We start from the raw sequence: 103412 nt of genomic DNA on the forward strand, positions 1-103412 counted from the left end.
CGCGGGAGGCATCCCCCCCCACAACCCTCACCCCAGGGCCCTGCAGATGGCCCGCTACACCTGCTGGCCTCCTCCCTCAGCTGATGCCTCCCGAAGGGGCTCCCAGGCACGCCCTGGGCCCTGCGCCCTACTCACTCCGTGACGGTCTGCTTGTCCTTGTCAATGGCCGGCATGTCAATGGTGGCAAAGAGGTGGCCGTCCATGTTGTTGGTGCCAGCGATGTAGTCGATGTCGGCCGCGTTGGCGAAAAGGTTGATGGGGTTGTCGGGGATGAAGTCTCCGTCCACGACGGGGACGAAGCCCAGGTAGTGCAGCAAGGGGTCTGCGTGGAGAGCAGCAGGAGTGCAGGGGGTGGTGAGTGAGTGAGTAGAGGACAGAGTGATCAGTCCTCTAGTCCAGTGGTCGGCAAACCACGGCTCGCGAGCCACATGCGGCTCTTTGGCCCCTTGAGTGTGGCTCTTCCGCAAAATACCACGTGCGGGCACGCACGTACAGTGCGATTGAAACTTCGTGGCCCATGCGCAGAAGTCGGTTTTGGGCCTGGGCCAGTCTATTTTGAAGCAGTGGCGTTAGAACACTCAAGGGGCTAAGGAGCCGATGTGGCTCGCGAGCCGCGGTTTGCCGACCACTGCTGTAGTCCACAGGCACTCGGTCTGTTCCTTAAAATTGGGTGCAAATGACTGTATGTGGCATGGTTGGCGTTAGCCCAAATATACATCAGTTTCCCAAAGGCGTCAGGACCCAGGGAGGATCAGAGGGAGGGATGGCGCCCTCTGCACAGGGCCAGCCCTCAGACCCGGCACTTCCTTGCTCCTTTGGGAGCATGGCCGTCCCCCCATGTGGAGCCCCACTCACACTCCATGCCCGCCAGAGGCATCTTATAGGCCAGCGTCAGCGCCCGGGGGTCGGTGACCTTCAGACACTTGGCCAACCTAGCGGTATCGTCCAGGGGGCAGCCCACCTTCTTGGCAATCTGGGGGTGGAGGAGACAGGTAGGTGAGGCCAGAGCAGGCAGAGAGGGATGGGATCCAGGACAGGGCATGGAAAGGAGGTAACCCGAGCCCCTCTCCCACTGCAGCTCCCCTTTACCTGCTTAGCCCAGGAGAGAGGGTCCTTCTGGATGGCCCAGGGGGCCAGCGCCACGCCACTCTGGCTGATGGCTCGCCGGATGAGGCCCTTGTTGTAGGGAGAGAGGGTCTGCGACACACAGAGGTCCTGTCACCATGACCTCGCCTCTCCTGCCCACCCGGGCTCCACCAAGCACAGCCAGACTCAGCATCATGCCTATCCCCACAGCCCCATCAGCTCCCCTAGCCCCCATCAATTCCCCCAGTTCCCATCAGCTCCCCCAGCCCCCATCAGGTCCCCTAACCCCCGTCAGATCCCCCAGTTCCCACCATCTTCGCCAGCCCCCGTCAGCTCCCTTAGCCCCCGTCAGCTCCAAGCCCCCATCAGCTCCCCTCAGTCCCCCCACAACACCCTGGGAAGAAGGCCCGCCCTCCCGGGTTCCCCAGACCTGCAGAGAGACGCTGGCACCTCCGGCCGATTCCCCAAAGATGGTGATGTTGTTGGGGTCCCCCCCGAAGGCTGCAATGTTCCTCTTCACCCACGCGATGGCCATGTGCTGGTCCCGAAGGCCGTAGTTACCTGGGGCGGGTGGGGGAGCCCATGAGGGACTGGGGTGGGGGGAGAGCTTCCTTCATGTGGAGACCCCTGTCAAACCCCAGGATGGTGCACACTCAGGTCCCAGGAGGCTGTGGAATGAGGTGCTGGAGGGGGTGTGGAGCTCAGGCAGGGGACCAGCAGCAGGAGGGCCAGGCTGCTCATCTCTCTTGTTGACACCGTCACTCTTGTTGTCTGTCTGTCCTACAGCTTTGTGTCCCCTGAGTCACCACTTCAGTGTCTCATCTTCTGTCTCTCCCTGGGTCCCTATCCCCGCTCCCTGGTCTCCCTGGGTCTCTGTCCCCACTCCCTGGTCTTCCTGGGTCTCTGTCCCCGCTCCCTGGTCTCCCTGGTCCCTGTCCCCACTCCCTGGTCTCCCTGGCTCCCTGTCCCCGCTCCCTGGTCTCCCTGGCTCCCTGTCCCTGCTCCCTGGTCTCCCTGAGTCCCTGTCCCCGCTCCCTGGTCTCCCTGGCTCCCTGTCCCTGCTCCCTGGTCTCCCTGGGTCCCTGTCCCCGCTCCCTGGTCTCCCTGGCTCCCTGTCCCCGCTCCCTGGTCTCCCTGGCTCCCTGTCCCTGCTCCCTGGTCTCCCTGGGTCCCTGTCCCCGCTCCCTGGTCTCCCTGGCTCCCTGTCCCTGCTCCCTGGTCTCCCTGGGTCCCTGCCTGGCTGCTGGCAGCCTCTTCTCTCGCTACAGCTGCCGAGGGGCTCCTGTGCCTCACTGTCCACCTCCAGGTTCCTGGCTCTGGGAATAGAATCCTGGGACTTTCCAGGTTCTGTGAGGAGTTGATTGGGATCGAGGGGTGCTGAAGCACCCCCCACCAGCTCCCTCACCCCCGGCCCCAGGCGCCCAACATACCTGGCAGGTTGGCATCCCCAGTGCTGAGGAATCCCAGCGGCCCGACGCGGTAGTTGAAGGTGACCACGATGACGTTGCCCCGTGTGGCGATCTCCTCCCCGTCGTACAGGTAGTTTTTGAGGACGTTGGCCCCTTGGCCGGACCCCATGAGGAAGGCTCCTCCGTAGATCCAGATCATGACAGGCAGGTTCCGGGAAACTGAGGCAGGAGACAGGCCCATTGACCCCAGATATCCCCTCCTGATCCCTCTGGGTGCTTGTTTCAGGGAATTTCAGCTCTGGAGCCTCCCACCCCCACCCCCCACACACCCAAGGGTCTGGGCAGGGGTGGGCCTCTGGCTGCCTGGGCGCTTTCTGCAGGTTTAGGGAACTGGAGGGCACAGGGGGGGCGCACCTTCCTTCTTGCCCTGGGGGACCCAGATGTTGAGGTAGAGGCAGTCCTCAGAGCCATAGGTGTTGTCCTGGGTGAGAGTGGCTTGCAGGCATCGCTTCTTGAAGTCCTTGGCCTTCAGGGTCCCTGTGGGTGACCAGGGGGCCTGGCATGAGGATGGTGGCCTCTGGGGACCCTATTCCGAGTACGTCGGATATTCCAGGCCACTCTCAGTGTGGTAATCTTAATCGGGCTATCCAAGGACTATACACAAGTACAAGATCACCATGAATGCCATGCGCACGCATGCTCTTCTATAACCCAAAATACTGGCAAAAAGCCTCTTTTGTGTGAGTAGCATAAGGTTGTGACCAGCAGGCGCGGCTGCCCGGCGAGGCTGTAGCTCTAAGGATGGTTCCTGTATAACTAGCTCCTATGCAGGAGGCTTCTGCTTTGAGGGAAAGATGTGTTGTTACCCAGCCGGTGTGCGGCTCCCTGCTGTGTGGGGCTTTGCTTTGAAGCACTGTTTTGGCTAATGGCTCCTTGTTAGCAGTGGCTACCTGGCCATTAGCTTTACAGTAAAGATTCTCTTCTATACCCACACCTTCTCATGGCTTCTCTGTCTACCGCCCGAGGTCCAGGAAGGCCCAGCCACTGGCAGAGGGGCTCGGACTGACAGTTGGCGAAGTGGAGCAGAGGATAAAAGAGGAACTGAGGTCCCAACAGTTAGTACAGCGAGCAGGGTTCAAGGAGGAACTGGCTCTGACCCTTGGCGCTGTGCGGGGGTTCAGAAGTGTGAGCGGCTATGGAGCGGGTGCTCCCACACTTGGCGTAGTCGCCAGGATGGAGCAGTGAGTCCTCTCTGACATGCCCCACCCACCACCCCGGGCACAGGGCCAGCCCAGCACCCACCCACCCACTCCCACCTTGCCAGCCGGGGTGCCGCTGGGCGTTCTCCAGGGCCTTGGGCGGGGCGGCGAAGGGGATGCCCTTGAAGACGTCCACAGAGTTGCCGCCTAAGAGGCCGAGCTTCTTGTTGACGCCCTCCACGAAGCCACCTTCCGTGTACACCGCGCCCAGCTGGGGAGAGGGACGGGCTCAGGGGGCGCAGGCTGGGCGGGCCAGCGGGGTGCGGCGATCCCAGCAGGCTCTAGGGGCCCAGACACAGCTTCAAGGGGGGCTGACCTGCACCTGAGACCAGGACCACCACCTGCCCACGTTACTGAGGAGCAGCTTGCTGCCCGCCCCCGCCCCCGCCCCGGGGGATGCCCTGCCCCTGAATCTCAGAGGAAACTGCTTTAACAGGTGGGCATGTTTCTGCTCAGCGAAGCCTTCCCACAGGCTGCAAGAGGCAGGGGGGAGGTTTGGATTCTGGCCTAGCTGTGACCATGAGCCTCAGTTTCCCTGTCTGTAAGATGGGTGACCACAGTGTGTCCTGCTGGGTCCGTTAGCTTGTCCAGCTGTCGGCAGTGGTAGCCGTTCGTGGGCACTGAATGCTTCATGCCCAACTGTGAGCTCCTGGAATGGGGCCTTTCTTCTCCCCTTGCCCGCACCCGTCCTGTGAGCTGTGCTCCCTGCTGAAAAAGGCCCCCCCACTGTCCTCCCAGGCCATCGGAGCCTCTGCTGGGTGTCCAGCCCCCTCACTGAGCTGGCCCCACGGGGGCCTACAGTCCCCATCCGCCCAGTGCCTGAGCCCGGTGCTCATCTACCCCGTCCCCGGAGGGAACAGCTTTCCTGTTCCAAGTCCCCCTGCGGGGGCGGCTGTGTGATCAGAGCCAGGCTCCCACCCTCCATGCTGCCCTCACCCGCCCTGGGCGGCTGGGGCAGGTGGCAGCTTCCCAGCTCTCCCCGGTGCTGGGTTCCAGGTGCACAAGGGCAAGGCAGCCCTGCACCCCAGGCCAGGCCCAGGCGGGTGGGAGGGGGTTGCTGGAATTGGAGAGAAGGGGCCAGGTGCTTTGGGCAGGGGCTCGCTCTCTCTCTCTCTCGCTCTCTCTCTCTCTCTCTCTCTCTCATCTCAGGATGAGCCTCCAGTGCCAGGCCTCCAGGCATTTTTCCTGACCAGCCTCCGTGGATGCTGGGAAGGAGTAGAGGGCCAGGTCTGCCTGGGGAACAGGGTCACCTCACATACGTGTCTCTGTGTAACTGAGGTCGTCCTGAGGGCCCCAGCAGGGAGGGCCAGGGCATAGGGACACTGGCCCTGTGGGCAGTGTGTGTGGGGGGGTGGGGGGGCGAGGTGGTGCGGCTGCTGGAGCCGCGTGGAAATAACCCGGTTCCTTCCGGCTCCAGAAAAGGACACCCCAAAGAAAGAGAGGGACCTCCTGCTGGCAGAGGCCCAGGGCCAGTCTCTGAACTTCCGGGGGACAAGGGCAGGTCCCCGGGGCAGCAGGGGTGCGGAGAGCAGGGTGAGGGGTGGAGGAACAGCAGCAAGGTGGGGCGTGGGGCCCCCCGTCATGCCTGCCTGGAGCTGTGGGTTCCTGTGGAAGCCCCGCCCTCACCCCTGGCAGGGCCCTGAGGGAAGGGATCCTGTAGGTGCCCCGAGGCTCCCAACTCCCCCTGGAGGGGCCCGGCCACTGGCAAGCAGGTGGGTGTCATCCCCTCTCGGGGGCATGTCTCCCGGCTGCGGGTTGAACTAGACCGAGGTCCAGACTCCTGTTCCGACGGTGGGGCTGTGATGGGCAAACTGCCGGCCTGCTCAGGGCCCAGAGCCCTTCTGAGCCGGGCCATGGCCACCCCCGGGCAGAGGGAGAGCCCAGGGCCCTGGAGCCCAGGCAGATGCGCAGATCAGCCCTGAGGGCCCAGTGACTCTGGGACTGCGGGGACAGGCGCCTTGTGTGTGCTGGTGAAAGGGCCCCTGTGTGCCCTGGAGCGCCTGGCCAGCCCTTCCTCGTGGTCCTGACATTCGAGTTCCTGGGCGTCCTGGCTGCCAGCTGCGCGGCGCCAGCCTGTGAGCGCGAAGGCAGGAGCGCAGGGGAAGGGCCAGAGAAGTGCTGGGCTGGCTGTGGGCTCTCGGGGGCTCTCTGTGCCAGCGCCCACCTGCCTGCCCCTCCGCGGAGCCGTCCCAGGTCCCAGGCCGGGTTAGGGGAGCTGATGGGCGCCTGCCGCGTCCGCGGAGCCGTCCCAAGTCCCAGGCCGGGTTAGGGGTGCGGAAGGTCTCCTGCCGAGTCCGCTGGGCTCTCGCTTACCTTTGCTGCGCTCACTCCTGCCAAGCAGCAGGCGAGGCCTAAGATAGCCAGCTCCAGGCGCCCCATGGTGCGTGTGCCTGATCGGGGGCCCTGCCTCCAGCCCGTGGGTATTTATGGGGCGGGAGCCATCCAGTGGAGGGTCCCCTTTCCCTCCTCCGACCTCTGCCCCTTCCTGCAGGGTGGCCACACTCCAGGTGGTGTACGTGGGACCAGCACAGCTGTCATTTCCAGCCTGGCGCGGGCTGGGCCAAGGTCAGGCAGGTGTGCGTGCACACACATGCACACACACACATGCACACACACGCGCGCACCGGTGCAAGGATGGTCTGCCTTTCCCAGGAGCCACTGTCGGGAGCTGGTGCCCTCGGTGCACCTGCGAAGGTTACTGGGAACAGAGGCAGATGGCACAGGCCAGGCCCTGTCCCAGCACCACATGGACGCAGGCCAGGGTGGCTGCCCACTGACCCAGAGCCCAGGACTCCTGGGATGGCGTGGGGAGGCTGCAGGACAGTGGGCAGCAGGAGCCGGGCAGGCCGGGCCGGGAGGGTGAGGACCGGGGAGCAAAGGCCTTGAGGGTGCGTTTGTTAACAGGCCTCTGGCAGCTAGTCCCGTTCTGAGAGCCTGTTCTGCAGGAAGCAATCCTGAGGTTGTGCACATGGCCAATGAGGCCACCGATGAGCAGAGAGATGCCAATTACAACCACATGTCAATCAGCTCGCACCGCCTGGAGGGCCACCGTCAGCAAATCAACAAAGAACAAGGGCTGGCGGGGTGTGGAGAAGAGGGAACCCTCGTGCCCTGCTGGTGTGATGGGGGCTGGTGCGGCCACTGTGGGGAACAGTCCGGAGCTGCCTCAAACAATTAAAAATGGAACTGCCATTTGACCAGCGATCCCCCTTTGGGAATATCCTAAGAATCCTTAGGCACCAATCAGATTGAATGTGTGCACCCCTGTGTTCCTAGCAGCGTTATGTACAATAGCCACGATCTGGAAACAGCCCGAATGCCCATTAGTAGACAAGTGGATAAAAAGCTGTGGTACATGTCCACCATGGATTACTAAATAGCAGTAAAAAGAAGGAACTCTGACCCATTGAGACAGCTGGGAGGGTCCTGGAGAGTACCACGCTGAGCGAAATAAGCCAGTGGGAGAAAGACAAGTATCACATGATCTCACTCATGTGGAATCTTATGAACCAAGTAAACTGACGAATAAACAGATCCGTAGACATGGATGCATGGAACAGAAGGACAGATCTCGGAGTGAAGGTGGAGGGTGGACGGGAAGAGGTGAATCCAGAATTTATGTGTGTAGATGCAGGGCCCCTGGACACAGGCAATAATAGACAGGGGAAAAACTGGGTTCGGTGGGTGGGAGCTGGTTGGAGAGGGAAAAGGGGAAAATGGACATCTGTAATACTCTCAACAATAAATTTAAGAAAAATATACTTGGCTGGCGTGGCTCAGAGGTTGAGTATCCATCTATGAAGCAGGAGGTCACAGTTCAATTCCCAGTCAGGGCACATAGCCAGTTGCAGGCTTGATTCCCATTAGGGGTGTACAGGAGGCAGCTGATCCATGATTCTCTCTCATCATTGATGTTTCTATCTCTCTCTCCCTCTTTCCTTCTCTCTGAAATCAATAAAAATATATGTTAAAAAATAAATAAAATTGTTCAGCTGGCGTGGCTCAGTAGTTGAGCGTGGTCATTGCATACACCGATAGGTTGCGGGTTTGATTCCCAGTCAGGGCACATGCTGGGAATGTGGGCTGGATCCCAGTAGAGGGCATGCAGGAGGCAGCCAATCGATGTTTATCTCTCTCTCCCTTCCTCTGTCTGAAGTCAATAAAAACATCCTATCTAATAAAGAGGGAACATGCAAATTGACCATCACTCTGCCACAAAGATGGCAGCGCCCATAGCCACAAGATGGCGGCACCCAGTCCTCTCAGCCCCAACAGAGTCCCCCAGTCCCACGGGGGGGCGGCCGCTGAGAGCGGGCAGCATGAGCGTTCCACCCCGGCTGCGGAGGGCCTCTGGGCAGCGGGCATGGAGTGGCCTGGGGGGCTGTGGGGGGGGGGGGGGACGCTTGTGTCGTCGCCCCAGTGACAAGGCAAGTGTTCTCCATCTGGCTGCAGAGTGCCTCTGGCCAAGCCAGGCGGGGAATGCTTGCATCGTTGCAGGCCGGGCTGAGGGACCCCCCCCCCCCATCCCATGCACAAATTTCATGCTCTGGGCCTCTAGTATATATATATATAACCCTGCTGGTGTGTTAAAATCTTCATTTTTAAGAAATTAAAAAATTAATTAAAGGAGGTAATTCTGAATGGGGGACGGGGACTTGTGTGCTGCGATGCTCTGGGCAGTGTTGTTTATAGGCATTGAGGAGGAAGGGAAGAGGGCCGCGCCCTGTGTTTTAATGACGGGGGTGGTTACTTCGCATGTGTACATGCGCCTGCACAGGGTCGGCGACACAGCCGCTGAGTGAGCTTGCCTGGAAGTATCCAGAGGAGGCGACAGTGTCCCGCAGAGAGAAATCCCCGCTGGCTTCTGTAGCAAGTGGGGTGCTTCCTGCTAACCTTGCTTTAGGGAGCTGACTTTAGGGGCATTCCTTTCACCCAGAGAAGATGCGGCCGATGTTTGAAGGCCAGCAGAGATGCTCTCCCTGACCACACTCTGGGCTCCCTGAAGGCGTTCCCCACCAGGTGTCTCGGTGCGTCCGCCTCACGAAGCACCGGGCAGGGCTGCTGCAGCTCGAGGCCCACCCTCCGGATCGGATCACCCTCCGCATCTCCTCGGCTCCTCAGCCTCCACCCACCCTGGTGCTCTGGTCACTGCGGGTGTCTTCACCCAGGACCCTGTTGGCCGGAATGGCCCTTACCCTGGGTCCCGATGAGTCATTTCCCACCACGGGCCGCCCTGCTCCTTGGCTATAGCGCCCACTCGCCCACGCTCTATAGAGGGAGCTCAGGTCTACACAGAGGTCTCTTCCCTGTTGGAATGGTCCTGAATAAAGTCTGGTTTTGCCACTTTACTGTCCGCTCTGGTTTTTCTTGGACAGTGATGGTGCCGTGACTCAGCTAAGATCGGATTCATGGCTGGACTCCCAGACCTCTCACACCACGGCCCAAGTGTACACCCCGGAAGACTCTGTCCTCACTCCCATCTGATCGGGGATCCGTTGGTGAGCCAACTCCTGACCCACTGCTCTGGGTGACGGTCCACTGAAGCATGGTAAGGACAGATCTCAGTTCTTAACACATTGCTGACCAGTTGTTTTTTAAATATATTTTTATTGGTTTCAGAGAAGAAGGAAGAGGGAGAGAAACATCAATGATTGGCTGCCCCCCACATACTCCCCACTGGGGATTGAACCCGCAACCCGGGCATGTGCCCTTGACCAGAATTGAACCCGGGACCCTTCAGTCTGCAGGCCTACGGTCTATCCACTGAGCCAAACTGGCTAGCCCTGTGGTCGGCAAACTCATTAGTCAACAGAGCCAAATATCAACAGTACAGTGATTGAAATTTCTTTTGAGAGCCAAATTTTTTAAACTTAAACTTCTTCTAATGCCACTTCTTCAAAATAGACTCGCCCAGGCCGTGGTATTTTGTGGAAGAGCCACACTCAAGGGGCCAAAGAGCCGCATGTGGCTCGCGAGTCACAGTTTGCCGACCACAGGGCTAGGGCAACAGACCAGTAGTTTTATTGCTAGCTTTACCCAGTTTCTATTGAATGAGTACAAAAAATGTTTTACATAAATGTTAAAGGCACACTTTAAAATTAAATACCCATTGCATTTTGAAGTTATTTATTACATGTTCTTACAAGCTAATCTTTTAAAATATGGTAGTTTGTAAAACACTGTAATATGAAAACACGAGAATTCTCGTGATCCGTCCGCAATGTGTTATGATTCTGGCCCTCACCCGAGGATATTTTTCCATTGATGTTTACAGAGAGGAGTGGGAGAGACAGAGAGAGGGAAACATCTACGTGAGAGAGACAGATCCACTGGTTGCCTCCCCTATGCACCTGGGGCTGGGGATCGAGCATGCAACCAAGGTATGTGCCCTTGACCAGAATCACACCCGGGACCCTTCAGTTCAAGGGCCAACACTCTATCCACTGAGCCAAACTGGTGAGGGCCCCAGGTTTCTTTATGAAGCTTGAACTCCCAGGTCAACAGAAGCTGGGTTAGGGCCCAGGTCAACAGAGGCTGGGTTAGGGACCCAGGTCAAGAGGCTGGATTAGGGCCCAGGTCAACAGAGGCTGGGTTAGGGCCCAGGTCAACAGAGGCTGGGTTAGGCCGCAGGTCAACAGAGGCTGGGTTAGGGACCCAGGTCAAGAGGCTGGATTAGGGCCCAGGTCAACAGAGGCTGGATTAGGGCCCAGGTCAACAGAGGCTGGGTTAGGGCCCAGGTCAACAGAGGCTGGGTTAGGCCCCAGGTCAACAGAGGCTGGATTAGGGCCCAGGTCAACAGAGGCTGGGTTAGGGCCCAGGTCAACAGAGGCTGGGTTAGGCCCCAGGTCAAGAGGCTGGGTTAGGGCCCAGGTCAACAGAGGCTGGGCTAGGGCCCCAGGTTTCCATGGAAGAAGTTGGGTTGGAGCCTTAAGCTTCTCTCTGCAAGAGGCTAGTCCACATGTCGGAGCCCAGGTGTTCTCTGCTTTTTAGTGTAAAGGTGTTATTAGTTAACGTGGGAGCATCTCATTGACGGAAAACCCTTCTTGAACCCCTGCTGAGTATGCACGTATGGGTGGGTTTGCATGTTTTTCTGTGTGAAGCTTGCATGGCTATTGTTGGGGGCTTGGAGGGTCTATGGGTTCCCAGAAGTCTGTATGCTAACCTGGGTAATTGGGCTGGAGGTTTCGGGTTCTGAACTGATAGAGCTGACCGAGTAAAAAACTCCCGACTGACTTAATGGCACACAGAACCTAGGCAAATCCTTAGGATAACTCCCCGAAGGAGCACATTCTGTGCGGGCAGACCCACCTGTGCTGACCCCACAGCAGGCAGACACGGGTCCGCCCTGGCGCTGCCACCGACAGCATGTGGCCGGACAGGTGTCTTCACCTCACAGCTGTGTCTGTGAGCCTCCCGAGTGGCCTCAGGTCACCCCGTGTCCTTTGACACGCCCTCTGGTCCTCCCTGCCTCCCAGCCACCACGCAGGCCGCCACCTTCCTTAGTGTGGCAATGTTGAAAGACCCCACTCTGGGCACCAAGAGATAGGTGTTCATTGCACCCCTCGTCCCCACTGGCCATTGCTGGGGTGCCACGTCATGCTTCTGAGAGCCGAGGAGTTATTCTGAAAGCCCGCAGTGGGGGGCACCGTCCCGCGGGGTCTGAGGCGGAGTCCTTCACCAAGCCCCGCGGACACAGGGGCAGCAGCACTCCAGGGCCCACGGGCTGGCGGCCCCTAAGGAACCCTGACACCCAGGCAATCACGTGGCTGTTAAACACGTGGCAAAAGGCCGGGGCGGACGAGGGAGACCACAGCCGAGCTGCTGGTCAGGGCTCCCTCACCCGAGGGGCCGCACAGTGGGTGCCTCCCAGCAGGACGGGCGTGCTGCCTGGGAAGCGGTTTGGAACATGAACTCTACTAAACTGTCTGTATTTCGGTGGATACTTGGTATTTTCCACAATGAGGAAGCTTTTCCAAAAATGGGGTGTGTCAGGTTTCTGAGTGAGGAGTCACCAGTTACTTGTAAGTGTGGCAGCACCTGGGAGCCCTCAGTGAGGCCGGTGCCGGCGACTCTGGGTGAGGTCCCTGCCCGGTTGCCTTCCTCAGGCTGGCATAGGGACCAGCCCCTCTTGGGAGGTGGGGAGCAGAGCCAGGACCCTCTCCCTCTGAGGATCTGGGGGTTCGTAGCCCAGCTCAGAAGTGGGAGCCCCAGCGGAGATCCCCAGTGGAGAGCAGAGGCCCCGAGGGAAGCACGTGGGGCGGGGTGGGGGTGGGGATGGGGGAGTGTGGGCCTGGGCCCAGCCTGCCTCTGGGGAGAGCTGCTCCGAAGTGTTGGCTGTGCGTCCCCAGCAGCAGGGGGCGGGGCCACCGGGCGGGCGGCTTCTCTACAAGGCAGGTCCCAGGATGGAGCCCTGGGCCCCTGGTCTGTCCTGGAGGCTCCCAGGACCCTGCCCTTTCGCTCCGGCGGCCGTGGGACCAGGGCCCGTTTCCTAGAGGCTCTGGAGCAGTGAGGGGTGAATGAAGGCCGGGCTGTGGGACCCTCCGGGCTGTGGGACCCTCCGGGCTGTGGGACCCACCTGGCGAGGGCCTCAGGCCTGTGCTCAGCTGTCCCAGCACCGCCCCACGAGGCCACCGAGGAACAGCGATGGTCCAGCAGCCCACGTCCCCCGCCCCCCACCCTCACCGCCCCCCAGCAGGGGCTCTGAGCCACTCTAATACCAAGTCTCCTGGGGAAAGGTATTTAATGCGGGCAATGCCACTGGGCCTGCCTTTGCCAGGCGAACCCCAAACAGGAGGATCCAAACGCAAGGACAGGCTCCTGCCAGCTGTGACCACGCACCAGGCTCCTGGTGCCGTCCCTGCCATCAGTCATGAGACCCAAGCCAAGCTGACCCCCACCCCTGGCGGCACCACCTCCACCTCCGGCTCTCGCTGGTGCCAACTCATGGAATGTCCCGCGCAGCCTGGCAGCAGTCACGGCAGGACCAGGGCTAGCTGCACCCAGAGCTGGCAGCCCAGCTCCTCGGGGCCTCCAGGGCTGTTCTGGCGACCGAGGCGGCACTGTGAGCCCTGGCTTGTCCTCTGGGGTCACACATGACCCTGCGTCACACATAGTCCAGGATCTCGGTCTCCATCTCGTTCTCACTCCCGTCCGACGGCTTGAAGTCCTCCTCCTCCTCTTCCTCCTCCTCCTCCTCCCCAGACTCGCCTGTCAGCTGCTCTTTCCTTCCGTCTCCGTCAGTCTTGGCCGGGCTGGAGAAGAGGGCTGGGCAGGAGACAGCGTGTCCTGAAGCAGGCTCCTGCCCCAGGCCCCAGGCCCCAGACCCCAGTCCCCAGACCAGGCCCCAGACCGGGCCCCTGGTCCCCAGAACCCCAGAACAGGCTCCTGGGCTCCAGCAGGAGCTGCTGTGGAGTGTGGGTGCCGGGACCTGGCACTCAGGCATGTCGGGGGACCGTGGAGCTGCATGCTTTGCCCACCACTCCCCAGAGGTGCCCGTGACCCCGGAGGGCACACACTTTGTAAGTGTCTGTGGTGAGAGGGCCCGCGGCCTGGAAGAGGCTGCCGAGGGGCTGGGTCCCAAACAAGGCTAAGCACCTGTGCTCCGTCAGCTCCGCGGGGCAGGGCAGGCTCTGGGACACCCGCACCCAAGCCTGGGAGAACCCTCTGGGAGGGGCCTCTTGCTTGCTCTGCCCCTCCCCCAGCCCAGCAGGTGCTCACTCCCCTCCTCGGGGACCCAGCTGCCAGGGCTACCTCCCCCCTCCCCCACCCCCCACCCCACAGGCCCCACAGGGTGACAGGACCTCCAGGAGGACAGACAGCCCGCACGCACACGGCGGGAAGGTGGGAGGGGGCGGCAGGTGTGAAGCGGTAACCGTGACGGCAGCGGGCAGCCTGGGTGCTGGCCCCTGGGCGCTGGCCCCTGGGCAGGTGCTGCCGCACAGGCCTCCCTCCCACTGCGCCAGAGACGAGACCGGCCGCGAGGGACCCCTGCCCCTTCCCCCGGCGCTCACCAGGCCTCCTGGCGCGGATGATCTGCCGGATCATGAGGGACATGGCGTTGCGCAGGTCGTCGCTGGTCTTGGGCAGGCACCACCCGTCCCGCTCGGTGCAGGTCTCCTCGGCCCCGTCGTTGCGGTGAATGATCTTCTGCAACCTGCGGGGGGCGGGGGGGGGCACGGAGTTCCAGGGCGGCTCCGGCTAACGGGCCAGTGCGCAGAGTGGCCGAGGGGCTGTGCTGGGAAAAGCAGCGCTGAGTGCCGAGGGCGAAGTGGGATGAGAGCATGAAGGACCGCTGGACCCTCAGAGGCACGGAGCGGTGTGCCCACCCCATGGGCTTGTGAGTTACAGCTTCCACCGCCTTCCCACTGGGTTTAATGGGCCACAGCTGCCCCCGGCGCCCCTCCCTGATTTCAAGGCATCACTATGAACAATCAGATTGAAGGTCTGGGTTCTGGTCGGTTCTGAAGGGCTGGGGGCCACATCACGAGCCCACACGTGGGCAGTGGAGGCGAGGCAGACTCCACAGGCAACACGTCCGCGGCCAGCCCAGCACCCTGCCTGGGACCCCGAGGTGTGGCCCACGGCGACCCAGACAGAGGGCTCTCCAGCAGCACCTGAGCCGCCGAGAGGGAGGCTGATGGAAATGAACCTCGCAGGGAGCTCTGTGGTGCCAGCAGGTTCGCAGCCCCGACCCCTGCCCACAGCCTCACGCGGGCTTCGCGACCCTCCAGTACGTACTCTTCCACGTTCAGGTCGCATAGCTGGTAGAACATCTGTCGGTACGGCGGCAAGGCGCCCTCCCGGAAGATGTAAACTGAGTCCTGGGCAAGAGGGGAGACAGGGGCACGTCAGGGGGAGCCTCCCCCTGGGGCGGGCAGTGTTGGAGACCCCACCCTGGGCCACAGGAGTTAGCTGGTCCCTGCAGCCAGGTGGGGCAGACAGGCCTGAGCCAGAGCAGGTGGGGAGAAAAGCCGCTCCGACGCCCTGGGAGGTTCTGGGAGGGGTGGACCCGGAGCTGAGAGCCTCCTGCCCGGCAGGCGGGCCCGGGCTGGCTCTGCCGTGCTTGCTGCAGTCTGCCCGCCCCCCGGGCTCCGGGCACCCACCTTGAGCTTGTACTTGTTGGAGGCCGATCTCTGCATGCCAGTTGCCCCGGATGGGCCCAGGCCCTGCTTCAGGTCTTGCATGGTGACAAGCTGGTTGGCTGCTAGGGACAACAGCGGTGCTTTGGAATATAGGGGTGCTACCCAGCCCCCTCCCCAGGGATTGCTGGAAGCACCCCTCACCCCCCCAAATACAGAGGCCACCGTCCTCAGCACCGGTGAGGCCCATCGCCCCAATTTGCAGAGCGAGCCGAAGCACTTACACGACTTTTTGACGGTGATGGGGAGGCTGTAGTTGTAGGTGCTGCGCTTGGCCTTCACGGGCATCTCGTTGGAGGTGTACCCTGCAGGTGAGGGGGGTGTCAGGTGCGGGTGGGCAGAGCCCCTTCTGGCACACGGCGCTGGCCTGGCACGACTGGCCCACCAGGGCTCACTGGGACAGTTCCTGAGATGGGCCTGGGGTGGCAGGAGCCACCACGTTCCAGTGCAGGGCCAGAGCTGGGGCTCTGGGAGCAGTGGCTCACTGTGGACACTGGCTGGACACCCGGCCTGCCCCCCCGGGAGCCACAGAAGCCCACGCAGACTAACGGGTGAACAAGTGGCTGTGGCTCAGTAATGAGGGTCAGCGTGGAGCCAAGCCCGAACTCGCACCCTCACGTCCACCTCACTTCAGCCCTCACCAGGGGTGGCCTGCTCCCCGCACCTGGACACGATTACCAGCGCGCACAGGAACAGGAACAGGAAGACGGGAGGAGAGGGAGGTGTGGTCATTCTTACCAGATTTCATTCCACAGCGGATCCGGAAATCAAGGACTTGGTAGATCTTGGCTTCCGGGTGCCTTCGGGGGTCGTACCCGAAGCGAATCCACAGGCTTCTCCAGGGACCTGTTATCTGGAGGCAGAGAAGGTGGGAGTGGGGAGGGGCCAAGGCCGAGCCCCGGCTTCGCAGATGCACAGGCCAGGGGCGGAGGGGGCGGAGGGCGGGGGGCTCCGAGGGGGGCAGTGCAACACCTCAAGATTTGAAGGACTGGGAGCCACATCAAGAGCCCACACGTGGCCGAAACCGGTTTGGCTCAGTGGATAGAGCGTCGGCCTGCGGACTGGAAGGTCCCAGGTTCGATTCCGGTCAAGGGCATGTACCTTGGTTGCGGGCACATCCCTAGTAGGGGGTGTGCAGGAGGCAGCTGGTCGATGTTTCTCTCTCATCGACATTTCTAGCTCTCTATCCCTCTCCCTTCCTCTCTGTAAAAAAATCAATAAAATATATTTAAAAAAAAAAAAAAAAGAGCCCACACGTGGGCAGTGGAGGCGAGGCAGACGTGGCTCTGCAGCCCCCCAGCTCTGCCACGTGCGGCTGTCCGCTCAACAGGTCACTTGGTCTACCCAAGCCTCAGCCTTCCTGTCAGGTGGGGTGACATGAGCCCTCATAGATGTTGTGAGGATAAAAGAGATAAGACCTGGGGCCTGGGCCACGGTGCCGGCCACAGGAAGTGCTCGGTGAACGCGTCACTGTCCTCCTGAGGCTGCGTGTCCAGAAAGCCCACATGGAAGACAGACGGCGACTCTAAGTCTGGGTCCGAGCCCAGGTACCCACCCGTCACCACCCTGCATGGAGCCCTCGGCATGCAGGGTCCCTTCCCCCAGCACCTGTGGGAGCCGCAGTAATGACACCCCATCTCCATCCTCCTGCACTGAGTCCAAGGGGGAGATCCCCACCAAACCCCACTCAGCCCAGGGAGGAGGAGCTGGGGCCTGAGGCGCTGTGTCAGGGGCCGGCTCTGCAGCCAGACAGGCGGGGGCCGGTGGCTCTGCCGCTCGCCGGCTGTGGAACCGCGACACCTGTCCGCGCTCTGCGCCAGGCTCCTCCTCAGCGGGGAGCTGCCCCCCGGGGGAAGGCTGAGGTGCCCACACAGCACTCAACCAGATCACTTAAAGGTGTAGAGTCCCTTTGCGTAAAGTTACGAAATTACTCTTTAATCCTGAAATCACCCCAGGTGGCCGAGCGTGCTCTCGGGGGAGGGGCGGGACAGGCGGCCTGCTCGGGCTCTGAGGTCACCTCTGGGACCAGCACGGCCCTGGTGGGAACCAAGGCGGCGGCTGGGCTGACACTCACCATGTAATAGGCCATGAAGGGCAGCAGGACCTTGAGCTTGTCAGGGTGGACGCTGATCTTGGCTCTGACGGCGTTGCGTGACCAGATGGGACGGATGTCAAACAGCTGAGGGGGGCGGGGGCAAGGCAGAGGCTGAGATGAGCACAGCAGCCCGCCCGCTGGCCGACTCTGCAGGGCGGTCTGGCCCTGGAGGACCCTTCCCGAAAGGAGCCGGGGGAGGGCGGGCCGAGCCAGCAGGGACCAGGCTCCAGAGGCCGGGCACATCGCTCATCCCTCCGCTCAGAAGCAGGGCTGCACACGCAGCTCGTGCCGTGTGGCTGCTGGGCCAGGTCCTGAAAGGACGAGGGACACAGCCTCTGTCCTTACGCAGCTCACAGGGCAGCAGATGACCAAAGGAGCCGGAGCTCCGGACCCCGAGTTGGCACATCATGAAGGCCGAAGAGATGGCCTGGCCCAGCGAGGACTGAAGGCCAGTGTGGCTCAGCGTGGCAGCCCGGGCAGGAAGGGCCCTGAGCCAGTTAGGATCGGGCCGTGTCCAGAGGAGAATGAGGAGCCTGGGACAGTGCCCCTCCTTCCCTCCCCCCCATCCCCCTCCTCCCCCCGCGATTGCTAGAAACACAGCAAGGTGTCCACCGTCTCTTTAAGAAGCACTCCGTCCCCCAAGGACAGTGAACTGCAACCAGGGGCGCGCCTCCACCGGCAGGGAGGTGGCTTCACCGAGGACCTGCTGCCCACACCTGCAGGACACCAGGAGCAGACCCCAGCCCGAGTCCTCTCAGCACCGCAGCCAGAGGGCAAGGCGAAGGCTTCCGCCCAGGGAGGCGCGGCCCCCGACTGGCACGGGCAGGCTGTGTGCACCTGGCACGCTGCAAACCCACGACTGAAGGAGAGTTTCCAGGAACCGAAGGTCCACACGAGGTCACATCTGAACAATGCACCGACTGTTTGCGCCCAAAGGGACCCGTCAGAGAATTCTAAGAAGTGTTTCCACCTTGCCAGTCGGGCTTACGCTGGCATGGCTTTCAGACTGACATCTAGAGATGAGAACATCCCGTGTGCTAATGAACCAGTTAAAGAAGTGGGCACCGCCAACTGCCAAGAGCGAGGAGAGCCCGGCTGGGTCCCGGGTGGCCAGCGCAGGCGGGCGGAGCGGCGGGGCTCACCTTCCTCAGCTCCTCCTCCACCTTGCGGTCCATGGGGTTGGTGCAGATCCTCCTCCAGGTCTGCACTGCGGCCTCCAGCGGCTGCTCGGGCACCTCGTCCCCCTCGAAGTTGACGAAGATGGCGTTGTGGAGGCGCCGGGCCCTGCTCAGGCCGATTAGATTCTCGCCTGAGATGGGGGGGTTGTTGTAGCCTTCCCTGGGGGCAGAGAGGCCCATGAGAACCAGGCACAGGCCCGGCCAGACCAGGCAGGGAGCCCGCCAGGCCCGTGACGCCGGTGGCCTGTGCCTGTGCGCTTTTCCCTGGAACCCGGGTCAGGGAGAGGTTCTTAGCGCCCGAGACCCGTCTGTCCTCAGGCTGAGCACCGGGGAGTGGGCAGCGACCAGCGGCAGCTCAGAGAGGCTGGGTCCGCAGCTCTGAGCCGGGCACGACCGGAAGGTCCCGGAGGCTGAGTGTGGGGAGCTCCTGTCCCGAGGTGGTGGCCTCAGCCTCATGCCAGCACCCACCCGCCAGTCTAAACTAGGCGCCACCCAAATGCCCCTCAGGCAGGGATGGTGACAGAGTTGCCACGCAGCCACACGGGGCCTGCTGTCAGGCCTCAGCTCTGCTCACTGACTTTTCCAATTCACTCACTCAGCCCTCACACAGCCTGTGAGGAGGCAAGCACTTCCTTGAAGTAACGGAGCCCAGGGTGAGGAGCTGCCCGGAGGCCGCACCTGTGCCGAGCGAGAGCCCAGCCCGAGGTGGCCGGACAGCACCCAGGAAGGAACGGGTGTCACCTGTGCCACACAGCAGAGGCTTTTGAAAAGCGAGGGTCCTGACACCAGCCACAGAGCACACTCAGGCCAGGGGTCCCAGGAGCCCAGTGCCGCTACGTGAGGCGGGGAACCAGCAGCGTCCGACCTGCACTAAAGCAGGGGACAGTGTGAGGAGCCCCCCACGAGCCCACCCAGCTCCAACAGCTACCGTCACACGGTGGTTCCTGTCCTCGGCACCACCCCAAACTCACTGAGTTATTTCAGAGTGCACTTGAACGTACGCCTGGACGTCACACTTCATTCAGGTGACTATTACCTTTCCCAACGGTTTCCTTTTTACCTTAACTTTCTGTGAGTACATGCCACCTGCTTATTCATGGAGAACAATGACCTTCACACTGGGAAACAAAGTTGTAATCATCGGATCAAGTCTGTGCCTTTTTCAAAAACCGTGACTCCAGTAAAACCATCCTGCCAGAGCAACAGTGTCCTGGGTCAAAGACACCCCCTGAGACCACGGACCCCCACGAGGAAGTGGCCCGCTGCAGGGACAGGGCTCCCGCACCCACTCAGCCTCCTGGAGGAGGGACCTGCCAGGCCAGCCCCATCCTGTGTTCCCGGCACAGCAAGGCCGGCAGAGCGAACAACCGGTGGCAGCGCTGGGAGGAAAGGCAGGTGCTTCCCATGTGCTGGAAACCCATGAACCTGTGGCGCGGGCAGAGGGCCTGTGGGTCCAAGGGCAGCTGGCCCTCCTCCCGGGGACGCTGTGGGGACGCCGGGGCTCAGAGGACCCGACTGGGCCGGCTGTGGCCAACAGTTAATCTGGAAACGCTCTCATAACCGTATCTTTGAGCTCTTAGGTGAGAGGCACGGGGGAAACTCCGGCAGGTGGGACAGCTTGGCAAACAGGAAAAGAACATCTGGAATCATAATCGATTTGACCAACTGCTCACCAAAAAAGGTGACCTCATTTTGGGGTGACCCCTTAGTAGGGGGGTGTGCAGTTTCACACCTCAGGGTGCACACTTTTGGGGATGGGTCTTCAACTCCAAAGGTGACATCCCAATTCACTCTCCGTGGTGTGGGGGCAGCTCTAAGCACCGCCTCTGGGGGGTGGGGGTGGGGGTGGGGTGGGGGCGGCAGGGCCAGGGCCCAGCACCAGCTGCTCTGCCTGGAGGCGCTGGTCCATGGGCTTGAGCACAGCTGACAGCTGCGGCCAGCAGGGGGAGGTGACCCTCGGCTACCAAGTCAGCAGGCGCTCAAGTCCTCCAACTTTGGGAGCTTAACATGCTATGGACAACCCTTTAACGAGCATCACCACCTGGGGGCCATGTTTCCAGCTGTCTTTTTCCGTTTGTTTCTCTGTTTTTCCTGATCTTGCTCCCCCAGAGCTTCACCCACGGGTTGGTAAGGACTCGCAGAGGCCTCTCTCGGCCCGGGCTGCCCTAGCCACGGGGTTACCCCGGAGGGCAGGAGGCCAAATCGCTACCTCCACGGACCTCACACTGAAATTGAGACATTTAAAAAATTGTGCCCTTCTGTGTGTGATTAGAAAAAGGAAAGCATGCAAACACACAGACAGTGTGCAATGAGCAAGGCCGGGGGGGTCAGAAGTGGGGGCCCGGGGCTGCCATGTGGCCTGGACCACCCCGTTTGCAGAAACGTGCACAGCGCGTCTGAGAGCGGCGGCCACGCCATTCTTCTCCAATTGGGCCTTTGCAAACGCACGGGTTTCCTGTCTTTTCAATGCCATTCTGCCTTGGTTGCTACACGAAGGACACCCCACTCCGTCCTGTCACTGTGGCTGCTGGTCTCCAATAGAAAGCCATGGCACACCCAGACCAGCCTGCCCACAGCCCCGGGGGTCTCTCCCTCCTGCCGGTGTCCAATGGAAGCATTCATTTCCTTTACACGGACGCAGCGCTCTCACGGGGCCTCAGGGACACGCACGGCGGGGGGGCCGGGGCCTCTGTGACGGCCTAGGATGCGCATCACCTGGCGTTTCTAACACTCGGCGCCCGAGAAGCCACCGGAGTCAAGAGATGCCGTCCCTGTGCTCGGAGCCGTGTTCTCGCGAGCAGACGCGGCGGCCACGCGCCCGGTAAGCACGCGCCCGGCCACGAGAGCGAGGATGGCTCCGGGCGGTGGCACACAGCTGGGGTGCACTGGCTGGTTTGGAGGCGTGTGGCGCAGGGGGCGGGCATGGCAAGGATGAAAGATAAAGATGGCCAGGAGGTCACGGGCAGGGGTGGGACAGGGAGGCCAGCAGGGATGGAAGGTGCTGGCTCAGAAGGGACGCCCACAGGTGGAGCTTCACGACATGTGTCATTACTGGTGACAGCAAGGCCCGGGGGTGGCAATGACCCAGACTAAACCCAACGGCCACTTCTCGGCTGGAACCAAGCCCCGGAGCCAGGGTCTCTGTCCTGTCAGGGCCCTCCCTCCAGCTCACGAGCACCCGGCCACCGCTCACCCAGGGCCTTCTCTGCACCTGGCCCTATGCGGGAGCTTCCTGCGCCTCCGGCTCGGACCCTGACGCTGCGGGGCGGGCTCACCGATGCTGTGTCTCTGGGCGATAGAAGTAGTCCGCTGGGGTGTCCAGCCGGGAGAAGATGGGCGGGGGGATGTAGAGTGGCAGCTCCTGATGGAAGAAGTCCTCCTTCTCGGGCCTGACCATGAGCACCTTGTCGTACATGGACTTGTGCACGCCACCCGCTTCCGTGTGCACAGCCAAGTACTGGAAGTCGGACATTCCTGGAGAGAGAGGCAGGTAGGTAGCCGGCACCGCAGCCAGGGACCACTCTCCTGGCTGCACCTGCAGGCGGGGGCAGTGCCACGCACCAACGCCCAGGTCTTCTTGGGGAGGTGCCGAGCCAGCCGAGTGGTAGAGGCTGCCGGGCCTGGGTGGCAGGAGCTGAAACCACACGCTGCCGCACAGCTTCCATGCACTCAGCTCCGTGCCCTCCCCGTCACTTGGATAAATGGCGTTTGGGGTGGGGTGTACGTGGTGTGAGAATAAAGTCTGGGTCAGCGCTTCTCAGGAAGCAAGGTGCCCGTGACTGGCCTGGGGTCTGGCTAACGCAGAATCTGAGCTGGCGCATTTCTAACAAGTTGCAGGTGAGGCAGGGCCGCGGTGCAGGGCGCACCTGACTGGTGAGGTGCTGGCTCAGTGAGCGATGGGAATGAAATCAGAGGAAGCCTGTCCGCGCAAGGACAGCCCTCTTCGGTGGCCAGACAACTCACCAGCATGGCTGACAGTCACAATGCCCAGCCCCTGGGGGCCCAGGCCCAGGTCCTGCTTCAGTTTCTTTCCTCTTTTTTCTTTCTACCCCTCCAACCTCCTCAATCATTCCTCTCTTCGGATTCTGAGACCTGCAGCTGCAACTAGAGGTTTCACAGTGCCCCCAGGCGGTGGGCCGGCCCCTTAACAGGCACCATCTCCCTGAATCTTCACAAGGGGTTCAGGGACTCGGGGCCCCACTGTCCAGACAAGGAGACTGAGGCGGAGGGAAGCCCAGGGACCTGCATGAAAAACCCCACAAAGCTCAGGAAGGCACAATGCAGAAGTCCACGTCCGTTCTCACCCCCCCCCCCCCCCCCCGCCTTCCTGCCTCCTCACTGGGGCTCCGTGGGTAGCAGACTTGATTGAGGACCCCCCGGGAGACATCCAGTTGGCTAAGAGTACAAGAAACATGAGGTCCTAAGGGGCTGAGGTGATCTGGGAAGGCTTCCGAGGGGAGGCGGCAGCAGCAGCAGCAGCAGCAGTGAAGACGAAGCAGGTTCCACAACGGGGGGGGGGGGGGGGGGGGGCTGAGAACTGGAGGCCTGTGGGCCAGTCTTATGTGGCCCCCACAATAACTGAAAGTTAGGGCACCCCTCATGGACCTCCAGGTTCTCTAAGAGCCTGGCAAGGCCTGCAGGGAGCTGTGGGCTGGAGGGAAGAAGCCCTCACCTCCCGCCCCGCAGGCCTGTGCATTCCTGGCTCACGTCACTTGTGTGGCTGACCTACCAGGCTCCTGCAGGCAGTGGGGACACAGGCCCTGAGACCACCGAGTTCGGTAAAAGTGCACTGGTAGTTACCTTGAAATCTGTAAATGGTGGGGACGATGCCAAGGATATCCACGTCAAACGTGACCTGGGGGTGGGCCTCGGGCCCCGGCAGCCCCTCCGGCCGCTTGGTCTTCCTCCGGACCCGGAGCAGCAGGCTGCTGGTACTGAAGCGGTTGGCGCACACCGGGTGGCAGTAGGGGTCCTTGGGCCGGAAGTAGAGCTCCAGCCTCTTGGTGGGGTCTCCATAGATCTGTGCCGAGGCCAAGGGAGACGGATGAGGCCGTGGCCAGCTAAGCGGCCGGCAGGGGTGACCCCGGAGCTCGCGTTTCATTCAGAGCGCTTAGTTCCCCAAAGGCTCACTTGTCAGACCCAAGCACCGCAGAGGAAACGAGGGAGCCTCTTGCTCCCCAGCGGCTGTGAAGCTGGAGAGAATGACTGCCAGCTGAGCTGGGGTTCAGGGAAGGCCTCGAGAGACAGTTCAAGGTCTGGCGCGTGTAAAGCACTTAACACAGAGCCTGGCACAAGGAAGCACTCAAACCAGCTCCCCTATGTCCTGGGTGGCCTTGAACTACCTCGCTTTCCTTGTAAAATGCGGACAATGACAGTTCCCGCCCCGCAGGGTTCCAATGAGGACAGGATGTAAGTCAAGCTCCTAAGACGGTGCCTGGTACCGGAGAGTGAACTGTTACTACTTTAACCCTAACAACAGAACACTTGGCCCCCCACTCCCACCCCCCGCGTAGATCAGCGGCTCTTAATCTCCGGAGCCTCCCTTTTCCACTCCTGTGCCAAGAGGACGTGGCAGCCCAGCACACCCTGCGGGGCTGCGGGCGAGCTGCGTTCAGGGCAGGGGCGCCGAGGCCGTGGCTCATCCGAATATGGGGTGCAAAGGACACCCCCTTCCCTCTCTGGATCTCCCCGACAGTCCTCTCCCTCTGCTTCCAGGGAACAACGGTCCGTTCCTGGCGGCCTCCCTAGCAAAGCCCGCCCACTGCCCGCACCAGCGCCCGCCGAAAGCTCCGTTGCCAAGGAAACCACACTAGTCTCCCGCGACCCCGCCCCTCCGGCCGCGGTCCCACAGCTCCGTCCCGCCCCCGCGGTCCCGGGGCCTCCCCCTTCCGCACCCGAGAAACGCCTTCCTCGCCGCCCAGGGTCGACAGCATCTTGGACACGTTGCGCACCACGCCCGGGTACTCCACGCACACCATGCGCTGCTCGCGCCGCAGCTCCACGGGGATGGCGACCCCCGGCCCCGCGTCGGTCGCCCCCGCTGCCATCCCTGCGAGTCTGGCCCGGCCCGCGCGGTCCGTGCCTCCACGTGCGCCCAGAGGCCTCGCTTCGATGGTTCCGCGAAGGATTCGTTCCGGCCTCCCTCGCCGCTCGCGTCTCTCTAAATCCCTGGGCTCCAAGGCCTCGGGGAGCAAAGGTCCGAGGGAAGGCCCCGCGGCTTCGCGGTCAACTACCCCTCTGTCCTGGCCATTGTGTTTTTAAAAGAGAGTGGGTTTGCCCGAGGGGCGGGGCTAGGGCCTGTCTCTTCCACTTACCCACGGCGGACCCAGAGGCTGATAGGTCACCGCCCAGCTCGCTCTCGACTTCAGCCAATAAGAACCCAAAGACCGAGCCGAGCTCTTAGCCAATGAGCAGTCAGGCGGAAGCCTGGTTCCACCCCTTCTGCCAGCTCCATAGTTTTAGCCACTAAGGAAGCAGGACTAGGCCGAGTCCCCGCCCCTTCCTCGGTTCCACCCTATGACAGCTCGGGGCCAGCCGAGACATTCTTCCGGCGGAGCGGTTTCCTGGGGGCTGGGACCCCCGCTCCTGCCCCCACAGTCCGAGGACTGGTTTCCAGCTGCGCGAGGAGCCCGGGGAGTGGGTGGGAGGTGGGGTCGGCCTGGAAATGGCGAGCGCGGAGGAATTGGGCTTTGTTTTGTTTGTTTTCTTTACTTTTTTTTGGTTTGGTTTCCCCCCCCCCCTTTTTTTTTATTTAGAGGGAGTTGCGCTTTGCTCGTTTGGCGGATGCCGCCGTCAGACCTTCCTCTCTTAGTTCTTAAGCGCCGATGTGTGCGGGGTACTGCTCAGACCCTAACGGAAGCAATCAGCTGTGTGGGGGACCCTAGGACCATTCAAAGACGTTGTGGGTGAGAAAGGGGTTCAACGGAAAGTAACCTCATGGGGTGATCTGATCATAAAGGTCTAAATGGGCAGGTCATGGTGGTATTCACTCCCCAGGCATATAACTTCTTTAGTAAGAGGTTTGTCTTCGCCTTAAAGAAGTCCTTTCCGTTGTTTTTGTGCATCTAGGTTAATAACACCTTTGGAAACTAAGTGTAAGCACCTTCAGAGAGCACATTACCTTGTTACTTATCCTGGAATCCAATCCCGCTTACTTTCTCCCACCTTCATCCCTTAATTCCAAATGCATAAAAGAAACTGCGTATTGGTGATGGGGAGGAAAGGAAAAAAAAAGAAACTGCAAAACTGTTACCCTCCAGAGCATTTGAGATCTTGCTTCCTAGCAACTGTCAGTTTGGCTCAAATTTTATAAAAACTCTCTTACAGCCCGGCTGGCGTTGCTCAGTGGTTGAGCATCAACCTATGAACCAGGAGGTCAGGGTTAGATTCCTGGTCAGGGCACATGCCCATGTTGTGGGCTCAATCCCCAGTGGGGAGGGGTCAAGGCACATGCCCAGATTGTGGGCTCAATCCCCAGTGGGGAGGGGTCAGGGCACATGCCCAGGTTGTGGGCTCAATCCCCAGTGGGGAGGCGTCAGGGCACATGCCCAGGTTGTGGACTCCATCCCCAGTGGGGAGGCGTCAGGGCACATGCCCAGATTGTGGGCTCAATCCCCAGTGGGGAGGGGTCAGGGCACATGCCCATGTTGTGGGCTCAATCCCCAGTGGGGAGGGGTCAGGGCACATGCCCATGTTGTGGGCTCCATCCCCATGGGGGGGGCATGCAGGAGGCAGATGGTCAATGGTTCTCTCTCATCATTGATGTTTCTATCTCTCTATCCCTCTCTGAAGTCAATAAAAATATATATATATTTAAAAACTCTCTTACAATGAGCAAGTGTCAGAAAACAAAACTATAGGGAGCAGAGTGGGGGGAGATGAGTCACGGCAGGTGGGCGGACCCATGCACCTGCAGCCCAGGTGAAGCCATGGGGCCTGCGTTGCCGGTACTCGGAAGCCTGCTCCTTTCACTCCAAGGGCTCCTTTACGGGCGAAGAAATCTAGCTCAAGTTCATGAACATGTGTTCTCCTAGGGGCCTTATCGTTTTAGTTCGTCCTGTTTTTTTCATTGTTATGGTGGGATCAGTTTTACACAATTTCCTCGGTCCTAACTGAAAGGGTCTCTCTCATGTCTGTACCACCGCGAACGGGGCCCCTCTCATTTCCCCTCCCCCCATCCCCCTCCATCCCCCTCAGGTGAAAATGTTTCCAACAGACATTGTGATTACTTTTTCAATTTCTTTTGTCTTATTTAGAAATCTCTTGGTTATTGTCCAAAAGTTGGGGAATTTTAAAATTATCTTCCTGTTGTGGACTTCTAGCTTAATTCCACCCATACTCAGAGAACAGATTCTGTACGGTTTCAGACCTGCCCTTAAAGCTTTCGTGTGCAGTCTTGTTAAGTGTTCTAGGTACATCAGGAAACTGTATTCCGCAGGTGTCAGGTGCAATGCCCTTTACCCTTTCCCGGGTGTGCGCATGTGTGTGCCTGGCTCCCTCTATGGGAAATGTGTTAAAATTTCCCACTACGGTTGCCAGCTTGCCTATTTCTCTTCTTAGTTTTGTCAGTTTTGCTTTGCTTGTAATTGAGGTCCGTGTTACGTACATATCAATTTAGAAATGCTACATATCCCTGGTAAATGGCCCTCCAGTCCTCACAGAAGATTCCTCTTTATTGCGAGGAAAGTCTAAACTTGTGTGATTTTTCATATTGCTACAAGAGATTTGTTTTGGTTAAAGTTTTCACAACGTATGTCTTTTTCCATCTTTTCCCTTTCAGTCTTTCTGTGCCCTTGTATTTTAAGCCTGCCTCTTGTAAGCAGGATGTAGTTGTGTGTTTTCTAACCTCCTGTCTAATATCCTTTGTCTTTGAACTGGAGCATTTAATGGTTTTATATTTAATGTAAGGCCGATGTACAGGGTGGGGCAAAAGTAGGCTTACAGTTGTTCATATGGAAAATAATACAATAATAATAATAATACAAGAATAAAACTGTTTCATGTACTCACAACTGTGAACCTACTTTTGCCCCACCCTGTACTTAAGTCCAAACCTTTCGTATGACTATTCATCTTCTGTTCTCCCACCTCTCCTATTTCCCCTTTCTCCCCTTCCTCTTCCTCTTTTGTACTAATTACATTTTATTGCTTTATTTTCCTCTCACTGGTTACCCTCCGGATTATACTATGAATCCACAAGTGGCAGCTCAGAGACACTCCCCGCTGTGCCTTCCCTTTTCCCTGGGCCATCTATCGTGGCCATTACTCCGCATCCATTCACGCACGGCTTCCTCCTTCCTTCGGACAGACGGACAGACGCGCTCTGTCCCGGGCCTGACGGTCCGCCTGTGCGAGGGGCCCCTGGGTTGTTTCCAGCCTGCAGGCAGGGCAGCGAGAACCCTGTGGCGTGACCTTTCCCAGCCGGGTCAGGTATCTGGAAGGCTCTGTTGGGGCAGGTGTGTCTGATTATGTTAGACCGTCACTAACTGTCCCCCCACTGGGGCCGCGCCCGTTTGTAACCTGTCCCCGTGGCCGGGCTGCGTCCTGCCTGCGCACTAGCCCTAAACCCGGAGCTGTTTCTTCCCGACCCGCTGGGCAGCCCCCCACTCTCCCCACCCCACCCCCTGTCCCGGGTCTGGGGCTTCACCACCTGGCGCGGGGCCGGGGTGCCTCCCCCTCCCCAGAAGCCAGGGGGCGCTTCTCCCCCTCAAATGCAAAGCGGATCCCGCCCCTCAGACTCGCGTGGCTCCCCATTGCAGGAGGGAAACCCCAAACCCTTTAACAGATTCGGGGGGGTCCTGTTCCCCCACCCCCCAAATTCCAAATTCCTGACCTTGGGGTTCCGCTTCCTCTTCCCCCCCACCCCCCCGCCCCAGGCCTCGATGCCTTTGTCCCCATCCTCTTCATCTCGGGGTAACCTCTGAGAAAGGGTGTCGCACCCCCTGCCCCTTTGAAGAGGCCCCTCTCCGGGACCCCCCTCCTGATTGCTGATGGTGGCGGGTCTCTTTGGCCCGTTTGAGGCACCCTTCACAGACAGACGCCCAATGGGTGATGGCTAATGAGTGAACCTAGACCCGCACCCCAGCGACACGCGCTTCCGGCCCCCGCAGCCTCCTGCGGCCGCGGCCACCAGGGGGCGCTGTCCGCCTCCCGGCCGGGCGGCCCTGAGCCCCTGGGCATTCCAGGCCGGGTCTCTGCGGCAAAGAGGCGCTCGGGGAACCCCAGACACGGGATGAAAGACCAGGAAGAAGGAAGGAGAGATGGGGAGGAGGCGGGGAGGGGGCAATGGGGAAGGTAAAGAGCGAGGGGTGGTGAATAGGGAGAGAAGGGGGGCTGCCATCCTGGACACTGGGACCCGCGCCTCTGGCCCGGCGGACCGGACCCCTCGCAGCCTGCTCAGCATGAGCCCTGATTCCGTGGGCAGGGTTTACCTGTGCATTAACCAGCCTCGGGGGGAGGTTCTTCAAAGCTCAGTCCAACTCTGGCCAGGGCGGTGTCCGGCTGTAAATCGGAGGGAGGTGCTGGGTGGAGGCGGCCGCGTTGGCCGGGCCTCCCGGCTGCTCACGTGGCTGCGAGCTGGGCCTCATGGAGCCGGGGGCTGCCCCGCAGGTGCAGCTGCGAGCGGGGTCCCTGGGAAAGCAGTTCTCAAACGGGTCCTCAGCCCACACGGCTGCGCTTCCAAGCTGCGCGCACAGTCCTGGCCAGAGGGTTAGCAAGGCCCCGCCCGGCCCGGCCCTCCCCAGGCACCTGCCCCTTGGGGTGGGCCGCGGGCAGGCCCATCCGTTTGTCTGCTGTCCATCTGTCCATCCACCCATCACTCCATCCCCCCACCCATTGCACAGTGTGTGTGTGCTGGGTGCTGGGGAAGGCATTCCAACAGTGCACGCAGCTGCGCAAGGACAATTATGGTCAGCGTCGCGGGGCGTGCGGCTGCGGGGTCCGTGCAGCAAGGGGAGCCTCCCGGGGGGGCCTGTGAGCTGAAAGCAGGAGGAGGAGTGAGGGCCCCCCTGCTAGGAGGGAGCCGCATTCAGGAGGCGGGTCAGGCAGGGCCCGTCTGGAAGGGAAGGAGGCGGCGAGGATCCCCGTGGGCTGCCTGTGGGTGCTCAGCCCTGGGTGCCCCACGCAGCCCTGGGGCTCCCTCCTGCTCCAGCCCGAGTGGGCTCCGCATTGTGGGCCTGGGTGGAGGAGCCTCTCCCGCCCTCTCTCCCCGGGGCCGGCGCTGTCTGGGCTGGACTGGCTCTCAGGCCTTTGTTCAGGGTACGTCCAGGTCACACGGAGCCACCAGCTGTGGGGGTATTTTTTATGGCGCTAAATATAAAAACGGCTACTTTAACCTTTTGTTGTTAATCCTCACCAGAGGATATTTTTCCAGTTTTATTTTATTTTATTTTTAAAGAGAGAGTGAAAGGGAGGGAGGGAGGGAAAAACAGATGTGAGACACATTGATTGGATGCCTCCCGAATGCGCCCCAACTGGGGCAGGGGATGGAACTGTAACCCAGATGCACCGACCAGGCATGGAACCCGCAAGCCGTCGGTCTGCAGGCTGACCCTCACCCCTGAGCCCGGCCAGGGCTGCTTTCACCATTTCTAAGTGTCCGATTCAGTGGCACCGACACTGTGGTGCAGCCATCCCCCCATCCACTCACAGAACTCTCCATCTCACCAAACAGAAACCCTACCTGTTAAACAGTAACTTTCCGCGCCCCTCCCAGCCCCCCCGCAGCCCGGCAGCCGCCCTTCCGCTTTCTGTCTCCGTAACTGTGCTGCTCTGGGACCTCAGGAGAGGACTCGCAGTATCAGTCCTGTGTCACTGAGCATCGTGTTCACCTGCCGCATCCTCAGAAGCTCCTTCCTTTCCAAAGGGAATGGGGTCCCGTCGGGTGGTGGCCCCGCTGTTTGCCCCCTGTCTGGGTGGGCGCTGGAGTCGGGCTGCGGGAGGGATGCCGCTGGCTTTCCTTGTCTCTGGCTCAGCGCCCGGCGCCCGCGGCCAACAAGCAGGCGGTGCTTGGCCAAGTTGCAGGGTCGAGGACTGTGGACCCGTCGGAGTAGCCACCTTCCTTTTGCATGTGGAGGCCCCTGCGGGAGAAGGGGCTCCCCAGCATGGACACGCTCCCCGTCGCTGCGCCACACCCTCGGGGCCTCTGAGACTTCCCAGTAAAGCAGGAGAGGCTCCCGACCGAGCCCGAGGGCCAGGCACGTCCCCAAGCCACCCCGTTCCAACCTGACCCTGACCCTGACCCCGAGCCCTGGAGCTGGAGACCAGAGACTGGGCCGCTCCAGGCTGTGTGTGCGCCTTACTCCGCAGGGCAGCCCTGGGTGTGTGGGTGTGTGTGTGTGGGGGGCAGGATCACTCATTTTACAGACAAGGGGGTGTGCAGAGTAGAGAAACGATGACAGAACTCTGCACAAGGCTAACTTCAAACCCATCATTCTGTCCTCCCGCCTCCGCCAGGCAGGGAAGCCTGCAGGCCTCGCTCCCTGCTCCTCCGTGCCCAGCGGCCTGAGGAGAGTCGGGCCCAAGGGCGCTCTGCAGGCCTGGCCAGACTCTAGCCTGGAGGCCAGGATCTCCCCCACACACACCCCCAGGGCCCAGTGCTGAGCGGGCCTTGGAGGCTCCAGGGCTGGGGTGCATTCCCACTCCCTCTTCCTAGAGGATGGCGCCCTCAGCACCTCGGCCCTGCCCGGGCTTTGCAGGCCCAGCTGCAGAGGGCAGGGTGGAGAGCACTCGTGGGCACCCTCCCTGCGAGTTTCTGAGAAGCCCCCCCCCCCCGCCCCCGCTTCTCTTTCTCCCTCGGGGCGGGGGTGGGATGGCCACACCAGTGCCCGCCAGGGGTGCTTCCTCTTTGCCTGGCTTGCTGCACGGTGGCCTGGTGGCCGGGCCACCTAACGGCCCGCCTGCCGCCGGACTTCCTGGAGGCCAGGCCTCGCACCCGCACCTGCAGCAGCCCACCTCCAGGTTTATCTGCCGAAGGGGCTGGGGGGGAGGGGGCCCCTTATCTCCCAGCCCGGGGCCTGCCCTACAGTTGGCTCTGTAATCTGACATTGTGATTTTTCCCCCTCATTTCCCCCCAGGGAGGGAAGATTTGCTGAATCACCCAGGGGAGGTGGTTGGAGGGGCCGGGGGGCAAGGCAGCTGGGGCGGAGATAAGTCTGAGGCCTGAGGGGCGCTGGGAGGAAACCCGCTGTGACGGTTTCCAGCTAAGATTGTTCTGCTGAGCTGCCGAGGGCTCGGATCGGGGCCTCCGCCTGCCCCCAGCAGAGTTCGGTTGGGCCGCAGGTGGTGTGTTCTCAGCCACCAGGGACTGGACAGCAGGGGTCCTGAGAGGCAGCTGTGACTGGGGTGAACATGGACCCCAGTAGGTCCCCCTGCCTTCCACAGTGGCCTGCTGCAGCCCCCACGGCTCCCCCAGCAGGATGGAGCGGAGCGGCAGATGGGGCCTTAGCTTGCCCCAGGGCCTTTGCACCTGCTGGCTCCTTGGTGTGGGGCTGCCCTCCCCACTTTGGACAGGTCCGGCTAGTTTGATCTGTCAGAGTCTGCTTCCTCCAGTCAACTTCCCTGACCTTGGGCTGGGCTGGTGACCCCCAGCTTCCCGGTGTCCCCTGGGTGGCCCGGCCCGGGGGGGACACCCAGCAAATGCTTGTTGAACAGGGTCCTGAGGTCCTCACAACCCTGAGGGGAGTCACCTGCATCCGGCCTGAACGTCTGGGGCCTGCAAGGTGGGAGACATCCCCAGAGCAGGTGGGCGGGCTGCCCAGGGCCCCTCTCTGCAGCCCCCTCTGTGGGCCATGCACAGAGACAGGGTCACGCTGAGTGCAGGGGGCAGGGGGGCCCCCGGGAGCGGAGGTCAGGCCGCCCCGGCAGAGGTTCTGCCCCCTGATTTCTGATTCCCCTCAGAGTGCGATGGGCAACCACAGCCCTGAGGCCAGGGGTGACTGACACCCCTGAGTCAGTGGCCACATCCCCTGCTGCTCCCAAAAGGGGCTCTGGGGCAGGAAGAGCTGCCCACGGTGGTCGCTTCGCGGCCTTCCTGCCCAGCTGAGCCCAGAGATAAGTCCTCGCCGGGCGAGAGCGGCCGGGGGCTCCGGCCTTCCCCAGAAATCATGTCAGGGTTCCTTGCGTGGAGGAAGGAGCCTGAGCGCCCCGATAACCCTGTTATTTTTACGAGATCCGGGAGGAAGTCCCAAGTCACCCTTTGCAGAAATAGCTCCGAGCCTCAGCCTGGCGTCTGTGGCTCCAGCTGTCAGCAGGCGCAGCCCCTGCGTGTGGCCCAGTTCTGCTCACCCCGTGATGGCACGGAGGACGCTGGCCCAGGGTGCCCAGCCCGGGCCTGTACACCGAGGTCAGAGCCATTGGCAATGAAAAGAACAACAGCTACATGTGTTTGTGTGAGACGTGTGGACAGAGCAGCGGGTCAGAGTCAAGAGGTGTGGACAGGCGCCGCTAACAGTGAGCCGCCTGTGGACCTACCAAGTGCTTTAACCTGTCTGGCCTCAGTTTTCTCATCAGGAAAATGGGAATAATCATAGTGCCTCCTTCAGAGAGTTCACTTCTATAATGTGCTTGCAGTGCTGTCTGGTCCTTCGTAACCTCTCAACACAGATTAGAGACGAGCTGGCGGAGATCTAAGTTGCTATGGATGTCGTGGGCCCCTGGAGCATGCAGACTAATCTAGAGCGTTCTAAAGACCACAGGTGCCATGTTACAGACAGGGAAACTGAGGCCCAGAGGAAGCCCTGGACGTCACCCGGCCACTGGGGGCCGCAGCGATCCAGGGCCTCTCCTCTCCTTCCCCTCCCTCTCTTGCTTCTCAGTGAGGCTCGCCCTGGCCACCCACGTAGACCATCCCCACGTGGACCCACTCCCTTCCCCGCACCAGGTCTCCCTGGCTCTGTCCATCTCCTCTGCTCCGAGAAGGAGGGCGTTGTGTCTGCTTTCCCGAGGGCCCTACCATTTCCGCCACCTAGAATGGCGCCTGGCTGGTGGCAGGCGCTGGACAAAAGGAGTTGATGAATGAAGGAATGCTTCCCGGACCTTTAGGGGGTCTTTGTGCCCGGGAGGGTCCTGGGCCTGTCACATGGCACTCCGGGGATCACACTGTCCGCTCCACAGGCACCACAGGCCTGAGCTCTGCTTGCGCCCCAGGCCGGGCAGAGGGGTGCCTGCAGACTGCTGGCTGAGGCCCCGGCAACCAGGGACTCTTGGGGACCCTCTTCTTCCCTCCCTCTTAAACAAATCACCTTTCTCTACACACACCCCCAAGCACAAATCTCCACATGGTTATAAAAATCAGGGAAAAGCCAGGAAAGGCCGAGAAAAAGGAATTTTTTAAATCCACCATGAAGCCCTTCGCCCCCAAGATAACTCAGACCTTGGGGTCCGCTCCCTCCGCCAGGTGGTGTCCACCTCCGAGGCCAGGCTGCCTGTGGCTGTGCGTGGGCCCCGGGGAGCACTCCCTGCAGGGCCTCCGGGGCTGGGGGTGGCCGCCAGGCCTGGCCTCCTCTACACTCACTGAGACTCAGTTTCCTCATTGGCAAGGAAGGATGATCTTGTCCCCATTCCCGCCCCCCCCCCCCCCCCAGTGGTGACCTGGAACTCCTGGTTTGGGAGCAGTGGGGCGCACACTGGCTTTGGGGAGGACTGGTGTCCTGCTGCCATTGGGCCCCAGGTGGGAGCCAGGCAGACACCACAGGCCTGGTGCCAGGCTGGACATTGGGGAGGCCCCCACAGGGCGGGGAGAGGAGAGGATGGCTGGATGAAGGTGAGGAATTGGCCTCTCCCTCAGGCTCCCTCCTGCGTTCTGGGGCGGGGAACCTTCCAGAAAAAGGGACATTTTCTCTGGCCTTGCAGAAAAGTAGGGACGCATGGGGCCCACTCCTTGGTCTGGAGGCTGTGACGGGGAGAAATGGGGTCTCCAGCCTGTGGCCGAGGGGCCTCGCTCCCCGCTGCAGGGGCTCCTGTGGCTGGGATGTGGAGGGTCCCCCCAAGGAACCTCAGAGGCCGCTCCCTCCCGGCTCTTTCGTTGGGGTGAAGTGGTTGGAGTGCCTCGCTCAGGCTCCCCTTCTCCCGCGCTCTGAGCACCGGCCCCTGATAACACTGGGAAGGCGCTATCGGCAGAGCCTCTCCCGCCGCCTGCTCCATGCTGACGGTTGGCAGCCGGCACCCGGTGATAAACTTATCAGGCCAAACCCGAGCCCGCCGCTCAGCACAGCCCCTGCCTCAGATTTCCCTCCTCCTGCCTTCCTGCACCAACCCCCCCTTCCCCATGGAGCCCTGGGGCTGCCTGGCTCCTACCTGGGGCCCAATGGCAGCGGGACACCAGTCCTCCCCAAAGCCAGTGTGCGCCCCACTGCTCCCAAGCCAGGGGTTCCACCTTGGGGGTCCCGCCCCACCTGCCAAGGAGGTGCCAAGGGCCCTGAGGGGGTAGTATGTCCATCTTAGACTTATTGGGGACCTCCTAGGTGCTGGGCTCCGCCTAGTACCTGCTAGGAGGGGTACAGGGGCTGGGGGTTGGGGACAGACCAGCCAGCACCGTGAAGGAGGAAGGAACCTGCCCAGGGGCCAGCTGAGCGTGGACACCCACGGGACCCTGGAGGCCAGCGCCTGCAGGGAGGGGCGGGGAGGCCAACGCAAGGCAGGGAAATGGTGTTTGTGCAGAGGGAGTCTATCTGACGCCCCTGATAATGTTATCAGGTGTGCCCACTACAGAAAAATACAACAAACACCCTGAAAAACAAGGAGACAACGACGCACAACCCCCGTACTCAGCCAGTGTTGATACGCCACTCTATCCCCGCGGACTTCCTTCCCCGTGTTTGCAACTAACAAAATGGAATCATATGGTGCATAGTGATTTTTAAACCACTTTTCATTACGATATCACGGACAGCTTCCTCTGTTGACACATTTGCTGTGCAAAATCTATTTTCTCTTCAAAAAAATTTTTAGTAAAAAATGATACACACACACACACACACAAATCCAAGTCTCTTTTGCAGACGGCATGGAGAAGGAGACCCAGCCCCCCTTCCTGGCCACCAAAACAGCTGCCTCCCATGGCTGGCTGGACTTCAGGTTTGTTTCTCTGCAGCGGCAGGAGTAGGCTGTGCTGTTCTCGCAGGGCCGCACACTATCGAGAAACGGTAGTTTTCACTGCACACAGCGCCAGGTCGTTGCATAGCACGCCCTGTCCTTCCCGTGGCTGCTCGGCCTGTGTGGACAGACCCTTGATCATGCAGCCAGTCTCCTCTCGCGAGAGTTTAAGGTGGGAGCATCTTTGGTCACTCAGCCAGTCTCCTCTCGCAAGAGTTTAGGATGGGAGCATCTTTGGTCACTAGCCAATGTCTTCTCGTGAGAGTTTAAGGTGGGAGCATCCTCAGTCACTCTCCTCTCGCGAGAGTTTAAGGTGGGAGCTAGCTTGGTCACTCAGCCAGTCTCCTCTCGCGAGAATTTAAGATGGGAGCACCCTTAGTCACTTAGACAGTCTCCTCTCGCGAGAGCTTAGGATGTCCCAATTTTTCCCATGAGCCATGGCCTTCAGAAGACAGCCCTGTGGCTGCGCGCTGTGCCCACCCATGACTATTTCTTCAACTCAGATTCCGAGGAGCAGAACGGAGGGTGTGGGGGGAGCACGCGTGGGAAATCTCTGTGCTTGAGCTGGGCTTCCAGGGTTCGGGGAGGGAAGAGGTGGCGGGAACTCCGTGGGCAAAGCGCGAGGGTGAGAAACGGCATCGAGACTCCCCGGGAAAGACTTGGCCGCTTGTGCAGGGTCTCAGGGAAGCGAGAGTCCGGCCTTGAGGTTCTGCGTGCTCCCTGCCGGGGGAGGGCTCCCCGGGGGCAGCCCGAGCCGGGAGCTGGCTGACACCGGGTGCTGCGGTCACTGGGACACTGACCGGGTCGGGCCTCCAGCCCCCGGGCCCACCGCGCTCCCGGGCCGCGCCGCGCACCCACGCGGGTTGTCTCTCTCAGGCTCAGCCTGATGGCTCCGGCTCCGGCCAGGTCTGCAAAGCACTCAGTGGCTGCGGTGACTTGAGGAGAGTCTGCTGCCCCGCCCGCGCCACGGTCTGCCCCACTGCGCGTGGTCCTTCCAGCCTCGTAGCTTCTGGCCAGAACAGAGTCTGTCAGTCATTCTCTGGCGGGTCTCCGCTGTCCCCTCCCCCACCCCCACCCCCAATCCCCTTATTCGTCGTCCCACCTTTCTCTCTGGAGCAGCCTGCGCCACACCGGGTAGGAGCCAGTCTAGGCCAGCGAAGGCCAGGCCAGGCCAGGGGCTGGGACTTGAGTCTGTAGTCCATGGGGGAGCCACGTTGGTCTCTAGGGAACTTTCGGAATAGCACCTAGTCTTCTCGATAATCCAGAACCCTCACCCTTCCGCTCCCCCACTGTCCCCGCATCCAGGCCCTGCCTCCTCCCCTGCCGTCCATGCGCTCCTTCCCAGCACTCTCCACTCGGGGCAGTGGCAGGTGGGGACGGGCTGGGGCCAGCTCAGCCACACACCCAGGCCTGGGCCGGCCCTGGAGACACATTTCCGTCCTCATCAGTGATGCCATGGCCGCCTCCTCTGGGCATCTCCCAGTGTGTCCCTCAGGGGCCCTGGTCCTGGGGCTGGGGCAGGGGGCGTGGGGGGGTTCCCTTCTGGGGTATGACTTGTTTGCAGGGGCCACATGACCCCCATGCAGGAGGCATGCAGGAGGGTACAGAGCACATGGGCTGGGGGTGTAGCCTGAAGCTGCCACCACTGATGGGACATTTTCTCCCAAAAGTAATCCCGAGGTTGCATTCTGCTCCCTAATGTGGCCAGTTGGTTTCATGGTAAAATACTGGCTTTGCTGTTTGCTGATGAGTACATCGAAGCTCTAGGTTGAGTCCCTGGCACCTTCCTGAAGTCTCACATGGCCCCGCCCACACCCAGCCGGCCCTCAGTAGTGGGGTCAGTGCGGCCATCCAAGGCATGTGACAGTCCCCCTCTCCCTGTGCACCTTCAGAGGCCACCAGTCCCACCCTGTTCCATATAAACGGGGTCCCCTGGCATCATGCAATCACCCCTATATCCCTGCTGGGAAGGCCCCTAGACGGGGGTCAGAAAACCCGGATTCTGCGTGACGGGCGCTAACAGGCGCTGTGACTGGTGTGACTTGGGCCACCGCCTCCCCTCTGTGGCCCCCCCGTGCCCTGGCGTCGCCGAGGGAAGCCACGTCCTCTTCTCAGGCTGGACACTACCCCCCGGTTCCCACACCGCGACCCGGGTGGTGGGAGTCCAGGCAGGAGGAAGTGGGGGGATGAGAAGCGGACAACAGACAGTTGAACCCCCTCCAATCACACAGTTGGGGGCTCCCCACCGCACCCACCGGTCGGCCACCAGTCCCAGTGGGATGAGCAGGCCTGATCCTGAGGAAGGGACAGGATTTGACGGGGAACTCGGCTCACAGCCTGAGAAGTGCACGGGCTTGAGGGCTGGTGCCCTCTGAGCCTCCTCCAGTGGCCACACCCGCCCTTCCGGGGAGGGGAGGGGAGGGGGGAGGGGCAGGGTGCACTCCACACAGCCCCTAACCCAACGGCTGCTTCTGTTGTCGGGGGAGAGGAGAAGAGAGGGAGAAGCAGATTTCACGGAGCGCCCCCATACCTGCCCACACGGGCCCCCTTTCTCTGCAGCGTGCAGACGGGGTCAGCCTCCTCTGCTCTGAGGCTGCAGCGCCCCCCACCCCCGTGTAGACACTCCGTGGAGGGGCCCACAGGCTGAATCCTGGTCACCCTGAACCTGGGCACATGAAGAAAGGCGCATTGTCTCGCTCTCGGCCCGCCCTGCCCTGTGCAGAAGTGGCTGAAATCCTGGTATTGCTGTGGTTTTGTTTAGCAAACAAGGAACATGCAAAGCAGCTCCCGTGTGTGTGTGTGTGTGTGTGTGTGTGTGTGTGTGTGTGTGTCCAGCACCCACCCTCCCACTTCCCCAGATCTAGAAGGTGCAGGGCAAGGCCCCTCACCCGGGGGTCAGGAGCCCATTGCAGGCCTGGCCCACGGGGTGGCTCTGGGCAAGTCCCTACCCCTGCGTGGGCTTCACCACCTCCCATACCGGAGGGGGATGGAGGTCTCCAGCCTTGTGGGCTCCGGCGCGCTGGCTGCTAGAGGCCCTTCTCCTCCGGCTGCAGGAGCCGGGCCTGCAGGACGGGAACTGGGAGCCCTCGAGGAGGTTTCCCACCTCCCCATGCAAATGTCCAACCCCACCCCACACCCTCGGACAGGCTTGTTCAGGGGAATTCTGGCTAAGGTAAACAGGAATGAAATAGGCTGGGGTCCTGCCCAGCCAAACCCAGAGCCGGGGAGTCCCCGGTCCCCAACGGCCTCAGAACCCCGTGCAGGCCCAGCAGAGGCAAGGACTTGAGGAAACACTTCCCGGTGTCATTGGGAGGAAAGGTAAATGGAGACCCAAAGGGCTTGGAATCAGATATCCTGACCCCAGCTCTGCACTCGCCCGCTGTGTGACCTTAGGCAAGTGGGCTGACCTCTCTGAGCCTTAGTTGCCCCCTCTGTAAAATGGGAGAGTGGCACAGGTTAGAGGCAGTGAGTGGAAGCCCTGGGCTCCGCTCAGCACCTGGAAGTGACTCAGTTAGAGGTGTCCACTGCTTGGGCCAGGCCTGGGCTTGGTGCAGAGAGCTAGAGCCCAGAGAAATACCTTCTAGCAAAGGGAAAGCTACCCACAGACAGCCACCCGGCCAGGCTCCGGGGGTCCTGAGCTGTGAGCAGGAGCCCCAGGAGCTCAGTGTTCAGAGGTGGGAGAACCTCGGAAGGGAGTGACCGCGGGAGGGTGGCATTCGTGCCGGCCTTGTCCTCGCCCTGTGCTGGGCCTGCCCACTGCCGTGCGCACCTGGTCTGGGATCCTCCCAGTGACCCCAGGAATGGATCACTGTGCTCACCATCTACAGAGGAGGCACTCACCTGGAGTCCACAGCTGGCGAGGGCGGCGCCAGGCCTCACTCCGTCACATCGCAAAGCCCTCTTGCATATGCGTCAGCATTCCCCGGGGCTCCAGGGACCAGGACATGGATGTCACCTTTGGGGGCCATTGCTCAGCCCGCCCCAGTGATCACGTGGACCTTGCCCAGAAGCTGACCCTGGATCAGCCAGGTGGACCCCGCTGATCACCAGGGTCCTTTCGGGAAGGAGGCAGGGAGGTGAAGGCGGAGGAGTCGGGAGGGGAGGCAGAGGTCAGCCTGATGCGCTTTGAGGCTGGAGGCGGCGGCCACAAGCCCAGGACTCCGTGGCCTCTGGAAGTCAGAGCAAGCCATCTGCCCTGGAGCCTCTCGTGGGGTGCACTCTGTGACACCTTGGGTCTAGCCCTGGGCGACTCACATTGGGTTTCTGAACCTCAGACTGTGAGAGAATAAACTTGTGTTGTTCGAAGCCACTGAGTTTGTGGTGACTAGTGGCAGCAGCCACAGGAAACGGACATGGGCCCCGTGACGTGACCTCTGACCTTGTCACACCGTGTGGTGTCCAATGCTTCTGCTCCGGCCCTTTCCATGTGGCGGGGGCACTCGGCCCCCAAGCTGTCTGAAGGCAGCTGCGTAGCTGCCTCTGCGTTTCAAAGCTCCCCCCGCCCCTCCCAAAGCCTCACACCCCAGCTTGCACCCAGGAGACACTTAATAAGTGCTGGTCAGATGTACATAAATCTGTGTCTTTATTTCCATTTACAGCGGTTGAGGGGAACAGGCTTTTGACAGCAATAACTACTGTTTTCTCCAGCCCGGGGGCCTAAGGGCAGGCTAAACCCCAGCCGAGTGCAGGTCAGAAGTGGGGGGAAGCCAGCAGGTCTGGCTGAAGCAGAGGGGTGCTGGGCATCCCATCGGGGCAGGAGGTGGCTCTGACCATCTGGCAGCCTGAAAGAGGCCCCCTAAAGAGCAAGGGGACCGAATGCCAGCGCTGTGGGCAGAAGGCACCAGGAGGATTTCTCTTTGGCCCCAGCTCTGTGGGTCTGGTCTGATCGTGGCATCGCTGTCCACGTGGGGCTGCTCTGGCCTTCTGGGCTCTGCCCTGGGGAAAGCACCCAAGTTATTCTACCTTCAGCTCAGAAAAGATCCAGCCCAGCTCCCACACTTGACAGCAGGAGAACTATTGGTCCAGAGAGGGAAAGCAAGTTGCCCAAAGTCACACAGCAGTTTCGTGAGTCTCAAAAGAAGCTGCAAGACTCCCATCCCGCGTTGCCTCCGGGAGACTGGGGATCTGGGTGCACAAGGCTGGCCTCCCTCCGGGTGACAGACGGCAGGACGGGCTGGGCGGGGCACAGCCTCACTTGAGGTTGTGCTGGCTCTCGCGGTGCCGCCGCAGGTCCACCTTGCGCTGGAAGCCCTTGGTGCAGAGCTCGCAGCTGAAGGGCTTGAAGCCCGTGTGTTTCCGGCTGTGGGTGATGAGGTTGGAGCTCTGGCTGAAGGCCTTTCCGCACACCTGGCACTTGTGTGGCTTCTCACCTGCGGGGCAGCAAGGACCGCGTCAGGGCCGTCTGTGCCCCAACGCCCTGCGTTTGTTCTCTGAAATTTTATTATGTTTTATCTCAGGACCAACCCACATTCACTCTGACACCTCCCCGCCCCGCACTGGATTGTACCCTGGTTAGGGCGGGGGCTGGATCGCTCTGCTTTATCAATCTCGCGCAGCCCCTGGCACAGAGCCGGGTACAAAAGAGGCACTCAAGTCAACAGCCGAGGAGTGAATGCATGAATGAGTGGAGGGATGAATGAATGAATGAATGAATGAATGAAAAATGCACCTGCTAGTCTCACTCCTACCCAGAGATCAACACTGCTGACTTGTGCTGGTTCCTTCCAGCATTTTCTCTGTGCATTAAGTGCATTTAAGCAACACAGTGCCTCCAGCCCTCCTGTGGGAGGGGAGGGGGTGCCCCATATACCTGATCCCACTGTCCTAAAGCTGGGACCTTGTAACAGTGGAAGGTGGGGGTTCCCAGGGGCTCTGCCTGGGCCCTGTGGCCCCGCGTGCCGGGCCGGGCGGGTGGCGCTGGCTGGCGGCCTCACCCGTGTGGATGTAGGTATGCTTCTTCATGTCCGACTTCTGGTGGAAGCGCTTGCCGCAGAACTGGCAGGGATAGGGCCGCGTGTCCGAGTGGATGAGCAGGTGGGTGGACAGCGTGGACGAGCGCTTGAAGGCTTTGCCGCACATCTGGCACTCGAAGCTGCGCTCCTGCCGGGGGAAACGAGACCCTGGGGGGTCAGGCGCCGGCGCAGGACTGGACCCGGCCGGGATCCCCTGAGGAACAGGACACTCTGTTGGGGTGGCCTGGAGGGGCAGGCCCCAGGGCCCCCCCTTCCTGCCTCCCAGGACGGGCTGAGGCTCGGGGCTGAGTGGCCTCCTGTGGGATTTTTCCTTGTGACTCTCACAGTGTCCCAAACAAAATTCATGTTTGTTGACGGACTGATGGACCCACTGATCTGGGAGTGTGTGTTTTTTGGGGGGAGGGGCGTGGGGGCACATTTCATGCCCCTTAAACCCAGAGTGAGTTCCTTGAGGCGCGATGGCCATGGGTGTGCAGCTTGGTGGAGGCCTGCTTCTGCATCTTACTAGCCACCTGACCACAGGCAAGTGGTTGACCCGCCCTGAGACTCAGTTTCCTCATCTGCACCTGGAACAGGAGCAGCGATGACCTCGGACATCGGGAGGATTGCAGGGAGAGACTGGCCCGTGGTTCGTGCTCGCGAATGCAACTCTCGCGAATGCAACTCTCGCGAATGCAACTCTCGCGAATGCAACTCTCGCGAATGCAACTCTCGCGAATGCAACTCTCGCGAATGCAACTCTCGCGAATGCAACTCTCGCGCCATTTCCTGCTTCCCCACCTGACCCCGGGCCAGCGACTCAGGCCAGCGCGGCTGCCCTGCCAGCCTGGGATCCCGAAGACGGGCTTCCTGCCTCAGGGAGGGCTGCGTGGGACCAGACGCACGGTAAGCCTGACTCTGGGAGGCCAAGAGTCAAGGGCCTCAAAGGCAAGGACTTCTGTCCTGACCCCCAGGGGCTGGGGCGGGGGGCGGGGGGGGGGGGGCGCCCGTTCTGAGCCTCACAGACGCCCTGCTGCCGCCGCAGTCAGCCTGGGCCAAAGCCTCTTGCAGTTGTGCGTGAAGCCCACTCGGTCCGTGTGGGGGTGAGGGAGTTAGGAGTGGGCACTGGAGACTCAGACGAGGGCCGCAGGCAGCGAGGGGCCCCCGGTCCCCCTCAGGGACAGGGTCACAGGCCCGCCGTAGCCCCCGGGCCTCCTGGGAGGAGCGCAGGCGGGAGGGGGCCCTGGCTCCGCGGCCCACCTGCGAGTGGATGTGTGTGTGCTGCTCCAGGCTGACCACGTGGCCGAAGGTCTTGCCGCAGACGTCACAGGCGAAGGGCCGGGTCCCGCTGTGGGAGCGACGGGCGTGCACCTCAAGCCCGTGTGGGGTGGAGAAGACCTGGGGGTGGGGACAGCGCATGAGGCCATGGGGGGCGGGGCTGGGGGTCCCTTTCCCTCTGTGGCTGGGTTTCCTGTCCGTAAAGTGGGGCTGGGGGTCTGGAAGGCCCCTCGCTGCCCTTTCTGGAGCCGATAGGCAGCCCAGTGGTTAAAGACCACAGCGGGCCGGAGGCAGGCTTGCACCTGGTTCTGATCTCGCCTCGCTGTGTGCTCTTGGGCAGGTGAATCAACCTTTCTGAACCTGCGTCCGCCTCCCCCGGCTCATGCGTGTCACGTGCTCAGCACAGGGCTGGGCACACGGTCAGGGCTCAAGGACTGGTGGCGAGGACAAGGTTGTGCGTTCCCGATCCCACCAGGGGACCCGCAGTGCACGGGGTCGCAGCTGCGCGCGCCCACTCTGCCGGCTGGGGCCTGGACGGGCGCTCACCTTGCTGCACTTGACGCAGTGGTACGCGTCCAGGCCCGGTGAGTAGCGCAGGCTGAAGTCCAAGGGCGGCTCGGCGCTGGGCACCAGGGGGCTGCCGTACAGGCTGACGGAGCGCTCCAGGAAGGCGGACTGCATGGTGGAGGGGGCCTGCCGGTAGCTGTGGCTGTAGGCCGAGGCCAGGGCGTCCCAGCAGAAGCTGGGCTTGTAGAGCGGCGGGGAGTTGGAGGCTGGCGAGTCCCTGTCCCGGGGTTGGGACATCCCAGCAGGACCCTCTGTGGAGAGTGGGACACGTGCCTGGTGGTGACGGGTTTAAACACAGGGCGCCCACCCCCGCCCCCGTGCTGAGGGGGTCAGTGTGTAAGTCCCACGCGCCCCCGCCCCAGAGTGCCCATCGGGCCCACTCATCGGTCCGCCAGCGGCTCCCTCACCCCCACACCGAAATGAGGTCCTGCCCAGGAGGGTCCACACAGAAGCCCGAGAGCCCAGCAGCCAGGGGACCTTGTCCGCCCACCCTGACTCCCCGACTCCGAGGTCCCTCCACCCCCTCGCACTCAATGGGGAGTGGCTGGGGCTGTGGGCCAGGTACCTGGTGCCGAGGCCATCCTGGTCCAGCTCTGGTCCAGCTCCAGCGCTGGCTCCCGTTTGAGGTCGGGCCAGTCCAGGCGCGGGCCCGGGAGCAGGGTGCCGAGGGCAGGGTGGCTGCTCGGGACCTGGTCGCTGACCACTGTGGGAGACAAGGTCCTCAGCGGTCCCGGCCGCAGCCCTGGGAGGGACCCGGGGGAGGACTCGCTCCCCAGGAGGAGGGGCCCTGGAGAGAGCGGTGCTTGGCTCTGCCCAGATGGGGAGCGGCTGGAGGCCAGGGGAGACCCCTGGGGAACTCTTGGGCCATCTCGGTTTCTCGGAGCCCCGACCTCAGCCCTGGATCAGGCCTCGTTTGAGACCCACACGCCCTCATCTGCAGCTACCGACCAGCTCCACTCCGAGCTCTCCCGGCCCCCAGGGCTCAGGGAGATGGGTGAACACATGTATTCATTCAGCCAGCCAGCCAGCAGGGACAGGTCCCCTGTGCCCAGACCTGGAGGCGGGTGACGTGGGGCAGGGGCCGGGGTGCAGCGGGGCACAGCCTGTGCTGTCACTCACCCGGGCTCAGGACGGGAGGCCAGAATGGTTCATCATCCTGGACACGGGGCTGGTGGTAGGTGTGAGCCTTCTTGCTCTTCACCAGGAAGGAGCGAGGCATGGTCAGCGTGCACCCCGCACCTGCAAGGGGAGAGGTGAGCACGGTGAGGAGGACAGCCTCCCCCTGAAGTCAGAATCCACTGTCCTGGGTTGAATAGTGTCCCCCAAAGGTTCTTGTCCACCCATACCCTGTGAACGTGACCTTTTTTAGAAGTGGGGTCTTTGCAGATGTGATCAAATTAGAGGTTGTACTGGATTAGGGCCGCCGCGTGGAGATTAAGCCTCGCATGTCTAAGTACGCACGGCCGGTTCAGTGAAACTGCGAATGGCTCATTAAATCAGTTATGGTTCCTTTGGTCGCTCGCTCCTCTCCTACTTGGATAACTGTGGTAATTCTAGAGCTAACACATGCCGACGGGCGCTGACCCCCCTCGCGGGGGGGATGCGTGCATTTATCAGATCAAAACCAACCCGGTCAGCCTCCCCTCGGCCCTCCCGGGTCGGGGGTGCGGCCACAAGCCAAGGAGTGCTGGTGGCCCCCAGAGAGGCGTGAGGCACTCTCCCTGGGGACCCACAGCGGGAACCGGCCTTGCTGGCGCCTTGGTTCTGGTTTTCTGGACTTCGGAACCTGGGAGAGTACCGTCCTGCTGTTTTCAGCCACCCGGTCTGTGGCACTCGGTTATGGCAACTCTCAGTCCTAATGCAGGAAACGCCACACCAACCTCTAGAGCACCCAGGCCGGCCTGCTGCCGCTGCGCCCCCTGAGCCCTGAGTCCCGAGCCCCGAGCGCACTGGAGCAGAGAAGGCAGGCAGGGGTCTCCGCACCCGGGAGCCGCACTTGCATCCTGTTGGAGGGGCCTTCAGAGGCCACAGAAAGGGGTGCTCTCCGCCCAGTTGTGGAGCCAGATGCTCGTGGCTCTGCATCCCAGCTCACCTGCCGCGCCGTGGGGCCGACACTTAACCTCCCTGGGCCTGTTCCCTTCTCTGCAAGCTGGGGCATCCAGGTCTGGAGAGGAGGCCCCCTCCCTGGCTGCAGGGGCGATAGGGCCAAGCGCGGGAAAGGGATGGCGGCTGCTCTGAACCACAGCCAGGGCCGGCGATAAGGCCCGGCCGGCAGCGCCCTGGAGGAGGGAGATAGGCCAGCGTGCAGCTCTGCCTTCAGAGCAAACGCAGGGAGCCTCCAAGAGTGTGCCCCCCGAGCCAGGCAGGAGAGGGACCCCCAACGGTGCCCAGAGCCGCCCAGCGGCCTCAGGAGTTTGGGCAGTGGCCACCCTGCCTGGGGCCGGCCCGGGCCTCGCCCTCCTTGCTGTACGCCTCAGTGCCCAGCCCAGTGTCCTGGGATTGCTGGCAAGAACGGACCTTCATTTATTACAGACAGGCGTGTGCAGTGCCCGGCGTGGCGCCTGGGCTGCAGGGAGCGCTGAGCGCTGGGCATCTCAGGCCAGGGGAGACGCGCCTGGAGGGCAGGCACCGCTCAGGCCTGTCCTGTCTCATCTCACCCCATCCCGCCCCCAGCCTGGGCCATGGCGGTCACGCTCTGAGTGTGGGGACACGCCCTGACCAGGCCCAGGGGCCATGTTCCAGGCTGCCCCCTCTGGGCTCTGAAATGAGAGGATGAGGGGTGGGATTTGACGGCTCTGGGGTCTGTCCAGCTCTCAGACTTTTTAAAAATATATTATTTGTATTGATTTCAGAGAGGAAGGGAGAGGGAGAGAGAGAGAGACCTCAATGATGAAAGAGAATCATGGATCGGCTGCCTCCTGCACGCCCCTCACTGGGGATGGAGCCCACAACCCCCGGGCATGTGCCCCGACCGGGAATCAAGCTGTGACCTCCTGGGTCATAGGTTGACGCTCAGCCACGCCGGCCCGGCCAGCTCTCAGATTTGGGCCTCACAGGGCTCGCCTGCCCGCTGTCCTCCCAGGCTCGCCGGCAGCCTTATCTCCCGGGGACAGTCCCCTTCCTGCCTCCGCCCTCCAGCCCACCGGCTCCGCAGCCCCTTCTTCCCCTCCTCATTCTCGGCATCAGGAATGCACTGGCGAGGCCAGACCCTGGGCGGTTAGCGTGGAGGCCCCTGCATGTGCCCTTTGTTCTGGGGAGCCTCCCGGGGCCCCGCTCTCTCTCCATCAGAAGATGGCTTTTTAGGTAGTATGTTATTAGTGAGTCAGCGAGACCCAAAGGCAGGCGACCTGCCTCGTCTCAGCTCCGTTCACCGCCCTGTGAGCCAGGTCGCTGTTCTCCCATTTTATAGAGGAGAGACCAAGGCTGAGAGGCGGGCTCAGATCCCAGGGCCGAGCGAGGCGAAGCAGGACCCGGCCGTCCAGCCCAGGCCCCACGCTCCTGACCGCCAGTTGGGGGGCCCGGGGCTTGCGGGGGGGGGGGGGCACTTATCCCGTGCAGAGGGAACAGAGCCACCAAGCACGGAGGAAACCGGACAGGGCTGAGAGCTCCTCAGTGCACTGTCATCAGATCCCACACCCACGGGGCCAGGGAAGCAGCGATCACCTTCCTGGGTCACGGGGTAAACTGAGGCTGGGAGAGGAAAGTGGCCTGCCAGGGTCTCTCAGCGCCTGTCCCGTGGAACCTGCCCTCAGCCCAGCGCTCAGCATCACGGTCCATGGCGGTCCATGCCGCCCCCAGGGAGCCAGCCGCCTGGAGATGGGGAGGCTGCTTGCTGGGGCAAGAGGGGGGAACAATGAAATCCCCGGATCTTTGCATCTTTTCCAGAACCCGGGGGCCGTGCCCGGCCCTAGAGAGCTTGGCAGGGGGAGAACCGGGCTCTGGGAAGCTCTGGTCTCCCCTCGGGGTTCGGGCTCGGAGGCCCAGGAGGACAGGCCAGGGCGCTGAGGCTCAGGAGCTCCCGTGGGCCCGCGGCACCAGAGGAACATCCTCCGGCCCCTGTGAGCTGAGCTTAAAAAAAAACAGGAACCGGTCACCTGTTGGGGAGTTAATGAACAGCCACCGTCCTGATTCACAGGGACCCGCCGAGGAGGCGCGGAGAGCAGAGATTGTGAAAGAAGCCTCGGTTTCTTCATGAAACAGAGCCCTGATGGTATCGGCTCCGGAAGGAGACTCACTGTTAGCATCTCCTCAAACCCCATCCAGCGGAGGCCCCCGACCCTGAACCAGAACCTCAGCCGAAAGCCCCGAAGGGGGGCCCCCCGCACCCCGACTTCCAGGTGGCGGCGGAGCAGCAGGCCTGTGATTTCCGAGCCCCAGGCGTCCCCCGAGGGGCCGCGTCCGATTTTGTGACCCTGAGCTTGACCGCATGGGCCGCCAGCCCGGCCTCGGCTTTCCTCTCGCAGGGACGGTTGGACTAAGGTTTCCACACTTCCCTTTGCTGAGACCCCACGCGCGTCCGTTGCCGGTCAGCGCGGGGCTGCCCACCTGGACCGAGAAGCTGGTCCCGGGGTTCCCCTTTTGGGAGGTTGGGTAAGACCCCGCTTTTCTCAGAGTCGCTGCCCTCGGACTTCCTTTATGTTTAAAGACGCGGCTCGAGGGGAAACACAAACAAACACACAGCCCTTTCCATGAAGGAGCGGAGGGAAGTGGGCCGGGTCACCTCGGGGCGCGGCGAGCGGTCACTTTCTGTGAAGTTTGGAAGGCGTTCGCAGAGGCGTCCTGCGTTCAGAGAGCGCAGTGTCCAAAGCCAGGGAATCAGCTCTGGCCGGTGGCTCCGCGGTTAGGGCCCAGCCCGTGCTCCAAAGGGTCACAGGTTCGATTCCCAGTCAAGGGCATGGACCTGGGTTATAGGTTCGAACCCTGGCCCCAGTCGGGGCGTGTGTGGGAGGCAACCAATCCATGTGTCTCTCTCACATCGATGTTTCTCTCTCTCTCTCCCTCTCTCCCTCTCCCCTTTTCCTCTCCCCCTCTTTCTCTCCCCCCTCCCTACCTCCCTTTCACTCTCTAAAAATCAGTGGAAAAAATATCCTCGGATGAGGATTTTTTTAAAAAGTGAGTGAATCAGTACAGTATCTGGGTGTATCCCCAAAAGAACTGAAAGCAGGGACTGGAACAGACATCTGGACACCCCAACTCGCCGCAGCGATGTCACAGTAGCCAGAAGGTGGGGGCGACCCATGCGCCCATCCAGGGACGTGGGCCAACGCGGCCTCACTCACGCTTAGAGGGAAGGAAGTCCTGCCCCCTGCCACGCGCGGTGACACCGGAGGGCGTGATGCCGAGGGAAACACGCCGGGCCCGGGACAGACACGCACGGCCTGCTTCCCCGCGGTACCCGCAGTAGCAAATGCGGACGAAAGGGGCCCGCGGGGGCGGGGGCGGGGGCGGGGGTTACTGTTTAATGAACAGTTTCAGTTTTGCCAGGTGAGAGTCTGTAAACGGACGGCCGTGCCAGGAGCTGCGCCGAGTGTGGCCAGTTTCACGGCGCATATGTTCATCTCCATAAAAGCAGAACGAGTAGCAAGGCGTGGCCTGCGTGTTTCTGAATTAGAGATGAAAGCAGACCCCCCCCCCCCCCCACACACACACACACACTTTGAATTTCTGGAAACAAATGAAGAGAAACCTGGTTCTGGACTAAGCCCAGAGCTGTTTCTGTAAAAGGGGGAGAGCTCGCCCCGCAGGGGACCCGGCGAATTTCTCCGGGGGCGGGGTGTGTGTGTGACCTGGGGGGACATGGCCCCGGGCCTTAGGAGTCCTGTGTTCTCCACTAGGACCCCAGCCCCCTGACAGCCGTGCACACCCCCGCCCCTCGCACCCCATCAGCAGCTCTGAGGCTCCCTGAGAACTTTCTGCAGGGAAACCGCCCCCCCTCCCCCCATGTCTGAGCTGGAAGAGACCCACTTGTCTCCTGTGAAGACTCCCTCCGCGCTCACTGAGGGAACACTTCCACTGCGCGCCAGGCGGGCGCTGCACCCAGGAGGCAGGTGGCTCCCCCGCTGCCCCCAGATCCCAGCCCAGAGGCGCACATGAATCCTCACCCCACCCGGAGTCTCGTGAAAGCTCTCGACTTTTCCCCGGAAAAAAGCCACGGGCAGGCGCCCACAGCAAGTCCGTGCGCGGTCCCCCCGAGCTCTGCGTTGGACAAGCGCCTCTCCCAGCGCCCAGACTCCAACTTGGCTTTTTCTCCCCCAAATGGTAGCAAAGGCGGAGACACGGTCCCCATCCACAGCCCTGTGGTCCTGGAGGCTGGGGGGTCAGTGCGGGCGGCCGCCCCTGCCCTCCCCCTGGCAGGCGGCGGGCGCTGGGAGGGAGCGCACCTGGGAACTTGGGGGAGGTCGCCCGGGCCTGTGGACGCCAGGGTGGAACACCCTTCACGGCTCTCCCAGCCCCAGTCCCACTTCATAGGAAAGAAGGGCTCCCCGCCCAGGGCCCGGGGCCTGGGGGACCCCCACTCAAGTCCTCTGCCTGGGTGGTGCCATGCGGGTCTTTGGGGTGTGGGTATGCGCGGGCAGGAGGTGACACCTGAGCCGAGGACCGTTTGGAGAGGTGGAGGCATTCCTGCGCGGGCTCAGCCTCCCAGCCGCTCGCTGGATTAAACCGCCTCCTCGCCACCGCCTGGCCAGGGCTCGGGCCCAAAGCTACAGCCCTAGAGAGGACGTGCCGCCCCCCTCCTGTCCCAGAGCTGCCGAGGGCCAGGGACCTGCCTGGGACAGTCAGTCAGACGTGCAGAGGGAGCGGACGCAGCCGGCCAGGGCCCACTCCGCACTCACCTGTCCCGAGTCCCGCGTCCCTCCTCCCCGTCCCGGTCCTGCGCTGGGAACCTCGCAGCCACTCTCTGCGGGTCGGCTCCAGCCGTCAGCTCGAGACTCTCTGCACAATTAGATACTTCTCCTTTTCTCTCTCTTCTTGTTTTTTTTCCCTCTTCTGTTCCCCTCCCTGATTTTCAATCTGATTATTTGTCAAAATCTGGCGGGGAGGGGCGGCCAATAGGAGCGGCTGTATTTGCTTATCGCAGCTCCGCAGGGCCGGGCTCCCCTCCCGTCTCACCCTCTCACCCTGTCACCCTGTCACTCGCCGCCGCTGCTGTCCCCTGGAAGCTCCTAGAACATCTGGATGAAAGGAAAGGGTGGCTAAATGATTCCTTTTAAACATGAAAGTTGAAATAAGACATTTACTTGTAAACCCGATTTTATATCGAGAACTTGTAACTTTAATTTTTCTTTCCTTCCCTCTTCCTTCTTCCTTCTCTCTCTCTCTCTCTCTCTCTCTCTCTCTCTCTCTCTCTCTCTCTCTCTCTCGCCCCCCCCCCCCTTTTCTTCCTCCGCCAGGTGCCAGGTCGACTCCCCAGCCAGGAGGCATTCAGGACAAAGCACTTGGCTAGGGACCTGCAGGCGCTGAGAGAGGCCCGTCCCCGCAGTGGCCACCTTGGAGAAGAAAGGTGGCGTGCGTGCTCCCCAGACTGGACCCCAGCAGGAGTGAAGGGACAGTCAGGTGTGGTGGGGAGGGTCAGCCAGAGCCGCAGCCACTCAGGCCCACGCTGGGGTCCCAGGGCCTGCGCGTGCCGCCCTCTGCTGGCCGGGGAGGGTGGGGTCCCTGGGCCTGCAGCGTGGCCGGGTCACCAGGGGCAGAGCCCGGATGGGCACTGAGCCCCATTCCCCATCACCACTGCCCCCACCCCACCCCTCCTCCTCGGACCCCCAGCGGCTTGGGGTGACTGATTGATCTCAGCAGATTTGCATAAGACAAGGACTCACAGGGCGCACTGTTAGCCTGGTTTGCATACTCTTCCCGGCCCAGGGATTGTGTTTCCCTCAAAAGGAAAACAAGTTTGGTGACAGGAGCCCCGACTCACACCCCAAGGCCAGGTCCCGCAGGGAGCAGCCAGGTGTCTGCGCTGAGGTCTCTGCAGGCTGTGACGCCACCTGCACGTCACCCGGGCTGTGACGCCACCTGCACGACGCCACCTGCACGTCACCCGGGCTGTGACGCCATCTGCACGTCACCCGGCCTGTGACGCCACCCAGCTCACCCCCGGCCCTGCAGCTCTCTTCTTGCCGGAGAGACATTAGTGGCAGCATCTGGAATATTCCTTGGACGTGCACATCGCCAACAGTCAAAATGGTTTGAAATTATGCAGAAAACTAAAAGTAATTAAAGGACATTGACACATTGCAGACGGATCACGAGAATTCTCGCTTCACGTTACACAGTGTTTTACAAAGTCTCATACTTTAAAAAGATATTAGCTTGTAAGAACATGTAATAAATAACTTCAAAATGCAATGGGTATTTAATGTTAAAGTGTGCCTTTAACATGTACGTAAAACTTTTTTGTACTCGTTCAATAGAAACTTACCTGGCCACTGGGTAAAGCTAGCAATAAACTACTGGTCCGCAATGTGCTGAGAAAAATTCTCCCTTAAAGCTTGACACGTCCCGTTCCTTCCCATTCTCACTTCATTCCTTCATTCCACACACACATAGGCACACACACGCATGCGCACACACCCATCCCATTCTCACTTCATTCCTTCATTCCACACACACACAGGCGCACACACGCATGCGCACACTCACACATGCACAGACATACACACCCATCCCATTGTCACTTCATTCCTTCATTCCACACACACACAGGCACACACACGCTTGTGCACACACACACATGTGCACAGACATACACACCCATCCCATTGTCACTTCATTCCACAGACACACACACACATGCACACATAGATGCGCACACAGACACGTGCACACACACAAGCACACAAACACACATGCACACACAGAGACACACGTGTGCACATGCGCCCGTTGCTGGCTGTGGGAACCCTGGGTTGTCTCCATCGAATGTGCTTTTACTTCGGTGCCGCCCAAACCCCTTAGGGCCTCCACGAGCGCATTCCATGGTCTCACAGCTCTCCGTGGTTTACCTTACCGACCGCTTTCTCCAGCTGGGGCAGGACTGGGGGTACTTTCTAGTGCAAAGCTGCCACGTGGGGCAAATGCAGTCCAGCTGCCCCTCCCCACCCCCCCCAGTAACCCGCTCAGGGGCTCCCTTCCTAGCCAGGACCCCGCCTGGAAGGGAAGAGAGGCCTTCGCTGGAGCAGCGCCCAGGCCTCCAGCCCCAACAGTGTCCCGGGGAGGCCCCTGCAGGGAGACCACCGCCCCTGGGAGACAGCCCTGGAGGGCACGTGCATGAATCCAGTCTGTCCTAAGGGCTGGTCACTGCAGCCTCCCTGTGCCCGTTCTTCGTTCGTTCGTTCAGTTGCTGTTGGCGCCTGTCATACACCAGGTTCCTGCTTCTCCCTCTTGCCTCCTCCCTTCCCCGCCTTAGCTCTGGCTGCCGTAACAAAACACCACAGGCTGTCGAAGTAAGCAACATTTACTCCTCACGGAGGCTGGAAGTCCAAGGCCAAGGCGCCCGCAGGTCCAGCTTCTGGCAAGGACGAGCTTCCTGGTTGCCGACAGCCACCTTGTCGCTGAGCCCTCTTGCCCGTGGCAGGGTGAGCTGCTGTCTCTCTTTCTCTACTTATAAGGACACTAATCCCATCACCAGGGCCCCACCCTCTTGAGCTCATCTAACCCTAATTACCTCCCAAGGCCCCACCTCCAAACACCATCACACTGGGGGTAGGGCTTCAACCCAGGAATGGGGGGGCAGGGGAGGCACAAACATTCAGTCCCTAACACTCCCTTAACGAGTACATGTTTTGTTTTAATATATTTGATTGATTTTTTACAGAGAGGGAGAGGGATAGCCAGAAACATTGATGAGAGAGAAACATCGATCAGCTGCCTTCTGCACACCGCCCACTGGGGATGTGCCCGCAACCAAGGTACATGCCCTTGACAGGAATTGAACCTGGGACCCTTCAGTCTGCAGGCTGACGCTCTATCCACTGAGCCAAACCAGTCAGGGCACGAGTACATGTTTACAACATGTTTATTACATGTTTATTGAGTGCCTACTAGGTACCAGATGCCGGGGTTTCAAACAAGAACCAGACAGAAGCCCCGTGAGCTCCTTGCTGGTCTAGCAGGTGGGGCAGAGTCCCCTGACATATACAGTTGGGGGTGGCACTGCTGTGATGTAACCACGGCCTGCAAAGGAGCATGGGAGGTGGGGAAATGGACCCAGACCCGGAGAGCTGGGGAAGGAAGCGGCATCGGAGCTGATGCAGGCGGAGACCGTTGGGAGACGTAGGGGAGACAAACACCAGGTGCAAAGAGCTGGAGGCAGCCAAGGTCAGTGAGGGGGGACGGAGGAGACTGGAGGAGATTGGAGGAAGGATGGGACATTTGAGAGAGGAGCCTAAAAAAGAAGGAGAAGCCGGGTCAGGAAGTTCGTGTCCTGTTTTCAAACCTGCAGTGACTCCCCTTTGCCCAACAGGACACAAATCTCAGCCTCGCAGATGAGTGCTCCGTGTTTTTCTCGGTCCGAGCTCTTCCCAAGGACCGGGCTCCCTCATGCGAGTTGCAGAAACCCGATTCGACAGGTTTAATAACAGCAAAACAATTAGTTCACGTTACCGGAAAGGGTCAGCTTCAGGCATGGTTGGATCCAGGTGCTCCAATGATATCGCCTGGATCCCATTCCTCTGTGCCTCGGGGCATTTGCATGTGCTGTCTCCTCTGCCTGGATGGCCAGCTCCCAGACCTTCCCACGGGACATGGGCCTCTCATTGGCCAGGGCTGGCCGACCCTGCTGCCAAAATCCCACTAAGAGACAAAGAGGTGGAGGAAGGGATGAGTTCTGGAGGAGAGAGCAGTCCCTCCACAGAATGAGGCCAGAACGGTGTTTGGGGCCACAGCTTCCGCCTTCCTCCTTCCGACTGTCTTCTCACTCTCACTGTCGCCTGAACCTGCTGTGTTCTTGCCGGGGAACCAATCCCAACTCCTGCCTCTGTCTTTCCTGTCCAGAATGTTCTTTCTCTCCAGTCCCCTCGTTCACAGTCCAGTCCAGCTCTCAACTCCCCCAGAAGGCCTTCCCAGACTCCCCACAACCCCTGGGGTCGTCTGTGGTCTGAACGATTCGGCCCTCCCGGACAACCCTTGGATTCTTGTCTCTGTCCATTATGGACACTCAGCTGCTTGTCAAGGAGCCCAGCAGCTGTCTAAGGGGATGGCTCATGGATCATCCTCTCTCAGCAGGCACAGACACAGGCACAGGCAGTAGGCACAGGCACAGGCAACAGGCACAGGCACAGGCAGCAGGTACAGGCACAGGCAGCAGGCACAGGCACAGGTACAGACACAGGCAGCAGGCACAGACACAGGTACAGGCACAGGCAGCAGGCACAGGCACAGGTACAGGCACAGGCAGCAGGCAGCAGGCACAGGCAGCAGACACAGGTACAGGCACAGGCAGCAGGCACAGGCAGCAGGCACAGGCAGCAGGCACAGGCACAGGCAGCAGGCACAGGGAGCAGGCACAGGTACAGGCACAGGTACAGGCAGCAGGCACAGGCAGCAGGCACAGGCACAGGCAGCAGGCACAGGCAGCAGGCACAGGCACAGGCAGCAGGCACAGGCAGCAGGCACAGGGAGCAGGCACAGGTACAGGCAGCAGGCACAGGCAGCAGGTACAGGCACAGGCAGCAGGCACAGGCAGCAGGTACAGGCACAGGCAGCAGGCACAGGCAGCAGGCACAGGCAGCAGGCACAGGCAGCAGGCACAGGTACAGGCAGCAGGCAGCAGGCACAGGTACAGGCACAGGCACAGGCACAGGCAGCAGGCACAGGTACAGGCACAGGCACAGGCAGCAGGCAGCAGGCACAGGTACAGGCACAGGCACAGGTACAGGCACAGGCAGCAGGCACAGGCAGCAGGCACAGGCACAGGCAGCAGGCACAGGTACAGGCACAGGCACAGGCAGCAGGCACAGGTACAGGCACAGGCAGCAGGTACAGGCACAGGCAGCAGGCACAGGCAGCAGGCACAGGCACAGGCAGCAGGCACAGGTACAGGTACAGGCACAGGCAGCAGGCACAGGCACAGGCACAGGCAGCAGGCACAGGGAGCAGGCACAGGTACAGGCACAGGCACAGGCACAGGTACAGGCACAGGCAGCAGGCACAGGGAGCAGGCACAGGTACAGGCACAGGCACAGGCACAGGCAGCAGGCACAGGTACAGGCACAGGCACAGGCACAGGCAGCAGGCAGCAGGCACAGGCACAGGTACAGGCAGCAGGCACAGGTACAGGCACAGGCACAGGCAGCAGGCACAGGTACAGGCACAGGCACAGGCACAGGCACAGGCAGCAGGCACAGGCAGCAGGCACAGGGAGCAGGCACAGGTACAGGCACAGGCACAGGCACAGGCACAGGTACAGGCACAGGTACAGGCAGCAGGCACAGGCAGCAGGCACAGATAGCAGGCACAGGTACAGGCACAGGCACAGGCACAGGTACAGGCACAGGCAGCAGGCACAGGGAGCAGGCACAGGTACAGGCACAGGCACAGGCACAGGCAGCAGGCACAGGTACAGGCACAGGCACAGGCACAGGCAGCAGGCAGCAGGCACAGGCACAGGTACAGGCAGCAGGCACAGGTACAGGCACAGGCACAGGCAGCAGGCACAGGCACAGGCACAGGCAGCAGGCACAGGCAGCAGGCACAGGGAGCAGGCACAGGTACAGGCACAGGCACAGGCACAGGTACAGGCACAGGCAGCAGGTACAGGCAGCAGGCACAGGCAGCAGGCACAGGCACAGGCACAGGCTGGCCTGCGGGAACCCTGACCAGGCTGAACAAATGGGACCCACTGCACCAAGGGCCAGCAGTGAGCAGTGTGGGAGCCCCCACCCTCGGGGGCCACATCTCAGGTGAGCACAGGTGGGTCCGGAAGCCCTGTGGGAGACGGGGCGGGGGGGGCGGAGGACTATGCTGCGCTGGGGGTGGCAGGGTCCTGCACCAGCCGGCACTTTTCCGGCCGTGGCTTCAAAGGGCCACAGAAGGAGTGGAACAAGCAGGAGCTGAGCACAGCTGCCCAGGAACGCAAGGATCCAAGGGTGGCTCTTGCCTTGTGGGTGAGGGTGAGGGGGGCGAGCCCAGGGCACCCTGGGGCCATCCTCCTCTACCTGCCTCTGCCCTGCTGTGTGTGACTCAGTCCTTCGGGGCGATTGCGAGCTCTTTCCGAGCCCAGGACCAGCTGAGGTGCAGGGGCCCTGCTTGCAATCGCTGCCTGGCGCTGGGGGATGGCACTGTCCTGCCGGCTCACCGCCGAGGACGCAGTTCACTGTGCCGCCACGAGGTGGCGCTCTGGCCTGCTTTTCCTCTGGCAACTGAAAACTCTAACAATTGTTATGTATATCTATGCAGTATGTATGTATGCATGTATCTATCATTTATCATCTACCTAGTGTACCTAATTACTGCTTAAATTACAAACGTGATACATGATCAGAGGAGAAGACAATAAAAGAATGTGTACCTCTGTCCTGTTATTCTTTCCCGTCCTCCCTTATTCTCTCTCCCTCGCCCCTCCCTCCGACTGCCTTCCCCATCTCCCTCTCCTATGCATGTGTGCATATAATGTTGAGTTCAAACAAATCTTTATTATTAAAAAATAATCTTTATTGACCTTCGCTGTTGAGTCCCAACAGTCAGGCAGCATCTCCCCAGGGTGAGCAACCCTCCTGTCCTCCGGCCTCCAGGAGGGGACCGGCACGTCCTGGTGGAAGGCCGTGGACGCGTCCCCGTCACCATGTGTCTGGTTGGCCTCACGGGGAGGGGGGGGGCGGGTATGAAAGGAAGAAAGGGACTTAGAGAGATCAGGTGGGGAGCCGGGGGGGCGCGCGTGGGAAGGGCCCGCATCCCGCCCTGCGTTCCCGCTCATGCCTCCCAGCGACCCGCAGGGACCCTGTCCAGGTCAGGAAGCCCCTCTGCACCTCCACCCACAGCGACCCCTCAGCCGGGTCCTCTGCGGAGTCTCCAGCAGGACGCCCGTGAGGACGGAGCGGCAGGGTGACGCGGCTGGGTGCATCACCTGAGGTTCCGGAGGGAAACGGGCCCAGAGAGCCGTGCGAGGGCCCGCGGCTCCGGAGAAGCAGGGCCTGCACGGGGCCGGCCTGTCCGGAAAGCCCTGCACACGGGGCCGTGCTCAGTGCCTCCGATGCGGGCATCCCCAAAGCTGTCTGAAACACAGACGCCCGTGGCCACTGACAGCGGTGACCGCTACCTGCCCAGTCACGGGGCGGGTGGAAGCGCCTCTCCGGGGTCGGGCCACCAGCTGTGTGACCTGGCGCAGGTCACTAACCTCCCGAGACTCCACTGTCCCGTCTGTAAAATGGGGGTAAGGATGTGCCTCCCTTGGGGTCGTTGTAGGTAGCAAAGGAGGGAATACTTGCAAAAACGTTTCATAGATGCACAAATACTTAGAATTTAACAACCTTTATATTTATATATTTTTTGTTAATCCTCGCCCGAGGATCCTTTTTTCCATGGCTTTTCAGAGTGGAAAGGAGGGAGGGAGGCGGGGAGAGACAGAGATAGAGGAGAGAGAGAGAGAGAGAGAGAGAGAGAGAGAGAGAGAGAGAGAGAGAGAGAAAGAAACATCGCTGTGAGAGAGACACACTGACTGTCTCCCGTGTGAGCCCTGACCGAGGCGGGGATGGAACCTGCAACCCAGGTACGTGCCCTTGACCGGGAATTGAACCCTCGACCCTTCGGTGCAAGGGCCGATGCTCTAACCCCTGGACGCACCGGCCAGGGCAATGCTAAAACCCTTTAAAGGTGTGAGTTCCTGTCTCAGCAGCAGCAGGCACCAGCATTCGGCAGAGCTCTGCTCTGTCTCTCTCATCACAAGGTCAAGAGCAGCCTTCGCTGCTGGGGAGGAAGGAAAAGCCAGGTGGGCTGAGGCCTCCCCGTGGCGGGCAGAGTGTCAGGGAAACACCGGATGGACGCGGGGCTCCCGCGGCTGAGCTCCCGCCGGCCCCGCACCCGCGCGCTCTGGATGCTCCCGGGAAGCCCAGTGGGTGGGGAGGAAGGAGGACCAGCTCCGGGACCAGGAGCCCGGGGCCAGCTGGGGTGGGGGCTTCCCCAGACTTCTCTTCCAGTCCCAGGGGAGCATTTTGCCACTTGGGGAAACCGAGGACCAACTTCCAGGTGCGGCTGGCACCGGGACCGAGCCCACAGTGACAGGGGGGCGACCTGCCCGGTCCGCCGGGGCACGGACTCCCCCCTCACGCTGCAGTCCCTCCCCAGAGCCACGCCTGGACGCCGCAGGTCCCTCCGCGGGCTCTCACCGCCTCGTGGCCAGAACCTCAGAGTTTCTGCCCGTGCGTGTTCCAATTATTTTTTGATCTTCAAATATTTCAAGTTTTCATTTTGAAAACTTGAAAGAAAAAATGCAAGTGAAACGTCTAACACCCACCCACCCAGCTGCCATCTATATTCAACAATAGTTAGCGTTCGCCAGTACACGTTATCTCTCTGCGTGCACGTATTTTGTACATAGAAATGTTTTGTTTTGATAAAATGTTTTGAAAGTATCATGCAGACATCCTGACACTCCACCCATACATACTTGAGCCTATGTCTCCTAAAAATAAGGATATTTCTTACATAATCACCTACCTAAGGAAAGCGTCAATAATTCCCTAATATGGTTGAATATCTAGTTTATAGGAACACTTTTGCAATTCCCTCCCATTTTCTTCTTTTAGAACCCGGATCCTGCCGAGTTCGAGCACTGCACCTGCTCCTTCCTGCAGTGCAGCGAGGCGGTTTGGTCACTTGGTTAAAGCGGTGACAGCCAGCTCGCTTCATCGTCAAGGTGAGTGAAGCAGCAATCTGGGGCCCGCCCTGTGTGGCTCCTGGTTGAGCTTGGACGGGGGAACCAGGAGGTCACCCACATGCCTGGGTTGTGGCTCCATGCCCAGTAGAGGGCGTGCAGGAGGCAGCCCATTAATGTTTCTCTCTCATCCATGTCTCTCTCTATCCCTCTCCCTTCCTCTCTCTCTAAAATCAATAAAAACAAACCAACAAACAAAAACCCCAGCCAGACGCGCAGTCCTTCGAAAAGCCTTCCAGACACGCGGTGAGAGGGCAGCACCCCCTCCGCCTCCACTGCCCGGTGTCAGTCACAGGCTTACACCTGCCTCCCCCTGCCTCCCCCTGCCGGCCTGGCCAGCACTGACTGTCTGCACAGGACACTGCTCAGCGCCCTCCTGCTTCACCTGCCGCACCTGTCCCTTCCCCCCCGGGAGACGGAGGCTCAGAAGACTTCCCTCTCCCAGGGACACGGGCCGGGAAGTGGCAGGCAGGGGCGGAGTGGCAGGGTTCTCATTGTCAAGTCGCCTGCTCTGGGGAGCTCTTTAAAAAAAAATCAGTTGAGATTTTTGCTTCCCCACAATGGTCGTCAATTTGCCTCAAACTCACAAAATTTTTCTTTAAAAAAAAGAAAAGAAAGCCTCCTGCTCGGATTAGGGTGGTTTCCATAGACCAGGTCTGAGGGTTAGCAACCTGAGGGCAGTCTCCGAGGTGGGCTTTTTATTTTTTAATGTATTTTTGTTGATTTCAGAGAGGAAGGGAGAGGGAGAGAGAGAAACATCAATGATGACAGAGAATCATCAATCGGCTGCCTCCTGCACGCCCCACACTGGGGATGGAGCCCGCAACCCGGGCCTGGGCCCTGACCAGGAATCCAACCGTGACCTCCTGGCGCACAGGTCCACGCTCACCCACCGCAGCTGGGCCACAGTGGCCTTTTGCAGGCGTTCCGCAAAGGCACGGCTCCTCCAAGGCGGCCCGACTGACCCTTCACCCCCGCGGGCCCCAGTGGCTCTGGGGACACAGGATCGCAGCTCCGGGGCCCGGCACCGGCCGGCCGGCCAGCCAGACGCCCAGGAAGGCAGAAGGCGCCCAGCCCCACCCAGCCCCGCCAACTTGTTTACGCCTCTGGCACAGCCCCGCCCGCGCGGCCGCCGGGCCACGTGACCCGCGCCCCGCCCCTCGCTCTCTCGCGCGGCTCCGCCCACCGCGCCGGCCCTTCTTTTTGCCTCCTTCGGAGTCACAAGATCGCTCAGCGACCTCCTTTCGGGATCCTTCCGCCAGGCCCCGCCCCCTCCCCACCTCATCAAGTCCCGTCGGTTCTTCCTCCCCCCGGTTGGCATCCTCAGGAATGAGCAGGACGGCCTCCTCCGTCCAGCGTGGCTGCCGACCGCGATCACCGGTCGCTGGGTTCGAGGGGGAGGCGAGGCCCCGCGGGGGACTCTTTTTCGTGGCGGAAGCTGTCGCCGGCCGTGGACTCTTCACGACGGGGGAGGTGCTGTACGTCCAAGATGGCGGCGCCCTGTAGGCTGGAGGGACTGTGAGGTAAACAGCTGAGGGGGAGGAGACGGTGGGTGAGTATGGGGGTGTCTCCCCCTCCTTCTCACGGGACCTTCTCGGGGCTGCCCGGGCACCATGACCCCAGTCGGGGAGGCCCTGGGGGGCGGGGGCCAGGGGCTTTCTTGCTGTGGAGGGGACTCCGGGAGGGGGATTTGGGCAGCTTTTCCCTCTCTCTCATTATGCGCTGTCGCCCGTGGGGCCCGGCTGGGCTGGCGGGTCCCTGGGGAGGGGAGGCGGGCCAGGCCGGCACCTCGCCCCTCGCCGGCGGCCAGGGGCACGGACGGATGCACGGCCGGGCCGCGGCGCCCAGGGCCGGGGGGAGGTGAGCCCCCTCGCCAGCCCCGCACCGGGTGGGGGTGACAGGCCCCCGGGGGGTGCAGAGGGCGGGGGGGGGGGGAGACCCTCGGGCGGCAGGGCGGCGGGGCCGGTCCCCGGGCGTGAGGAGAGGGTCCGGGGTGGGGGCCGAATGAATGGAGGCTGCCTGCGGGCACCGAGGGCTCGCCTGCCTCGGGGTCCCCGCGGAGCCCGGCGGGACGGGGAGGGCCGGGCTCCGGGGGTGCTCCTGGGTGGCCCGTGACGGGGAAACAGTTACCTCCGGGCGGCAGAGGTGATGCCTGCGAGACAGCTATTTGCAGAGCCGCTCCTAGGCGCTCACCCATTCATTCGAGGAACTGGAGGGTGAAGGGCTGGCAGCGGAGAGCTGGAGCGGGAGAGCGCTTCCTTTGTGTCCCGGGAGAGTTCGCCCGCCGCGTTTGGGATGGGGCGGGGGGGGGGGGGTGGAGGGGAGCCTGTGCCTTGGCGGGGGGGGGGGGGGGTGCGGTCCTCCCAGTACAGCAGCTCCGGGTCCGGGAGTTCTCCCTGTGCAAGTGCTCTGCCCTCCTCCCTCGCCACAAAGGGAGGAGGCAGCCGCTGTTAGCATCCCCATCTCTCAGATGGAGAGACTGAGGCCCAGAGCGGTTAGGGCCGCCTGCCTAAGGTCACCTCTGGGAGTGTCCGAGCCGGGGCCGGAACCGGGGTCTGTCTCACTGACTGCAGGACGGTGGACCCATCATCATTGATCCTCCCCCGACTCGCTCAGGGAGCTGTTATTGACCTAAGCTGGCCTGTCATTCTCATGAAGTGATCAGCATGAATCAGTGACCAGGGTTCCTGCCCAGGTGCCCGTGTGTGTGTGTGTGTGTGTGTGTGTGTGTGTGTGTGTAGTTTTGAGGGGGTGTGCAATGGCTTACATCCCTGGCTTTGGTTTGGGATGGCAGTGTGGTGCATGCAGACATGTTGGTCTGGGTGGGGAAGTATTTGATATTTTTTATAAAAACTGATGAGTTTACTGCAGAAAGAAGTCCTGCTTAAAACCCTCACTGGATTTTTTTTTTTAATAGAAAGCATAGAAATAGCACTGAGCTTCACGTAGAGTGTGCTGTAAACAGTACTAAGATAGAATAATACTCTTTGGAGATGCTTGGGTTTATAATTTTGGGATGAGCTTGGACTCATCTGAATGCCAACATGTTGGCAGAGGGGAGCGGTAAATTTCAAGAAGGGCTACTAAACCGGATCTTCTGGGAGGCCTGGGTTTACTGAGCCACCAGCTGCGGTTCTCAAGGTGAACATTCCCGAGGAAACCTGGAGTATGCAAATGTGAAGACCGACTTAGGGCTGTGCAGGGGGGTGCACCTTTAACAGCCTCGCATCAGGGAAAGGGGCTCCTCAGAAGCAGGGAAACATTCTTTGCTATTGCCCCGGGAGCCGCGGGATCTCTTACCCGCCTGGGGAACTGAACGGGGGTTATAGAAGAGGCACGTGGAGAACAGCCTCCTACCCAAGTTAATATCTCATCCAAAACACTCTTACGTCCCAGGCCTGGAAGGGCGGTGATGTAAGCTTGCTTCGCCCGTGCATTTCCTGGTGTCGTAGCAACTTGGTCTGTTCCCAAAGTCCTGGTTAGGTCTCCAGGTGGCTACAAGCCGCCTCACTTGTGTGTGTGCAGTTGGAGTAGCTCAGGTCCTTTGACTCAGTTGCATTCTTCCTCACTGGGGTAGGAGCAAAGCCTCCTGCTCCTGCTGCTGCTCCTCCTGCTCCTGCTCCTGCTCCTGCTCCCAGGTGTAATGTGATCCCTTCTGCAAATGCCTGGTTTCATTTGTGCGATGAAACCTGACAGTCTTTACTAGGACAAATGCATATATACCTACCTGTCTGTGTGATGTTTCCAGAATAATACAGTTGCTGGAAATGAGCTCTAACAGTGTTCATCAGAACCTCCACCCCACACGTCAGTCCCCACCGCTCTTAGACCTCATGCTCGGTCTGTGGGACGCCCTGGGGGCGTTTTCTGGGAGAAGTCAAGTCGTAGGTGGTGCTGATGTGCCCGGAGGTTGTGGACCAGTGCCCTAGAGTTCCAATGTGGCTCTTTTTTTTCAAGTGATAACTGACTGCAGAGGCATTTTTAAAGTAGCTTCTAACCTCGTGTGTGCAGTGGGATGAGCTTTGGGCTCTGATTACAGCGGACTTGATCTTACAGCTCTGCCTTTCACAGTTCGTTAGGTACAGGTACGCTCTCTCCGGGTCCCAGGGCCACAGTGGACTCACAGGAGCTTCTCCTGGAATTCATTGGACATTCTTGGATGCACTGTGTCAATCGTTGCAAGCTTTCCAAAAGTCACACAGCTTTCAACTTGGAACAAGTCACTTACGTCCCCTGAGCCTCAGTTTCCGCATTTGTGAAATAAGAGTTGGACTGTAAGTTAGAGTGTTCCTAAGTCCAACTTTCTGTGATTTAAGGTCTTCCCCGGCCTTCAGTTAAACATTCTGACCTAGTTGATTAGATCAAAGTGCTCATGGCTTGATAAGATCTCAGCAGATTGGTGACTTTTAGCCTGACCTGTTGACTGGTGACCTATTTATCTTTTCCTTTATGTCACATTGTTTTTAAAAGGTAATTTCCTCATATTATAAATCTCTCTTTGAGAGGTTAGTGTTTGTCATTTCAGTAGCTGCAATCATGAAAGAAAGGATACTCCGCCTTCAAACCTGTAGCTTTTTGCTTTAAATATATACATATATACATATATATGCATATATATATATGGCTAGTATATACTCAAACGTTGAGTTTTTCCCCGTCAGTGTTTAATATAATGTAGTTTGTATGAAATACTCATTTTTCGCCTATTTTTAGTTGGTCTGAAAGAGGTCTACCGTCAGCAATTTTCTGATTTATTTTTTAAGCCTGTAGTTATTAGAAATTAGTAACTTAATGTTTAATGTCTTTTTTGTGAGGAGAATAAAAAATCATATATACTAGTGTGTGTGTGTATATATATATATATATATATATATATATATATTCATTCTCAGGATCTTGCTAATTTTTTCTTGTGCCTTCTCTTGTGCATTGCTAACGTTTGTTCTATACAGGGAAAAGTAGCAAGTGGTAACAATATTTTGAAAGATGGAGTGAGTTCAGATTGTCATCTAATGAGTAAAGTGCCTTAAAAACCAAGGTTTGGTAAAAAACAACGCGTGGCAGTTCCTGGCCTAGAACTCGTAGGTCTCTGTGTAAAGATAATGGCAGTGAAGACCATGAAGTATTTGAGTAACGAGGGACAAGTGTGCCCTTCTGTTGGTGATGGAAGTCACAGTGGGGAGTGATAAGGAAGAACAAATGCAGTGACTGAGCGTCTGCAGTCACTCAGACCTGGCTGCTTGGCGTGGCTCACAGCACAGTAACAAACGCGAAATGTATCCATTTTAAGTTACAAGGTGGTTTTATCAATGTTTTACATACAAGTTGTTGAATGCATAGATGCTGAGCTAACTTAGGTCTCCAGCAATACAATATTGTTGTAATAAAGTTTATATTTATTGAGTGCTTATGAGCCAAACATTGTGCTAAGCATTTTACAGGTAAGATCCTAGAACTCTCCTCACAGCCTTAGGAGACGAGACGAGACGAGACCGGGAGATGAAGGAGCTGAGGCCTAAAGTCACACTAAGCTGCTGAGCTGAGATTTGAACCCTCTTGGTTGACTCCAGGGGCCCAAAATTTAATATTTCACGTTGTTAAACTGCCTGAACCGCTAATCTCACAAACTAACTCATATGTCAGTGATTCTTAATCTTTTTTTTTGTGGGGAAAGGGGGTTCAGTTCCCCTCTAAAATCCAGGGGAATTGTGGACCAAATACCCCTTTCCCCGCACCAAGAACATTTGTAGAGAGATGAAGTATTGGGTATGGCTTCAGGAACTTCATAGGCCCAGCTTGGAGCTCAGCCGGCCATCCTAGATAGATTACTGCTCTTAAAGTGGACTCGGGCTTTACTTAGAACAATATTTTTTTAACTAGTAGGTAGAAGAGGCCCCAGTCTTTTAAAGATGGGCCTACATACTGCTTGCATTACAAATCATTTTGTCAAACTTTTATATTGAAAGATTCTTTACACCTCACTGGAAATGCACCTTTGGGTGCCACATTAAAAATCAGAAGTGGAGAACTCAGGTCTGTAACTTGCTAAATGCTAGTCAGGCCCGGCGTTCAGTCTGTGCTGGTACCTTTAGCGCCGAGTAGAATTCCTTTGGGTTTTTTCCCCAAGGTTTATGCACTATTTTTTTCCTTTGAACCTCAAAGTATATATAAAAATATATATATTTAATGTTTCTCGCCTTCATCCTTCTTCTTTTCCCTGGACCACTGGTTCTCAACCTTTACTGGGCATCAGAATCACCCGGAAGACCCCACTCCCCAAGTTTCTGGTTTGGAGATCTGGGGCAAGGCCCCGGAATTTGCATTTCTCACAGGTCCCAGGTGATGCTGGTGTGAGGACCACCTTTGAGAACCACAGGCCTGGACTTTCAAACCCCACCTGTCTATTCCTGGGTATTTCTGTTTCAGTCCTCTGAGTCTGAAACCTACAGAAATCTCACATTTCTTTTTAGGGGAAGTCTGTATGGTGACTTTTTGATACACACATGATATCCGACTGGCCTGCATATTGTACTAAATAATTTTGTTCATGCTAATAAAAAGTCAAACGTAAGAAACGTTATTCATAGAAGAATATACCTTACCAGAACTGAGCTCTGTCCCTGCAGGCGACCTTTGAAATAGGATACAAGTGTCGGCAAGTTGTCTGTCAAGCTCCCTGATGGCAAAATTCTGAATGGAGAATCTGGAGCTCTCCTGCCCCAGCTTGTGTGACCTTGAGAAGGACTACCACTGAGACCATTTAAGTCACACGTGATTGCAGGCTTTGGCAGGTCTCGCCATCAGCTGTTTTACTTACACACCAAGTAGTGTGTCCTACTCCCATCTCTTTCCTTCTGTGCATTGGGAGGAGGAGGGACTGGGAGCTGGTGTCTTACCCTTTTGGGTGCATTTGTGCTGAAGGCCCCTTCGTTCACTTACTGGAATGTCACCCTAGGAAGTTGCCTCAGAGCTTCGCATGACAGTATAATCGTATCTTACTAGCAGATTATCGCTGTCTCACTGTTAACATACTAACTGTTATTACTGTACTAGTGTAATACTTCTGCTTTGCATCTGCTGTTCCTGGTAATGAAATAGTCCATCTATGCCTGAACCTGTATCTGAATTGCCTTTGAGTTTTTTCTAGTAAAAACCTGAGTATAGGAAGTAAGTATAGTGAAGAAATACCTGCCTTCATTTATGCCCTTAGTTGTGTTTTGGGTTTGTTTTTTTGTTTTTGGGTACTCCTCAACTGAGGATATTTTTCCACTGATTATTTTTAGAGAGAGTTGAAGGGAGGGGGAGAGTCAGAGAGAAACATCGATGTGAGAGAGACATCAATTGGTTGCCTCCCGCACACACCCCGGCCAGGGCTGGGGATCAAGGCTGCAATTGAAGTCTTGACCGGAATCGAACCCAGGACCCTTCAGTCCTTGGGCCGGCACTCTACCCACTGAGCCAAACCGCTTGTTTGTTTGTTTATCACAGACGAGTGTGTGCGAAGTTATCTCGGGCGACAGGCTCTGCAGTTGCCTGCTGTGTGGGGTGCGCAGAGCTGGGCTCCTGGGGGTAGAAGGCCACACCAGCACCCGCTTCCCAAAGTGAACAGTCAGCTGACGTTCTCTGAAGGCCTTGTCGGTACCTGCCATGGTGTTCCTAAAGGTCTGTGTAGATCCTAGTCTGTGTAGATCATGGCCCGTCATACATCTTGTCGAGGGCAGAGATATGTGACACGTGTGTACAGGTCCCGCCAACGACAGGTCCACGTGGCAGGTACGCTGGAGTTCGTGTGTAATCCCAGGTGTCTAAGCCGTCAATCTGTGAACACCTACAGTGTGAAAACAAATTGACCTACGTTCCTTCTGTTTAATCTCAAGATACTAAAGCGCAGAGCCCTCATCTTCCTCAAACCTGCATTTGTTTTTGTCCGAAAAGGCTGCTGGTAGAAGTGCAGTTACAACGTGGCTGTAGGTGAGAGCATCGCTTCAAACCATCACAAGGGGAGGTCTCGATCGGGGGCAAGTTTCTTTTTCCTTTGGTTTTTGAAGCAAGAACATGGATTGACCCTGTTCCACTCTGACAGGAGTTTCCATCCCCACCCCTCGGGGTGCTCACCCCTCGGGCAGGGGTCTGCTCCCTTCCCCACTTCTCAGCAGGGCTTCGCAGGTCTCATCTCACTTCACTGACCAAGTGGTTCCCCCCATCGTCCCTCTATAGGACAGGACTTTTTAAAAAAATTTTTTTATTGATTTCAGATAGGAAGGGAGAGGGAGATAGAGATGGAAACATCAATAATGAGAGAGAATCATCGATCGGCTGCCTCCTGCACGCCCCACACTGGGGACCAAGCCCACAACCCGGGCATGGCATAGGTCGACGCTCAACCACTGAGCCATGCCAGCCTGGCTGTAGGGCAGGATTTAACTAACTTAGTGAGAGAATAAACTCATAAAATATCACTAATGGCAAGTGGTCTTTGACCTGCCAACATCACAGCGATGCTGATGATTGCCGTTGCAGTTTGTAGCGTAGTGGTGGAGGCGGTGAGGAGTCTTGTGTTGGCATTGGACAAAAAGCCTGGTCTCCTGTGCCAGCTGGGCAGGCTGCGAGAGCTCGTCATGTTGTATCTGAATTTTACCCTCAGCGACTGCTTTTCAGGTGAAGCCCCAGCTAGGGTTACTGGCAGGAAGTCCGTGTGATCCCTGAGCTAACAGCTGCCCTCAGGGCTCTGAACATGAGAGACTCCTGTTTCATCCCAGCTCTTTCCCTAGTCGAGGGCCTGGCCAGGCAAGTGCTCCCTGTCTGAAGGGCCAGCCTGCCCCCAGCCCTGCGCACACGTGTGCATGTGCCACTGAGGACCACGGTGTTAATGCGTGGAGTGTGCTCCACGAGGAAGTAGAATGACGTCGTCGTCTGGGCAAGAGATTTCCATTGTTAGAGAGTCGCTCAGTCCCCTAGTTCGACAGTGACCAGGATGGCACATTGAAGGCTTATTTCCGGCTTTTCTGCGCTCGGGGCAATTAGGTGTGTATGGTGTTTGGGGCTCAGCGTTATGCTCTATGGTCAGCGCTGGAATGCCGACCAGAGACACTGGTTACTTGCTTCGTGGCAGACGCTGGGGTGGCCCCGGTGTCGTCGGTGGGCCGGGTGGTCGCTGACCTCCTAGAGCTCCCAGCCAGTGGTCAGCCCGTGCCTGAACACATTCTGAACAAACCGGAATGCATGTATTTATATACTCACCAGAGGCCCGGTGCACGAATTCGTGCACGGGTGGGGTCTAATGGCTGCCGGCTGCCAGCCAGGTACTCCCTCCCTTCCCCTGGCTGGCCCTGCCCCCTGGTTGAACTCCTGGACGAACTTCTGGTTGAGGGGACAATTTGCATACTACGCTTCTATTATATAGGATATTTGACAGATATTTAACATGAGATGGGCAGGAAGTAGGGTAAAAGGGAAGACAGTGGAGAAATGATAGCTCTCCACAAATATTTTATGCTTGTCAGGGAGATTAAATGAAGGCTGTGCTGTTTTGCAGGCAGAATTCAGCTCTATACGTTTAAGAATATTTTAACTCCGAGTCAGTCAATCAACAAGCACAGTAAACCATCACTTAACATCGTTGTTAGGTTCTGCGACTTTAAGCAAAGCTACCTATACTGTAAGCAGTTTTATGATAGGCTGATCGATATAAACGAGTTGAGGTCCCTGATGTTGAAGGAATAAGACGTCCTTCGAGCACCTGCTGTGCCTGATGACACCGTGGTAGCTGCTAGAGATGCAGCCCTTCCTGAACAGGCCACTTTCTCTCTCGGTGTCACTTCCAGTCCAGTGAGGGAGGCCCGCTCAGAGCTAATGGCACGGGGACACAGAAATGCAGCCGCTAAGAAGCCACGGGACCCGACCTGGCCTGGGACTCGGCAGTGGCGGGCGGGAAGCTTCTCTGAGGAAGTAGGTTTAAGCTGAGCCTTGGAGGGTGAAGACTTAGCTTGGGGGTCGGCAGGTCCTGAAATGGGGGTTGTTTTGGCTGAGAGACTGAGAGGCCAGTGGGGTGGGTAGTGGGGGCGGTGGGTGCTGAGGCGATGCAGGCCCACGGAGGGCCTGGCACTGACTGTGCAGCCTGGGGCTCCAGGAGCCACGCCCTGTGCCACACACTGTGCCCGGGGCTCCGGGACGCGTCGCCGCCGCCGCCGTCGCCGCCCAGCCGGTGAGGAAGAGGCCATTGCTCTTCTCGCTGTGCGGATGGGAGCTTAAGGTCAGATGTCAGAGACTTGGGGTGCGGAGCCCGAAGTTCCACAGCCAGTGATGGCAGAGCTTGACTTCAGCTCGGAACCCTCTGATGCTGCCGCCTGTCAACCATTCGCTGATCGCTCTAGCACCCAGACTGTTAAAGGCAGAGGGTGCGAGTTCCGCACAATCTAAAGAATTTCCCAGCAGCCAGCTGTTGGGAAATGCAGACGGGGAGAGGCCCAGGGATTGTCCGTGTTCGATTCCGGGGAGAGCAGACGGCCACCTCTCAGGGCCGGAGAGGGAAGGAGGCGGAGCCAGGGGACCCTGGACTCCCTCTGGCTGCTCTGGTTCACTGTGCGGTAAGCTTATGTCCACGTGTGTGTTTTCCTCCAGTGACCATGAAAGGCGCCAGGCTGACAGCACTGGGAACCGAATTACCAGCTGTCCTCAGAGCAGGTAAGGCATCCGCTCAGTCCACTGGTTGGGGGGACAGAAGGGAGCCGCTCCCTCCCCTCCTTCGTGCACCCCCTGAACCACGGCCATTCCCTACATGTGCACATACAATTCTTCATTGCACTTGCTAGGGCTGTCCGCCCCGCCTGGCACCCTGCCCTGAGGTGCTTGGGAAATATTTGAATGAGTTTAAAAAGGAGAGATGCTCCCTGGCTGGTGTTGCTAAGTGGTTAGAGTGATGGACTGCGCACCGGAGTGTCTCGGGTTCGATTCCAGGTCAAGGGCACATACCTGAGTTTTAAGTTCGATCCTCAGCCCCGGTCTTGGTGTGTGCGGGAGGCAACTAATCGAAGTATCTCTCTCACATCAATGTTTCTCTCTCTCTCTCTCTCTCTCTCTCTCTCTCTCTCTCTCTCTCCCCTCCCTTCCTTCTACTCTCTAAAAATCAATGGAAAAAATATCCACCTGTGAAGATTAGCAAAAACAACAGCAACAAAAATAAAAATTCAAAGGAGAGATGTTCCAGTCATGGGACTCACTCCAAGAGCTTATGCTTGAACTCCCGTGAGGGCTTTCTGGAATATCAGAAACCCTTAAACTTTGCTTACCTAAATGAAGACTCTCACACAATATTTCTTTTTTTTCCTAGGGACTAGAAAAGATGGTTAAAATTTAGAATTTTAGGACCAAAGAGAAAAGCTTGTTGCCAAACGTGTTCTCATGTGCTTTGGCCCCTGCAAAGCGTTAGGAAGGAGCAGGCTTCGGAAAGCAGCCGTGTGTGCCTACATTGTACTTACACTGAGCAGCAAGCTGGGGGTCCAGGCTGCTGGACGGGCGCCATCTTTGTGTAGGACTGAGCTGTCCCTCTGCCCTGGGCTCCTCTTTGGACAACCGGCCCCACAGCGCGGTCTCCGCGCGCAAAAGACAGCGTCTCGCGGGACTAGGCCAGTAAGCAGCAACGTCAACGGAACAAAACCGACCTTACGGACAACATACTGTATTTATTTATTTATTTAAAATATATTTTATTGATTTTTTACAGAGAGGAAGAGAGAGGGATAGAGAGTTAGAAACATCGATGAGAGAGAAACATCGATCAGCTGCCTCCTGCACACTCCCCATCGGGGATGTGCCCGCAACCAAGGTACATGCCCTTGACCGGAATCGAACCTGGAACCCTTCAGTCCGCAGGCCGACGCTCTATCCACTGAGCCAAACCGGTTTGGGCACGGACAAAATACTTTAGATCGGAGCGTCCTCTGCTTTACCTGAAGTAGTGAGCACGGGGCTAGGCCGGTAGACGTGCTGCTGAGGAGTTACCGTCCGAGTGGGTCCCAGGTCTGCGCCCGGCGCTCCCCTCCCAGCGAGTGCTCTTCGTGCAGGGCCTGTGCCGAAGTGTGCCTGCCACCCTCTCACTCAGTCCTCAAGGAAGCAGCAACCCGCAACCCGGCAGGCTGGTGGTGTCGCACTTATTTTTAATTTTAATTTAAAAACTTTTTATTTTTATTTATTTTTTTAATTTTTTATTGATTAAGGTATCACATATTTGTCCTCATCCCCCTATTCCCATCCCACACCCCTCCCCACGCATGCCCCCACCCCCCTGTTGTCCTTAACCACTGGTTAGGCTCATATGCATGCACACAAGTCCTTTGGTTGATCTCTCCCCTTTACCCCCACCCTTCCCTACCCTCCCTCTGAGGCCCGACAGTCTGATCCATGCCTCCTTGTTTCTGGGTCTGTTCTTGTTCATCAGTCTATGTTGTTCATTATTTCCCCTAGATGAGTGAGATCATGTGCTATTAGAAATACACTTATAAGAACCAAAAATGAGACAAGCAATAATGGTTATGCTTACAGGCAAATGAATCAGTCTGTAGTGAGTTTCTTTCTGGGCCAACAGTTCTTTTGAGACCCAATTTCAATGTCCAACAGTTCCTTATGTGTACATGTCAGCACTGACATTTCGGTTCTGGATGGTGGACAAATGGTGGTAATGCAGGTCTGACTCTCTCTGGTTTGGTCCTGGGCAACCTGCAGTGATGCACAGCTGCTAACTGCTAGTATGGCAAGACGATGTCAGCGTCTTCCATCTCTGGACTGCTTCTCTTCTGTCTTCATGGCTGGAGTAGTCCTGTCGATTCCTCTCTGTTGCTGGAATCCACATGGTCTCGGAGTTGTTTTCTGAAAATATACAAACATATTCTCGACCAAAAGTTCATAAAGGAATATTTTCTATAAATTTGACTGGGGATCCTATTTCATTTTTTGCCCAAATGATTTTCCTCTGGCTTGTTTTGACACCTTGTGTGTTTTTCCTGGGTGTCTTGCTTTTAGCCTTACAATTAATTTTCTAAAGTATTAATTTTCTAGATGTAATTTACTTACAGGATATTTTTCCTTACATGATATTCTTCTACTACCCCCCCCCCCCCCTTTTTTGATTTAAATGTTAGGAGGCTTTTGAAAATTTTATAATGTAGTCTTGATGGCTTTTAAATTTTAAATTTTTGCACTATAATATTACTGTTTTAGGTTCATTACATGGTGCACAATTTTATCATGAGATGAACTACCAATAAAAATTTTAGTTAACACTTTAGGAACACCTTTTTGTCCAGTACAATTAATTTTTCTACAATATTCGCTTGTTTCAACTAGCCAATTTAAATTTGCCTGAAAACTTGGCTACTATTTTACTGTCAAATTTATTACTCTAACAACAATCTTATTTTACCCTGTAAATATTAGTGGAAAGGATTATTTGCCTTCTTGAGTAGGTCCTGAGCATTCCTGGTGGTAGGCTGGATTTAGATATCATAAACCCACTTCCCCACACCATGGGTACAAGACAACTCAAACAATTCTTGGAGTGAGAGGGCAGCTGCTGTCGGCCAAGTCTCTTTCGGTCACCTGGGTCTTGATCTGAGCTGGGCATGGGAAGCACGAAGCAGCCATGGGGCAGGAGACCTCCCTCAGAAGGGGCTAGGGTTCAGGCCCCTGCAATGTTGGGGGGGTAATTTAAAAACTTTTTAAAATTAAATGTATTGGGGTGACATCGGTCAACGTGAACATACAGGTTTCAGGCGTCTTTACTTATAACTGTAATTATCCAGCTCCGCATGGTGACCTTAGTTTCTCTTCTCAGTTTTGAGCTCCTCTGTGATGCAGTCTTACCAGCTGTAAGGCTCCGGAGCCCTTTCAAGCTGACTTGCTTTGTGATTCACCTGTAAGATTGATATTTCTGAGTGTGACCCAGCAGCTTCCTGTTTCATGATTTGCTATCAGAAATGCATTTAGACATTTTAGTTCATTTTTCTGGCTAATGAACTTCTGACTCAAAGAGCCAAATCAGTGACTATTAACCAGGTTATACTTAATCAAGAGCGTAGAGGGAGTAGTTAATACTCGCTGGTTTCTAGGATCATTGTTACTCTAAACTTGGCATGCTGGGAGGAGTGAACTCTTTAGCACAGGGTTTCTCAAACAGCGCATGTATGTCACCCAGATACGGATTACCTGGGCTGCCTGTTAAAATGCAGGTTCCTGAGGCAATAAGAATGCAAATGGCTGCAAATGACATGTCTACTCCTTGGCCTGGGACCTTGGCCAGCTGTGTTCGCTTTACCACGTGACCTCGGCAAACTCATCCTTTTTGAGTGTCCATATTCTCATCTGTAAAATAAGGGAAAGAACTGCTTACCTCAGATAGCAGCGGCGAGGGTCAAAGTCACACGCTCGCGTACTGTCACATCGAAGGGCTTGGGGTTTGGGTCCGGCAGATCAGGGCTCAGCTTGCAGTTCTTCCCTGGTTTGCCTCTTGCTAGCTCTGTGACCCCGAGCAGAAGGCCTAACCTGTTCTCTCCCTACGAAAATGGGACCAAGACCACTCACGGCTGTAGGAAAGGAGCGTATTTGATGGTGTTCATGGAAGGTGAGCAGCGCCTGCCGGACACGTGGTAGCCGTCATTACCTGGTTTGGAAAACAGAGCCTTAGAGACCACAGTGGGGGAAATACATGGTGTGTACAGCCACGCTTGGCGAGTGAGCTGCTTTTCGTATGTAAAGGTGGTGCTTTGAAGGTGAAGTTTGCCCCGATGCCCCTTTCCTGAGCCAACGGCGTGAGGCGTGCACGCTCCAAATGGAGAAACGACGCCTGGTTCACACCCTGAGCACAGTACCTGTGTCCGTGGGTCATACATACATGCATGCAAGTTCTGTGGTTGGTCACTTCCCACCAGCATTTTCTTCTCGACAATCGCTCCAGTGTCTCCTAGGAAAAGTGAGTACAGCCGGTTAGGGCCTCGGCCCCTGAGGACGGCACCTGGGGACCTAACCGGCTGTACTAACTTTAGACATTGGAGCGATTGTCAAGAAGAAAATGCTGGGTGGGAAGTGATCAGCCAAAGAACTTGCATGCATATATGTATAACCCATGGGGTCAATGAGGAAAAACGGGGACATATGCAATGCTTTCAACAATAAAGATTACATTTTTAAAAATCAGAATTAAAAAAAATACTACGCTGTTAGTTCCTTTTCTGCAAATAGTTCACCTACTTTTACGCGCTGATTTGAAAAATAAACACTATCTTAGCCAAAACCCAAGCCAGAATCGGAAGTGGGAGTAACTGATTTGGTTCTTTTATGAAGGTGCTGTGACAGTCGGTCTGGCGTGTGGTGATGGTTTCTCTCTGACTGGGGAACTCCTCTCGTGGATTTGTCACAGGCAGGGCTATGCTCACGCCCGCGCGGCTCCCACGACAGCGTCTGCACACACTTGGAGGCACGGAACGCGTGCGCTGCTCTGCCTTCCAGGTAGTTGTTTGTGGGGAACGTGAGACTGTGGTCACACTGTCGTCTTCCTTTTCTCAGTCTGGTAGTGGCACCAATGAAGAGCCTTCAGCGTCTGTAACGAACGTCCTGGACCCGGCACAGCACGTCTGTGTGGGAAAATGGCCCAACAAGCCAACCTCGGGGAGCTGCTCTCCATGCTGGACTCCTCGGTGCTGAGCGTGCGTGATGACGTCACGGCCGTCTTTAAAGAGAACCTCAATGCTGGTGAGCGAGAGCAGGTTCTTTTTAGCTCGTCTGCCAGTCGGCAGAGAGCGCCCTGAGCTGAGCGGAACCCTGCGGCTCAGCTGCGGTTTCACTTCTCGGGGGCCTTTAAACACCAACAAAGAGCTCCCAGTGGTGGAACCGCTCTCGGTGTGTGTCCAGCTTCTCCGTGCAGAACATTCAAACGTGCACCCAGACCCAGACCTGAGAATCCCATAGGGAGCCCCTCGCACCCAGCACCCAAGTTTCTGCCATTCTTTTTTAAAAATATTTTTTTATTGATTTCAAATGAGAGGAAGGGGAGAGGGAGAGAGAGAGAGAAACATCAATGATGAGAATCATTGATTGGCTGCCTCCTGCATGCCCCACACTGGGGATCAGGCCCCAAACTCGAGCATGTGCCCTGACCGGGAATTAAACCGTGACCTGGTTCTGTTCATAAGTCGATGCTCAACCACTGAGCCACACCGGCCGGGCAAAATGAATTATCTTTTGTAATTAAAAAAAGCATTAGAAAAGAAACTAGCATTTCATGTGCTTATATGGTTATTTAGGCAAATAAACTTGGTGTTGTCTTACGGTTAAACCTAAGTGAATGTAATGAAGCAGAGAGAGAGAGAGCTTCGTACGACTTTGGGTGACGTATAGAGAAACATTTTCTGGATTTTGTGACACGTGGTAGCCGTCATTACCTGGTTTGGAAAACAGAGCTTTAGAGACCACAGTGGGAGATTTGAGGTAAATGTAGAATGTTAAAGGAAGTAACTATGGGAAACCACCCTTTCTTTATTTAGACCGTGGTCCGATGCTTGTGAACACCTTGGTGGATTATTACCTGGAAACCAGTTCTCAGCAAGTATTGCACATCCTGACTACCTTGCAAGAGCCACACGATAAGGTAACTGCAGGTATAGAGCAGAGCGTGGGAGACGTTCTCCCGAGAGGGGTGCTGGCTTCTCCGTGCACCCACATGCAGGCTCCGGAGCTCGCCCCTCCCCCAACCTCTGCCTGCATGGGGCCTCGTTCCCAGGTGTCACCACATGTCCCCCGCAGGACCTGTGTCTCCGGAAAAGTTTACAAAGTGAGATAAACTCCAGAGGCTTTTTCAGATCTTGCTGTTTAAAAAAATCATGGAATCCCAATACTAGAATGGTACAGTGCCACTTCAATTCATAAAGTACCCCTAAACCCATGCTTTAAGTAGGGTTTTTCAGCTTCTAATTAATGTGGGGAAATCTTAACGGGACTAATGGATGAGTCCAGCTTCCCAGCTCTTGGAGGGCCCTTACGTTTTGCTTAGCAGAGCACTGTGACGGCAGACTTTGGGGCGTCTTGAGGTCGCAGGCTGGTGACTTTCCCAGAATATGAAGACCTTGCCGTCTTGTTCTTTTCGCTCTGGGCTGAATGTTAACTTCCGCTACCACCTGATCTATGTTTGGGGCCACACCAGGCGGCCGGGCTCCTGTGGCAGGGAGGGAGCCCCAGCAGGCCCTCACAGCTTCAGCGCCGCAGGCTGGGCGTGGTGATGGTAAGAGGGGGCCTGTTTGTCCTCAAGAGGAGGCCTCCCTGCCTCCCCCGCAGACCTGTGTCAGGGGACCCTTTTCAGGAAGTGCAGGCTGTCCTCTCTCAGGCCATATGGGTCAGTGTTTTGTTTGCCAACATGATTTAAATCTTGACCTCTGTACCTGTGTGACCCTTGCTCTACATCTTGGGAAGCCTCGGGGGCCGGGGGTCCATCCACTGGCCTTTGTGTGGGTCTCGTACATGCATCTGAGGGTCTCCCTTGGTTCCCTTGACCCACCCCCCCAGCTTTACTGAGATACATTTCCCTGTTCTCTCACACTTCCAGCATCTCTTGGACAAAATGAATGAATATGTGGGCAAAGCCGCCTCTCGGTTATCCACGCTCTCGTTACTGGGACACGCCATCCGGCTGCAGCCGCCCTGGAAGCATAAGCTCTCTCAAGCACCTCTCTTGCCTTCTCTGCTAAAATGTCTCAAGGTACGCCGCGTGTAAGAACTCGAACGAAATGGCTTTGTGCGTGTCATTTCTGAAATGTTGAGTCACTTCAAGCAAGCGCGCTAGATTTTAAGCTTGAGAGTTTGGAAACTCCAGGCATTTGGTGTTTCTCCGAGTGCAGAGTTGGGACTGAGGCCGTTCTCAGGGCATCACTGATGCCCAGTAGCTTTTGTCCAAGCAGATCCGGTAACGTTTCAGGCAGGTTGGTTCTCTTTCCCAGGCCTCTTCGGTGCCATCCTTGGAGAGCCTTCCCTCAGGTGAAAATATGCCGGCTCGTCTTTGGGAAGCCCGTTCCCAAGCTCCTTTTAGCTAATAGAGTGAGGCCTCAAAGGCCCGTTGCCATGGACGCGCGGCTGCCACAGCTACCGCCCGGCGCCGCCCGGATGTTCCTGCGCAGGCAGTCACACTTCTAGAGAGCCTGATGATTTGAGCGCCGACAGTGGCTTGCTGAGCTACGCAGGGCTCTTCGTTAATCTGTTCCAGTTCCTGGACTGGTTTCTGGCGGGGAAGTAAGGAAACATGGTTAATGTGAGGTGCTCGCTCCTCCCAGAGACATGGTCGTGCCGGAATGTTTATCGCGGGCTCGTCCGGCACAGCACCCTGCAGAGGGGCTCATGTCTCTGCCAGTGAGGGGACTGGCTGCTTTAGGGTCCCTGGAGGTGAGTCCCAAGGAGACACATTGACAGGTGTCATAAAAACATGTATGTAGTATTGGGGAAAAATAGGAACAGTTTTACCAACTTACTAAATTTTTAAATCTTCACCCAAGGATATGTGTTTATTGATTTTTAGAGAGAGAGGAAGAGAGAAGGAGAGCGAGAGAAAAACATCGATTGGTTGCCTCTCATACATGCCCTGTTGGAGCCCCAATAGGGTATTGAACCCACAACCTAGGCATGTGCCCTGATTGAGAATCAAACACAAAACTTTTTGGTATACGGGATGATGCTTTAACCCATCGGCCACCTGACCAGGGCAATAACTTAATTTTTTAAGCTAGTGGGTTGATGAGGAGATAATCCAGTTTTGAGGCACCCCATTTAATTTAGAGTCCAAAACTATTCATCTTTTCCAAAAAAATTACTTGAAAATTACTCATGGGCTGTTACCCAAGCCTTCAGTTAGGATGTTGTAAGACGAGGGTTAATCCTCTCTCCTGAAACTCATACATTCTCCTACCAGCATTTTCTATTCTCATCAGTAGATGGCTGCCATAACAAAGGTACGGGCTTGATGTGAAAACTAGGTATATTTAACACTTCCTTTCCAGACTGATAGATTCACTTTTAAGTAGGAATAATGAGGGTCTTAGCCTTCACGGGCGTCTTGGTTACTATCTTGTTTCTTAAATCCGAATTCCAGTCCCTTGGCAAACAGCCTTGATGTGGTCAGGGGCCAGGGGAGGCGCTGTCGCAGCCCAGGGCTCAGTACCATCGGCATCAGGGTCCTCGTGAGCCCACAGTGAGCGACTCGCTGGGTAGGTGGTAGACACGGTCAGAGGCCACCGTGTCGCCTTTATTTGCTGGTTTCTAAGCTCCGTGAAGGTGAGCTGTTCAGGACCTTGTTAGTGCTGTACTAACTTCGTCTTAAGTTCCACTTCTGCTGTGATCCTTTGAAAAGTGTGACTTGTCAGTGTGTAGTGGTTTTTCTAATTGACTGTAAAAAGGTAAGCATTTTAGGATTTGGCTGCATGAACGAAAACAGCTGCACTCCTCTGTTCTGCTAAAAAGTAGCCTCTCCTGCTTCCACGTCCTCGGGCTTGAGGAGTGGGCGTCGCCCCACGCAGGTTAAGCTCCCCCGGGATGCGGGTGGGGTGCGTGGCCAGCCCTCAGCAGCTCCTGTGGAGTCCCTCCAAACCCTTCGGGCCTTGGGGGCGGGGCTGAGTCTGCGCGAAGCTCTCATTGGGCCCCTGGTCCTCAGCACCTCGTGGCGCAGCCCTGCACCTACAGGTGTTTCTTCTCGCGCCCTTTCCTTCGCAGGTGGACACTGATGTCATCGTCCTCACGACCGGCGTCCTAGTGCTGATCACCATGCTGCCCATGATCCCGCAGGCAGGCAAGCAGCACCTCCACGACTTCTTTGACATTTTTGGCCGGCTTTCGTCGTGGTGCCTGAAGAAACCAGGTAACTCCTCGTGCCTGTCAGGTGGGTGCTTTCACTGCCGAGCAGGTGGTGAGCGGTAAGGGAAGGACGCGCTGACTTCTGTCGCTGGCATGGGTGTTGTCACCAGCCAGACGAGGGACTAGCTGGCGGTGTCCGCTGCAGGCAGAAGCCAGGCTGCTGTGCGATGCCTTTCTTCCCTTGGCTTAAAGGGTTCCTCCTCTGAGACGCGGAGTGGTAGGAGGGAGAGCTCCCTGCCTCTCGGCGACCCCTGCCGGAGCGGGACTTGCTTGCCTCAGTGCACTGTTCTGACAGGACACAGGCCCCTGGCCCAGGACCTGGTCCCGTGTGTGTGGGAGGAGGGAGAACGCTGCACGTCCCCACCCGCGCGCTCGTTCCACATGCAGTGGACGTGGGAACCTCGGCAGGCAGCGCGCTCTGTCAGGATGCCTCCAGCTGTGAGCGCGTGAACTTCCCAGCACGAGGTGTGCACTTGAAAGGATGAACACGGCTCCAGCACAGCCGTGGGGCCGGGGGTGGAGTCGCCTCTGGGGCAGGCTGGGCTGCTCGAGCAGGAGGGGCTTTCTGTCCGAGGGAGACTTGGGGTTCCCACCGGTCCAGGCAGGGCTGGTGAACTACGTGTTCTTTCTTCCACTCTCAGCCCTTGTGAAGCGAATGTCAGGACAGTTTGCGTAGCTGAGACTGCTGCTGGTTTTAAAGGTCCTCACCCACCTGGGCACAGATATTTAAGCCTTGCCGGGCACCACGCACAGTGCCAGGCACTGAGTACAGAGGCTGCCGCAGTGCCGTTCTCGGGAGCAGCTGAGCCGGCCAGGGGCAGGGGCAGGGGCAGGAGGATGGGGTCGGCGACTGTCCGCAGGCGGCCCGGTGTGGGGAGGCGTCCGGGGTCCCTTTGGAGGGATGACGGAGAGGAGGCAGAGTTAGCTCAGTCAGAGCCTGAGGGTCGCTCCACGGGAGGGCGTGTATCCAGGGGCCACAGGGAGCCACCGATGGATTTTCAGGGTGGCCGGCGTGCTCACACTTGCGTTGTAGAAAACCACTCTCACTCTCGGGGGCCCAAGGGGGAGTGTCCGTGAGCAAGGAGTCAGGCGGCAGCTTTGGGCTCGTGTCTGCCGGGCCCACGTCAGCCTGTGTCTGGCTGAGGCTCCTGGACGCCTCCTTTCCAGGCCACGTGGCGGAAATCTACCTGGTCCATCTCCACGCCAGTGTCTACGCCCTCTTCCACCGCCTCTACGGCATGTACCCTTGCAACTTCGTCTCCTTCCTGCGCTCCCACTACAGCATGAAGGAGAACCTGGAGACCTTCGAGGAAGTGGTCAAGGTAAACGGCAGCCGTGTGGCCAGGCGCACTTACTACTCGGTGTTAGAGGTGGAGGGGAGTTCCGAAAAGAAAACCCTGCCCCAGCCCAGGGCCCCACCCTCTGCCTTGATAGCCTTGCCTGTCATGTGCTGTGTGGCCCTGTGACGGGCCTTCACTTCACGGCGTCCAAGCTCCCCCTGTCGCAGCGTGCATCAGTGCTCGTGCCTGTTGACTGTCAAATAATGTCCTGTTGTGTGGCGATAGTTAAGCCTTTCGTTTGTCAACCGGACCCTTCTAGCCAATGATGGAGCATGTGCGGATCCACCCGGAACTGGTGACCGGATCCAAGGACCATGAACTGGACCCTCGGAGGTATGGAAACCCCCGGATTTTCTCAGGCTCTGGCGAGATCGCAGTGGGGTGGGGGGCGTCCTCTCGAGAGGTCACTGGGGAGAGTGGGTTCTGCTCCTGGAGTCAGTCCCTGGAGAGGACTCGTGCAGGGAAAGCTCCCGGGCGTCTGAACCGCTCCTGAGCAACAGGGAACAGGAAGCCCACTTAGCAGCCTGGAGGCCGCTGCGGTGCCCCGGGCGTGTGGCTGCAGCCAGCGGGCTGGGAAAGTCTGGAGGTGGAGACGGGGCCCCTGGTCCTTCCTTCTGCTCCACCAGGCGCTCCCTTCCTCCGAGGAGAAACAGCCTGCGCGGCTCCTGATTTGAGGATCCCAGGCCGGGGCAGGGGCAGGACCGAAAGGGGGACGGGATGGAACTCTGCTGCCCGAGCCGTGAGAAGCCCCTGTCCCTCCGCCCCTTTCCCGCCGGCAGCCAGGCCTGGGCCCGGGCCTCGGTCACCTTAGAGCCGCTCCCTGTGAGGTCCACGGAGAGAAGCACAGGAAGGGTGTGCGGCGCGTGATGGTAGCACGAGCAGACCTGTGGGCACCACCCGCTTAGAAAAGGGAGCTGCCCCTGTCGCAGCCACCTTCCCTCGTTCCCTGTCCCACCTCAGCAGCCACTGCTCTTGCTTTCTTGTTAATGGGCCCCTTTCCCTTCCTGTAGTGGTCACACGTATTGTTTCCTCCAGAAACGAATCAGGAGCAAAACCCGGCTCATAGAAAGGTAGTCTCGTCACTGTCCAGCGAAGGGCCCCAGGGGAGAGCCAGGAGGGGCCGCGTCCTGGTCCGGCTTCCCCTTCCTCGAGAGTTTACAGGAGCCCCTTCTGGGGAGGTCCGTGGGCAAGGTCACGAGAGTCCCGGGAGACAGGCCTACCTGTCAGAGCGCCGGGCAGGTCTGAGCGAGGACCGGGAATCGGCATGCTGCCGAAGGAATGGCAGAGGGAGGAGAGCGCTGTGTGCCGGGTCGGCCAGCGCGGAGTCCTGTGGATGGAGGAGTGTCCTCACTGATGCAGGCACAGGGGGAGGGGGGCTGCTTCAGTGTGAGATCCGCGGGCGAGGTGCAGGCGAGTTGTCCAGGGCAGGGTCGCCTGCACGCTCTGCCCTCCGTTCAGAGCATCAGGGGCAGCGGCCGCAGTGACGTCTGCTCTGACCTCACAGGTGGTCTCCTGCGCCTCGCACAGCTCCCCTCACGCGCCGGGCCTTTCCCCGCGGCTCTCCTCCCGAGGCCTCCGTTTGCTGGTCCCACGCTGTCTTTCTGGGCTGCTCTGTTGCACTGGAGCACCTCCTCCGGAGCTTTGGGAGGGAGGGGGCAGGTCTTGGCTGGGTGCAGACCTGCAGGTCGGTCACTCTCACTCAGCAGTTGGGAGGCGTTGTCCGGTGCCCCTGCTCCCGGCGCTGCTGCGGACACGGCCTCTGGCTCCCACCCTCTGTCGGCTGGGTGTCCTCGGGGGCTGCGAGCCTTGCCTTTGTCTCCTGGGATTCCCCAGTGCTGTCCCTGGGTGAGTCGTTCTCATTGGCCGGTCTTAGCTCTGTAGGTGCTAGGAAATGCTCTAACTGTTTATGCGTCATTTCCTTGCCTCCATCGTCTCTGTCTTTTTCTACGACTCCTGACATTGAATTGGGACCCCCGACATGGTTCTCTGCTCTTTCCTACTCGCCCGTTGCTTCTCTGCTCTTTTGTTTTATTCCCTGAAGATGTCCTGTCGTTAGTTTTTAATCCTTCTGCTATAGCCATTTGTCCCACCCCGTTCTTGATACCCGAGAGCTTTTTCAGTTCCCTGAATGCTCCTTTTTTATAGTCGCCTGATTTTGTTTTTCAATTTTTAAAATAATTCTTTATTGTTGAATGTGTTACATATGTCCCCTTTTCCCCCCATTGGCCCTCTCCAGCATCCCCCGCCGCCGTTTTTGTTTTTGGATGCAATCTCTCATGTCTGTGAGAATGATGAGAGTCGGCTTTTTCCAGGGGTTTTAGGAGGTTGTACGTTGGGGGGGTGTGTTCAGTCTACTCTATTAACCTGGAGCCTCCTGGGTCAACTTAGAGAGCCTCCCTCGCCTCGATAGGCTTTCGAAGAAGCTCTAACTCAGAAGGTAAGACACCAAGGCAAAGAGGAGAAGGAGCTGGAAACAGTGAGCACACAGAAGCAGCAGGAAAGTCAGCAGTGGCCACAGGGAGGGGAACAGCCCGACTAAAGACAGACCCCTCGAAAATGAAATCGGGTATCCAGAGCAGACATGCAGTGACAGAACGGGAGAACAGCTGCGCCCTCCCAGGGAGCGGTCGGAGGACGGAGAGGAGAGGCCCGGGAGAAGGCTGGGAAACGGCGTCCGTCCAGGAGCCCCGCGCCCAGCACAGCTTTAGAAAGCGGGAGAGCCCGGTGGGGACAGGCCGCGAAAGAAATGCTAGGAGAAAATTCCAATGCAGGGACAAGTAACACAAACGATAATTGGAGGACATGCATTTCCAGATCAGAGGAACTTGGTTGGTGTTCAGCTTAATCAACATTAAAGAATGCTGCCAAGGTTCAGTGTTGTGAAATTTCAGACACCAGAGATAAACCTTTTAGGGAAAAACAGCCAAACAGTAAGGACCAGACATCAGAATGGCGTTAGCTTCTGAAACACCTTCAAAACGGAGAGAAAGGGCTTTCTCCCCAGCCAGGTTGCCTGGTGGGTGTGGGCGTTTTTAGATTTGCCCCCATAGACCCTTTCTCCCCTGAGCACCGAGCACGGTTTCACCAGAATGCGGGTGAGGTCCAGGGGCGTGGGAGGGGTTTCCTAAACCCTGCGCTGGCTTTAAACTGTCATGTCATTGACTCTAAGATGCCATTGAACAACAGGATGTACTTGTATTTTACTAAGCACACCCGAGAAAGAAAAAATACCAAACCAGCCTGTGACTGGCTAGCCTGTGTTTCCCAGGGTCAGAGAGCTTACAACACGGAAAGTCCCTGTAAGAATCAAGAAGTCACTGTCAGTGCATCTATTGCTCTGGTTGAAATAAAACTTCCCTGCGACATGCACTTCATTGTCTTCTCTAAGGTCCGTCTCTGCGGGCGTACGTGTCCTGACTCTTGCTCTCACGTAATCACTTTCCAGCCGCTGAGAATGTGGGGCGGAGACTAGCAGCCGTGCCACAGGTGTCACAGGCTGCCACCGAGACCCTCCCCTGCACCGACCCAAGAGGCTGCGTGGGGACCCCAAGGCCCTGCCTCTAGGGCAGCTGCCTGAGGCCCCACGGCCGGCTCTTTCCTGTGTGTGATACCACAGTCCCCACATCTCAGCGAGGCTGAGCGGCCTAGAACCATTTGCGTCGGGCGGATGTTTCCTCGGGGAGCCGTGGCGCGGCCGGGGCTGCCGGGCTGTTCTCCATAAGCTTCGGAACACGGAGGCGAGAGCCTCTGGGGGTGACTGGTTACCTAGAAACACGGAGAGCAGGTGATGTCCACAGGAGGACCGTTCTACCTGAGCGAGCAAAGGCGTTCGCGCCTCCACTTAGCGCATTTGGCAAACACCGACGAAGTAAGAGAGGAAAGGAACACACCATGTCCTGTTCTTCTCATTTGAATTATTAGTGGGAGCATATCCGTTTGTGTAGCTCTGAGTAGTTTTGTTTGTTTTTTTAATATATTTTCATTGATTTTAGAGAGGAAGAGAGAGATAGACACATCAGTGATGAGAGAGAATCATTGATCGGCTGCCTCTTGCACGCCCCCTACTGGGGATTGAGCCTGCAACCCAAGCATGTGCCCTTGACCAGAATCGAACCCGGGACCCCTCAGTCCGCAGTCCAATGCTCTATCCACCAAGCCACACCAGCCAGGGCTCTGAGTAGTTTTGTTTCCTTTACTCGTGTAAGATTATATCCTGAGCATTTGCTGTCACTTAATCTTTGAAAGCATGATTTTTAAAGCCAGCTTTTAGTAAGGTATAACTTAGATACAATAAAGTTCATCCGTTTTGTTCAGTTTTGACAAAAGGCTCACTCGCAGTAGAAGAATGTCCCGTTGCCCAGGAAGCCCCTTCCAGCCCGCCCTCCCTCTTGACGACCACGGGCCCGCTGACAGGGTCTCAGTCTTTCCTCTGCAGAGGCTCTGGCTGGACTCGGGGTGCTTCCTTCTTCCCATCACGGGCTGCGCTGTGCTGAGCTGAGCCGGTGCACATCGCCACGCCTGTCTCTCCGTGGGCCGTGCTCTCAGCAGCAGAACTGCGGCTCCCAGACCAGAGCCCTGAGACAGTTCTTTACGTTTCCGGTGGCTGGCTCCAGGGCTGGGACTTGCTGCGCCGTGTTTGCGGCCTGAGGATGGCTTGGAACCCAGCACTTTGACCAGGGCCCTGAGTCACGCTCAGCTCCCTGGCAGCCTCCAGGCCTCCCTGCTCTTTGATTGCCTTCGTTCCAAAGGAGATTTCCCCGGCGGCTGCTCTGCCTAGTGTGTGTTCTATTTTGAGCCAGGCCTAGTCTTTTGTTGATGAAGTTTTTCTTTCAGTTTAGTGCCTGGTAAATTGATAAACCACTTTAAACGGGGAGGATATAGGTTTGTGAAATGAATGCCTAATTTCTGGTCAGTACTTCTTGGGCTGGTGTGGCTCTGCCTTGTTCTGTGCTAATCACGGGTCAGTGGCTAGCTGGAGTTAGCACATGTATGTATTTGATTGATTAAATGGATTATAGCTTGCCCTGGCCGGTTTGGCCCAGTGGATGGAGCGTCGGCCTGTGGACTGAAGGGTCCCAGGTTCAATTCTGGTCAAGGGCATATGCCTGAGTTTCGGGCTCAATCCCCAGTGGGGGACGTGCAGGAGGCAGCCAATCAATGATTCTCTCTCATCATTGATGTTTCTATCTATCTCTCCCTCTTCCTTCCTCTCTGAAATCAATAAAGAAATATATATTTAAAAAATAAATAAATAAATAAATGGATTACAGCTTGCATTTCTTGACGTTCTTTGCCTTTTACAGGTGGAAGAAGTTAGAAACCCATGATGTTGTAATCGAGTGTGCCAAAATCTCTCTGGACCCTACAGAAGCCTCGTATGAAGATGGCTATTCTGTGTCTCACCAAAACTCAGCCCGCCTGCCCCCTCGTTCAGCCGACGTCACCGCAAGCCCTTACGTGGACGCACAGAACAGCTTTGGTAGGAGGGACTCCGGTACTTCCCTGCCTCCCGCGTTGGCCCGGGGCGCATTGTTGATTTTTGTTGACTTTCTTCTTCTTTTCCTAGAAGAAGACTTGGGTCAGCTCCTAGGAGCGGCTTCCCAAATATTTAAAATTTGAATTTGCCCCCATTTCTGCTGATTAACTCCTCCTTCAAGTGTAATTTCGGCCCATGTCCTCGGTCTCCTGCCTGATCATGTGCCCGCAGGCTTGCTGTGTCTGCGATGCTAACAAGGAAAATGGATTTAAGTGTTTGACTTCTAGGCTGCTGTGCGTAAGGGAGTCTTCCTACTTTCCCGGCACGTGAGAGGCCCTCTGGGCCGCAGCACTGACGTGTGCCCGGGGCTGCACGGAGTGGAATTGGGTTGGTACAGAGTCCAGGCTGCTCTGCAGGCAGCCCCCCTGGGGCATCGGCCCGGCCCTGCCTCCTCACGTTTCCTGCAGACCCCCCTGCACTCATTCCCCAGGATGCCAGGGCCCTCAGATATTCTTTAAATGTAGAGAACGGAATATTGTTGGAAGTTGAGAAGACGTATTTTTTAAACAAATTTAATTTGAGAGAGAGAGACACCGAAGCATCATCCCACCATCCATGCATTCGTCGGTTGCTTCTTGTCTGGGCCCTGACTGGGGACCCACCCCCGGTGGTGCTCCAACCAGCTGAGCCCCAGCGAGGACGAGGTGACCCAGGTGCTCTGTCAGCATAACCAGGCCACACAGCGAGGCGTGTGCTCTTTCCCTTTCGTTGCAGGGAGCGTGACTTCCACCCCTCACTCGGCGTCCCGGCCGATATCCAGCACGCCAGGGCAGCTACCTCCGCCGCTGAGTTCCCCTGCGCCACGGCTGCCAGCCGAGGCCCCGCAAGTACGGTCCCAGGGTGCAGAGTGCGCCCGTTTCTTCTCTGCTCGCCGCCGGCGCGGGCCATTAGGGTCGGGCATTAGCACGTGGTCGGGGAAATCTCACACTGCTCATTTCAGAAAGTTGTTTTTAAGGATGGGTTACATTAGCAAAACCCACGTGGGTTTCTCTGGGAGCCTAGACTTACAAATGCAACGTGTCCCTTGATAGAGCTTTAATGAGGTGCCTCTTTCTAGTTGGAAGTGGCCACCGCCCAGGGACGTACACGTTGGGTGAGTGGTCCTTGCTCATCCCGACATGCTTCCTGACTTCCCAGGCTACTCTCTGGAGCCCATCTCTGGTGTGCGGCATGGCCACGCCTCCCACTTCTCCTGGAAACGTGCCGCCGGACTGCTCCCAGCCCTACAGTAAAGCCTTTGGTGGCCCTGGTATGTCTGCCTCAGGGGGGTTTGGTTGGTGGGGGTGGGCCTGCCGTTTATGACCAGGAACAGCCTCGGGTCTGACTGTGTTTGGGGACTTGCCGCAGTGAACCTGCTGTTGACGCTAATGCAAACCTCGGGGGCTTCCGGAACATGTAGAGTGAACCTAGAAATGGCCTGGCCTGGATTCCCCACGAGTGATCTCTGGCAGCTTTCCTCACGGCGCCAGGCCTCCAAGACCGCGGCAGCTCAGCAGTCCGGCCCAGTGACTGCGCTCTGCCCTTGTCTCCGAGCAGGTGGAAAAGGAACTCCCTCGGGAACCCCGGCGACCTCTCCTCCGCCCGCCCCGCTCTGCCATTCGGATGACTGCGTGCACGGCCCGCTCCCCCCGCCCACAGCCACACACCCCCGGAAGGTATGCTCGGGTCGCCCTCTGCCCTAGCACCGCGGCTGCCTGCTCACTCACTCTGTGAAGCCTGTCATGCCCGATAGCGCTCCCCTGAAATGTGGGGGCCTTAAACAGAACACCTGACCGAGCAGCCAGCAGCTCTCCAAGTGGGGCAGCTGGCGCGGGCCTGGAGCCCTTCCTGGAACCCGTGGTCAGAAGTGCTGGCACGGTGATACTAAGCTGTCCTTTGCCCCTTGACGGCGTGGAACTCCTGGTATAGAAACGGTGGTGAGCGCCTGGCCCCGCAGCGCGAGTCAGCAGGTGCCCACCTGTCCTGGCAGGCGTTACAGTCTTCTTCCTGGACTGTTTTTTTCTGTTTAAAAGAAAAGAAAAGCCAAAACACTAACGTAAGAATATTCTGTGGGAAGCAGTGAAAGTCGTTAATCAGATCGTGGCCTTTGGGAACATGATTGTGTAACTCTAATGGAAGGGGATGTGCACATGAGCACTGCTCACACCAGGTGGCGTGACCTCAGGCACCGTGCGAGGGTCAGGCCAGAGCTGACCCGGCGCTTTTCCTCCCGAAGCTCCGGTTTTATTGGAGAGCTGGCTGGCACTGGTATTCAGACCTGAGTGTGGCCAGCAGTTAGTTTGTTAAGTGATGCACTGAGCCTGTCTCTTCAAGATAAACAACTGACAGTATTTGTTGCCAATGATAAAATCCAGCTCCAGGTGAAACTGGAATATTAAGACACGGCATCTGCCCCTCAAGCTGATAGCTTCCCCTGGTCTCATGTGAGATGGAAGTCTCGGGAAGCTTGGCTAGGCCTCGTTGTCAGCATGGGATGGTGAATTGTTTCAGCTGCATGACTCCGTGAGCCAGTCTCTGCCAAATGCCCAGAGATCGATGCTCTAGCCCAGTGGTCGGCAAACTGCGGCTCGCGGGCCACATGCAGCTCTTTGGCCCCTTGAGTTTTTAGCAAAGGCCAGCTTAGGAGTGCCCTAATTAAGTTAATAACAGTGTACCTACCTATATAGTTTAAGTTTAAAAAATTTGGCTTTCCAAAGACATTTCAATCGTTGTCCTGTTGATATTTGGCTCTGTTGACTAATGAGTTTGCCGACCACTGCAGTCCAGCCTCATGCATGGTGAAGGCGCTTTCGTGTACATCCAGGCAGGCGGTGGATAACATGCATATGGAGCATGAATGGCCATGGCTTCAGATTTCACACCATAAATAACCCTAGGAAGTAACCTTGTCAGGTGTGGGTGCGACATCAGAGATGTTACCCCCAGTCTGTTAACATTGTTTACTTCTTACCACTGCTTGTTGGGGTCCCAGCGTTTTCTTCACGTTTCGCCAGAACGCCGTAGGCAGCAGACGGAAGGCAGAGGCAGCGGGAGCACCCAGCTGCTTCCCTGCAGGGATCAGAGCAGCTGCAGGAACGGACAACAGCTCCGCTCGCCTCATTCATTCTTGTTTTAAGCGAATTAATGAATATTCTTTTTTTAAAATACATTTTATTGATATTTTACAGAGAGGAAGGGAGGGGGAGAGAGAGTTAGAAACATCGATGAGCGAGAAACATCCATCACCTGCCTCCTGCACACTCCCTACTGGGTATATGCCCGCAACCAAGGTACATGGCCTTGACCGGAATCGAACCTGGGACCCTTGAGTCCGCAGGCCGATGCTCTATCCACTGAGCCAAACCGGTTAGGGCTAATGAATATTCCTAAAACTTCTCTTTTAATTCCTAATCCAGTAACTTTCAGGAGATTTAACACAACCGCATAGACAGAAGGTCCTGGGGTTCTTAACAGTTTCAAGAATATCAAGGCGTCCTGAGACAAACAGCTTTCTAATCTGACAGCACAGATACTTGGGGTGTTTCTCTTACGTCCGGGGCCGGGTGCTCAGCCTCGCCGAGTGATGTAAACATGCCCATCTTTTCAGGAGGAGAAAACAGATCCGGCCCGGCCCTGTCTGCACAGACAGCACCATCTTCCCAACGACCGCGGGCTAGGTAACGTCTCCTCTGTGGGTTACGTGTGGGGACAGGGAAATCCTGGAAGGCTGCAAACCACTGAGGCCTCAAGACACCGAAACCTGTCCTTTACCCTAGAGGCCACCTAATGGTGACCCAGCTTTCAGCGAGCGCAGGGAGGCACCTGTGTGCGGAGCTGCCAGCCCGTGGCTTTCCCTGTCCGCTGAGCGTTAGGGCCGGAGCATTTCCTCCCGGGGGCCCGTGTTCGGCACCGTTAGTTGGTGTCGGCGGTGTCGGAGCTCTGCCGCCCCGAGAGCCCTTCCAGCCTGTCGGTCCAGCAGGGACTCGTCCCGGCACCTCCGTGACGGGACGCGTTTCCGTCCCAGCGTTTCCAGCGTGTTTCTCTGACTCGAGTTGTCTGTTTCTAGAAGAACTTCCTGGCAGCAAAGAACTTCCTCTCAGTGACCTTCCAGGGTTCTTAGGCGGCCTGGCCTCCGAAGAAGACAGCATTGAAAAGGACAAAGAAGAAGGTAACATCCGGGCTCCTGGGCCTGGTGAGGTGGAGAGATGGTAAAACTGAACCCGGGCCTCGTGCCAGCACGCCGGGCTGGCGTGGTGTTTCTCCTCTTGGGAGAAGAGGTGGGAGGTGCACTGTGGGTCCAACGCCAGGTGAAGGGAGGCCGCTCGGTAATGTCCTCTGGGTGGCACTGCCTGGCCCTGCCCAGGAGGCCTGCTCACTTGGTGTCTCTGTCTCCCTCCCTCCCCTCAGCGGCAATTTATAAAGAACTTTCTGAGATCACAACGGCCGACACTGAGCCTCTGGTTCCTCGGGGAGGCTTCGACTCTCCCTTCTACCAGGACAGTCTCCTGGGCTGTCCGAGGAAGACCCCGTCAGCCACCGCCAGCGCTCAGGGCGCCAGTGTGCACCCCGAGCCTCTCCACTCGTCCCTGGACAAGCTGGGGCCTGACACACCAAAGCAAGCCTTCACCCCCATTGAGCTGCCCTGCGGGGGCCTCGACGAGAGTCCTGCCGGGAGCAGGGAGCGCCAGACCCCTCTGGAGACCAGGATCCTCACGCCCAGCCCTTTCAGAGTTCCGTCTCAGGGGGGCGCGGGCTTCGGCAGTGGGCAGCCTCCGCCCTACGATCATCTCTTTGAGGTGGCACTGCCCAAGGCTGCCCACCATTTTGTCAGCACGAAGACCCAGGAGCTCGTCAAGAAGGTGCCAGGAAGCGCAGAGGGAGCCTGGGTGCCCTCTGCCTCCCCCCTGGAGGTGCTGGACAGGCTGATCCAGCAGGGCGCTGACGCGCACGGCAAGGAGCTGAGCAGGTAAGGCGCCGCTGAGCAGGAGGGCGCCGTCCTCCGCGGTGTCTGTCCCGGTGACATGAGAACGTGGGAGGGCGCAGGCAGTGTGCTCCGTCCGGGGGCCGCTGCTCCTCCCGTGCGAGCGGACACCCTCCAGCCTGCCGCCTTTCCGTGCACAGGGCTGTGTGTCCTCCAGACGTGCACACTGAGCTGGATCGTCCCTCGTGCCCATTTTGACACGAGTCTTCCTGCCTCTGCGTAGGCCGTCTGGCACTGCGCTCTGAGGACGCTCAGAGGCTCCACGCTTGCTCTCGCAGCGGAGGGCGAGGTTGTGGCATCTCAGATGCAGGCATGTTGGCCACAGGGCCCTCTGCTCGCCAAGGGGGCTTCTGTTTGCTGCCATCGCTCATCAGGTGGGAGAAAGTCAGCAGCCTTTCAAACAAGCTCAGGTGGCCCCTCCCCCGGGACGGCGCACGTGATTTCTTAGAGATCTGTCTGAGACACTCTTCAACCCTTCTTTTCTTTCTTATTTTTTCCTTTTTCTTCAACCTTTCTTTTTATTACCCTTTTCAAAGGAGGTTCAAGGAAGGCGTGAGGGAAGTTTGAATTCTCGGTCATTTCTCAGCAGGTTCTTGGGGAATGTTAGTTTTCATTTTCCTTCTGTATAATAACCTAAGGCAGAATTTGACAGAGATGGTAATATTTAACATCTCTCTCTGTCTTCTTTTTTAAGATTGAGTTTGGAGAGGGAGGAAGAGAGAAACATTGATGTGGGAGAGAAAACATCACTCAGTTGCCTCCCAGACTCGCCCTGATGGGGAATTGAACCTGCTACCCTCTGGTGTACAGGCTAAGATTCCGCTCCCCCCCCCCTTCTCTTTCTAAAATATATTTTTCTATTGATTTCAGAGAGGAAGGGGGAGAGAGAAACATCAGTGGTGAGAGAGAATCCTGGATCGGCTGCCTCCTGCACACCCCACAACCCGGGCCTGTGCCCTGACTGGGAATTGAACTGTGACTCCTGATTCATAGGTAGATGCTCAACCACTGAGCCACACCGGCTGGGCTAAGGTCCTCTTTTAATGACATTCAGGTAATAGGCCCAGGTAAACTACCTCCTTTTTCCTTAAACTCGGAGACAGGAGTGTCTCAGGCCAGAGCTGCTCTCCATGTATTTCATGGAGGATTGGAAACGGGCAGCTCTCCGTGTGCTTGGTCACCAGTCACCTTGAAAGCCGAGCACCACGCGCCAGCCACAGGGTGAGCTCGGGGCGCGGCCCGCGGCCCTCGGCCTTCCCTCGAGTGGGCTGTCGGGCTCCTCGGCTGACTCCACGGGGACTGGGAGCTGAAGGCTTCCTTGTGCCACAAGGAGGGACCTGACCTCACAACTCCAGGTACGTAAGACCGTGACTTTGTGCTCAAACCTTTCTTCCCAGGTTGTCTCTACCCAGCAAGTCTGTCGACTGGACCCACTTTGGAGGTAAAGTTGTTACTTGAGCTCCAGATCCAGCCCACGTGGGTCTGCCTGCCAGTTGCCTTTCCTGTCCACGCGGGGGTGCCCTGTAGGAAGCAGATCCCCCTTTGCTCCTGTTCCAGCCACTTACCCGTGCGCTTGCTAACGGGGATCTCGGGTGTCGCCAAGTCGGCTTTCCTGTTGGAAAGCGGCAAAGACCATGCGCTCCGCAGTAGAATCGCGGACAGTGCAGACCTCACGCCTGGCCCCCTGGCCAAGCCCCAAGTGCAGGGGGTGGTCCTGGAGCGTTCTCGGGGGAAACGTATCGGGGAGCGAAGAAAAGGGACCTCAGGAGTGGACGCATGTGGCTCCAGTTTGTGGAGACAAGGAAAGCATGCTGAGCGTCACCACAGTGTGCCCTTAGCAGGGGACGGAGGTGGTGGTACTTCCTCCCGCTGAGGGACTGCTGGGAGCGCGGGGTCCTTGCCAGCGGGCGGCAATCTCTTCGTAACAGACCCTGGGCGGGGCTGATGGAACGCCATGTAAAAGGCATCTCTGCCACCTCCCTCTGCTTTAAAACCAGGCTCTCCTCCCTCAGATGAGATCCGCACCCTCCGTAACCAGTTGCTTTTACTGCACAACCAGTTGCTCTATGAGCGCTTTAAGAGGCAGCAGCACGCTGTCCGGAACAGGCGGCTCCTCCGCAGGGTGATCCGGGCGGCGGCTCTGGAGGAGCACAACGCGGCGATGGTGAGCTGAGGGGTGGGCGGCGGGGCGGGCCCTTCGCTGCGGTAGGAGCAGCCCCTGAGCCGGGTCACTTCCCGCCCTTGCTCTGCTCCCTGGTGTGGCTCAGGCGGCCGCCTCGTCTCTGAGGTTCACACAGGAGTGGCTGCATCTCTGGGCTCCAGCATCTCTGGGCTCCGGCAGCTCTTGGAAGCCGCGGGGACAGCGGAGTTTTTGTTGATTTGTCACTGGCTGTGATGATAACAGGGTCAGAGATTATTTTGTTTTTCCAAATGTGAAAGCAGCTCTCCTGAAGCTGTTTTATGGCCCCAAATGTGTGGCACAGTAGTGCAGCCAGTTGGACCTGGTGACTGGCCGTGGCTCTGCCACTTAGGAAAGTAGGTGAGCCTGCGGCAGCTGCCACCCAGCGTGTAACTGAGAGGAGTGACCCGCTGGCTGAGTGCTGGCCAGGGCGAGCGGCGTGATGTGCGTCCCTTCAGTGACCTGAGGGGAAATGTGGGAGCCCTTGAGCTGGAGCCCAGCCAGACAGAGCGGGCGGTCAGGTTCTGGGCCTGCAGTATGGTTAAAGGGCAGCTAAGACTTGAGATGAAATGTGTGCATTTGAACTTGAGCATCACTGCCCATGTCGGAAGGCAGCTAAAATGATGACCTCTCTGGTCTCTGCTAGAAAGACCAGTTGAAGTTACAGGAGAAGGACATCCAGATGTGGAAGGTCAGTCTGCAGAAAGAGCAAGCCAGGTGCAGCCAGCTCCAGGAGCAGCGGGACACGATGGTCGCCCAGCTGCACAGCCAGATCCGGCAGCTGCAGCACGACCGGGAGGAGTTCTACAACCAGAGCCAGGAGCTGCAGGTACGCCGCTGCGCAGGCGTCCCCGAGGGGCACACACCGTGTGCTTCTCACCAAGGCGAGCCCTTTCCCCGACACCGAGGCCTGGTGCAGGCCCATTTGACTTAGGGAGAGGTCCCAGCTCCCTCAGTGTGTCAGCCATTTTTCCTGGCTCCGCAGCCGAACAGAGAAGTTCTGCTTCTCAGGTGGATCTAAACAACTTAGTGGTACTTGTCCTGACAACTTAGTAGCTGTTTAAAGTAATCTACATAAACTTAAGGAAGTTTAAGTTCCTTTTTCAATGGCACAGCTGATTTGCCAGTGCTCTGTGCGCCCTGGGTCACCCGCATGTCCGTTTTCCACTGCTTTTTGCCTGGTGACCTGGTCACATTGACCTCCTGACACGCAGCTTCACAAAGAGGGCGACATCCCGGCAGGGACACCTCTTGCTGACACTGAAGGACCTCCCGCCGGTAGTGCACGTGATAACCAGCAGGTGTCGCTGTGTTTTCCTCAAAAATAAACGCTCCGGCCCAGTTCAGGGCCGTTTGCTGCCCCGCTCCAGGCTCTTTGGTGCAGTTTGGGGCCTGGGGGTCTGAGGCCGTGGTTAAACAAATCAGGAACTCGCCACAGCTTACTTTTTAAAACTAAGACTTACTTCCTGATGGGCCACTGAGGGAGCAGGGGCCGGTGGCTGGAGGGGGAGGGGGGGGGGTCTGCTGGTGCTCTGAGCCTGCGTCTCCCTGCACAGACCAAGCTGGAGGACTGCAGGAACATGGTGGCGGAGCTGCGCCTGGAGCTGAAGAAGGCCAACAGCAAGGTGTGCCACACGGAGCTGCTGCTCAGCCAGGTGTCTCAGAAGGTGAGAGGGACAGGTGTGGCTTGTGTGTCAGTGAGGGGTCCCCAGCAGGGGGCGCGCCTGTCCCTTCCTCCCAGGGGACAGCGGGTCAGGTCTGGAGACATTCTGGTGTGACTGGCGTGGAGTGGGCAGGTGCTGGGTGCTGCTGAGCCCTGTGAGTGTCCCGGAAGGCTCTCTCCACGCCGTTTGAAGTTGGTTCAGAGTTTTGAGCTGTGAACCTCTGGGGTTCGCTGCGCTGCTAGACATCACTTAGCCAGGAGCGGCGAGTCTTCCCGGGACCGAATGCCCTGCTGGGGCCCTGCACCCCCTCCCAGCGGCCTGTCGTGGCCACCTCGGTGTGGACGCTGGCACGTCTTCCTTTTTGCCGGCTCCATTTAAAGTGCATTTTTGTCCATTCCATCGCCCCTGGAGGCCCCCTCCACACCAGCTGAGGGTTAGGAATTGCAACCGCGGAGCTGTGGACTCCGCCTGGCGCTGGCGTGGTGAGCTGCTGCCCCCCAGTGGCCGCCTGCAGCCGTGCGCTGTGGGCCGTTCACGCCTGTTCCTGTGTTTGGTCAGCTCTCCAACAGCGAGTCGGTGCAGCAGCAGATGGAGTTCCTCAACAGGCAGCTGCTGGTGCTCGGCGAGGTCAACGAGCTGTACTTGGAGCAGCTGCAGAACAAGCACTCGGACACCACCAAGGTGGGCGGAGGCGCGGGGCGGGCGGGCGGCCCTCACTGGTCACCGAGCGGCTCTGTGACTCGTTCCCAAAATGGCGCTGCGGTCCTGGTGCCCATCCCCCCTCTCGCTGCCTGGCCATGCAAGCACTTCTCGGCATCACACGAGCCTGCTTCCCCACTGGGCCACTTTGAGATTAAGTCAGATGTCAGTGCCAGCACCTGATGGTAGTGGGTACCGAGGAGGAGAGATGTTCCCCTTCTTCGCCCAGGCCCCTGTCCTGGAGGGAGGGGAGCCGGGTCTGGAACGGAGCTCAGGACTGAGAGTATGGACCGCTGTGCGTGTTCTCCTTCCTTTAGTTGTTGAGTTGAGTTTCAGCAGGTGGTGGCTCGGTCGGTGGCCAGGCCAGCGTCAGGCCGGTCTTATTAATCAGGCCTCGCCAGTGGTGTTGGGACAGTTTCGTGCCGGTATAGACAGCCCGGGGTAATGTGAGCGAGTGAGCTGGGAGTGGGGTGATAGTGCACGCTCAGGTGTTTCCTTCACCGCGTCTCCACACACACACACTCCCACCACTGCGCTCTGTGAGGGCTCAGACCCAGAGGTGTGGTTTTCATCCCGCGGCTGCTCCTGAGCCCGCAGCCCGCAGCCCGCAGCCCGCAGGCCAGGCTCCTTCAGAGGGAAGGCCAGGTCACGTGGGAGTTCATCTGGAAACCGGCTCCCACTTCCTGGGCGCTATAACGGCTTTGGGAAAAGAACGGGGAACCTACAGGCTAAGAGAACCTTGAAGAGTTTACTCAGGGGCACCTGCCGGGTCTTGGGGGGAGGGCAGACAGAGCGGCCCCGAGGCGCTGCCTGGGGTTCGAGCACCTGTGCGCCCTCAGTGCCCCTGCCGCGGCTGCTGCGGGCGGCCGCGCGGTCACCAGCCTGACTCGGCCCCTCTGCCAGGAAGTGGAGGTGATGAAGGCTGCGTACCGGAAGGAGCTGGAGAAGCACCGGAGCCACGCGCTCCAGCAGAGCCAGAGGCTCGACACCTCCCAGCGGCGCGTGCTGGAGCTGGAAGCTCAGCTGGCCAAGAAGGACCACCTTCTCGTGGAGCAGAAGAAGTACCTGGAGGACGTCAAGCTCCAGGCCAGGTAACTCGCGGGAGGGGCGCGCGGGGCGCGGGGGTGGCTGGGGTCCCACTCCGGCCACTGTGTCTTTCAGAGGCCAGCTGCAGGCCGCCGAGAGCCGGTATGAGGCTCAGAAACGGATCACCCAGGTGTTTGAGCTGGAGGTCTTAGACTTGTACGGCAGGTTGGAGAAAGATGGCCTCCTGAGAAAACTTGAAGTTGAAAGAACAGAAGCAGCGGAAGCAGCAGAAGAAAGGTAGGAGCAGAGGGCGGTGCGGTGAGCCTCGGAAGCAATTACCGCACGTGGCTCCGTGCGTTTCAGAGCCCCCGACGCCCTGTCCTCAGGACACCCTGCGACCTCTCCATGTCCCTTTTCCTGGCCCCCAGTCCCCGATACGCACAGGAGGCGTCCATGTTTGAGACGCATCCATGCGCCGGGCTGTGACTTGGGTGTCCCGGGTGAGATCCTCGCTTGAGCCCGTTATAGACGCGAGCGATGGGCAGAGTTTGGTGTCAGTGTGAGCCCCCGCCTCCCAGACACGGGCCCACCGTCACCCGTGCCGCGCTCCCCGCTCTGTTGCAGGCTGGACTGCTGCAACGACAGCGGCTCGGGTCCCGTGAGAGGGCACAGCGACGCGGTGTCGGGCCACAACGGGGAGACCAGGCCCCCCCGACCCGGCAGTACCCGGGGCGGCGGGGGCAGCAGCAGCAGCAGCAGCAGCCAGCTCTCCACGCCGGAGAAGCCCCCGGCCCAGCGGGCAGGCCCGTTCAGCAGCCGCTGGGAAACGGCCGTGGGCGAGCCCTCCGCCAGCATCCCCGCGACGGTGGGCTCCCTTCCGAGTTCCAAAAGCTTCCTGGGCATGAAGGCGCGAGAGCTGTTTCGGAACAAGAGCGAGAGCCAGTGCGACGAGGACGGTGTGACCAGCAGCAGCCTTTCTGAGACGCTCAAGCCGGGTGTGGACGCGGGGGTGGAGGCCAAGACCCCCCTGAGCCCCGACGGCCCACGCCCAGCGCTGCCCAGCCCGGACAGTGTGGGACAGCTCCGCATCATGGACTACAACGAGGCTCACCAGGAGCACAGCTAAGCTGGCGCCAATCAGTGTTAACTCCTTAGGCTGCAGGAGGGCGGGCGTGTCCGAGGCTGCTGCTCCCAGGGCCTGAGAGGCCGGCTCAGGGCGGAAGTGGGGTGGAGGCCTTTTGACAGCTGCCTGAGTGCGGAACGGTTTTTGGATCTGGCGTGGAAATGCCTCTTCCCTCCCGCCCCCCCCCCCCCCCCCCATTGACCTCGCAGCGTGTACTAACCGAGGGCCAGTTTGCATTCCTCACCGCTTGGTTTTCTTCCTCCCCCCAAGGTTGTGCCCTTTGAACCAGTGCAATATGAGGCCAAATTCCTCTAACACCACTCCTCCCTGCAGCCCGGAGAGCGGGCTGCGCCCTTAGCCAGGTGGCAGGTGGCGCCAGGTCATCTGCTCGCCCTGCCAGGAGGCAGCGTGTAAGCTGGCGTCTTTTTTGCTGGTTTTGGTCTGAAGTTCAGCATCTAAGTCAGTGGGTTAAAAGAACAACGGTTCAGTCCCCTCCCGTCCTGGCGGTTCCGATAAGCTCCCCAGAGGGTCTGTGTGAACAAAGGTCTGTTGGAAAGTCGGAGCTGGCGCTGCGGGGACCGGGTCTCCCCTTCGGGACGCTCTGTCCCCTTCCCCACTACCTCTTATTTATTTGGTGTTTGCTCGGAAGCTGGTACTGGTCTGACCACAGGCTGGTGTGGGGCTCACCTGCTGTCTGCGGGCGGAAGGTGGTGGGGAGGAGCCGCCTCCAGGCAGGGCTGTGCTGGCCGAGCCCGGGTGGCTGTCCGTCCGTGTGTCCTGGGCACCTGTGTCCGCTGCTCTGTGGCGCCGCAGCAGGACGGCTCTGAGGGCCCCGGAGCTGCCTCTCAGCCCATGCGACCTTGTTTCTCAGGGCTCAGAGCTCCTCACTCAGTAGGTTCCAGGCCACCAAAGAGGTAACAGCTTTTTACACCAGTTCGGGGACCCCCGCTGCCGTCCAGTGTGCTCGGGCAGTGGCCCGGCCAGAGCACTGGCTGGCAGAGTGGAACTCGGCAGATGCTCCTGAAATAAACGCCGGAAGCCTGAGAATTCTTGCCTGGTGTCCAGTGAGGGGGGAGGGGTGGGGCTGAGGCCTTGGGGGAGCGAGGACACACGGCTGCTTTCTGTGCTCGGAGTCGCCGTCGGCCACAAGGAGGGAAAGGCACCTCCCGGGTGGGTCTCCCGCACCTGGAGCTCTGCACAGGAGCGGGGAGGCTCTGTCGGGGGACAGACGCCCTGGCATCCCTCCCCCAGGGGCTGGGTGGTGAGAGGCCCGCGTCCCATGCAATGAGCTGACCTCGGGACAGGGTCTGCAGGCGTGACTGACTGGCCCCGGCCTGGGCGAGGCGGTCAGCGGGCCCGCACCGCCCCTTTATCTGCAGTGTCCCGAGGAAGCTGGACATCCAAGACACTCCAGCGCCTGGCTCAGCCTCAGAGGGGAGCAGAGCTGCAGGGTAGCTGGCCAATCCCGAGGCCCGTCCTGAATGCTTGTCCCGCCCACGCTCAGGAGATGGGGACATCGGGCGCTTGTCACTGCATGTCCCCCACTGGCTGGCAGGGCGAGGAGGCCCATGAGAAGAAAGGAAAACAGTTCTAAAACTGGGCCGATTGTAAAAGTACAGGGAGGCGGAGGCAGCATGGTGAAGGGGCTGAGGCCCGGGCGGAGGCTCCACGGAGGTCTCTGTGCCAGCCTCTGGCATGCCCTCCTGCCGGTGTCTGTCTGCCCAGCTTTACCACGGCCCTGAGCCCGAGGAGCTGGTTCTGGGGGCCGTGGGTTCTACTCACCCGAGGCTTCGGGCTGAGGCCTGGAGTCACGTGGCAGTGACCCAGCCGGGGGACAGGCTTTGCTGGTGCAGCGGCCTCGGCCGTCAGCTCTGTGGGCTTTGGAACTGGTAAACCTGCAAGGCAGCAGGCGGCCTGATGCTGAGCGTCCTCCAGGCGGGAGGCCGGCCTCCAGGCAGCCCTGAGGATGGGCGGGACAAGGAGGCGGACGCCGTGTCCTGGCAGAGCCCGGGCCGGTGGCGCTGTGGTGCTCACGGGCTGGGTGGGCGGCCTCCGTCCCGTCACCGGGCACGCTGCCTGAGCTATGGCATGTCCTGGTCCCCCGGACACTGCTGCGTGGGCAGCAGGGAATTCGTAGGAGCAGCACTACAGGACCACTGGGGGGGGGGGGACAGCAGCATGGCCTCCACGGGGCAGTGCACCCCTGAATCCGCGGCAGGTCACGTAGCACAAGGTTCTGTGTCAGACATGAAGTTGTGGGTTGACAAGGCTTTGACAAGGTCCTGCTGAAACGTAGGAACACTTACTGTGGGGTTGGAGGCAGCGCTGGCCTGAGAGGGAAGCTGCCCGAGCGCACAGGCGGGAGGGAGTGGTGCCTGGGCGGAGAGGTCCTGGGCTTCTCCTGGGCGGCGGTGGCCAGCTCTATGGGGCGGTGGGTGGACGTGTCCTCCCTGAGCTTGTCGGCATTCTTCAGGAGAGGAAACCGGCAAACCTTTGGAATAAGCTGCTCTCGGTCCTTGCTAGGCTGTGAGTGGAGAGCAGCGATAGGTAAGCTGCTCTGTGAGCGGAATGTGTGTAGGCCTGACGGGGGAAATAGTCCTTGGGGGGTGAGCTGTTACGGTCCAGGGTCAGGTCCCAGGAGCCACTGGCCACGGGGAAGGGCAGCCCCCGTGCCGCCTCGGCAGAGGCCAGCCCGGCACCGGGCACGGGCGGCAGGCCACAGCCCACGCCCAGCCGGCCCGTTGGCAGCAGCACGGGTTTCTGGAGTTGCTGTCGAGAAAGGCTGAGCCGCTGCGTAGGCCACGGATGGCGTGCTGGTGGCGAGGAGAGGGTGTGAGCGGGTGGAGACGCTGACGGACGCGCTCTGACTAGCCCAGGGCAAGTGCTCCAAGCACCAGAGCAGGCCGCTGGCCGGAAATACCGAAGAACCGATGCAAGAAAGGGCTGCCCCGTCTTCCTGAGTGCGAGCGCTGGGGGGCGGGGCGCGGAGGGGTGTGTGTGTGTGTGTGTGTGTGTGTGTGTGTGTGTGTGTGTGTGTGGCCGGTGTAAGGAGGGTTGGACGGCGTGCAGCTCGGTCCCGCACTGAGTGTCCAGCCTGTGCAGGTGGGGGCCACCGCCTTGTGGAGACCGAGGCGGTCCCTGGAGCAGCTCAGCCCCACCCCGGAGCGTATCTCCTGTGGGGAGGGGATGCCCCAGATCACGTCTCTGCTGCAGCTTCACTCCTCGAGGCACATGCTTGGAAACCGACCAGCAGTGAGCACTGGTCAGGGAGTCCGGTCTGATGAGGTGCGTGTGTCTGTTTACATCCAGAGTTAGAGGCCCTCCCCCCCAAGCAGCTGATTGCCCTCCATTAAGCTTTTCTCCGGCGTGAAGGAACCTGAGGGCCAGGCCCGGCCCCGGCTGCTGCTGGGACCCTTGTCCCCAGGTGGCTCGTGTCTGCACCATGACTCGGATGTCCTGGCGTCTCCGGCCGCCTGCTCTGTCCGGTGGCCGCTCTGCGAGCGGCTTCCGTCTTTTCCACGCCGTCCGCAGTCCTTACACACTCGCCTGAGAGTGGCTGGAGGGACATGGGACACCTGCCTGGGACACTCGAGTGCCTGCGCCCACGACGGCTTTGGCCTTGAGAGGAGCTGAGGAAGGCAGAGGCGCGTTCTCCCCCTCCCCTCCTCTCCCTCCCCCTGCTCTTCCCTCGCTCCCCTCCTCTCCCCAGGGCCACAGGAAGGTCCATCCTCTGGCCCAGCGGGCTAGCTGGCCCATTGGGAGGGTCTTGCAGAGGACGCCCTGAGCGTCCGAGCCCCCCTCGGCGCTGTCTGCAGCGGGCGCTCTGGCTCAGGAGGCAGCCGGGCACGTGGCGCTGGGAAGACCCAGGGAGCGGTTCTCAGACGCCGTGACCGCAGACACCTACCGAGGAGCAGACCGGCTGACCCAGACCTAGTTCTGGAGCTCAGTCACGATCGAGCGGCTGGCCTGCAGTGAAGGAAGAGCGGTCTCGTCATGAAAACTGATTTTTTAAACTGACTGCTTTTAGTTATATTTTAAAAAGTCATCTCTCGTCAAAAGGTTTAAACCTTCCCGCCTCGATTAAAGCATGTCACACAGTCCGCATCTGACGCCGTCCACATGAACTGCAGGAGGAACTGGGACAAGACAGTGAGGGGGACTGGAATCCAAAGGGTTTGCTGTCCTCCTCAGAATGTTCTAAACGTCAAGGCAGTTGCTTGTGTTTAACTGTGAACAAATAAAGATTTATCGTTTTGCACTAGGCCGTGCTGCTGTGGCGGGACTCCCGGCCTCGGGGGCTTGTCCAGACGGGAAAACCTCGGGGTCTGGGTGGTGGTTACCCCGGGGTGGCGGGGAGAGTGCTGACAAGGTCTGGAAGCTGACTTTGGTCTCTGTAAGATCCTTTTCTTCTGGCAAAAACAGCCACAAATCTTCAACTACCAGCCTCCAGTTCAGGCCCTTTCCCCAGAGTGGCCTGCGGGGGTGTGGTGGGGTGTGTGACCTGAGCCAAAGGGTCCAGCCTGGAGTGTGCAGCCTGAGCATGACCCGTTGCAGCCTGGAGTGTCAGGTGGGGCACAGGCTGGCGTCCCTAACGGCTGGCTGGCACAGTGGGCTTAATGCAGCCCTTTGTGGAGTCCAGTGACACTGAACCTGTCCAGCTGGCCTGCCACACCCTCCCTGCCCCTGGGGGCGTGGGAGGAGGGGGGCCTTGTACCTGGGGGCTGGGAGGAGGCGGGCCCTGCCCCTGGGGGCGGGGAGGAGGCGGGCCCTGTATCTGGGGGCGGGGAGGAGGCGGGCCCTGTCCCTGGGGGCGGGGAGGAGGCGGGCCCTGTACCTGGGGGCGGGGAGGAGGCGGGCCTTGGGGCTGGGGGCGGGGAGGAGGCGGGCCCTGTACCTGGGGGCGGGGAGGAGGCGGGCCCTGTACCTGGGGGCGGGGAGGAGGCGGGCCCTGTACCTGGGGGCGTGGGAGGAGGCGGGCCCTGTACCTGGGGGCGGGAAGGAGGCGGGCCTTGGGGCTGGGGGCGGGGAGGAGGCGGGCCCTGTACCTGGGGGCGGGGAGGAGGCGGGCCCTGTACCTGAGGGCGGGGAGGAGGCGAAAACTGCCTATAAAGCTGGTAGGTTGGCCCTGGCCTTCCCATCTCTTCCTGGGGACGAGCTGGGACAGGACCGGGAAGCCCCACCGCTGCCCTGGGAAGGCTGCTCTGCGTTTTAAGGGTGGCAGCAGCGCCCTGAGACCAAGACTCGGGCAGCTTTCCATTCTGTCCGGCGAGCACGGGCGTCCTGCCGGAGGCGGGTCTCGAACACAGGGCGGCGCCGGCCCCTGCGTCTCCGGCCGCCTGCTCTGTCCGGTGGCCGCTCTGCGAGCGGTTTCGCTGGCGAGGCCACGGCCCCGTGTGCTGGGTCGGGATAAAGGCGGCTTCCTTTAGGGACAAACCCCGGAGGCAGCAGGCGCACGGGGAGGAACACTTTTATTCTTGCGGCAGCCCCGCAGCCCCCAGGAAGCAAGAGCACAGACGCTAGGTCGCCCCCTGCGGAGGAAAGGCCCGCCGTCAGGGCCTCGGGGTGAGGACCAGGCGCCGTTGCAGCAGCCGAGGTCCGGCCTCCCGCTCCCAGGCAGGGGGAGGCGGCTCGTCCCCTCTGCGCTGTGGTCCAGAGGCGGGGCGCTCAGCGTGCGGCCCACAGCGGCCTGGGAGGCGGGACAGCTATGCTTCCCGCTGGCGAACAGCTCAGCTCCGTGGACAGCTCAGCTGGACCTGCAGCCGGGGGGCTGGCCCAGGGAGTGCGGGCCGCCGGAGCCCTGGCTGTTTCCCAGCCTCCCCGGGACCCCCCACCCACCACTCCAAGTGGGGCTTCTCTTCACGGCACGGGGCCTGCCCTCCAAGGCGAGGGAAAGTTAGAAGTGAAAGCAAGGGAGGGGCAAGGTCTCAATAATACAGGTGTCCCCCAAAATGTATACACACTTCGAATAAGTATTCATCCCAATGGCTTAAATCTGAAAGGAAATAAACCTCCATTGAGCAATCGGCTGGTAAAGTGTGTGTGCAGCCCGTCCGGTGTGGCTCAGTGGTTGAGTGTCGACCTAGGAAC

The 103412-nt window shown here is 58.9% G+C and overlaps 4 protein-coding genes across 10 annotated transcripts in view; 1 reads left to right on the forward strand and 3 right to left on the reverse strand.

The window, feature by feature from the left end:
• The window catches only part of LOC307111207 (bile salt-activated lipase-like), a gene marked incomplete at both ends in the record, with an annotated part of 8175 nt that extends 2042 nt beyond the window's left edge, over window positions 1-6133 (reverse strand). The window contains 8 exons of the mRNA XM_079790936.1: window positions 136-322; window positions 856-973; window positions 1090-1197; window positions 1517-1647; window positions 2517-2714; window positions 2910-3032; window positions 3812-3965; window positions 6068-6133. Of these exons, the coding sequence (XP_079647062.1) occupies window positions 136-322; window positions 856-973; window positions 1090-1197; window positions 1517-1647; window positions 2517-2714; window positions 2910-3032; window positions 3812-3965; window positions 6068-6133 (1085 nt within the window). The remainder of the gene's footprint in view (window positions 1-135; window positions 323-855; window positions 974-1089; window positions 1198-1516; window positions 1648-2516; window positions 2715-2909; window positions 3033-3811; window positions 3966-6067) is intronic.
• A 6447-nt stretch (window positions 6134-12580) lies between these two features.
• Window positions 12581-24429, reverse strand: GTF3C5 (general transcription factor IIIC subunit 5). Of its 3 annotated transcripts, none has more exons than XM_079789761.1 (11): window positions 24060-24194; window positions 22966-23185; window positions 21359-21639; window positions 18130-18325; window positions 16967-17071; window positions 15631-15745; window positions 15117-15197; window positions 14857-14957; window positions 14492-14574; window positions 13765-13907; window positions 12581-13018 (listed from the first exon to the last, which is right to left on the reverse strand). In XM_079789761.1, the coding sequence occupies exons 2-11, from the start codon at window positions 23179-23181 to the stop codon at window positions 12858-12860; spliced, it is 1482 nt and encodes a 493-aa protein (XP_079645887.1). In that variant the 5' UTR covers window positions 23182-23185; window positions 24060-24194; the 3' UTR covers window positions 12581-12857. The 3 variants fall into 3 exon arrangements, with proteins under 3 accessions (XP_079645887.1, XP_079645885.1, XP_079645886.1); XM_079789759.1 differs by having other exon boundaries at window positions 12590-13018; window positions 21441-21639; window positions 24060-24429; XM_079789760.1 differs by having other exon boundaries at window positions 12594-13018; window positions 14857-14954; window positions 21441-21639; window positions 24060-24429.
• A 16017-nt stretch (window positions 24430-40446) lies between these two features.
• On the reverse strand, window positions 40447-44271 carry GFI1B (growth factor independent 1B transcriptional repressor; the record flags this gene model as incomplete). 3 transcript variants are annotated; one of them, XM_079790938.1, is made up of 6 exons in its annotated part: window positions 40447-40625; window positions 41190-41355; window positions 42468-42605; window positions 43032-43303; window positions 43618-43755; window positions 44172-44271. In XM_079790938.1, the coding sequence occupies 6 exons, from the start codon at window positions 44269-44271 to the stop codon at window positions 40447-40449; spliced, it is 993 nt and encodes a 330-aa protein (XP_079647064.1). The 3 variants fall into 3 exon arrangements, with proteins under 3 accessions (XP_079647064.1, XP_079647063.1, XP_079647065.1); XM_079790937.1 differs by having other exon boundaries at window positions 41190-41421; XM_079790939.1 differs by lacking the exon at window positions 42468-42605.
• Window positions 44272-60195: 15924 nt separating this feature from the next.
• On the forward strand, window positions 60196-98361 carry TSC1 (TSC complex subunit 1). 3 transcript variants are annotated; one of them, XM_079791378.1, is made up of 23 exons: window positions 60196-60472; window positions 69541-69603; window positions 74476-74661; window positions 75453-75556; window positions 76508-76660; window positions 78658-78802; window positions 79966-80120; window positions 80398-80471; window positions 85442-85617; window positions 86389-86501; window positions 86812-86923; window positions 87211-87329; window positions 89261-89330; window positions 89720-89821; window positions 90061-90619; window positions 92032-92075; window positions 92647-92798; window positions 93460-93642; window positions 94370-94480; window positions 95036-95158; window positions 96080-96267; window positions 96338-96499; window positions 96827-98361. In XM_079791378.1, exons 3-23 carry the CDS (start codon window positions 74556-74558, stop codon window positions 97326-97328), a joined length of 3453 nt encoding a protein of 1150 aa, XP_079647504.1. In that variant the 5' UTR covers window positions 60196-60472; window positions 69541-69603; window positions 74476-74555; the 3' UTR covers window positions 97329-98361. The 3 variants fall into 3 exon arrangements, with proteins under 3 accessions (XP_079647504.1, XP_079647502.1, XP_079647503.1); XM_079791376.1 differs by having other exon boundaries at window positions 92632-92798; window positions 96827-98360; XM_079791377.1 differs by having other exon boundaries at window positions 60196-60443; window positions 92632-92798; window positions 96827-98360.
• Window positions 98362-103412: the final 5051 nt, after the last annotated feature.

The sequence above is a fragment of the Cnephaeus nilssonii genome (genome assembly GCF_951640355.1).
Source record: "Cnephaeus nilssonii genome assembly, chromosome: 14".
NCBI classification, from domain to species: domain Eukaryota; kingdom Metazoa; phylum Chordata; class Mammalia; order Chiroptera; family Vespertilionidae; genus Cnephaeus; species Cnephaeus nilssonii.

What these genes read in the sequence shown, in the direction of transcription:
- GTF3C5 (XM_079789759.1), bottom strand. Translation starts at nt 24,212, where the DNA reads ATGGCAGCGGGGGCGACCGACGCGGGGCCGGGGGTCGCCATCCCCGTG. An exon ending in CATCACCGTCAAAAAGTCGT is followed by an intron (nt 14,958 to 15,116) that starts GTAAGTGCTTCG and finishes TGTTGTCCCTAG; the next exon opens with CAGCCAACCAGCTTGTCACC. An exon ending in CCAACAAGTACAAGCTCAAG is followed by an intron (nt 14,575 to 14,856) that starts GTGGGTGCCCGG and finishes CCTCTTGCCCAG; the next exon opens with GACTCAGTTTACATCTTCCG.
- TSC1 (XM_079791376.1), top strand. Translation starts at nt 74,556, where the DNA reads ATGGCCCAACAAGCCAACCTCGGGGAGCTGCTCTCCATGCTGGACTCC. An exon ending in CCTTCGAGGAAGTGGTCAAG is followed by an intron (nt 80,121 to 80,397) that starts GTAAACGGCAGC and finishes GGACCCTTCTAG; the next exon opens with CCAATGATGGAGCATGTGCG. An exon ending in AGGAGCACAACGCGGCGATG is followed by an intron (nt 92,799 to 93,459) that starts GTGAGCTGAGGG and finishes GGTCTCTGCTAG; the next exon opens with AAAGACCAGTTGAAGTTACA.